General features: G+C 38.7%; 6 protein-coding genes and 1 pseudogene across 10 annotated transcripts; 6 read left to right on the top strand and 1 right to left on the bottom strand.

Moving 5' to 3' along the window:
* Positions 1 to 10,799: 10,799 nt before the first annotated feature.
* Positions 10,800 to 13,827, top strand: LOC149833030 (putative (S)-N-methylcoclaurine 3'-hydroxylase isozyme 2). The gene is made up of 2 exons (XM_090014850.1): positions 10,800 to 11,673; positions 13,060 to 13,827. The coding sequence occupies exons 1-2, from the start codon at positions 10,834 to 10,836 to the stop codon at positions 13,678 to 13,680; spliced, it is 1,461 nt and encodes a 486-aa protein (XP_089870976.1). The 5' UTR covers positions 10,800 to 10,833; the 3' UTR covers positions 13,681 to 13,827.
* Positions 13,828 to 35,156: 21,329 nt separating this feature from the next.
* Positions 35,157 to 38,184, top strand: LOC149833029 (putative (S)-N-methylcoclaurine 3'-hydroxylase isozyme 2). Its single transcript, XM_090012686.1, has 2 exons — positions 35,157 to 36,030; positions 37,417 to 38,184. The coding sequence occupies exons 1-2, from the start codon at positions 35,191 to 35,193 to the stop codon at positions 38,035 to 38,037; spliced, it is 1,461 nt and encodes a 486-aa protein (XP_089868812.1). The 5' UTR covers positions 35,157 to 35,190; the 3' UTR covers positions 38,038 to 38,184.
* Positions 38,185 to 45,214: 7,030 nt separating this feature from the next.
* Positions 45,215 to 50,954, top strand: LOC149833028 ((S)-N-methylcoclaurine 3'-hydroxylase isozyme 1-like). 2 transcript variants are annotated; one of them, XM_090014860.1, is made up of 3 exons: positions 45,215 to 46,080; positions 50,116 to 50,313; positions 50,549 to 50,746. In XM_090014860.1, exons 1-3 carry the CDS (start codon positions 45,241 to 45,243, stop codon positions 50,597 to 50,599), a joined length of 1,089 nt encoding a protein of 362 aa, XP_089870986.1. In that variant the 5' UTR covers positions 45,215 to 45,240; the 3' UTR covers positions 50,600 to 50,746. The 2 variants fall into 2 exon arrangements, with proteins under 2 accessions (XP_089870986.1, XP_089870985.1); XM_090014859.1 differs by having other exon boundaries at positions 50,116 to 50,954.
* Positions 50,955 to 56,612: 5,658 nt separating this feature from the next.
* On the top strand, positions 56,613 to 76,464 carry LOC149833027 ((S)-N-methylcoclaurine 3'-hydroxylase isozyme 1-like). Of its 4 annotated transcripts, none has more exons than XM_090012683.1 (2): positions 56,613 to 58,211; positions 76,380 to 76,464. In XM_090012683.1, the coding sequence occupies exons 1-2, from the start codon at positions 57,369 to 57,371 to the stop codon at positions 76,449 to 76,451; spliced, it is 915 nt and encodes a 304-aa protein (XP_089868809.1). In that variant the 5' UTR covers positions 56,613 to 57,368; the 3' UTR covers positions 76,452 to 76,464. The 4 variants fall into 4 exon arrangements, with proteins under 4 accessions (XP_089868809.1, XP_089868811.1, XP_089868807.1 ...); XM_090012685.1 differs by lacking the exon at positions 76,380 to 76,464 and adding an exon at positions 64,262 to 64,898; XM_090012681.1 differs by lacking the exon at positions 76,380 to 76,464 and adding an exon at positions 62,452 to 63,286.
* A 607-nt stretch (positions 76,465 to 77,071) lies between these two features.
* Positions 77,072 to 78,934, top strand: LOC149833026 (scarecrow-like protein 28). Its single transcript, XM_090013353.1, has one exon. It carries the CDS (start codon positions 77,072 to 77,074, stop codon positions 78,932 to 78,934), a length of 1,863 nt encoding a protein of 620 aa, XP_089869479.1.
* A 21,352-nt stretch (positions 78,935 to 100,286) lies between these two features.
* LOC149833025 (arogenate dehydratase 3 pseudogene) lies at positions 100,287 to 101,408 on the top strand (annotated as a pseudogene).
* Positions 101,409 to 103,371: 1,963 nt separating this feature from the next.
* Positions 103,372 to 104,444, bottom strand: LOC149833024 (putative xyloglucan endotransglucosylase/hydrolase protein 32). The gene has a single exon (XM_090014858.1). The coding sequence runs from the start codon at positions 104,372 to 104,374 to the stop codon at positions 103,730 to 103,732; it is 645 nt and encodes a 214-aa protein (XP_089870984.1). The 5' UTR covers positions 104,375 to 104,444; the 3' UTR covers positions 103,372 to 103,729.
* Positions 104,445 to 123,772: the final 19,328 nt, after the last annotated feature.

Genomic DNA, 123,772 nt, shown 5'->3' with positions numbered 1-123,772 from the left:
CAGGGATGATTCATCCGATAAATCACCATACGATAAGGAGAAACAGTTACGCAAACCGTTCCCACCCTATGCTTTATAAATACAGGGTATCGTGAGCGACCCTATGTAGAGGAATACAGGTCTACTCACCGGCTGCCTAAGGAAGCCTGCTCTTGTGGTGGCTGCAGCCCGGCTGAGCAGAGAACATCCGACGACCTCCATTTTCGGTAACCACAACATCCAATTGGCCGGATCAGGTATGCGTCCCCTGTATTTTTGCTCTGTGTTTTCTATCTTTACGTAGGGTCACCGCTTTTCAAGAGTCGGTGACACTGGACAATCGATATCCCAACAAACTGTACCTGTGTTTTATGGGGCCTGAGGCAGAGCGAAAAAATGAACCCCTTATTAATAGCAGGAGTTCGGGGCAGCGCCTCTGAATTTTTTTTAAACAATCAAAATAACAATAAAATGGGCCCTTAAAATTTTTATGGGGAGCTCGGGCCTTAAAAATGGGCCCAGGGGCCCTGAGGCCCAAGCCTCATTGGCCTCTTTACAGGTTCGGCTCTGAACCCGAATAATCGGTTAGCCCCAATACAATATAGTTGCAGCGGATTCGTAGTGCACACACATATAAATGGAGATTGAACGAGAGAGGGAGAGAGTAAGAGACGTTGATGACTTCCTCGAGGAGAGTTCTCTACTACTATTGTTGAGCCCTTATAGATTACACCTTCAGCCCAAAAAATATAGAGGATTTAGTATCACTGCATACTAAGAGTCCGTTACCTAGGTTATTATTGGATTCTTTGTGAGATTCAATGGCCAACTTTGGATTCAATACATAGATATTTAACTGTGATATCTTTTTCACATGTTACAAGTTATTTTTTCATATATCTGATTTTTTTTATCATTATATGAATTATGATTTTTTTCATATATAATATGAGTTTAATCATGACAGCATGAGGTTTTACATATACTAGCTGAGTTTTTACTTCATGATATATCCTTTTTATGGAGATATTCACAAACTAGCTTATCTTTCCATCATGATTCTTTCATACACTCATTTCACATATCTATATGGATTTCACATCATGTCAAAAATTTCAATCATAACTTTTAATGTGCAAAATTTATTTATTTTTACTTTCATTGCATCCTTAACTATGTAGTTTATGTTCTTGAGAAAATAAATATGTATCACCATGGTGAATTTTTTTGCACATATATCATAGTGAAGATCTCACTTTCTTAGATAATTATGTGGTTCATATTATTCTTTCATGACCATGTCATAAAACATCATTATATCTTAATAACTTTATATAAAATTCACATGTACCCCAGTAGAGAACTATCAATTTGTATCATCTCACGAATTCATAAAAAATTAATATCGTATAAATTCATAAAAATTTGATTTGTCAAACGTGACCAATGCTTTTAATTTTCAAGAATTTACCATAGATTATACTCTCACTATTAATGTACATCTTCCCTGTCAGTATCCTGTTGAAAGAAAGGGGCACCTTTCCCTGAGGTGCACTCTTCCCACATCAAAGCATGGGCATGCAACACCACTCGATGTTTTCATAGCATCCACCATCTTTGGTTTCATTGCTATTAAGACATAAAAAGAAAACTTATTAATTTATAAACGTGGTTCTAAGTTTTTCGGAATCGTGGTGTATTGTTTTTGACATATATGAGGCTTATCATTGCCACTAGAGTTGGGTTCACACTATATCCCTTGCGTGTCATATCATCATGGACATCTCCATGAAGTATATGGTCGGAGTAGAGCCACATCAAGTAGTTGTTTTTCACAACTTGCTTTTGTCACCTGTCACAACTACCATGAGTAATACAAGTCAAATTTATCTAATCCATAGACATGGGAAGCTTAATTTTGAAAGTAGAAACCCTTGAAACTTGAAAGTTGCTTTAGGCACTTTTTTCTTTTACATTTCCCAAACTGTGTCGAAAGAGAAGATTTGCTCTTTCTTTGTTTTTTTTTTAACATGAGATTGAAATTTTTTTTAACAAGAATTCACCATAGATTATACACTCTATTAATATATTCAGATCCAAATAATCATAAACATTATTACAAAAATTAACATGACTATGTTGTATATTATTCATAAAACATCTAAAGCATGTAAAACAAAACATACATTCATGAATTCAAACAAGCAATCATGATAAATTTCAACATACATATGTAAGTTAAAACATCATTATCGCATTTTTTTTGAATCTTGTACAATAAAAAAAGATTTCGTCACATGTTAGTAGAGGTGACCAATCTTCACTAACCACGATTATCTTCTCACATGGTTAGTAGAGATGGCCAACTTCCACTAACCACATGAGCATTAGGTAAGGCCATCATGACCACCAACCCTCCCAACATCTCTTTTTTAGGAAGAATGCATGATCTTTTTTATGACTATTCATGGGATGACTATCCAATAGTTGGTTCATTTCCAACTTGCTCATATTACTCACCAACAATACGTTGTTTGCCATACTTCTAATAAATTAAACTTCAAGATTTAATTCATTGTTAAATTGTTCATCAACCCATTGATGCAAGTTAATTATGTCGACATTTATATTAATAGAATTTTCATGTTTAAAATCAATATTAGTAAACCTTAATCTTGACTCAAATTAAAATCTAGTCACATTGCATGCAATTTACATCATAAGCTTCAAATATCTCAAACCAAACTTATTTAATGAATTTTTAAAATATGGCAAATGCTCTCACTTTTCATGTGTTGTGTGAAAAGCATATATACATATATATTTTTATTAAACATGCAATTTGAGTTATTTACTCTTACTTTCTCAAAGCCAATTACAATCTAATCACTATGTGATCATATCAGCTTTAGATCAATGTATCCAAATCTAATTATTATGTTTTGTTATTTAAAAGCATGAACAAAAGTCATGCATTAAGCGTTCAAAGCATTCTTTCACGAAGCATTTTAATCATAATTCTATTTTCATTTTTTATGTATATAATGAGAAACCTAAAACTACATGTTTTTTAGACACATAAATTTAAAGTCATGCTCTAATTTCATAAAGTAATTCATTACATCAACATATAGAAGATTTAGCACAAATTGCGGATAACTTACCCCACTCTTCAATAATCATCCCCACTATAACTGCACAATAAGAGTCTGCATGGTTATTAGATCCTTTATGAAACCCAATGATAATCCAATACATAGATGCAACAACATCTCAAGTTGGTGCCCATCTCAAGTACATGGAATACATTGACTAGCAAGATGCTTTAGGTTGGTGCACACTACAAGAAAAACTTCAACTAGCAATGAATATTTGCGACGAATTTTTTCTGTCACCCATTAGCGACGGAATAACAAGAGAAAAATATTTGTCGCAAACATTCAAATTATTTATGGAATTAATGACAAAAATTATTTCATCGTGCATCCGTCGCTAACTAGCGACGACTTAGCGACGTACAAATTTTGTCTCAATCTCCATCACAAATTAGCGATGGAATAACAACAAAAAATGTTTGTCGCTACTCTGTCGCACATTTGCAACGACGTAGGCAACAGAATTTGGCTGTCGCTAATCAGTCACTAAATTTCTCGTAAATCCCTAATTCGAGCCCCTTTTCCCCTTCTTTTTTCTATTGTCGGTCATCGAGCTCTCGTCGCCCACCCGCTGGCCGCCGACCTCTCGTCCGACAACTGAAGGTGACCCCCCACCCTTCTTCTTCTTATTCTTCTTGGGCCCGCCCCCCTCACTCTTTTTCGGGTTGCCGGAGGGCCGACAACCCCTACCGTGCCCTCCTCTCTCTCTCTCTCTCTCTCTTTCGGGTTAGCAGAGGGTCGGCAACCACTGTCGTGCCCTCCCCTCTCTCTTTGTTGTTGTCGGAAGTCCGTTGGCTCCCTACCGCGTCTCTCACCCTCCTCACTCTCTTTCAGGTTGCCGGAGGGCCGACAACCCCTGTCGTGCCCTCCCCCTCTCTTTCTTTCGGGTTGCCGGAGGGCCAACAACGCCTGTCGTGCCCTCCCCCTCTCTCTCTCTTTCGAGTTGCCGGAGGACCGACAACCCTTGTCGTGCCCTCCTCTCTCTCTCTCTCTGTTGTTGTCGGGAGGCCGGTAGCCACTGCCGCGTCTCTTGCCCCCCTCTCTCTCTTTCGGGTTCCCGGAGGGCCGACAACCTATTGTTCCCTCCTTTCTCTCTCTCTCTCTATGTTGTTGCCAAGAGGCCGATAAGAGGTCGATGCCCCCCCCCACCGCCCCTCTGACTCTCTTTCGGGTTGTCGGCAGCCTCTGTCGTGCCCTCCGCTCTCTCTCTATGGTTGCTGGGAGGCCGACAAGAGGAAAGAGGCCAATCCCCTGTCGCCCCTTCTTCTTGTCGTCAGGCAGGAGGGAGCCCCCTGCCTCTCCTTATTTTTCCTGGTGGACAGGGGGCAAATCCCCTGCCACCATGTCTTTCCGACAGGCAAGGGGGCTCCGCCCCTTGCCTCCACGATTACTGTCAGACAGGCACCTTAGCAGGCTCATCCCCATCCTTGTTTTTTTTTTGTCAGGGAGGGGTCGAGCCTCTTCCCTGTCCCCTTGTCTTACAAGATGTGAGGGAGTAGATTGCTTTGTATATTTGTTCGTTGCAAGTACGTAGCTGAGCTAATTGCGTGATGCTTAGTGCTAAGCATCACATGTGACTAACAATGCAATACAACTTGTAATACAATTTGATGATGAGTCATTCACGAGCTAGTGAAATACAACTTGTAAAACAATTTGATCTGAATGATCTAAATGATTAGAATGATTTGAATGTATTGAAATGTATTGTATTGATTTGAATATATTCAAATGTGTTGTAATGTTTGAATGTCTTGCATGAAGTTTTTTTTCAATTTGATATGAATGATCTGAATGATTAGAAAGATTTGAATATATTGAAATGTGTTACAATGTTTGAATGTCTTGCATGAAGTTTTTTTCAATTTGATCTGAATAATCTAAATGATTAGAATGATTTGAATGTATTGAAATGTATTGTATTGATTTGAATATATTGAAATGTGTTGCAATGTTTGAATGACTTGCATGAATTTTTTTCCAATTTGATATGAATAATCTGAATGATTTGAATATATTGAAATATATTGCAATGTTTGAATGTCTTGTATGAAGGTTTTTTCAATTTGATCTGAATGATTTGAATGATTTGAATGTATTGAAATGTATTGTATTGATTTGAATATATTGAAATGTGTTACAATGTTTGAATGTCTTGCATGAAGTTTTTTTTAATTAGATATGAATGATCTAAATGATTTGAATGTCTTGAAATGTGTTGTAATGTTTGAATGTCTTGCATAAAGTTTTTTTCAATTTGATCTGAATGATTAGAATGATTTGAATGTATTGTATTGATTTGAATATATTGAAATGTGTAGCAATGTTTGAATGTCTTGCATGAAGGCTTTTTCAATTTGATTTGAATAATTAGAATGATTTGAATATATTGAAATGTGTTGTAATGTTTGAATGTATTGTTAGTATATTTTAATTTGTCACAATATGGTTCGTGGAAGACACAGTCGTCGAGCATCCAGTGGTAGCCAATCTGAGACTTCATCTTTACGGGCTCCTTCGATAGGTATATCATTTAAATAATTGTATATTTGATTAGTTGAAATCTACATTATATGAATTTCTAACTCATTGTTCTGTAGGTGCTATTTTGCCTACACATGACCTACATACGCCGGATGCAAGGTCTTCTTCGTGCGACCCACGACAAGTAATTCAAATAGTATATATCGATGGTTGATCCTAAGTATTTCATTGTCACTTGTTCAATATTTAACTTATAAAAAATGTATATTGACGGTCGATTGTTAATGTGTATCTTTTCATATACAGTGCGAGGTTTGAGCAACAAGAAGTAATACGAGGAATTACGAAGTCATTACTACATCATCTTCCGGGACCGGTAGCGCAATGGAAAGAGTAATCGAAGGAGGTGTTAGACAACTTAATTTTCTCATTCATGGTATGCAATTATTTATCATAACAAGCAATATTTTAGTGAAATGTGTGCTAACATTCTGAAAGTATTTGTAGGTCTCACATCGCTTAGTGAGTGCAAACGAGGAGAAAGACACGAGGATAGTGTGGCAGAAGGCGGCTGCCAATCGATTTGCCGACATGCTGCACAATATGAAAACTACAAGAAAAAAAGCAGCTGGTGGGATAGATGATCTACTGCAGTGGAAGGGCCATGAGGAGAGATTACTGGGAGGGCATGTGCGATAGATGGGCAGGCAATGATTTTCAAAATCGCTCAGCAAAAGCTGCACAAAACCGAGCAGTGATGCCCGATGCGCATCTACACACAGATAGATCTAGGACTTTTAGGTGCCACCAGAAGAAAATGGTAAGTCATCAATATATATATATATATAGTCAAATTTGTGAGTATTTCTGCATACTTATTAATCAATTTTTTATATCATGTCACATTACAGGAAGCAAAAAAAAGAAACATTGTGCCTTACAAGGATGCGTTTGTTGAAACACATAAACGTAAGAGCACGGGATATTTTGTATCAGAGAAGATGAGAGAGACAACGATTATGTATTTATTATATTAATAAATATTGTAATATACAAATTACTTTGAATTATGTTATCATAAACATTGTAATTCTTAATTATTAATTCATATTCTAATTATTACTTTGTAGGAGTCATACGAGCAACAAATGAATCCATTTTATATATCTGACTCAATTTCGGATCTGGATCCAGTAATCTGAGCCTCGTTATCTAAATTTTCAAATTAAAATTTCAAAATACCAAAAATAAATTTTGAAAGGCTCAGATAGCCCATCTGGTATCCTGTTGGACCCACAACTCTGTATTTCTCGATTTGAGGTTTTAAACCTCGAATATTTCCTTAAATTCTGGATATAAACTCACTTTGTGAAGAAATTTTTCAAAAGAATAACCTTGAATTCTCAGTAAAAGCCCTCTTTTGTAAATATTTGTAAAATCTTATATATAGTTTAGAAACTCCATGATTTTAGAGTTTTGTTTGCAAAAATGTCAAAAAAATATATAGAAAATGAAGAAAAAGAACAAAAAAATAGAAAAAATAGAAAAAAATAAAATAAAAATAAATATTTTTGAAAACCACTTTTTAAAAAACATCTTTTAACTAAAACCATTTTTTAGAAAAACTTTTTGGACCACCCTTTTGAAAAATTCTTTAAAAACAGAGTCTCGCCCTTTGATAAAAAGCTTTTAACAAAAAATTTTTTTTAGGGTTACAAAAACACTCTCTCTCTCTCGCATACCCTCGACCCTCTGGAAACCTCTTCCTCCCCTTTGCCGACTTCCCCTCTCGCTCCATCCCCCTCTTCCGCTCATGGCTAGCCATAAATCCTTAACAAGCTCTCCCCCTTCTCGATTCTTCCATCCTCCTCTTTCAAAATCGACTAAAGGGAAACCCTCAGACCATCCGTTTTCACCACAACATCCTCCTTCTTCCTTCCTCTTGAACTGCCTCTCATCCCGGGTTCGGGTTGGCGGTATGCCAACCCAGCTGACCCGTTTAATAAACGGGTTAGGCGGGTGGGTCAACCCGCCAACCGTCTGCCAACCCGCCGACCCGCCAACCCGACCCGTCAACCCGCCAACCCGACCCACAAACTTGAGCACCCGTTTACCCGACCCAACCCATTTAGTAAATGGGTTGGCGGGTCGTGTCGGGTTACCCGTTTATTAAACGGGTCGGGTTCGTGTTTGCCACAACCGACCAGTTTAATAAACGGGTCGGGTTCGGGTTGAGGTATGCTGACCCGCCAACCCGTCTGGTCGACCCGCCAACCCGACACGATTTCGTACCCCTCTTTAGACGAAAGTTGTTTTTTTATCAAATTGACTTTATGGATGTGATGTACATTGTTCATGATCAACGCTTGAGTTGTCGTATTCGACTTGTTTATAGTATTTTTTGTCAATTCATTCATTATTCATTGTGATTTAAAAAGTTCTTATTTATCCACCAAAAAAGTATAATTCAAGGGTCAATTCTTATTAAATCAATCATGTTGAATTCATTTATGAGGTTACAGTCAGTTTTTTCATGCTTTTAAAACTTTATAATGATTTTGCTTTTTTTAATATAAAATATAACTTATTTGAAGTTTTTTTTATATTTACACCGAGAAACCACTCTCAAGATCAGAGACCTAGTCGTGCTAGCTCTACCTGCCATATTTACAATCACTATCTTAACAACAAAAACTTTTGTGAGCTTACCCCTTACCCACAAGAACTCGCTACACTTTGGCTTTTGAAAGGGTGATGCTCATAGGATTTGAACCTGCCTAATGGCCTAAGCCCCATCCCACTACGCGTGGAACCATTTTTGGGCTAACTTCTTGATGTTGAAAGTACACTTTTTTTCGTATTTTCGTTTAACAATCATGTTCTTATTATAAAACTTTCTCATGTGATTCAATTTGTTTTTTCTGCCAGAAGGCCATGTATCAAAGTAAAACCATAAGTTTTATGTAGAGATGGCAGTGGACCGGGGTAGGGGACGAGATTTCCACCCCCACCCCCACCCCATCTCAAAATCATGACCTCCATCCCTGGTCCAAACGGGAGCAAGGCGGGGCATGACCTTGTTTCCCCTCAGTCCACTACCATTCCTAAAGAAGGACCGGGGACAAGGTAGGCAGATTGAAGACCAGGACAGGGTGGGGCAGAGAAAAGCATAAATCTATCACCATCTCCATCCCTGCACGCAGGGGCTGAGCTAGGAGGGGGGGGGGGGCGGGGGGGGCAGGATTGGGTTGTAGCCCAGTCCTGCCTCAGAAGCCGGGTCGGACCCGGGCCGGACCTGACCCAGATCCGAAACCCGATAGGGTTTTAAAACAGGGCCCCTGTTACGTATTGTATTCTCTTTCTCACTCATCTCTCTCTCCCTGCTTGCAACAGCCGATGACGCCGGCGGAATCCAGATACGGTCGCCGCCGCTAGTGCTTCTTTTGTTCCCTTTCGGTGTTGGCTTCAGTGTCGTCTTTCGGTGAGTTGCAGAGTTCCTCAGCAAAACTCGGCCAGTGATCTTCGAATCGAACTCTCTCTTCTTTAGGTTGATTCTCATCGTCTTTCTTCATTAGTTGAAAACGAAAATCTGTCTTCATCAATTCATTTAACAAAAAGTAATCTTGGAAAATAGGTTCTTTTAATGTGGGTCATATGAAATACAGGAACAAATTGAAAAGAACAGTTGGGTCTTTGTTTCGATTTGCCCAGTATCTTATTTGGATTTGGTTGCCACTCACTAAGTACCTAGTGATCTCAGACGTTGAATGTAGATTCATTTTTTTGCATCAACAATAAGAAAATGGATTGACTGATTATGGTGAACTGGGTCGCTAGGGACCTGTGATCTAGTTCATTTGAACTACTTTTGCATTTTGATGGCTGGACCAGTGAATTCTGTGATCCGGATCTAGCCTTGAACAAAGAGCACTAAAATGTTCACTCTTAACAAGTTTAGTTTCTTTAACATTTTTATCTTTTTTTTGGGTGGTTATATTCAAGGTACAGTGTCTTGGTGAATCTTGACTGAAGAATCAGTACATGATGGTTTTTGCTACCACCACATAATTTGATGTTTTTCATGGCAGTGTTGATCCAAAATTAATTCGTTCTTCTGGTTATTCACTTGGAAAAGTTAAAACATGTAGCCCCAATTTTAGGAGATTGCTCTTCTTAACTTGTTTCAAGCTTCTGGATGCTTTAGTGAGTCAATCAGGATGTCATTGTTATGCTTATAATTGCCTCTTTTTTCTTCTATCTTTAGAACTACATTGATTATTATATCACTTTTGCAATTGAAGCACTTAGAAATTTTGTTGAATATTTGTTTTTGGTGGCAATGTCTAATAGGTTCTTATACTCCACATATATCTTCAGACGTGCATTACCAATCTGTAATCAATAGCTGGACATGTTGGTACATTCTTATTTTGATTTATTTTGTCATAAATAAAATTTATGCATTGTTATGAACTTCAAATTATCGCACCAGTGTTATATATTGCCATTAGATAATGTTTAAGAACTTTATGTTGAGATTGAAAATGACTGATTTGTCCATATGAAATAGATTTTTATTAATAATTATAGCCATTTTTTATTTTATCTCAAAAAAAAAATTGGGGGGCGCTGCCCACGAACCACCGACTATCACACCACCTTTTTTTCTACACCCCTGTTTGCCCCCCCCCCCCCCCCTCACATGAATCCTAGCTACTACGCCCCTGCCTGCACGGGTTTTGATTTTAACCACCATCTTCACCTTCATCCTCGTTGGGGTTCCATTTTTCTCCTGTCCACTGCCATCACTAGTTTTATGTAGTTTTTGATGTTAGGTTCCTAATCACCTCTCCCTTCTCCCATAGCTTTCAACCAATTTGGCAACTAGGACTAAACACCGATGACCTCAATTCATTCTATGGGAACCATGAATCTCAGAAGCATGAGAGTGGGGCCCATAAACATATATATCCATCAAGTGAACCTTGACCGAGGAATCAGTTTTATGCCACATGACCTGATCTGCTCCCACTTTCAAGAGATAACAACTCAATTAGGCGAACATGGACATTCAATCCTAGCCATCCAATGAACAGCTAGCTGTTCTGCTGGATGGTTAGGATTGAATGTATGATGGAACCTATCCTATTTAAAATGATGGGAGCCGTATTCCAATGAGGCTGAGGAACTCTGCTCTACTCACCTGTCTTCAACCATGGAGCTGTGGTTGCTTCTCTCACTTTTCCTAGCTCTACTTTTCCTTCTCTTTTCAAGGCCCATAGGAAAACAAAAACAGAACCTCCCACCCGGACCAAGAGGTTGGCCTCTTGTGGGCAACCTCTTCCAACTAGGTCCCAAGCCTCATGTCACCCTTGCGAACCTAGCTCGCACCTATGGCCCCCTCATCTCCCTCCGGCTCGGCACTCAGCGCGTCGTCGTCGCCTCCTCACCCTCCGTCGCTTCCCTCATCCTCAAGACTCATGACCCCTCTCTCTCCGGTCGTGCCTTACCCCAAGCTGGTCGAATCCCCGGCTACATCAACTACAGCTTGGTTTGGTCTGATTGCACCGATTCATGGAAGAGACTGAGAACCGTCTGCCGCAATCAGCTGTTCTCAGGCAAGATGCTTCGAGCCGGTGCACATCTCAGGCACCTAAAGGTGGAGGAGTTGGTGAGACACCTTCGCTCCAACGAGGGAAAGGCAACCAACATCCCTGAAGCAGTGTTTGGTACCATCTTCAGTTTGATGGCTGCTTCCACCTTTTCAGACGATGCAGAGGGTGCAATTGGAAGTACCAGCAAGATGAAGCGATTGATTCGGAGGATGATTGAAATAGCAACTGCGCCGAACGTGTCCGACTTCTTTCCGGCGATCTCTGGCCTTGATATTCAGGGATTGTACAGAGAGTCTGAAGCTTGCATCAGGCAAGTATACGATGTATGGGAAGGCATCATTCTGCAGAGGAAGGGTGGAGCGGTGAAGCACCGTGATGATTTTCTAGAGGTCCTGCTTTCTGGTGGATTCAGTGATCTCCAAATCAAAGCGGTGCTTCTGGTAAGTGCCCAATCCTTTTCTCAGTTTGGTGGACGTTTGTTTCTGGCGTCACTGTTTTCTCATGAGATTTTTTTTTTTCCTTTGAAAAAAAATGCGTTTTAGAAAGTATTTTCACCGTTTTTTTTTTTTTTTTTTGTTGTTGTTTGTTTGTTTCACCAAACATATAAAAGAGTTAAAATAGAAACAAGTGACATAAAAAACAAAAGGACGTGGGCCTCGCTAATGGAAAAATGAGTGGAAAAGGTGGACACGGATTCCAGAAATATGGTAAAGAGGGTTCCATCATACATCCAAACAATGACTAAACGGTTCTGTTGAATTGTTAGAATTGAATGTACTATGAAACCCATCCTATTTTAAATGATGGATCCATTCTAACGTGAAAAATAGATTCTTTTACGTGAAAAAAAAAAAGTAGGAATGGCAGTGGACCGGGGGAAACGGGCTCCGCCCAGCCCTGCCTCGCCTCACCCAGTTTGGACCCAGAATGAAAGACATAAATTGGGGATAGACTTAAGCTTCCCCCACCCCCTTTGGACTGAGAATGGAGGACATGAAAAAAATAGGGATGGACTTACACTTCCTCCCTCAATCCCCACCTCACCCCGTCCTTGATCCTTCTTTAAAGATGAAAGTGGACCGAAAGGAAATAGGGCCCCACCCCACCTCGCCCTGTTTGGACTGGGGATAAAGGACATGAAGGCAGGGATGAGGCTTAAAATCAAGAGTAGAATTTTGAGACTGAGCGAAAGTGGAGACCTTGTCCCCTGCCCTGATCCAGTGCCATCCCTCAGCTGTGAGACACAACAGCAGATGATGATGGTACCGGTGATTGGTGCAAGTGTGCATTCACATTGCACCCAATTCCAATCCAAGTCTGTAAGTCTCACAAAACATTTTAATAGGGTAACTGAAATGTGTTCACCAACAAAATATGTTTACTAATATGAATCAAGATTTTAATAAGATTTTTTTTCTTACTACTTTCAATGGCCGTCCGGAACAAGGTGCTTGGTTTTATAAAAAACAGACTTAAAATTTTGTTGGACTCGTTAATGTATTGGTTGTTGAATGGGATAGTTGGATGGTAAGATCATCAAGGGGTCTTAGGTTCAAATCTGGCGTGGTTATTCCCCAGCCTGCTTACCCAAAAAAAAAAAAAAACAGCTCTTATGAAGCACACAGTCTTACGATTTTAGCATGAGCAAAGCCTAGGCTGGTAAACTTGCAGTACGATCTATAACAGAGACAAAAGAAAATTTATAGAGACAAAAAGTTACCCGCTGTTTGGAGTTCATGAACTCAAATAAGATTTTGAATGGCAAAATGCCATACTCTATTATCTAAATATGGTAATTTGATCTTTAACTTTTGTGCACAATGCAGGACATGTTTGTTGCTGGTTCGGACACTACAACCAGTGCAATAGAATGGGTAATAGGAGAGCTCATAAAAAAACCAGAGGCATTGGCTAAGCTTCGCGAGGAACTCTCTAATGCATTCAGCAACACTGATACACTGGATTCCATCACGGATTTGAAACTAAAAGAACTTCCTTACCTCCAAGCTTGCTTAAAGGAGACATTTAGATTGCACCCACCTGTGCCATTTCTAGTTCATCGTGCAGTGGAAACGTGCGAAGTTCTCGGCCACACGATCCCAAAAGGCTGCCAGGTGTTGGTGAATCTATGGACAATAGGAAGGGACCCAGCATTCTGGGTTGAGCCCTTCACCTTCATGCCAGAACGCTTCATTGACTCCCCTAATTTGGATTACATGGGTGCTTTTTATGAATACATTCCATTCGGCTCGGGAAGACGAATGTGTCCCGGGTTGCCGCTTGCGACTCGGCTTGTTGAATCAATTGTGGCAGCCTTGGTGCACAACTTCGAGTGGTCACTACCAAATGGAATGGACCCTCGCCAGCTTCCCTTGGAGGAGAGTTTTAGCCTTACACTCCAGAGGGATCACCCACTGGTGCTCATACCCAAGTTTACTGGACACTAGCATTCATAACTAGGGCTAAACTTTCTTTACTATTTTCCTTTAATAATGGCCAAAACTCTTATGCCAACTTATGAGAATTCGCATCTGTCTGCAGTATGGATTTCCATCTTTGATGGTGAATAAATTTTCATATTATAGTACAATAAAGTTATGAGCAATTGGTTCAAGTTATCTTTTGAGCAAACTATGGTCCAAGGAGACACCATTGGTTCAAGTTATCAGAGTGCCAAGAAGCATAGTAGAACCTGAATGAATGAAGTTGAAATGCTTAATGAGATTCCCACATCATCTGTCTTTCTTCTTTTATGTAGTAGTATGCATGGAGATTGCAGGCATTTCTCAAGTCATGTATCATAAACCCCTCTTGTAAAGTTGTGGTTTCTGTTGTCATGTTATTGAGGTGATTGGTAACCTCCTATATTCACCAAACTTCCTTTTATCTTTTTCATTAAAATTTTTCTCTCACAAGAAAATATCTTTGAGCAAACTATGGACCAATTAGATCATAAAGTGAAGACAAGAATACAATTTAATGAGGTGGTAATTGGAGGACTACCCGAAAGTATATCAGATTTGGGCAAAGAAAGTAGTGTGATTGAAATACAAGCCCCCATAATGTCCTCATAGTGAGACGTTTGCACCAAATCTAACCACATGGAAGTGTTCAGCATGGTCAAATTAGCAAAAATCGACTCTTGGTTTGTATTGTTTGGACGTAAAAATATGATTTTTTGAGTTTTAAAATTTTAGTGTATTGTAGGCCATTGATTTTTTAACCCTTTGCAAAATCTTACATACATGTTGGAATACCATAATCCAACAGCTGAATACTGCTAATCCACAAGTAAATTATATCTATAGGGTCAGATGTTCCAAAAAGTAAGAAAAGAAAAATATTACAGTTTTTTACTTGGGGGCTTCTTACCTACATTAACCACGTACCTTGAGGGGCTAATATCGCAAGTAGGGATGAAAACGGTTCGGATTCAGATTGGATGTGGTCAATACTATATCTGGCTAATAGGATATTGATCAAATAGATTATTCCGATTCAGATTTGAACTCAGACGGTGGAAAGTTCATATCAAACTCATTTTTTTTTTTTACATGTAATCCGATACATATATCTATAAAATATGGATCTGTTGGATTTGGTAGCAAAAAATCAAATTCATATCCACATCCAATTATAATTGGATATGATTTTGGATTACCAACTGGGGTAGGATTTGGATGGATATCCAATCAATTGACATCCCTAATCTCTAATCTCAGGACTATGTTTTTTTTGTACTATATATGGCGCTTGTGAGACAGGATCAGGTGCCATCACAAGACACAAATTTAGTGTGCCTCTGCTGCTGGCTGCGCACTCCATCTGCTTTTGGGCCCTCAGACTATCAGCAAACACTATATAAATAAAATACAAAACTAAAAGTGATCTATATGGTATCAAATCGGATCCTGACGCTAATACTCCTCCAGCTTCTTCTTGCCTTTCTACTTGGTAGATCAACCCCAATAGAGCCGTGTTGGATTAACCACCACGTTTGACGTGGTGGTTATCAACGATGTGGATACATTCCCACATCAGGGATGATTCATCCGATAAATCACCATACGATAAGGAGAAACAGTTACGCAAACCGTTCCCACCCTATGCTTTATAAATACAGGGTATCGTGAGCGACCCTATGTAGAGGAATACAGGTCTACTCACCGGCTGCCTAAGGAAGCCTGCTCTTGTGGTGGCTGCAGCCCGGCTGAGCAGAGAACATCCGACGACCTCCATTTTCGGTAACCACAACATCCAATTGGCCGGATCAGGTATGCGTCCCCTGTATTTTTGCTCTGTGTTTTCTATCTTTACGTAGGGTCACCGCTTTTCAAGAGTCGGTGACACCGGACAATCGATATCCCAACAAACTGTACCTGTGTTTTATGGGGCCTGAGGCAGAGCGAAAAAATGAACCCCTTATTAATAGCAGGAGTTCGGGGCAGCGCCTCTGAATTTTTTTTAAACAATCAAAATAACAATAAAATGGGCCCTTAAAATTTTTATGGGGAGCTCGGGCCTTAAAAATGGGCCCCTAAATTTTTTTTGGGCCCAGGGGCCCTGAGGCCCAAGCCTCATTGGCCTCTTTACAGGTTCGGCTCTGAACCCGAATAATCGGTTAGCCCCAATACAATATAGTTGCAGCGGATTCGTAGTGCACACACATATAAATGGAGATTGAACGAGAGAGGGAGAGAGTAAGAGACGTTGATGACTTCCTCGAGGAGAGTTCTCTACTACTATTGTTGAGCCCTTATAGATTACACCTTCAGCCCAAAAAATATAGAGGATTTAGTATCACTGCATACTAAGAGTCCGTTACCTAGGTTATTATTGGATTCTTTGTGAGATTCAATGGCCAACTTTGGATTCAATACATCGATATTTAACTGTGATATCTTTTTCACATGTTACAAGTTATTTTTTCATATATCTGATTTTTTTTATCATTATATGAATTATGATTTTTTTCATATATAATATGAGTTTAATCATGACAGCATGAGGTTTTACATATACTAGCTGAGTTTTTACTTCATGATATATCCTTTTTATGGAGATATTCACAAACTAGGTTATCTTTCCATCATGATTCTTTCATACACTCATTTCACATATCTATATGGATTTCACATCATGTCAAAAATTGGAATCATAACTTTTAATGTGCAAAATTTATTTATTTTTACTTTCATTGCATCCTTAACTATGTAGTTTATGTTCTTGAGAAAATAAATATGTATCACCATGGTGAATTTTTTTGCACATATATCATAGTGAAGATCTCACTTTCTTAGATAATTATGTGGTTCATATTATTCTTTCATGACCATGTCATAAAACATCATTATATCTTAATAACTTTATATAAAATTCACATGTACCCCAGTAGAGAACTATCAATTTGTATCATCTCACGAATTCATAAAAAATTAATATCGTATAAATTCATAAAAATTTGATTTGTCAAACGTGACCAATGCTTTTAATTTTCAAGAATTTACCATAGATTATACTCTCACTATTAATGTACATCTTCCCTGTCAGTATCCTGTTGAAAGAAAGGGGCACCTTTCCCTGAGGTGCACTCTTCCCACATCAAAGCATGGGCATGCAACACCACTCGATGTTTTCATAGCATCCACCATCTTTGGTTTCATTGCTATTAAGACATAAAAAGAAAACTTATTAATTTATAAACGTGGTTCTAAGTTTTTCGGAATCGTGGTGTATTGTTTTTGACATATATGAGGCTTATCATTGCCACTAGAGTTGGGTTCACACTATATCCCTTGCGTGTCATATCATCATGGACATCTCCATGAAGTATATGGTCGGAGTAGAGCCACATCAAGTAGTTGTTTTTCACAACTTGCTTTTGTCACCTGTCACAACTACCATGAGTAATACAAGTCAAATTTATCTAATCCATAGACATGGGAAGCTTAATTTTGAAAGTAGAAACCCTTGAAACTTGAAAGTTGCTTTAGGCACTTTTTTCTTTTACATTTCCCAAACTGTGTCGAAAGAGAAGATTTGCTCTTTCTTTGTTTTTTTTTTAACATGAGATTGAAATTTTTTTTAACAAGAATTCACCATAGATTATACACTCTATTAATATATTCAGATCCAAATAATCATAAACATTATTACAAAAATTAACATGACTATGTTGTATATTATTCATAAAACATCTAAAGCATGTAAAACAAAACATACATTCATGAATTCAAACAAGCAATCATGATAAATTTCAACATACATATGTAAGTTAAAACATCATTATCGCATTTTTTTTGAATCTTGTACAATAAAAAAAGATTTCGTCACATGTTAGTAGAGGTGACCAATCTTCACTAACCACGATTATCTTATCACATGGTTAGTAGAGATGGCCAACTTCCACTAACCACATGAGCATTAGGTAAGGCCATCATGACCACCAACCCTCCCAACATCTCTTTTTTAGGAAGAATGCATGATCTTTTTTATGACTATTCATGGGATGACTATCCAATAGTTGGTTCATTTCCAACTTGCTCATATTACTCACCAACAATACGTTGTTTGCCATACTTCTAATAAATTAAACTTTCAAGATTTAATTCATTGTTAAATTGTTCATCAACCCATTGATGCAAGTTAATTATGTCGACATTTATATTAATAGAATTTTCATGTTTAAAATCAATATTAGTAAACCTTAATCTTGACTCAAATTAAAATCTAGTCACATTGCATGCAATTTACATCATAAGCTTCAAATATCTCAAACCAAACTTATTTAATGAATTTTTAAAATATGGCAAATGCTCTCACTTTTCATGTGTTGTGTGAAAAGCATATATACATATATATTTTTATTAAACATGCAATTTGAGTTATTTACTCTTACTTTCTCAAAGCCAATTACAATCTAATCACTATGTGATCATATCAGCTTTAGATCAATGTATCCAAATCTAATTATTATGTTTTGTTATTTAAAAGCATGAACAAAAGTCATGCATTAAGCGTTCAAAGCATTCTTTCACGAAGCATTTTAATCATAATTCTATTTTCATTTTTTATGTATATAATGAGAAACCTAAAACTACATGTTTTTTAGACACATAAATTTAAAGTCATGCTCTAATTTCATAAAGTAATTCATTACATCAACATATAGAAGATTTAGCACAAATTGCGGATAACTTACCCCACTCTTCAATAATCATCCCCACTATAACTGCACAATAAGAGTCTGCATGGTTATTAGATCCTTTATGAAACCCAATGATAATCCAATACATAGATGCAACAACATCTCAAGTTGGTGCCCATCTCAAGTACATGGAATACATTGACTAGCAAGATGCTTTAGGTTGGTGCACACTACAAGAAAAACTTCAACTAGCAATGAATATTTGCGACGAATTTTTTCTGTCACCCATTAGCGACGGAATAACAAGAGAAAAATATTTGTCGCAAACATTCAAATTATTTATGGAATTAATGACAAAAATTATTTCATCGTGCATCCGTCGCTAACTAGCGACGGCTTAGCGACGTACAAATTCTGTCTCAATCTCCATCACAAATTAGCGATGGAATAACAACAAAAAATGTTTGTCGCTACTCTGTCGCACATTTGCAACGACGTAGGCAACAGAATTTGGCTGTCGCTAATCAGTCACTAAATTTCTCGTAAATCCCTAATTCGAGCCCCTTTTCCCCTTCTTTTTTCTATTGTCGGTCATCGAGCTCTCGTCGCCCGCCCGCTGGCCGCCGACCTCTCGTCCGACAACTGAAGGTGACCCCCCACCCTTCTTCTTCTTATTCTTTTTGGGCCCGCCCCCCTCACTCTTTTTCGGGTTGCCGGAGGGCCGACAACCCCTACCGTGCCCTCCTCTCTCTCTCTCTCTCTTTCGGGTTAGCAGAGGGTCGACAACCACTGTCGTGCCCTCCCCTCTCTCTTTGTTGTTGTCGGAAGTCCGGTGGCTCCCGACCGCGTCTCTCACCCTCCTCACTCTCTTTCAGGTTGCCGGAGGGCCGACAACCCCTGTCGTGCCCTCCCCCTCTCTTTCTTTCGGGTTGCCGGAGGGCCAACAACGCCTGTCGTGCCCTCCCCCTCTCTCTCTCTTTCGAGTTGCCGGAGGACCGACAACCCTTGTCGTGCCCTCCTCTCTCTCTCTCTCTGTTGTTGTCGGGAGGCCGGTAGCCACTGCCGCGTCTCTTGCCCCCCTCTCTCTCTTTCGGGTTCCCGGAGGGCCGACAACCTATTGTTCCCTCCTTTCTCTCTCTCTCTCTATGTTGTTGCCAAGAGGCCGATAAGAGGTCGATGCCCCCCCCCCACCGCCCCTCTGACTCTCTTTCGGGTTGTCGGCAGCCTCTGTCGTGCCCTCCGCTCTCTCTCTATGGTTGCTGGGAGGCCGACAAGAGGAAAGAGGCCAATCCCCTGTCGCCCCTTCTTCTTGTCGTCAGGCAGGAGGGAGCCCCCTGCCTCTCCTTATTTTTCCTGGTGGACAGGGGGCAAATCCCCTGCCACCATGTCTTTCCGACAGGCAAGGGGGCTCCGCCCCTTGCCTCCACGATTACTGTCAGACAGGCAGCTTAGCAGGCTCATCCCCATCCTTGTTTTTTTTTTGTCAGGGAGGGGTCGAGCCTCTTCCCTGTCCCCTTGTCTTACAAGATGTGAGGGAGTAGATTGCTTTGTATATTTGTTCGTTGCAAGTACGTAGCTGAGCTAATTGCGTGATGCTTAGTGCTAAGCATCACATGTGACTAACAATGCAATACAACTTGTAATACAATTTGATGATGAGTCATTCACGAGCTAGTGAAATACAACTTGTAAAACAATTTGATCTGAATGATCTAAATGATTAGAATGATTTGAATGTATTGAAATGTATTGTATTGATTTGAATATATTCAAATGTGTTGTAATGTTTGAATGTCTTGCATGAAGTTTTTTTTCAATTTGATATGAATGATCTGAATGATTAGAATGATTTGAATATATTGAAATGTGTTACAATGTTTGAATGTCTTGCATGAAGTTTTTTTCAATTTGATCTGAATAATCTAAATGATTAGAATGATTTGAATGTATTGAAATGTATTGTATTGATTTGAATATATTGAAATGTGTTGCAATGTTTGAATGACTTGCATGAATTTTTTTCCAATTTGATATGAATAATCTGAATGATTTGAATATATTGAAATATATTGCAATGTTTGAATGTCTTGTATGAAGGTTTTTTCAATTTGATCTGAATGATTTGAATGATTTGAATGTATTGAAATGTATTGTATTGATTTGAATATATTGAAATGTGTTACAATGTTTGAATGTCTTGCATGAAGTTTTTTTTAATTAGATATGAATGATCTAAATGATTTGAATGTCTTGAAATGTGTTGTAATGTTTGAATGTCTTGCATAAAGTTTTTTTCAATTTGATCTGAATGATTAGAATGATTTGAATGTATTGTATTGATTTGAATATATTGAAATGTGTAGCAATGTTTGAATGTCTTGCATGAAGGCTTTTTCAATTTGATTTGAATAATTAGAATGATTTGAATATATTGAAATGTGTTGTAATGTTTGAATGTATTGTTAGTATATTTTAATTTGTCACAATATGGTTCGTGGAAGACACAGTCGTCGAGCATCCAGTGGTAGCCAATCTGAGACTTCATCTTTACGGGCTCCTTCGATAGGTATATCATTTAAATAATTGTATATTTGATTAGTTGAAATCTACATTATATGAATTTCTAACTCATTGTTCTGTAGGTGCTATTTTGCCTACACATGACCTACATACGCCGGATGCAAGGTCTTCTTCGTGCGACCCACGACAAGTAATTCAAATAGTATATATCGATGGTTGATCCTAAGTATTTCATTGTCACTTGTTCAATATTTAACTTATAAAAAATGTATATTGACGGTCGATTGTTAATGTGTATCTTTTCATATACAGTGCGAGGTTTGAGCAACAAGAAGTAATACGAGGAATTACGAAGTCATTACTACATCATCTTCCGGGACCGGTAGCTCAATGGAAAGAGTAATCGAAGGAGGTGTTAGACAACTTAATTTTCTCATTCATGGTATGCAATTATTTATCATAACAAGCAATATTTTAGTGAAATGTGTGCTAACATTCTGAAAGTATTTGTAGGTCTCACATCGCTTAGTGAGTGCAAACGAGGAGAAAGACACGAGGATAGTGTGGCAGAAGGCGGCTGCCAATCGATTTGCCGACATGCTGCACAATATGAAAACTACAAGAAAAAAAGCAGCTGGTGGGATAGATGATCTACTGCAGTGGAAGGGCCATGAGGAGAGATTACTGGGAGGGCATGTGCGATAGATGGGCAGGCAATGATTTTCAAAATCGCTCAGCAAAAGCTGCACAAAACCGAGCAGTGATGCCCGATGCGCATCTACACACAGGTAGATCTAGGACTTTTAGGTGCCACCAGAAGAAAATGGTAAGTCATCAATATATATATATATATAGTCAAATTTGTGAGTATTTCTGCATACTTATTAATCAATTTTTTATATCATGTCACATTACAGGAAGCAAAAAAAAGAAACATTGTGCCTTACAAGGATGCGTTTGTTGAAACACATAAACGTAAGAGCACGGGATATTTTGTATCAGAGAAGATGAGAGAGACAACGATTATGTATTTATTATATTAATAAATATTGTAATATACAAATTACTTTGAATTATGTTATCATAAACATTGTAATTCTTAATTATTAATTCATATTCTAATTATTACTTTGTAGGAGTCATACGAGCAACAAATGAATCCATTTTATATATCTGACTCAATTTCGGATCTAAATCCAGTAATCTGAGCCTCGTTATCTAAATTTTCAAATTAAAATTTCAAAATACCAAAAATAAATTTTGAAAGGCTCAGATAGCCCATCTGGTATCCTGTTGGACCCACAACTCTGTATTTCTCGATTTGAGGTTTTAAACCTCGAATATTTCCTTAAATTCTGGATATAAACTCACTTTGTGAAGAAATTTTTCAAAAGAATAACCTTGAATTCTCAGTAAAAGCCCTCTTTTGTAAATATTTGTAAAATCTTATATATAGTTTAGAAACTCCATGATTTTAGAGTTTTGTTTGCAAAAATGTCAAAAAAATATATAGAAAATGAAGAAAAAGAACAAAAAAATAGACACCATTCGGCTCGGCTAATTTGGATTACATGGGTGCTTTTTATGAATACATTCCATTCGGCTCGGGAAGACGAATGTGTCCCGGGTTGCCGCTTGCGACTCGGCTTGTTGAATCAATTGTGGCAGCCTTGGTGCACAACTTCGAGTGGTCACTACCAAATGGAATGGACCCTCGCCAGCTTCCCTTGGAGGAGAGTTTTAGCCTTACACTCCAGAGGGATCACCCACTGGTGCTCATACCCAAGTTTACTGGACACTAGCATTCATAACTAGGGCTAAACTTTCTTTACTATTTTCCTTTAATAATGGCCAAAACTCTTATGCCAACTTATGAGAATTCGCATCTGTCTGCAGTATGGATTTCCATCTTTGATGGTGAATAAATTTTCATATTATAGTACAATAAAGTTATGAGCAATTGGTTCAAGTTATCTTTTGAGCAAACTATGGTCCAAGGAGACACCATTGGTTCAAGTTATCAGAGTGCCAAGAAGCATAGTAGAACCTGAATGAATGAAGTTGAAATGCTTAATGAGATTCCCACATCATCTGTCTTTCTTCTTTTATGTAGTAGTATGCATGGAGATTGCAGGCATTTCTCAAGTCATGTATCATAAACCCCTCTTGTAAAGTTGTGGTTTCTGTTGTCATGTTATTGAGGTGATTGGTAACCTCCTATATTCACCAAACTTCCTTTTATCTTTTTCATTAAAATTTTTCTCTCACAAGAAAATATCTTTGAGCAAACTATGGACCAATTAGATCATAAAGTGAAGACAAGAATACAATTTAATGAGGTGGTAATTGGAGGACTACCCGAAAGTATATCAGATTTGGGCAAAGAAAGTAGTGTGATTGAAATACAAGCCCCCATAATGTCCTCATAGTGAGACGTTTGCACCAAATCTAACCACATGGAAGTGTTCAGCATGGTCAAATTAGCAAAAATCGACTCTTGGTTTGTATTGTTTGGACGTAAAAATATGATTTTTTGAGTTTTAAAATTTTAGTGTATTGTAGGCCATTGATTTTTTAACCCTTTGCAAAATCTTACATACATGTTGGAATACCATAATCCAACAGCTGAATACTGCTAATCCACAAGTAAATTATATCTATAGGGTCAGATGTTCCAAAAAGTAAGAAAAGAAAAATATTACAGTTTTTTACTTGGGGGCTTCTTACCTACATTAACCACGTACCTTGAGGGGCTAATATCGCAAGTAGGGATGAAAACGGTTCGGATTCAGATTGGATGTGGTCAATACTATATCTGGCTAATAGGATATTGATCAAATAGATTATTCCGATTCAGATTTGAACTCAGACGGTGGAAAGTTCATATCAAACTCATTTTTTTTTTTTACATGTAATCCGATACATATATCTATAAAATATGGATCTGTTGGATTTGGTAGCAAAAAATCAAATTCATATCCACATCCAATTATAATTGGATATGATTTTGGATTACCAACTGGGGTAGGATTTGGATGGATATCCAATCAATTGACATCCCTAATCTCTAATCTCAGGACTATGTTTTTTTTGTACTATATATGGCGCTTGTGAGACAGGATCAGGTGCCATCACAAGACACAAATTTAGTGTGCCTCTGCTGCTGGCTGCGCACTCCATCTGCTTTTGGGCCCTCAGACTATCAGCAAACACTATATAAATAAAATACAAAACTAAAAGTGATCTATATGGTATCAAATCGGATCCTGACGCTAATACTCCTCCAGCTTCTTCTTGCCTTTCTACTTGGTAGATCAACCCCAATAGAGCCGTGTTGGATTAACCACCACGTTTGACGTGGTGGTTATCAACGATGTGGATACATTCCCACATCAGGGATGATTCATCCGATAAATCACCATACGATAAGGAGAAACAGTTACGCAAACCGTTCCCACCCTATGCTTTATAAATACAGGGTATCGTGAGCGACCCTATGTAGAGGAATACAGGTCTACTCACCGGCTGCCTAAGGAAGCCTGCTCTTGTGGTGGCTGCAGCCCGGCTGAGCAGAGAACATCCGACGACCTCCATTTTCGGTAACCACAACATCCAATTGGCCGGATCAGGTATGCGTCCCCTGTATTTTTGCTCTGTGTTTTCTATCTTTACGTAGGGTCACCGCTTTTCAAGAGTCGGTGACACCGGACAATCGATATCCCAACAAACTGTACCTGTGTTTTATGGGGCCTGAGGCAGAGCGAAAAAATGAACCCCTTATTAATAGCAGGAGTTCGGGGCAGCGCCTCTGAATTTTTTTTAAACAATCAAAATAACAATAAAATGGGCCCTTAAAATTTTTATGGGGAGCTCGGGCCTTAAAAATGGGCCCCTAAATTTTTTTTGGGCCCAGGGGCCCTGAGGCCCAAGCCTCATTGGCCTCTTTACAGGTTCGGCTCTGAACCCGAATAATCGGTTAGCCCCAATACAATATAGTTGCAGCGGATTCGTAGTGCACACACATATAAATGGAGATTGAACGAGAGAGGGAGAGAGTAAGAGACGTTGATGACTTCCTCGAGGAGGGTTCTCTACTACTATTGTTGAGCCCTTATAGATTACACCTTCAGCCCAAAAAATATAGAGGATTTAGTATCACTGCATACTAAGAGTCCGTTACCTAGGTTATTATTGGATTCTTTGTGAGATTCAATGGCCAACTTTGGATTCAATACATAGATATTTAACGGTGATATCTTTTTCACATGTTACAAGTTATTTTTTCATATATCTGATTTTTTTTATCATTATATGAATTATGATTTTTTTCATATATAATATGAGTTTAATCATGACAGCACGAGGTTTTACATATACTAGCTGAGTTTTTTCTTCATGATATATCCTTTTTATGGAGATATTCACAAACTAGGTTATCTTTCCATCATGATTCTTTCATATACTCATTTCACATATCTATATGGATTTCACATCATGTCAAAAATTTCAATCATAACTTTTAATGTGCAAAATTTATTTATTTTTACTTTCATTGCATCCTTAACTATGTAGTTTATGTTCTTGAGAATATAAATATGTATCACCATGGTGAATTTTTTTGCACATATATCATAGTGAAGATCTCACTTTCTTAGATAGTTATGTGGTTCATATTATTCTTTCATGACCATGTCATAAAACATCATTATATCTTAATAACTTTATATAAAATTCACATGTACCCCAGTAGAGAACTATCAATTTGTATCATCTCACGAATTCATAAAAAATTAATATCGTATAAATTCATAAAAATTTGATTTGTCAAACGTGACCAATGCTTTTACTTTTCAAGAATTTACCATAGATTATACTCTCACTATTAATGTACATCTTCCCTGTCAGTATCCTGTTGAAAGAAAGGGGCACCTTTCCCTGAGGTGCACTCTTCCCACATCAAAGCATGGGCATGCAACACCACTCGATGTTTTCATAGCATCCACCATCTTTGGTTTCATTGCTATTAAGACATAAAAAGAAAACTTATTAATTTATAAACGTGGTTCTAAGTTTTTCGGAATCGTGGTGTATTGTTTTTGACATATATGAGGCTTATCATTGCCACTAGAGTTGGGTTCACACTATATCCCTTGCCTGTCATATCATCATGGACATCTCCATGAAGTATATGGTCGGAATAGAGCCACATCAAGTAGTTGTTTTTCACAACTTGCTTTTGTCACTTGTCACAACTACCATGAGTAATACAAGTCAAATTTATCCAATCCATAGACATGGGAAGCTTAATTTTGAAAGTAGAAACCCTTGAAACTTGAAAGTTGCTTTAGGCACTTTTTTCTTTTACATTTCCCAAACTGTGTCGAAAGAGAAGATTTGCTCTTTCTTTGTTTTTTTTTTAACATGAGATTGAAATTTTTTTTAACAAGAATTCACCATAGATTATACACTCTATTAATATATTCAGATCCAAATAATCATAAACATTATTACAAAAATTAACATGACTATGTTGTATATTATTCATAAAACATCTAAAGCATGTAAAACAAAACATACATTCATGAATTCAAACAAGCAATCATGATAAATTTCAACATACATATGTAAGTTAAAACATCATTATCGCATTTTTTTTGAATCTTGTACAATAAAAAAAGATTTCGTCACATGTTAGTAGAGGTGACCAATCTTCACTAACCACGATTATCTTCTCACATGGTTAGTAGAGATGGCCAACTTCCACTAACCACATGAGCATTAGGTAAGGCCATCATGACCACCAACCCTCCCAACATCTCTTTTTTAGGAAGAATGCATGATCTTTTTTATGACTATTCATGGGATGACTATCCAATAGTTGGTTCATTTCCAACTTGCTCATATTACTCACCAACAATACGTTGTTTGCCATACTTCTAATAAATTAAACTTCAAGATTTAATTCATTGTTAAATTGTTCATCAACCCATTGATGCAAGTTAATTATGTCGACATTTATATTAATAGAATTTTCATGTTTAAAATCAATATTAGTAAACCTTAATCTTGACTCAAATTAAAATCTAGTCACATTGCATGCAATTTACATCATAAGCTTCAAATATCTCAAACCAAACTTATTTAATGAATTTTTAAAATATGGCAAATGCTCTCACTTTTCATGTGTTGTGTGAAAAGCATATATACATATATATTTTTATTAAACATGCAATTTGAGTTATTTACTCTTACTTTCTCAAAGCCAATTACAATCTAATCACTATGTGATCATATCAGCTTTAGATCAATGTATCCAAATCTAATTATTATGTTTTGTTATTTAAAAGCATGAACAAAAGTCATGCATTAAGCGTTCAAAGCATTCTTTCACGAAGCATTTTAATCATAATTCTATTTTCATTTTTTATGTATATAATGAGAAACCTAAAACTACATGTTTTTTAGACACATAAATTTAAAGTCATGCTCTAATTTCATAAAGTAATTCATTACATCAACATATAGAAGATTTAGCACAAATTGCGGATAACTTACCCCACTCTTCAATAATTATCCCCACTATAACTGCACAATAAGAGTCTACATGGTTATTAGATCCTTTATGAAACCCAATGATAATCCAATACATAGATGCAACAACATCTCAAGTTGGTGCCCATCTCAAGTACATGGAATACATTGACTAGCAAGATGCTTTAGGTTGGTGCACACTACAAGAAAAACTTCAACTAGCAATGAATATTTGCGACGAATTTTTTCTGTCACCCATTAGCGACGGAATAACAAGAGAAAAATATTTGTCGCAAACATTCAAATTATTTATGGAATTAATGACAAAAATTATTTCATCGTGCATCCGTCGCTAACTAGCGACGGCTTAGCGACGTACAAATTCTGTCTCAATCTCCATCACAAATTAGCGATGGAATAACAACAAAAAATGTTTGTCGCTACTCTGTCGCACATTTGCAACGACGTAGGCAACAGAATTTGGCTGTCGCTAATCAGTCACTAAATTTCTCGTAAATCCCTAATTCGAGCCCCTTTTCCCCTTCTTTTTTCTATTGTCGGTCATCGAGCTCTCGTCGCCCGCCCGCTGGCCGCCGACCTCTCGTCCGACAACTGAAGGTGACCCCCCACCCTTCTTCTTCTTATTCTTTTTGGGCCCGCCCCCCTCACTCTTTTTCGGGTTGCCGGAGGGCCGACAACCCCTACCGTGCCCTCCTCTCTCTCTCTCTCTCTTTCGGGTTAGCAGAGGGTCGACAACCACTGTCGTGCCCTCCCCTCTCTCTTTGTTGTTGTCGGAAGTCCGGTGGCTCCCGACCGCGTCTCTCACCCTCCTCACTCTCTTTCAGGTTGCCGGAGGGCCGACAACCCCTGTCGTGCCCTCCCCCTCTCTCTCTTTTGGGTTGCCGGAGGGCCAACAACGCCTGTCGTGCCCTCCCCCTCTCTCTCTCTTTCGAGTTGCCGGAGGACCGACAACCCTTGTCGTGCCCTCCTCTCTCTCTCTCTGTTGTTGTCGGAAGGTCGGTAGCCACTGCCGCGTCTCTTGCCCCCCTCTCTCTCTTTCGGGTTCCCGGAGGGCCGGCAACCTATTGTTCCCTCCTCTCTCTCTCTCTCTCTCTCTCTCTCTCTCTCTCTCTCTCTCTCTCTCTCTCTCTCTCTCTCTCTATGTTGTTGCCAAGAGGCCGATAAGAGGTCGATGCCCCCCCCCCCCCCCCCCCCCCCGCCCCTCTGACTCTCTTTCGGGTTGTCGGCAACCTCTGTTGTGCCCTCCGCTCTCTCTCTCTATGGTTGCTGGGAGGCCGACAAGAGGAAAGAGGCCAAGCCCCTGTCGCCCCTTCTTCTTGTTGTCAGGCAGGAGGGAGCCCCCTGCCTCTCCTTATTTTTCCTGGTGGACAGGGGGCAAATCCCCTGCCACCATGTCTTTCCGACAGGCAAGGGGGCTACGCCCCTTGCCTCCACGATTACTGTCAGACAGGCAGCCTAGCAGGATCATCCCCATCCTTGTTTTTTTTTTGTCAGGGAGGGGTCGAGCCTCTTCCCTGTCTCCTTGTCTTACAAGATGTGAGGGAGTAGATTGTTTTGTATATTTGTTCGTTGCAAGTACGTAGCTGAGCTAATTGCGTGATGCTTAGTGCTAAGCATCACATGTGACTAACAATGCAATACAACTTGTAATACAATTTGATGATGAGTCATTCACGAGCTAGTGAAATACAACTTGTAATACAATTTGATCTGAATGATCTAAATGATTAGAATGATTTGAATGTATTGAAATGTATTGTATTGATTTGAATATATTCAAATGTGTTGTAATGTTTGAATGTCTTGCATGAAGTTTTTTTTCAATTTGATATGAATGATCTGAATGATTAGAATGATTTGAATATATTGAAATGTGTTACAATGTTTGAATGTCTTGCATGAAGTTTTTTTCAATTTGATCTGAATAATCTAAATGATTAGAATGATTTGAATGTATTGAAATGTATTGTATTGATTTGAATATATTGAAATGTGTTGCAATGTTTGAATGACTTGCATGAATTTTTTTCCAATTTGATATGAATAATCTGAATGATTTGAATATATTGAAATATATTGCAATGTTTGAATGTCTTGTATGAAGGTTTTTTCAATTTGATCTGAATGATTTGAATGATTTGAATGTATTGAAATGTATTGTATTGATTTGAATATATTGAAATGTGTTACAATGTTTGAATGTCTTGCATGAAGTTTTTTTTAATTAGATATGAATGATCTAAATGATTTGAATGTCTTGAAATGTGTTGTAATGTTTGAATGTCTTGCATAAAGTTTTTTTCAATTTGATCTGAATGATTAGAATGATTTGAATGTATTGTATTGATTTGAATATATTGAAATGTGTAGCAATGTTTGAATGTCTTGCATGAAGGCTTTTTCAATTTGATTTGAATGATTAGAATGATTTGAATATATTTAAATGTGTTGTAATGTTTGAATGTATTGTTAGTATATTTTAATTTGTCACAATATGGTTCGTGGAAGACACAGTCGTCCAGCATCCAGTGGTAGCCAATCTGAGACTTCATCTTTACGGGCTCCTTCGATAGGTATATCATTTAAATAATTGTATATTTGATTAGTTGAAATCTACATTATATGAATTTCTAACCCATTGTTCTGTAGGTGCAATTTTGCCTACACATGACCTACATACGCCGGATGCAAGGTCTTCTTCGTGCGACCCACGACAAGTAATTCAAATAGTATATATCGATGGTTGATCATAAGTATTTCATTGTCACTTGTTCAATATTTAACTTATAAAAAATGTATATTGACGGTCGATTGTTAATGTGTATCTTTTCATATACAGTGCGAGGTTTGAGCAACAAGAAGTAATACGAGGAATTACGAAGTCATTACTACATCATCTTCCGGGACCGGTAGCGCAATGGAAAGAGTACTCGAAGGAGGTGTTAGACAACTTAATTTTCTCATTCATGGTATGCAATTATTTATCATAACAAGCAATATTTTAGTGAAATGTGTGCTAACATTCTGAAAGTATTTGTAGGTCTCACATCGCTTAGTGAGTGCAAACGAGGAGAAAGACACGAGGATAGTGTGGCAGAAGGCGGCTGCCAATCGATTTGCCGACATGCTGCACAATATGAAAACTACAAGAAAAAAAGCAGCTGGTGGGATAGATGATCTACTGCAGTGGAAGGGCCATGAGGAGAGATTACTGGGAGGGCATGTGCGATAGATGGGCAGGCAATGATTTTCAAAATCGCTCAGCAAAAGCTGCACAAAACCGAGCAGTGATGCCCGATGCGCATCTACACACAGGTAGATCTAGGACTTTTAGGTGCCACCAGAAAAAAATGGTAAGTCATCAATATATATATATATATATAGTCAAATTTGTGAGTATTTCTGCATACTTATTAATCAATTTTTTATATCATGTCACATTACAGGAAGCAAAAAAAAGAAACATTGTGCCTTACAAGGATGCGTTTGTTGAAACACATAAACGTAAGAGCACGGGATATTTTGTATCAGAGAAGATGAGAGCGACAACGATATGTATTTATTATATTAATAAATATTGTAATATACAAATTACTTTGAATTATGTTATCATAAACATTGTAATTCTTAATTATTAATTCATATTCTAATTATTACTTTGTAGGAGTCATACGAGCAACAAATGAATCCATTTTATATATCTGACTCAATTTCGGATCTGGATCCAGTAATCTGAGCCTCGTTATCTAAATTTTCAAATTAAAATTTCAAAATACCAAAAATAAATTTTGAAAGGCTCAGATAGCCCATCTGGTATCCTGTTGGATCCACAACTCTGTATTTCTCGATTTGAGGTTTTAAACCTCGAATATTTCCTTAAATTCTGGATATAAACTCACTTTGTGAAGAAATTTTTCAAAAGAATAACCTTGAATTCTCAGTAAAAGCCCTCTTTTGTAAATATTTGTAAAATCTTATAGATAGTTTAGAAACTCCATGATTTTAGAGTTTTGTTTGCAAAAATGTCAAAAAAATATATAGAAAATGAAGAAAAAGAACAAAAAAATAGAAAAAATAGAAAAAAATAAAATAAAAATAAATATTTTTGAAAACCACTTTTTAAAAAACATCTTTTAACTAAAACCATTTTTTAGAAAAACTTTTTGGACCACCCTTTTGAAAAATTCTTTAAAAACAGAGTCTCGCCCTTTGATAAAAAGCTTTTAACAAAAAATTTTTTTTAGGGTTACAAAAACACTCTCTCTCTCTCGCATACCCTCGACCCTCTGGAAACCTCTTCCTCCCCTTTGCCGACTTCCCCTCTCGCTCCATCCCCCTCTTCCGCTCATGGCTAGCCATAAATCCTTAACAAGCTCTCCCCCTTCTCGATTCTTCCATCCTCCTCTTTCAAAATCGACTAAAGGGAAACCCTCAGACCATCCGTTTTCACCACAACATCCTCCTTCTTCCTTCCTCTTGAACTGCCTCTCATCCCGGGTTCGGGTTGGCGGTATGCCAACCCAGCTGACCCGTTTAATAAACGGGTTAGGCGGGTGGGTCAACCCGCCAACCGTCTGCCAACCCGCCGACCCGCCAACCCGACCCGTCAACCCGCCAACCCGACCCACAAACTTGAGCACCCGTTTACCCGACCCAACCCATTTAGTAAATGGGTTGGCGGGTCGTGTCGGGTTACCCGTTTATTAAACGGGTCGGGTTCGTGTTTGCCACAACCGACCAGTTTAATAAACGGGTCGGGTTCGGGTTGAGGTATGCTGACCCGCCAACCCGTCTGGTCGACCCGCCAACCCGACACGATTTCGTACCCCTCTTTAGACGAAAGTTGTTTTTTTATCAAATTGACTTTATGGATGTGATGTACATTGTTCATGATCAACGCTTGAGTTGTCGTATTCGACTTGTTTATAGTATTTTTTGTCAATTCATTCATTATTCATTGTGATTTAAAAAGTTCTTATTTATCCACCAAAAAAGTATAATTCAAGGGTCAATTCTTATTAAATCAATCATGTTGAATTCATTTATGAGGTTACAGTCAGTTTTTTCATGCTTTTAAAACTTTATAATGATTTTGCTTTTTTTAATATAAAATATAACTTATTTGAAGTTTTTTTTATATTTACACCAAGAAACCACTCTCAAGATCAGAGACCTAGTCGTGCTAGCTCTACCTGCTATATTTACAATCACTATCTTAACAACAAAAACTTTTGTGAGCTTACCCCTTACCCACAAGGACTCGCTACACTTTGGCTTTTGAAAGGGTGATGCTCATAGGATTTGAACCTGCCTAATGGCCTAAGCCCCATCCCACTACGCGTGGAACCATTTTTGGGCTAACTTCTTGATGTTGAAAGTACACTTTTTTCGTATTTTCGTTTAACAATCATGTTCTTATTATAAAACTTTCTCATGTGATTCAATTTGTTTTTTCTGCCAGAAGGCCATGTATCAAAGTAAAACCATAAGTTTTATGTAGAGATGGCAGTGGACCGGGGTAGGGGACGAGATTTCCACCCCCACCCCCACCCCATCTCAAAATCATGACCTCCATCCCTGGTCCAAACGGGAGCAAGGCGGGGCATGACCTTGTTTCCCCTCAGTCCACTACCATTCCTAAAGAAGGACCAGGGACAAGGTAGGCAGATTGAAGACCAGGACAGGGTGGGGCAGAGAAAAGCATAAATCTATCACCATCTCCATCCCTGCACGCAGGGGCTGAGCTAGGAGGGGGGGCAGGATTGGGTTGTAGCCCAGTCCTGCCTCAGAAGCCGGGTCGGACTCGGGCCGGACCTGACCCAGATCCGAAACCCGATAGGGTTTTAAAACAGGGCCCCTGTTACGTATTGTATTCTCTTTCTCACTCATCTCTCTCTCCCTGCTTGCAACAGCCGATGACGCCGGCGGAATCCAGATACGATCGCCGCCGCTAGTGCTTCTTTTGTTCCCTTTCGGTGTTGGCTTCAGTGTCGGCTTTCGGTGAATTGCAGAGTTCCTCAGCAAAACTCGGCCAGTGATCTTCGAATCGAACTCTCTCTTCTTTAGGTTGATTCTCATCGTCTTTCTTCATTAGTTGAAAACGAAAATCTGTCTTCATCAATTCATTTAACAAAAAGTAATCTTGGAAAATAGGTTCTTTTAATGTGGGTCATATGAAATAGAGGAACAAATTGAAAAGAACAGTTGGGTCTTTGTTTCGATTTGCCCAGTATCTTATTTGGATTTGGTTGCCACTCACTAAGTACCTAGTGATCTCAGACGTTGAATGTAGATTCATTTTTTTGCATCAACAATAAGAAAATGGATTGACTGATTATGGTGAACTGGGTCGCTAGGGACCTGTGATCTAGTTCATTTGAACTACTTTTGCATTTTGATGGCTGGACCAGTGAATTCTGTGATCCGGATCTAGCCTTGAACAAAGAGCACTAAAATGTTCACTCTTAACAAGTTTAGTTTCTTTAACATTTTTATCTTTTTTTTGGGTGGTTATATTCAAGGTACAGTGTCTTGGTGAATCTTGACTGAAGAATCAGTACATGATGGTTTTTGCTACCACCACATAATTTGATGTTTTTCATGGCAGTGTTGATCCAAAATTAATTCGTTCTTCTGGTTATTCACTTGGAAAAGTTAAAACATGTAGCCCCAATTTTAGGAGATTGCTCTTCTTAACTTGTTTCAAGCTTCTGGATGCTTTAGTGAGTCAATCAGGATGTCATTGTTATGCTTATAATTGCCTCTTTTTTCTTCTATCTTTAGAACTACATTGATTATTATATCACTTTTTACAATTGAAGCACTTAGAAATTTTGTTGAATATTTGTTTTTGGTGGCAATGTCTAATAGGTTCTTATACTCCACATATATCTTCAGACGTGCATTACCAATCTGTAATCAATAGCTGGACATGTTGGTACATTCTTATTTTGATTTATTTTGTCATAAATAAAATTTATGCATTGTTATGAACTTCAAATTATCGCACCAGTGTTATATATTGCCATTGGATAATGTTTAAGAACTTTATGTTGAGATTGAAAAAGACTGATTTGTCCATATGAAATAGATTTTTATTAATAATTATAGCCATTTTTTATTTTATCTCAAAAAAATTTTTTTGGGGGCGCTGCCCACGAACCACCGACTATCACACCACCTTTTTTTCTACACCCCTGTTTGCCCCCCCCCCCCCCCCCCTCACATGAATCCTAGCTACTACGCCCCTGCCTGCACGGGTTTTGATTTTAACCACCATCTTCACCTTCATCCTCGTTGGGGTTCCATTTTTCTCCTGTCCACTGCCATCACTAGTTTTATGTAGTTTTTGATGTTAGGTTCCTAATCACCTCTCCCTTCTCCCATAGCTTTCAACCAATTTGGCAACTAGGACTAAACACCGATGACCTCAATTCATTCTATGGGAACCATGAATCTCAGAAGCATGAGAGTGGGGCCCATAAACATATATATCCATCAAGTGAACCTTGACCGAGGAATCAGTTTTATGCCACATGACCTGATCTGCTCCCACTTTCAAGAGATAACAACTCAATTAGGCGAACATGGACATTCAATCCTAGCCATCCAATGAACAGCTAGCTGTTCTGCTGGATGGTTAGGATTGAATGTATGATGGAACCTATCCTATTTAAAATGATGGGAGCCGTATTCCAATGAGGCTGAGGAACTCTGCTCTACTCACCTGTCTTCAACCATGGAGCTGTGGTTGCTTCTCTCACTTTTCCTAGCTCTACTTTTCCTTCTCTTTTCAAGGCCCATAGGAAAACAAAAACAGAACCTCCCACCCGGACCAAGAGGTTGGCCTCTTGTGGGCAACCTCTTCCAACTAGGTCCCAAGCCTCATGTCACCCTTGCGAACCTAGCTCGCACCTATGGCCCCCTCATCTCCCTCCGGCTCGGCACTCAGCGCGTCGTCGTCGCCTCCTCACCCTCCGTCGCTTCCCTCATCCTCAAGACTCATGACCCCTCTCTCTCCGGTCGTGCCTTACCCCAAGCTGGTCGAATCCCCGGCTACATCAACTACAGCTTGGTTTGGTCTGATTGCACCGATTCATGGAAGAGACTGAGAACCGTCTGCCGCAATCAGCTGTTCTCAGGCAAGATGCTTCGAGCCGGTGCACATCTCAGGCACCTAAAGGTGGAGGAGTTGGTGAGACACCTTCGCTCCAACGAGGGAAAGGCAACCAACATCCCTGAAGCAGTGTTTGGTACCATCTTCAGTTTGATGGCTGCTTCCACCTTTTCAGACGATGCAGAGGGTGCAATTGGAAGTACCAGCAAGATGAAGCGATTGATTCGGAGGATGATTGAAATAGCAACTGCGCCGAACGTGTCCGACTTCTTTCCGGCGATCTCTGGCCTTGATATTCAGGGATTGTACAGAGAGTCTGAAGCTTGCATCAGGCAAGTATACGATGTATGGGAAGGCATCATTCTGCAGAGGAAGGGTGGAGCGGTGAAGCACCGTGATGATTTTCTAGAGGTCCTGCTTTCTGGTGGATTCAGTGATCTCCAAATCAAAGCGGTGCTTCTGGTAAGTGCCCAATCCTTTTCTCAGTTTGGTGGACGTTTGTTTCTGGCGTCACTGTTTTCTCATGAGATTTTTTTTTTTCCTTTGAAAAAAAATGCGTTTTAGAAAGTATTTTCACCGTTTTTTTTTTTTTTTTTTGTTGTTGTTTGTTTGTTTCACCAAACATATAAAAGAGTTAAAATAGAAACAAGTGACATAAAAAACAAAAGGACGTGGGCCTCGCTAATGGAAAAATGAGTGGAAAAGGTGGACACGGATTCCAGAAATATGGTAAAGAGGGTTCCATCATACATCCAAACAATGACTAAACGGTTCTGTTGAATTGTTAGAATTGAATGTACTATGAAACCCATCCTATTTTAAATGATGGATCCATTCTAACGTGAAAAATAGATTCTTTTACGTGAAAAAAAAAAAGTAGGAATGGCAGTGGACCGGGGGAAACGGGCTCCGCCCAGCCCTGCCTCGCCTCACCCAGTTTGGACCCAGAATGAAAGACATAAATTGGGGATAGACTTAAGCTTCCCCCACCCCCTTTGGACTGAGAATGGAGGACATGAAAAAAATAGGGATGGACTTACACTTCCTCCCTCAATCCCCACCTCACCCCGTCCTTGATCCTTCTTTAAAGATGAAAGTGGACCGAAAGGAAATAGGGCCCCACCCCACCTCGCCCTGTTTGGACTGGGGATAAAGGACATGAAGGCAGGGATGAGGCTTAAAATCAAGAGTAGAATTTTGAGACTGAGCGAAAGTGGAGACCTTGTCCCCTGCCCTGATCCAGTGCCATCCCTCAGCTGTGAGACACAACAGCAGATGATGATGGTACCGGTGATTGGTGCAAGTGTGCATTCACATTGCACCCAATTCCAATCCAAGTCTGTAAGTCTCACAAAACATTTTAATAGGGTAACTGAAATGTGTTCACCAACAAAATATGTTTACTAATATGAATCAAGATTTTAATAAGATTTTTTTTCTTACTACTTTCAATGGCCGTCCGGAACAAGGTGCTTGGTTTTATAAAAAACAGACTTAAAATTTTGTTGGACTCGTTAATGTATTGGTTGTTGAATGGGATAGTTGGATGGTAAGATCATCAAGGGGTCTTAGGTTCAAATCTGGCGTGGTTATTCCCCAGCCTGCTTACCCAAAAAAAAAAAAAAACAGCTCTTATGAAGCACACAGTCTTACGATTTTAGCATGAGCAAAGCCTAGGCTGGTAAACTTGCAGTACGATCTATAACAGAGACAAAAGAAAATTTATAGAGACAAAAAGTTACCCGCTGTTTGGAGTTCATGAACTCAAATAAGATTTTGAATGGCAAAATGCCATACTCTATTATCTAAATATGGTAATTTGATCTTTAACTTTTGTGCACAATGCAGGACATGTTTGTTGCTGGTTCGGACACTACAACCAGTGCAATAGAATGGGTAATAGGAGAGCTCATAAAAAAACCAGAGGCATTGGCTAAGCTTCGCGAGGAACTCTCTAATGCATTCAGCAACACTGATACACTGGATTCCATCACGGATTTGAAACTAAAAGAACTTCCTTACCTCCAAGCTTGCTTAAAGGAGACATTTAGATTGCACCCACCTGTGCCATTTCTAGTTCATCGTGCAGTGGAAACGTGCGAAGTTCTCGGCCACACGATCCCAAAAGGCTGCCAGGTGTTGGTGAATCTATGGACAATAGGAAGGGACCCAGCATTCTGGGTTGAGCCCTTCACCTTCATGCCAGAACGCTTCATTGACTCCCCTAATTTGGATTACATGGGTGCTTTTTATGAATACATTCCATTCGGCTCGGGAAGACGAATGTGTCCCGGGTTGCCGCTTGCGACTCGGCTTGTTGAATCAATTGTGGCAGCCTTGGTGCACAACTTCGAGTGGTCACTACCAAATGGAATGGACCCTCGCCAGCTTCCCTTGGAGGAGAGTTTTAGCCTTACACTCCAGAGGGATCACCCACTGGTGCTCATACCCAAGTTTACTGGACACTAGCATTCATAACTAGGGCTAAACTTTCTTTACTATTTTCCTTTAATAATGGCCAAAACTCTTATGCCAACTTATGAGAATTCGCATCTGTCTGCAGTATGGATTTCCATCTTTGATGGTGAATAAATTTTCATATTATAGTACAATAAAGTTATGAGCAATTGGTTCAAGTTATCTTTTGAGCAAACTATGGTCCAAGGAGACACCATTGGTTCAAGTTATCAGAGTGCCAAGAAGCATAGTAGAACCTGAATGAATGAAGTTGAAATGCTTAATGAGATTCCCACATCATCTGTCTTTCTTCTTTTATGTAGTAGTATGCATGGAGATTGCAGGCATTTCTCAAGTCATGTATCATAAACCCCTCTTGTAAAGTTGTGGTTTCTGTTGTCATGTTATTGAGGTGATTGGTAACCTCCTATATTCACCAAACTTCCTTTTATCTTTTTCATTAAAATTTTTCTCTCACAAGAAAATATCTTTGAGCAAACTATGGACCAATTAGATCATAAAGTGAAGACAAGAATACAATTTAATGAGGTGGTAATTGGAGGACTACCCGAAAGTATATCAGATTTGGGCAAAGAAAGTAGTGTGATTGAAATACAAGCCCCCATAATGTCCTCATAGTGAGACGTTTGCACCAAATCTAACCACATGGAAGTGTTCAGCATGGTCAAATTAGCAAAAATCGACTCTTGGTTTGTATTGTTTGGACGTAAAAATATGATTTTTTGAGTTTTAAAATTTTAGTGTATTGTAGGCCATTGATTTTTTAACCCTTTGCAAAATCTTACATACATGTTGGAATACCATAATCCAACAGCTGAATACTGCTAATCCACAAGTAAATTATATCTATAGGGTCAGATGTTCCAAAAAGTAAGAAAAGAAAAATATTACAGTTTTTTACTTGGGGGCTTCTTACCTACATTAACCACGTACCTTGAGGGGCTAATATCGCAAGTAGGGATGAAAACGGTTCGGATTCAGATTGGATGTGGTCAATACTATATCTGGCTAATAGGATATTGATCAAATAGATTATTCCGATTCAGATTTGAACTCAGACGGTGGAAAGTTCATATCAAACTCATTTTTTTTTTTTACATGTAATCCGATACATATATCTATAAAATATGGATCTGTTGGATTTGGTAGCAAAAAATCAAATTCATATCCACATCCAATTATAATTGGATATGATTTTGGATTACCAACTGGGGTAGGATTTGGATGGATATCCAATCAATTGACATCCCTAATCTCTAATCTCAGGACTATGTTTTTTTTGTACTATATATGGCGCTTGTGAGACAGGATCAGGTGCCATCACAAGACACAAATTTAGTGTGCCTCTGCTGCTGGCTGCGCACTCCATCTGCTTTTGGGCCCTCAGACTATCAGCAAACACTATATAAATAAAATACAAAACTAAAAGTGATCTATATGGTATCAAATCGGATCCTGACGCTAATACTCCTCCAGCTTCTTCTTGCCTTTCTACTTGGTAGATCAACCCCAATAGAGCCGTGTTGGATTAACCACCACGTTTGACGTGGTGGTTATCAACGATGTGGATACATTCCCACATCAGGGATGATTCATCCGATAAATCACCATACGATAAGGAGAAACAGTTACGCAAACCGTTCCCACCCTATGCTTTATAAATACAGGGTATCGTGAGCGACCCTATGTAGAGGAATACAGGTCTACTCACCGGCTGCCTAAGGAAGCCTGCTCTTGTGGTGGCTGCAGCCCGGCTGAGCAGAGAACATCCGACGACCTCCATTTTCGGTAACCACAACATCCAATTGGCCGGATCAGGTATGCGTCCCCTGTATTTTTGCTCTGTGTTTTCTATCTTTACGTAGGGTCACCGCTTTTCAAGAGTCGGTGACACCGGACAATCGATATCCCAACAAACTGTACCTGTGTTTTATGGGGCCTGAGGCAGAGCGAAAAAATGAACCCCTTATTAATAGCAGGAGTTCGGGGCAGCGCCTCTGAATTTTTTTTAAACAATCAAAATAACAATAAAATGGGCCCTTAAAATTTTTATGGGGAGCTCGGGCCTTAAAAATGGGCCCCTAAATTTTTTTTGGGCCCAGGGGCCCTGAGGCCCAAGCCTCATTGGCCTCTTTACAGGTTCGGCTCTGAACCCGAATAATCGGGCACTGCCCCTGCATCACCGGCCTCGATGGGCGATCCTGCCCTTTGGCAGGGCAGCCAAGCTCAGCCAGCTAACAGCCCATCAAGACCAAAGCACATCCCAAAGTGGGTTATTCATCAAAGCCTAGCTCAGGCTCTCAAGACGAGAATGGCTATGGGCCAGTGAGCTCTGTCATATTTTAGAAAGGTGTCAACAGTCGGTAGATTGCAGGCAGACTGTCCTAATGCCTACCCCTATACAACACAAGTGAAAATGCCGTTAGTAGAGAAATGGGGTCTCTTGCTGAATTACTTAATTAGTAACCGTTGATTTTTAAAATACCCAAGAAAAAAGACTAAATACATGTCACATTCTGGCAATTCAGCCACCTATCTTGATTGAGCGTGCCATGAGATCTGACCAAAAACAACTTTCAACAATGAAATACTAAATTGTAGTAGGACCATATGAATGATTTTGGGGATGACTGGATCCTATTGAAAGAAGGGGCATCTTTCCCTGAGGTGCATGGGCATGCAACACCACTCGATGTTTTCCTAGCATCCATCATATTTAGTTTCATTGCTATTAAGACATAAAAAGAAAGCTTATTAATTTATAAATGTGGTTCTAAGTTTTCCGGAAACGTGGTGTATTGTTTTTGACATATATGAGGCTTTTCACTGCCACTAGAGTTGGGTTCACGCTATATCTCTTGCCTGTCAGTATCATCATGAACATCTCCAAGAAGTATATGGTCGGAGTAGAGCCACATCAAGTCCTTCACAGCTTGCTTTTGTCACTTGTCACAACTACCACGAGTAATACAACTCAAATTTATCCAATCCATAGACATGGGAAGCTTAATTTTGAAAGTGAATACCCTTGAAACTTGAAAGTTGCTTCACAGGCACTCATTTCTTTTATATTTCAAAAAACTGTGTCAAAAGAGAACATTTGCTCTTTATTTTTTTAACATGAGATTGAAATTTGTTGATGTTGGCCTGAAATACAGTTTCCTATGCTAGAATTAGTACCTTTGTTTCTAGAATTAGGTTACTATTATAAAACCTGCACTGCATATATGATGTCCTCTTTTGTTATTTATTCAAGAAGGCCACAATATATATATAAAAGAGAACGTAATCCGGAAGTGGAACCGAACGATTGATCGTTCAACTTTCTGGAGCCTTGGAGTTGTGGTTGTTTCTCTCACTTTTCATGTCACTACTGTTTTTCCCTATCTCAACATGGTCTGGAGGAAACACAAAAAGAACCTCTGGTGGGCAACCTCTTCCAACTTGGTCCCAAGCCTCATCTCACTCTCACCAAACCTGGCTCGTACTTATGGCCTCCTAATATCTCTTAGGCTTTGTAGTCAACGCATCAGTGTACCCTCCTCAAGACACGACCCCTCGCTCTCTCCTCATACCGTACCCCAAGCTGCTCTAATCTCGAAATACATCCACTACTCCCTGATTTGGTATGATTACACTGACACATGGGAGAAATCAAGAGTTGTCTGCAAAAAGGTGGCCCACATCTGTTGGCCCCAATACAATATAGTTGCAGCAGATTCGTAGTGCACACATATAAATGGAGATTGAAAGAGAGAGGGAGAGAGTAAGAGACGTTGATGACTTCCTTGGGGAGGGTTCTCTACTACTATTGTTGAGCCCATATAGATTACACCTTCAGCCCAAAAAATATAGAGAATTTACTATCTCCTCTGTCACTGCATACTAACAGTCTGTTACCTAGGTTATTATTGGATTCTTTGTGAGATTAAATGGCCAACTTTGGATTCAATACCTAGATATTTAAGTGTGATATTTTTTCACATGTTACAAGTTATTTTTTCATATATTTGATTTCTTTTATTATTATATGAATTATGATTTTTTTCATATATAATATGAGTTTAATCATGACAGCACGAGGTTTTACATATACTAGCTGAGTTTTTTCTTCATGATATATCCTTTTTATGGAGATATTCACAAACTAGGTTATCTTTCCATCATGATTCTTTCATATACTCATTTCACATATCTATATGGATTTCACATCATGTCAAAAATTTCAATCATAACTTTTAATGTGCAAAATTTATTTATTTTTACTTTCATTGCATCCTTAACTATGTAGTTTATGTTCTTGAGAAAATAAATATGTATCACCATGGTGAATTTTTTTGCACATATATCATAGTGAAGATCTCACTTTCTTAGATAGTTATGTGGTTCATATTATTCTTTCATGACCATGTCATAAAACATCATTATATCTTAATAACTTTATATAAAATTCACATGTACCCCAGTAGAGAACTATCAATTTGTATCATCTCACGAATTCATAAAAAATTAATATCGTATAAATTCATAAAAATTTGATTTGTCAAACATGGCCAATGCTTTTACTTTTCAAGAATTCACCATAGATTATACTCTCACTATTAATGTACATCTTCCCTGTCAGTATCCTGTTGAAAGAAGGGGGCACCTTTCCCTGAGGTGCACTCTTCCCACATCAAAGCATGGGCATGCAACACTACTCGATGTTTTCCTAGCATCCATCATCTTTAGTTTCATTGCTATTAAGACATAAAAAGAAAACTTATTAATTTGTAAACATGGTTCTAAGTTTTTTGGAAACGTGGTGTATTGTTTTTGACATATATGAGGCTTATCACTGCCACTAGAGTTGGGTTCACACTATATCTCTTGCCTGTCGTATCATCATGGACATCTCCATGAAGTATATGGTCGGAGTAGAGCCACATCAAGTAGTTGTCCTTCACAGCTTGCTTTTGTCACCTGTCACAACTACCATGAGTAATACAAGTCAAATTTATCCAATCCATAGACATGGGAAGCTTAATTTTGAAAGTAGAAACCCTTGAAACTTGAAAGTTGCTTTAGGCACTTGTTTCTTTTACATTTCCCAAACTGTGTCAAAAGAGAAGATTTGCTCTTTCTTTATTTTTTTTAACATGAGATTGAAATTTTTTTTAACAAGAATTCACCATAGACTATACTCTCTATTAATATATTCAGATCCAAATAATCATAAACATTATTACAAAAATTAACATGACCATGTTGTATATTATTCATAAAACATCTAAAGCATGTAAAACAAAACATACATTCATGAATTCAAACAAGCAATCATGATAAATTTCAACATACAAATGTAAGTTAAAACATCATTATCGCATTTTTTTTTTAATCTTGTACAATAAAAAAAGATTTCGTCACATGTTAGTAGAGGTGACCAATCTTCACTAACCACGATTATCTTCTCACATGGTTAGTAGAGATGGCCAACTTCCACTAACCACATGAGCATTAGGTAAGGCCATCATGACCACCAACCCTCCCAACATCTCTTTTTTAGGAAGAATGCATGATCTTTTTTATGACTATTCATGGGATGACTATCCAATAGTTGGTTCATTTCCAACTTACTCATATTACTCACCAACAATACGTTGTTTGCCATACTTCTAATAAATTAAACTTCAAGATTTAATTCGTTGTTAAATTGTTCATCAACCCATTGATGCAAGTTAATTATGTCGACATTTATATTAATAGAATTTTCATGTTTAAAATCAATATTAGTAAACCTTAATCTTGACTCAAATTAAAATCTAGTCACATTGCATGCAATTTACATTCATAACTTGGTATTGCTTTCACGTAGAAGGCTTACCACGATCACCAAAATCGGAGTTAGGATCAGGTGCCATCACATGGCACACTCAAAGGTGTGCAGCTGCACCTAGTGCCCTCCATCTTTGGCTGACTTTCAGTTGTGGGGACCAAAAGCCGATGATGGGCAGCCAAGTGCTGAGCCACACTTTGAGTGTGCCGTGTGATGGCACCCAATCCTGGGTCCTAAAATAAGGTGTTTGGTTACTTTTTTTTTTAATGTCAAGGAATCCACATCCAGAACCAGGTCATTTAATCAGCCTTCCTTCCTGTGAGGTAAACCATAGGTTGGGGTTTACCAAAATCTCTCAGACAGACCTGCAGTTAAAGTCACACGCACATCCTGTGTGAGTTGAACTTGGGATAAGGGATCAGCACCTTCTCCCAAGGCCAGCTGCCACGCATGTGCCCTGTGAAGGTGTGTATGGGTGGTTGTTATTGGGTGTTGTTTTTATCATGGACCGCTCCAGAAACACTAGAAGAACCGCTGCACGTTGCTGTCATCAACAGCTGGCTTTTTCATCATTAAAATCACAATTAATGTCGGTTAAATTTACTCAGTCCTTCAATTTTAATTTTTTCTGTCTCTATACAAAAACCCGGACTAAGGGATAATTGTCTAGATCCACTCATGTTGTTTGGTTCAAATCAACTTTATTGGTGTGATGTACATTGTCCGTTTTAGTCAATATCAACGCTTGAGTTGTCGTATCCCACTTGTTTGTAGTATTTTTTTCTCAATTCATTGTGATTTAAAAAGTTCTTTTTTATCCACCAAAAAAGTATAGCTCAAGGGCAAATTCTTATTCAACCAACCATGATGAATTCATTTATGAGGTTAGATTTGATAAAAAAACAAACGGTAACTTTTTTCATGATTTTAAAACTTTATAATTAGTTCACTTCTAAATAACAATGAGTTTGCTTTTTTTCCAATATAAAATATAACTTATTTGAAGTTTTTTTTATATATATTTACACCCAGAAACCAAGATCAGAGACCTAGTAGGATTGGCTCTGCCTGCCCGTATTTACAATCACTATCTTGACAGCAAAATTTTTTGTGAGAGTGGGGCCCATAAACATGTCCATCAAGTGAACCTAGACCGAGGAATCAGTTTTATGCCAGATGATCTGATCTGCTCCCACTTTCAAGAGATAACAACTCAATTAGGCGAACATCGACATTCAATCCTAGCCATCCAATCAACAACTAGCTGTTCAGATGGATGATTAGGATCGATTGTATGACGGAACCTATCCTATTTAAAATGATGGGAGCCGTATTACAATTGGGCTGTGGAACTCTGCTCTACTCACCTGTCTTCAACCATGGAGCTGTGGTTGCCCCTCTCACTTTTCCTAGCGCTACTTTTCCTTCTCTTTTCAAGGCCCATAGGAAAACAAAAACAGAACCTCCCACCCGGACCAAGAGGTTGGCCTCTTGTGGGCAACCTCTTCCAACTAGGTCCCAAGCCTCATGTCACCCTTGCGAACCTAGCTCGCACCTATGGCCCCCTCATCTCCCTCCGGCTCGGCACTCAGCGCGTCGTCGTCGCCTCCTCACCCTCCGTCGCTTCCCTCATCCTCAAGACTCATGACCCCTCTCTCTCCGGTCGTGCCTTACCCCAAGCAGGTCGAATCCCCGGCTACATCAACTACAGCTTGGTTTGGTCTGATTGCACCGATTCATGGAAGAGACTGAGAACCGTCTGCCGCAATCAGCTGTTCTCAGGCAAGATGCTTCAGGCCGGTGCATATCTCAGGCACCGAAAGGTGGAGGAGTTGGTGAGATACCTTCGCTCCAACGAGGGAAAGGCAACCAACATCCCTGAAGCAGTGTTTGGTACCATCTTCAGTGTGATGGCTGCTTCCACCTTTTCAGATGATGCAGAGGGTGCAATTGGAAGTACCAGCAAGATGAAGCGATTGACTCGGAGGATGATTGAAATAGTAACTGCGCCGAACGTGTCCGACTTCTTTCCGGAGATCTCCGGCCTTGATGTTCAGGGATTGTACAGAGAGTCTGAAGCTTGCGTCAGGCAAGTATACGATGTATGGGAAGGCATCATTCTGCAGAGGAAGGGTGGAGCGGTGAAGCACCGTGATGATTTTCTGGAGGTCCTGCTTTCTAGTGGATTCAGTGATCTCCAAATCAAAGCGGTGCTTCTGGTAAGTGCCCAATCCTTTTCTCAGTTTGCTGGACGTTTGTTTCTGGTTTCCTCATGATTTAATTTTTTTTCCTATGAAAATAATGTGTTTTAGAAAGTTTTTTCACCCCATTTTTTGTTGTTTGTTTCACCTAGGATAAAAAAGCTAAACAGAAAAATAAAAAAAAATATGGTCACCAACCCATGACAACTGCCAGCAGGGATGTTGGTTGAGGGCAGACCAGGTTCAATGTGATTGCACACTTCTCCTGTGCTAATGTATCTGAGCTGTTGAGCCCCACAGTTGACGGGCTGTATCCCAAAGATGGGGTGATCAAGTGAAGCAGCACACTAAAAGTGTGCAATCATATTTGCACCTGATCTTCCCTCTAGTTAGTTTGTCGGCTTTATATTTGATAGTTTATTGAATCCAAATCTGGGGTCAATAAAGCAAACCGAACTGATGTCCAGTGGATTTGGACAGTATTCTGGTCGACATCTGGATCCTCTGGATTATCTAATCATATTACATATAAAATACATCCAATTAACTAGACGGTCTTGGATTCCGACTCTGAATCCAAATCCCATTAGGCTAGATCCAATAAAGTCAGATATGGTCATGCCAAGATCTAACCCAAGTCAGAACCCAAAGAGTCCTGTGAAAACCCTTCATATCAAAACAATGGTGGGTAAGGCTTTGGTGCTGTTTGGATGACACCCAAAATCAGGATTTCAACCTCGTAAAAACCTGGTTTTGGGTTGTCAAACCAGGTTTTGCACCCAAAAACTGGTTTGGTGACTGTTTTGATGTCACCAAACTAGGTTTTGTTAGCAAAACTGTGTTATCAACGCAGTTTTGCAAAACAGCCGACCCTCTGATTTTTCAACCAGGCTTATTTGGGGGTGCCCTTTTTTCTTAATTTTTCTTTTTTGTTTAAACCTGGAAGCCCAAACAACCCCTTTCTGATTGGTTTTTGGCAAACCAGGTTTGCTGAAAACTTGGTTTTGGTCCCAAACCAGGTTGGTTTGCCCAAAACCTGGTTTATCTTCCTGTCATCAAAACAGGTCATATCCTTTTCAGCCTTGCATGCTTTTGTCATTACTTACATTGTTAAACCTATTTCTTATTGTTTAACAAATTATTATTGATGATCCAAGAAAAACTTGACACGGAAATGACGTGCAAGTACCACACCACTAGAAAATATATTTCTTCTTGTGTTCATCGATGTGTTAAAAATGGCAGGGATACCAAACATCTCAATAAGGCTGTGTTTGGGAGCCGTCGTTGGGAGGGGTGACGCGTTAAAAATTCATCAAGCACGTTCATGAAGCACCTCTCTCTCTCTCTCTCTCTCTCTCTATATATATATATATATATATATATATATATATATATATATATATATATATATATATATATATATATATATATATATATACACACACACTTGACAAGAAGGATGACAGTGGACCAGAATGGGGGCGTGGGACAAGGTCTCTCCACCTCTGCCCCATCTCAAAATCCGGCCCTCCATTCCCACTTTTATCCCTCACCGGGTTTCGATTTTAACCTCCATCTTTGCCTTCATCCCCGTTTCATGTCCTTCATCCCCGGTCCATATGGAACGAGGTGGGGCAAGGCCCATTTTCCCTCGGTCCATTGCCATCTCTAAAGAAAGATTGAAGACGAGGTGGCGCAAAGCATCAGGGTGGGGCAGGGGAAACCGTAAGTCTATCCCCGCCTCCATCCCCGTTTCATGTCCTTCATCCCAGTCCAAACAGGACGAGGTGGGACAGGCCTCCGTTTCCCTCTGGTCCACTGCCATCTCTACTTGACAATATGCATGAAGAATATTACAAATTTACATAAAATTTATTTTTTTACTAATATTATGATAAATAATATGAATCAATAAATTTACTATTTTTAAAATATATGACATTGACTACAACTATAAAAGTATTATAAAGTTGGTTATATTTTATATAAAAGAGTGTAGAGTCTGCTTATGTACCTTTAATAAAATATTAAATATCATGAATAAAATGTTTAAATGCACCACATGTTTAGATAGAATCAAGAAATGAGAAAAAAATAATGTAGTTACATTAAATTTTAACACATTACATTCTTTTAATATTAAAAATATATACAAAATTTAGTTTTTTAATAAGTAATTAAAATTTTGAATAACCCAAATATCTCAACTTTTCAATAAAAAAAGAATTTTTTTATTCAAGGAAAACTTGCAAAAATGTACTGAAAACAAATTTCACAAACAAGGGAAACAAGTTATCCATACAAGATAAGTGGGTTTCTAATGTGATGTGAAACCGATTTCTCACTCGATAGGAAATGGGTTTTTCATGCATTTTTAAAAAAAATTCACAAGTTTTAGAAAAACTAGGTTTCTGGTATTCAAGACGGCTTTAAAGGAAATAAGTTTCCTACATGTAAGTGGAGTTTTCTGTAACCCTATTCTAGACTTAATGGCTGATTTTCTGAGGGGACATTTCATTACAATGGAGATCTTTTTTCCCAGCTTACCGAGGATAATTTTCTTTATTTTGTACCCATATTGTTTTTATAATATCTTGCAAGATTTTTGCATTTGATATTTTTCCTAACTAGATTGTTTGTTTGTTTTTTTTTTTTTTTTGTGTGTGTGTGTGGGGGGGGGGGGGGGGGGGGATCGACAAGCTGGGGTTAGGCAGACCCCTACAAGTTACAAAGTATTAGCATCTGCCTTACAAATCAGATAATGTAGGGAACCAACCTGGAGGCTTGTCTTTTCAGACCCTATCTTGACCAACGACTCCCATCGGAGCCAAAGTAGCAGACCAATTGTTACAGGACTTAGATTTAGAACATGGGGGAGAGTCTTTTTTCTCTCAGATTCCTAACAAACTTTTCAATAAAAAAAGAAATTTTTTATTCAAGGAAAACTTGCAAAAATGTACTGAAAACAAATTTCACAAACAAGGGAAACAAGTTATCCATACAAGATAAGTGGGTTTCTAATGTGATGTGAAACCGGTTTCTCACTCGATAGGAAATGGGTTTTTCATGCATTTTTAAAAAATTTCCACAAGTTTTAGAAAAACTAGGTTTCTGGTATTCAAGACGGCTTTAAAGGAAATAAGTTTCCTACATGTAAGTGGAGTTTTCGGTAACCCTATTCTAGACTTAGTGGATGATTTTCTGAGGGGACATTTCATTACAATGGAGAACTTTTTTCCCAACTTACCGAGGATAATTTTCTTTATTTTGTACCCATATTGTTTTTATAATATCTTGCAAGATTTTCGCATTTGATAATTTTCCTAACTAGATTGTTTGTTTGTTTTTTTTTTGTGTGTGTGTGTGTGGGTGGGGGGGGGGGGGATTGACAAGCTGGGGTAAGGCAGACCCCTACAAGTTACAAAGTATTCACATCTGCCTTACAAATCAGATAATGTAGGGAACCAACCTGGAGGCTTGTCTTTTCAGACCCTATCTTGACCAACGACTCCCAGCGGAGCCAAAGTAGCAGACCAATTGTTACAGGACTTAGATTTAGAACATGGGGGAGAGCCTTTTTCCTCTCAGATTCCTAACAATATTTATAATATCATGTTTTTATCATGATGTGGTAAAAATCTTTTTTTAATCTATTTGGTATAAATTTTCAGATAAGCATATTTTTAGATGTTTTATTTTTATATGAGCCAATATCTTCATGATATTTTCTCCAAAAAAAACCATATTTTCCAATATCTTGGGAGATTTTCACCTCTCATAATTCTCCTAACAAGATTTACAACATGGGGAGAGACTTTTTCCTAAAAAAACAAATTTTTTCCATAAAAAGTTCTTCCCATACTTGAGAGGTATCAAGTAAAAAGTTATTAATTGTCAAGCCTTCTTTGAACAAAAGAGAAGAATATCTATACAAACATAAACAAAGCGGTTTGGAGTTCATAAGCTTAAGTTGGATTTCACATTGCATAATACAATACTCTATTATCTAAATATTGTAATACGATCTTTTAACTCTTCTGCACAATGCAGGATATGTTTGCAGCTGGCACAGAGACTACAACCACTGCAATAGAATGGGCAATGGCAGAGCTCATGAAACAACCAGAGGCCATGTCTAAGCTTCGCCAGGAACTTGCTAATGCATTATGTGGCACCAGTACTGCAGTGGACTCAATCATGGATCAAAAACTAAAAGATCTGCCTTTCCTGCAAGCCTGCATAAAGGAGGTATTTAGATTGCGTCCACCTGTACCACTTCTGGTGCCGCATCGCGCAGTCGACACGTGTGAAGTTCTAGGTCACACGATCCCGAAGGACTGCACAGTGTTGGTAAATATGTGGGCAATAGGACGGGACCCAACATTGTGGGTTGAGCCCCTAGCCTTCTCAGCAGAACGCTTTATTAACTCCCCTAATTTGGATTTTAGGGGAGCTGATTTCGAATTGGTTCCTTTTGGCTCAGGAAGACGAATGTGTCCCGGTTTGCCGCTCGCGACTCGGTTCATTGAGTTGATACTGGCAGTTTTGGTGCACAACTTCGAGTGGTCACTACCACACGGCGCGGACCCTCGCCAACTTAGCATGGAAGAGAAGTTTGGCCTTACACTCCAGAGGGAACAACCACTGCAGCTAATACCCAAATTTATTGGATATCAATAATCAAAAGGTTTGAAGACTTGGAAGGATACAGTGAGATGTGATTTGAAGGATTGCATTGTAAGTCCTCTGGACATAATAAAGGTAGGACGCGTAAAGCCAACCAGACATTTAGTTGGGATAAGACTTGATAATAATAAGGGCTAAATTTGCTTTACTAGATCCAAAATAACAAGTTTGCCTAAGAGTAATAACATGAATTTTCATCTAAAGTCTAGCAAATTAACATGTGAGACAACTCATTAAGAGTGGAGACATGTCATGACTCATTTCATATTGTTTTAAAATGAGAAATGTGTACATGGCCAGAGGAGTCGCCCACATCGCAGGCAGGGTGGTTGTGAGGGTGTTGAGATGAAAATGCTGGATCAAACCCCACGGGCACATGGGTTATTGGAGATGAAAATGTTGAAGATTTGAAAAACTCTGGAAAAAAAGTTTGAAAAATAAAAAATAAAAATAAAAATAATCTGTCGCTAATCTGTCGCTAAATTTAAAAAATAAAAATAAAAAAAATTGATACCTGTCGGGCGGTATTCCGGCAGCAATAAGCCGGACTTATACCGCACCCGACAGGCATTGCACAGACTTGTATCGTCCTCCGTGAACTGTGCTCTCCGGCATCGCCATCCTCCGTGAACCGGCGTCGCCGTCCTCCAACAATCGCTCAGCCTCGTCCCCATCCACCGTGAAACAACGTCCTCCGAAGTCGTCGCTGTCCTCCGGCGTCGTCGCCGTCCTCCGTGAAACTGCGTCCTCCGAAGTCATCACCGTCCTCCGGCGTCGCTGTCCTCCATGAAACTGCATCCTCGATCCGAAGTCGTCGCCGTCCTCCATCGTCGCCGTCCTCCATCGTCGTCGTCCTCCGGGGTCGCCGTCCTTCGTGAAACTGCCTCATCGGCGTCATGCTCTTCAGCGCGCTCTTCGACGGGGAGGGAGCGGTTTAAATCATGCGCGGTCGATTTAAATTTCGAACGAGGAGAGAGGGAAAATTTCGCGCTCAGTTTAAATCGAAAATTAGCGAGGGAATTTTTCTGTCGCTAATTAGCGACGGATTAGCGACGGAAAAATTCCCTCGCTAAAATGGTTTTCTTGTATTGAGAATTAGCGACGAAAAAATGTTGTCATTAATCTATCGCTAATTAGCGACGGATTAGCGATGAAACAACTTTCATCGCTAATTCGTCGCTAATTTGCGACGAAAAAAATCTGTCGCAAATTTCCGTTGCTAATTAACAATTTTCTTGTAGTGACTCTGATGGCGCTTTTATGTGTCAAGCAAAGTGGGTTGTTTTCGTGAAAATGTATTTATGAGTGTGCCAACTTTTCCTTTTTTGTCTTCTCGATATCCATTTTGGTAATTATGATTAGGGATGCACAACTGGCCGAGCTAGCTTGGGCTCGACCCGTTTAAGCTCGGCTTGATCTAGTTTAAAAAACTAAACGAGCCGAGCTTGATCAAGTCGCTGAGCTCGATTAAGCTCTAAAGGCTCATATAAGGTATATATAAAATTTGTTTGCAAAATAAATCTAAAGAAGTGTAGGGCATTAGTCCCTTCCTTAAAAGGTGATTTGTTTGAATCTTGCACCTTATAAATTTTTTCTCTATTCTAGAGAGATGTTAATATATATAAATTTTTCTGAGTCATAATAATCATAAATATCAATTGTGGTGTAATGGTGTCATGTGAGCACGGTTTTGCGAGATCCGGGTTCGTGTCTAAGTTTTTGGCCAATTTTTTTTTTGGAACAATAGTAAAGCTTGGCTCGGGCTCAAAACTGAGCCGAGCTTGAACACATGCATTTTGAACTGCGCCTAGTTCCAACAGCCCAAGCTCAGTTCTGTGCATGCCTAATTATGATAGGCTATTTTTGTTTTAAGTTGGACTGGTCTTTTTGTCTTATTTACAAAAGTTCAACCAGTCTCACCATTGTTGTCAATATCGTTGCAAATAGGCTTGAATTGGCCATAAGATTCGTATCTTATCGCCAAAAATCGATTAAGAAATTGGTATTGGGTTTATTTTTTAAATAGTTAAAAATAGACTTATATTTTTAATATATTTTTAATATTTTATTGGCATGTGTCTTCTGCTGGCTAAAATACGACCGATTCAGATCGATTCGGGTGAAAATCTAAATAGACCGATTATATAAATCATTTTGAAAATCTCTTCAGGACTGATACCAATTGGGCCTCACAAATTAACTTGGTATTGCTTTCACGTAGAAAGCTTACCACGGTCACCAAAATAGGAGTCAGGATCTGGTGCCATCACATGGCACACTCAAAGGTGTGCCGCTGCACCTAGTGCCCTCCATCTTTGGCTGACTTTCAGTTGTGGGGTCCAAAAGCCGATGATGGGCAGCCAAGTGCTGAGCCACACTTTGAGTGTGCCGTGTGATGGCACCCAATCCTGTCTCCTAAAATAAGGTGTTTGGTTACTTTTTTTTTTTTTTAATGTCAAGGAATCCACATCGAGAACCAGGTCATTTAATGAGCCTTCCTTCCTGTGAGGTAAACCATAGGTTGGGGTTTACCAAAATCTCTCAGGCAGACCGGCAATTAAAGGCACACGCACATCCTGTGTGAGTTGAACTTGGGATAAGGGATCAGCACCTTCTCCCAAGGCCAGCTGCCACGCATGTGCCCTGTGAAGGTGTGTATGGGTGGTTGTTATTGGGTGTTGTTTTTATCATGGACCGCTCCAGAAACACTAGAAGAACCGTTGCATGTTGCTGTCATCAACAGCTGGATGTGATGTACATTGTCCGTTAGTCAAGATCAACGCTTGAGTTGTCGTATCCAACTTGTGTTTGTAGTATTTTTTTCTCAATTCATTGTGATTTAAAAAGGTTCTTTTTTATCCCCAAAAAAGTATAGCTCAAGGGCAAATTCTTATTCAACACACCATGATGAATTCATTTATGAGGTTAGATTTGATCAAAACAAACAGTAACTTTTTTCATGATTTTAAAACTTTATAATTAGTTCACTTCTAAATAACAATGAGTTTATTTTTTTTCAATATAAAATATAACTTATTTGAAGTTTTTTTTTTCTATATTTACACCGAGAAACGAAGATCAAAGAGACCTAGTAGGATTGGCTCTGCCTGCCCGTATTTACAATCACTATCTTGACAGCAAAAAATTTTGTGCGTACGTACCCCTTATCCATAAGAAGTCGCCACACTTTGGCTCGTGCAAGGGTGATGCTCTTAGGATTTGAACCTGCCTAGTCCCACTAGGCGTCAAACCATCTTAGGGCTAACTTCCTTGATGTTTAGAGTACACTTTTTTTGTATTTTCGTTTAACAATCATGTTCTGATTATAAAACTTTGGCATGTGATGCATTTTTTTTTCTGGCAGAAGGCCATGTATCAAAGTAAAACCATAAGTTTTATGTAGAGATGGCAGTGGACCCACCCCTGCCCCATCTCAAAATCTTGCCCTCCATCGATCCCTGGTCCAAACGGGGCAAAGAGGGGGCAAGACCTTGTTTTCCCTCGATCCACTACCATCCTTAAAAGAAGGATTGGGGATGAGGCGGGGCAGATTGAAGACAGGGATGGGGTGGGGCAGGGAAAACCATAAGTTCATCCCCGCACCGGTTTTGATTTTAACCTCCATCTCCGCCTTCATCCTCGTTTCATGTCCTCAATCCAAGCAAGGCAGGGCTCCGTTTTTCTCCGGTCCACTGCGATCACTAGTTTTATGTAGTTTTTGATGTTACGTTCCTAATCACCTCTCCCTTCTCCTATAACTTTCGACTAATTTGGCGACTAAACATCGACGACCTCAATTCGTTCTCCGGGAACCTTGAATCGCAGAAGCATGAGAGTGGGACCCACAAACATATCCATCAAGTGAACCTAGACCGAGGAATCAGTTTTATGCCAGATGACCTGATCTGCTCCCACTTTCAAGAGATAACAACTCAATTATGCGAACATTGACATTCAATCCTAGCCATCCAATCAACAGCTAGTTGTTCTGTTGGATGGTTAGGATTGAATGTATGATGGAACCTATCCTATTTAAAACAAAGCAGGTTATATGTCCCCCCCCCCCCGAACAGGGCAGTTAGCTACATCTCATGTTCGGGGGTCCCAAAAAGCACCACGTATGTAAGCATGTGCGTCTCGTATCCCCATGTTTGTCAACATTATTTAGTATTGGAGTTTGATGCGATTGCAAAGACTTAAGTGCCCTCTCCTCCATTGGTGCCAAAAAAATGACGATTCTTGAAAAGGAGTGGTTGTAAAGACTTAAGTGCCCCGAAAATGATTATTTAAGACCCAGTCTCTGCACTGCAGGATTATCTGAGAAAGAAATCTTCCCTGGAGAAGGCTATGAACATCAACCTTCTCACTCTCTCTCTCCCTTCTCTTTCTGCTTCTATGCACATCCAACAGAAGATCTTACATTGCTCCATCAAGCACCGGCTGACCTGCACATTGACTGTTGTGGAGTCTGATTCAGAGTTTTTACCCTTACAGAAGGAGGGTTTGGGGGCTCCTCCCAGCGTGGGTAGCATCATTCAACTAAATGAGTTGTAGATCCTGATTCAGAGTTTTTACCCTTACAGGAGGAGGGTTTGGAGGCTCCTCCCAGCGTGGGTAGCATCATTCAACTTGATTCATTGTGGAGCCTGATTCAGAGTTTTTGCCCTTACAGAAGAGGGGTCTGGGGGCTCCTCCCAACGTGGGTAGCATCATTCAACTTGAAGAGTTGTGGAGTCTTATTCAGAGTTTTTACCCTTACAGAAAGGGGGGTCTGAGGGCTCCTCTCAGCGTGGGTAGCATTATTCAACTTGATGAGTTGTGGAGTCTGCTTCAGAGTTTCTGCCCTTATAGGATGAGGGTTTGTGGGCTCCTGTCAGCGTGGATAGCATCATTCAACTTGATTCATTGTGGAGCTTGATTTAGAGTTTTTGCCCTTATAGGAGGAGGGTTTGGGGGCTCCTCCCAGCGTAGGTAGCATCGTTCAACTTGATTCGTTGTGGAGCCTGATTTAGAGTTTTTGCCCTTACAGGAGGGGGGTCCGGGGGCTCCCCCGGCACGGGTCCCGGGTGTCGTGGTCAAAAAATGCATAGGGTATCGTGGTGAGAAAGACATATTTTTATTCCAAGCAAGGTTGAAAGAAATCAATGGAAAATCCAACAAGGAGCATGCCAGAATCAATATGTGGATGTCAAGCGAGAATGGTGTTGTGCAACTCAAATAACACAAAATAATAGGGGTCTGGTTTTTTGTTAAAATGAGGAATGAAATGACAATAGAAATCGCTGAAAATTTACAGAAATAAACTAGACTCAATAACGAAGACACCACTTTTTACGGATTTGGAATATGACCTCCGGTTAGGGAGATATGGCCCTCACAAGTTTGTCCTAATTCGGGTAGCGATTTACAGCGATTTGCTTACTGAATAACACTACAAATTGCTATAGTGATTTGCGGAAGACACTACAAATCACTATAGTGATTTGCGGAAGAATCTACAAATCGCTATAGCGATTTGCAGAAGACACTACAAATCGCTATAGCGATTTGCAGAAGACACTATAAATCGTTGTAGTGTCTTCCGCAAATCGCTATAGCGATTTGTAGGGTCTTCCGCAAATCACTATAGTGTTTCGTTGGAGACCCGAAAATACTACAAATTGTTGTAGGAAAGTCCGATAATACTACAAATCGTTGTTGGAAGGCCCAAAAAAATTGGTCTGGAGGGCGCTGCCCTCCGAGCCCCCCGCCAGGGGCGGCCCCTCCTAGACCCCCATCCGCGCCGGGGGGGAGCCCCCGGACCCCCCTCCTGTAAGGGCAAAAACTTTAAATCAGGCACAAAAGTAGAGAGAGAAGCGAGAGAGAGTGAGAGGGTTGATGTTCATGGCCTTCTCCAGGGGGAAATCTTTACCTCCCTTGATTTCTTTTCTAGAGAGAGAGAGAGAGGATTTTACAGTGTTCTACGGAGAAGGAAGAAGAAGAAGATGGTGATGGAGCAATGTAGGATCGTCTGTTGGATGTGCAAAGAAGTAGAGAGAGTGAGAGGGTTGATGTTCATGGCCTTCTCCAGGGAGAACTCTTTATCTCCCTTGATTTCTTCTCTAGAGAGAGAGAGAGAGAGGGTTTTACAGTGTTTTACGGTGAAAGAAAAAGAAGACTTTAAAGAGTCAACATCATCCTCGACTTTCTGGATGGAGGAAATGTTTGTCGTTTTTTTGAACGGAGAAAGAAGAAAAAGACTTTGAAGAGTCAACATCATCCTCGACTTTCTGGATGGATGACATGTTTGTCCTATTTTTGAACTATTTGTTTTTTTCTTTTTTGAATGAAGGGCATTTTTGTCATTTTCTCAAACCATCACTTTATGAGAAGAATAGCAAGAAAGGGTACTTAAGTCTTTGTAACAACACCAGAGTCCGATGCAAAGTTATGTCAATATACACGGGAATACGAGCCCCATGTGCTTGTATACGTGGTGCTCATTCAAAGCCCCGAACACAGACGTGGGATTCAGTGAATCATCGGGGGCGAACATACACCACCCTCTCTATTTAAAATGATGGGAGCCGTATTCCAATTAGGCTGAGGAACTCTGCTCTACTCACCTGTCTTCAACCATGGAGTTGTGGTTGCTTCTCTCACTTTTCCTAGCTCTACTTTTCCTTCTCTTTTCAAGGCCCATAGGAAAACAAAAACAGAACCTCCCACCCGGACCAAGAGGTTGGCCTCTTGTGGGCAACCTCTTCCAACTAGGTCCCAAGCCTCATGTCACCCTTGCAAACCTAGCTCGCACCTATGGCCCCCTCATCTCCCTCCGGCTCGGCACTCAGCGCGTCGTCGTCGCCTCCTCACCCTCCGTCGCTTCCCTCATCCTCAAGACTCATGATGACCCCTCTCTCTCCGATCGTGCCGTACCCCAAGCTGATCGAATCCCCGGCTACATCAACAACACCTTGGTTTGGTCTGATTGCACCGATTCATGGAAGAGACTGAGAACCGTCTGCGGCAATCAGCTGTTCTCAGGCAAGATGCTTCAAGCCAGTGCACATCTCAGGCACCGAAAGGTGGAGGAGTTGGTGAGATACCTTCGCTCCAACGAGGGAAAGGCAACCAACATCCCTGAAGCAGTGTTTGGTACCATCTTCGGTGTGATGGCTGCTTCCACTTTTTCAGACGATGCAGAGGGTGCAATTGGAAGTACCAGCAAGATGAAGCGATTGACTCGGAGGATGATTGAAATAGCAACTGTGCCGAACGTGTCCGACTTCTTTCCGGCGATCTCCGGCCTTCATGTTCAGGGATTGTACAGAGAGTCTGAAGCTTGCGTCAGGCAAGTATACGATGTATGGGAAGGCATCATTCTGCAGAGGAAGGGTGGAGCGGTGAAGCACCGTGATGATTTTCTGGAGGTCCTGCTTTCTAGTGGATTCAGTGATCTCCAAATCAAAGCGGTGCTTCTGGTAAGTGCCCAATCTTTTTCTCAGTTTGCTGGACGTTTGTTTCTGGTTTCCTCATGATTTAATTTTTTTTTCCTATGAAAATAATGTGTTTTAGAAAGTTTTTTCACCCCATTTTTTGTTGTTTGTTTCACCTAAGATAAAAAAGCTAAACAGAAAAATAAAAAAAAAATATGGTCACCAACCCATGACAACTGCCAGCAGGGATGTTGGTTGAGGGCAGACCAGGTTCAATGTGATTGCACACTTCTCCTGTGCTAATGTATCTGAGCTGTTGAGCCCCACAGTTGACGGGCTGTATCCCAAAGATGGGGTGATCAAGTGAAGCAGCACACTAAAAGTGTGCAATCATATTTGCACCTGATCTTCCATCTAGTTAGTTTGTCGGCTTTATATTTGATAGTTTATTGAATCCAAATCTGGGGTCAATAAAGCAAACCGAACTGATGTCCAGTGGATTTGGACAGTATTCTGATCGACATCTGGATCCTCTGGATTATCTAATCATATTACATATAAAATACATCCAATTAACTAGACGGTTTTGGATTCCGACTCTGAATCCAAATCCCATTAGGCTAGATCCAATAAAGTCAGATATGGTCATGCCAAGATCTAACCCAAGTCAGAACCCAAAGAGTCCTGTGAAAACCCTTCATATCAAAACAATGGTGGGTAAGGCTTAGGTGCTGTTTGGATGACACCCAAAATCAGGATTTCAACCTCGTAAAAACCTGGTTTTGGGTTGTCAAACCAGGTTTTGCACCCAAAAACTGGTTTCACCAAACTAGGTTTTGTTAGCAAAACTGTGTTATCAACCCAGTTTTGCAAAACAGCCGACCCTCTGATTTTTCAACCAGGCTAATTTGGGGGTGCCCTTTTTTCTTATTTTTTCTTTTTTGTTTAAACCTTGAAGCCCAAACAACCCCTTTCTGATTGGTTTTTGGTAAACCAGGTTGGTTTGCCCAAAACCAGGTTTATCTTCATGTCATCCAAACAGGTCATATCCTTTTCAGCCTTGCATGCTTTTGTCATTACTTACATTGTTAAACCTATTTCTTATTGTTTAACAAATTATTATTGATGATCCAAGAAAAACTTGACACGGGAATGACGTGCAAAAGTACCCGATGTGTTAAAAATGGCAGGGATACCAAACATCTCAATAAGGCTATGTTTGGGAGCCGTCGTTGGGAGGGGTGACGTGTTAAAAATCCATCAAGCACGTTCATGAAGCACCTAACGTTCACACACCTCTCTCTCTCTCTCTCTCTCTCTCTCTCTCTATATATATATATATATATAGAGAGAGAGAGAGAGAGAGAGAGAAAACAAAACTTGACAATAAGGATGTCAGTGGACGAGAGTTGGGGCAGGTAGGGGTGACGTGTTAAAAATCCATCAAGCACGTTCATGAAGCACCTAACGTTCACACCCCTCTCTCTCTCTCTATATATATATATATATATAGAGAGAGAGAGAGAGATAAAACAAAACTTGACAATAAGGATGTCAGTGGACGAGAGTTGGGGCAGGTAGGGGTGGCAATCGTGTTGGGTTGGCGGGTCAGCATACCTCAACCCGAACCCGACCCGTTTATTAAACGGGTCGGCTGTGGCAAACACGAACCCGGCCCGCATAATAAACGAGTAACCCGACACGACCCGCCAACCCATTTAATAAATGGGTTGGGTCGGGTAAACGGGTTCTCAGGTTGGCGGGTCGGGTTGACCCGCCCGACTAACCCGTTTATTAAACGGGTCAGCCGGGTTGGTGGGTTGGCATACCCCCAACCCGAACCCGACCCGTTTAATAAACGGGTTAGGCGGGTCGACCCGTTTATTAAACGGGTTGGCTTAAGCCCAACCCGAACCCGCCTAAGAGGCGGTTGGCGGGTCGTGTCAGGTTTTGCCACCCCTAGCATTGCCCCACCTCGTTCCATATGGACTGGGATGAAGGACATGAAACGGGGATGAAGGCAAAGATGAAGGTTAAAATCGAAACCCGTGGAGGGATAAAAGTGGGAATGGAGGGCCGGATTTTGAGATGGGGCAGAGGTGGAGAGACCTTGTCCCCTGCCCCTAGGGGTGGCAAAACCTTACACGACCCGCCAACCCGACCCTCCAACCCGCCTCTTAGGCAGGTTCGGGTTGGGCTTAAGCCAACCCGTTTAATAAACGGGTCGACCCGCCTAACCCGTTTAATAAACGGGTCGACCCGCCTAACCCGTTTATTAAACGGGTCGGGTTTGGGTTGGGGGTATGCCAACCCGCCAACCCGGCAGACCCGTTTAATAAACGAGTTAGCCGGGCGGGTCAACACGCCAACCCGTCTGCCAACCCGCCAACCCGTCGACCCGTCAACCCGACCCGCGAACCTGAGAACCCGTTTACCCGACCCAACCCATTTATTAAATGGGTTGGCGGGTCGTGTCGGGTTACCCGTTTATTAAACAGGGCGGGTTCGTGTTTGCCACAGCCCACTCGTTCAATAAACGGGTCGGGTTCGGGTTGAGGTATGCAGACCCGCCAACCCGACACGATTGCCACCCCTAGGCAAGGCCCATTTTCCCTCGGTTCATTGCCATCTCTAAAGAAGGATTGAAGACAAGGCAGGGCAAAGCGGGTATCAGGGTGGGGCAGGGGAAACCGTAAGTCTATGCCCGCCTCCATCCCTGTTTCATGTCCTTCATCCCAGTCCAAACAGGACGAGGTGGGACGGGCCTCCGTTTCCCCCTGGTCCACTACCATCTCTACTTGACAATATGCATGAAGAATATTACAAATTTACATAAAATTTATTTTTTTACTAATATTATGATAAATAACATGAATCAATAAATTTACTATTTATAAAATATATGACATTGACTACAACTATAAAAGTATTATAAAGTTGGTTATATTTTATATAAATGAGTGTAGAGTCTGCTTATGTACCTTTAATAAAATATTAAATATCATGAATAAAATATTTAAATGCACCACATGTTTAGATAGAATCAAGAAATGAGAAAAAAATAATGTAGTTGCATTAAATTTTAACACATTACATTTTTTTAATATTAAAAATATATACAAAATTTAGTTTTTAATAAGTACTTAAAATTTTGAATAACCCAAATATCTCAACTTTTCAATAAAAAAAGAAATTTTTTATTCAAGGAAAACTTGCAAAAATGTACTGAAAACAAATTTCACAAACAAGGGAAACAAATTTTCCATACAAGATAAGTGGGATTCTAATGTGATGTGAAACCGGTTTCTCACTTGATAGCAAATGGGTTTCTCATGCATTTTTAGAAATTTTCCACAAGTTTTAGAAAAACTAGGTTTCTGGTATTGAAGATGGCTTTAAAGGAAATAAGTTTCCTACATGTAAGTGGAGTTTTCGGTAACCCTATTCTAGACTTAGTGGCCGATTTTCTGAGGGGACATTTCATTACAATGGAGATCTTTTTTCCCAGCTTACCGAGGATAATTTGCTTTATTTTGTGCCCTTATTGTTTTTATAATATCTTGCAAGATTTTCACATTTGATAATTTTCCTAACTAGATTGTTTTTTTTTTTTGGATATTTGACAAGCCGGGGTTAGGCAGACCCCTACAAGTTACAAAGTATTGGCATGATGCCTTACAAATCAGATAATGTAGGGAACCAACCTGGAGGCTTGTCTTTCCAGACCCTATCTTGACCAATGACTCCCATCGGAGCCAAAGTAACAGACCAATTGTTACAGGACTTAGATTTAGAACATGGGGGAGAGCCTTTTTCCTCTCAGATTCCTAACAATATTTATAATATTATGTTTTTATCATGATGTGGTAAAAATCTTTTTTTTTAATCTATTTGGTATAAATTTTCAGATAGGCATATTTTTAGATGTTTTATTTTTATATGAGCCAATATCTTCATGATATTTTCTCCAAAAAACCATATATTCCAATATCTTGGGAGATTTTCACCTCTCATAATTCTCCTAACAAGATTTACAACATGGGGAGAGACTTTTTCCTAAAAAAACAATTTTTTTCCATAAAAAGTTCTTCCCATACTTGAGAGGTATCAAGTAAAAAGTTATTAATTGTCAAGCCTTCCCTGAACAAAAGAGAAGAATATCTATACAAACATAAACAAAGCAGTTTGGAGTTCATAAGCTTAAGTTGGATTTCACATTGCATAATACAATACTCTATTATCTAAATATTGTAATACGGTCTTTTAACTCTTCTGCACAATGCAGGATATGTTTGTAGCTGGCACAGAGACTACAACCACTGCAATAGAATGGGCAATGGCAGAGCTCATGAAACAACCAGAGGCCATGTCTAAGCTTCGCCAGGAACTTGCTAATGCATTATGTGGCACCAGTACTGCAGTGGACTCAATCATGGATCAAAAACTAAAAGATCTGCCTTTCCTGCAAGCCTGCATAAAGGAGGTACTTAGATTGCGTCCACCTGTACCACTTCTGGTGCAGCATCGTGCAGTCGACACGTGTGAAGTTCTAGGCCACACGATCTCGAAGGACTGCACAGTGTTGGTAAATATGTGGGCAATAGGACGGGACCCAACATTGTGGGTTGACCCCTAGCCTTCTCAGCAGAACGCTTTATTAACTCCCCTAATTTGGATTTTAGGGGAGTTGATTTCGAATTGGTTCCTTTTGGCTCAGGAAGACGAATGTGTCCAGGTTTGCCGCTCGCGACTCGGTTCATTGAGTTGATACTGGCAGTTTTGGTGCACAACTTCGAGTGGTCACTACCACACGGCGCGGACCCTCGCCAACTTAGCATGGAAGAGAAGTTTGGCCTTACACTCCAGAGGGAACAACCACTGCAGCTAATACCCAAATTTATTGGATATCAATAATCAAAAGGTTTGAAGACTTGGAAGGATACAGTGAGATGTAATTTGAAGGATTGCATTGTAAGTCCTCTAGACATAATAAAGGCAGGACGCGTAAAGCCAACCAGACATATAGTTGGGATAAGACTTGATAATAATAAGGGCTAAATTTGCTTTACTAGATCCAAAATAACAAGTTTGCCTAAGAGTAATAACATGAATTTTCATCTTAAGTCTAGCAAATTAACATGTGATACATGTCACGACTCATTTCATATTGTTTTAAAACGAGAAATGTGTAACATGGCCAGTGGAGTCGCCCACATCGCAGGCAGGGTGGTTGTGAGGGTGTTGAGATGAAAATGTTGGATCAAACCCCACGGGCACATGGGTTATTGGAGATGAAAATGTTGAAGATTTGAAAAACTCTGGAAAAAAAAGTTTGAAAATTTCCTATAAAACATTATGGCATTTTCCTTTGATACCGAGACTTCAGAAATTGTTCATGTCGTCAAAAATTGCTTCTCATGAAAAAACAATGCTAACGACAATCCCAAAACTACTAATAACAATTCAATTATTGTAAGCATTTTTTCTAATAACAATCCATGATTGTGGTTATGAAACTGAGCAATACAGGCCCGATTTTGGCCATAACTTTCTATCTGGATGTCATTTTGAAATGATTTTAGATGAGTTGAAAGGATAACATGCATTCTCAACTTTAATTTATATTAAGTACAAAACCAAATTTGATTGTTTTGATGGTAAAAAATATAATAAAAGTAGGTCTTACCTAAAAAATATGATTTTTACTAAATGAGTCTCATTATTTTGGTCATAGCTTTCTACTCTGATATCATATATTAACCTGATTTTTGACTTGTTAGAAAAATAAGATCCTCCAGTTTAATTGATATTTTAAATTAAAACTTAAAGATATTGTTTTAGATATAAAAAATAAGACAGCATAACTTTGAAATGGACTGAAAACACTGGATTTTGGTATGTGACCCCTGGTGTGATATAACTCGATCAAAATTAGGGTGTCTACCACAAACACTCAAGATTCTACTACTTTCCAATGAAAACATAAACCTTAATGCTTGTTATGTACATAACATGCTATATTAGTAATTTCTAGTAAGTGGACCTTGGTTTGATAAAAATAAACTTATTTATTCTATTATATTTATTTCTTGCAGGTTTGAAGGAGTTGGGTGTTGTTGAGAACGAATGATATTTATAGATTTAGTAGTTAGACTTGTTGGAAGACTCTAGCTTTTTTCTTTGTCTCTTCATGTACTGTAGCTTTCTTAATACCTCGTCTGGAATGTCGTTGTTGTAAGCCTTTAACCTACCAAAAAAGTTTTTATATTAGTTTTAATTTTTTTTACATTACGTTAAACAAATGAATCATACAATTCAAATATACACTTCAAACATCCTCAAACATAACATGCATTCAAATATAAACATACACTTCTTCAACCTCAAACATAACATATATTCAAATATAAACATACACTTCTCCAGCCTTCTTAAATATTCATCATCTCCAAATTTGTAACAAAATCACTTCAAAAAATAAACATACATCTCTCTAACCCCATTCATACATCATTTCCAAACACACTTAAAAAAAACAAACATACATCATCTCCAACCCCCTCTCCTACATCCTCTTCAAACTTGCAACAAACACACTTCAAGAATGAGTACAATATGACAATTCAGAAAAAAAATTTGTAAAAAAAATAATTATGACAATGTTAATGATAATGATGATAGAAGTATGAGAATTTTGTTTGATAACTTACATATATTTTAATCACATTACGATTGAAGACTCAATAATGTTTTTGCCTTTTTCTACACTTTCATGAGAATTTGAAAAACATAAAGATAATATTAACAAAACATCTTTTTACATTCAAGAGGATATCAACTTTAATTCAATATATATATATATAGAAAAAAATATATAAACAAATATATGTACTTAGAATATAATATGCCATCAAAACTATGACGTGTTCATCCAATAAATAAACATCTGGCAGTCTTACCTACGAGAAAACAAGAGAGATCTAGGATAGGGGCTTTGTCTGAGAGAATCTATGAAAGTCTGCATCTACTCTCTAAGCTTTCTAATATCTTCTCTCTCTCGCTCCAGTTGTTGAAGGAGTTGCTCATGTTCTTCTCTCTCTTGGTCTTGTTGAACTCGGTTCATTCTTTGTTCTTCTCTTAATTGTTAGAGCTCTGACTACGTCGCCTCTAGCTGAGAAGATAATTCTGAAACACAGGTTTTGCCTTTGGATAGAATGAAAAATGCACACATCCCTCTCACATGTTCAAACTACTCCTCAAGGACTTTGGCAAAGATGTCTCAGTGCGACATTAAAGATCCTCCTTGTGAAGAACATGTTTCATCACTTTTAATCTCTACAAAGTGCAACTTGTTTTGCATGACGCTAATATTTGGTTATCAGTAATTAATAATATTGTATAATAGAATGAATGAATATGACTTATGTTTTGTTGCTACAAAGTGTGAGTTACTTACAAAGGTATATTTTGCTTCCCTGCAGATAAATGTTGTGTGATCTAAATGAGTGTGTGTATCTTTATAGAATGCACTCAATATCGGTTTGTGCCCTTCTATTTTAGTCTACAAATAAAAAAATTTGAATCTATTAAATCAAACATATTTAATACTATATTACTATATGAAAAAAAAATAATCTTAGGGAATAAGAAATACCCTCATATGAAACCTTTGGATATACAAAGATGATCTACCATTATGTTGAACCGTCTGTTTCGCTATATTCATAGAATTTTTCTTCAACATTCACTATTAACTAAAGTAAGACCAATTAGCTCACAAAAATCTAAAAATTTGAACATTTATTTACTTATGAATATATATATATCCAATATTTATCGTCCAATAATCTCTGATGAAAAAGTTACAAATATCTTTCTACACTTCAAAGTCGACTCTCTTGGGAGGATGCTTTGCTGCTTTGTCGTAGTTTTCAAGCCTCTTGTAAAGCTTGTAAAAACCTTCTCACACTCTTGAGTATGATAGCTAAAGTTGCTCATCCATGGTAGCACGATGTTCAATTATATCCTTGTCTAAATCAAACTCGGCCTATACTAAATTATCAAAATATAGTTAGTAATACTTTTTTTATAGATTAATATGTTTATCAAACTATAGTTAGGCAATATACTTACGTAAACTGCATCACGCAACACCATCTTTTTGTCCTCTAGGACCTTTATCCACGACTTGTGAATGATGTTGGCACACTTCTTGACGATGCACAAAAGCTTCCTAGAGAATACAGAGGCACCCTCTCCCACGATTGCTTGTGTCCTAGGCTTGATAGTTATTGAAGTATTTCATTGCTTGATTTGCTTATGGTGGGTTATACATTTGTTCTTCTCACATTTATACTAAGAAGATTTTGTAGTTGCTAATTTATTGTAAAAAACAAATATTAATAGGAATGACAGTAATAAATTTTTTATTTTACTAAAAAAATATTGGATTAATATTTACTTGAGGTTGCCATGGATGGCTTTTAAGCTGCAGTGGCCTATGGTGTTGGGGGGGGTTCTTTTTCTCCCTTTAAGTATCACCCATCTGTGATATCAAGTTGATTCCATCTAGGTGTTCACCTTGGCTAGTGGGTGGTGAACAGATCCACGGCGAGGAAAAATGCACATGTACTTATCGTGAACGCCTATACGTCGACATCTGTTAATTTTATGCAAACAATATTAGATCAGACTATAATATGCTGAATTAAATCATACAAGAATATTCACTATTATATAAGGACAACATTAAATCAAATAAATGACAAAAACAAGATCATGGAGTTAAGATAACATATAATTATACAAAATATAAACAAAGGCCATATACATTTTTTAACTTGTTTTCAAGTGAGAGAAAAAACACAAAAATACTTATATTACACTTTCTTTGTGACTCTAGATGCTTTATCAACTCTTCAATAAGTAGATGTTCAATTGTACTTATATCAATTTTTAGGTTTAGCCATGAGTTCAACCAATTAAGACTTTCTAGCAACATCTGTATGGTAAAAATTTAAAGTTGAAACAAAAACAACCACAAATAGATTATGATGGCATTAGGTTTAGAATGCTTGGATAGATCCAAACAACTGTAGGTCACATCACCATGTCATAAGATAGAAGATCTTAAAGCATATATGGCCCTATAAAATTCCAAAATGAGATGCACATCAAATGTTGCTCGCAACACGTGATTATGCATTAGTATCATTTTAGTTGTGAATTTTCATATCTTGGTGGAAATTAAGTTTGGATAGGACCCTATAAAATTTGAATCCACAAATTAAGGTAAAGAAAAGAGTAGCAAAAATCTAGTTTTTTAAACGTCAGTCTCTACTTTTAAAGATTATGAAAATTTTTTACATATCCATAAAGTGAGACTGCTTAATTCATAGCTTGGTTGAGAAAAATAACCACATGAACAATTAAAGACTAGAATGTTTCAAGATATTGAAGTATGATGTCGAGGCAGAGCGTTTAAGGCCTGGATAAGGGCAGGAGAAGGTACACCTGTGAAGTGCAGTCAATCGCCACATCTAATGTTTAGATTGAGAAACTAATAAATGGCTTGCCAAAATCATTCATGTAATGCAGAGGCAGTTAAATAGCAGAATCGATATTAGAGATGTTGTCACTAGTGCTATGCAATTCAAAGAATGTTTTAGATAAATTTGTTTATCTTGTAACTATCTGATTACTGATTATAGCAGGCACATGTATCCAGGGTTATGCGTATATTACAATTGAAAGTGCAGTAGTATACCTAAAATCCCTGATATGCAACTCATAGATACTGATATCAGACAAATATGAAAGAACAAACTTTTCTTCTGCCAGTTGGTCCCATCCTCTAGGTTTTAAGTTATCAGATTCGAGATTTACAATCAAGGTCCTTTTTCCATCTGCTGAGAGCATGCATGTTCCAATAACTAAGGGCATGAATATATTCTATGTAAAACAATTGCACAGCTTAGTAAACAAATTAGTCGTACAGGTTAGTAAAATTATCCAAATCTCAGGGTATCGTTGTAGTGCAGAAAATTAGACAAATCAAACAATATTGACAATGATAATTGAAAGCTCATATTTAATGGAAGACTTTCGTCAATTGGCTCTAGCTGTATTATGGTATCATGCCCTGATATCATAGGATGCACAGATCAAGAACCAGCACGTTTTAATTCTTTGAAAAGTATCATTAACTCCACACCCCATAAAGAAAAAATGTTTTGGCACATCTCTACATAGTTGTTAAGCAAATGAGTATGTCCCAAATAATATTTTCATCTTATTCTTGATAGCAAAGCTTTAAACTATGAGGATTTTTTTTTTGTCATGCATCTTAAGAGCATGTCAAACATTTTTTTAACTGTTTTGACACATCTACACATAGTTTACGACTTGATGTATAGGTCAACAAGCATCAAATGTAGTCAATCGGCACCCAACCATTTTATGAGCCAAGAAAAACCAGAAAGAAACCATTTTGGAGAAGGGTCGATGGTGGATCACATAGAGAGAGAGAGAGAGAAAAGAAACCAGCCAGAAAATGGGCCACCGTCGGCCCTTCTCCAACCCCGAGAGAGATAGAGAGAGCAAAAGAGGGGGGGGTACCTGCATGGCTTACGGAAGTTTGCCAGTGTCAAAGGAAGCCGAAAGGTGCTAGAGTTAGGGCAAGAAGATGAGCGACAAGGAAAAGGCCCGGTGGCATCACTTGGGCCCGAGAGAGAGAGAGAGAGAGAGAAATTAAAACCCAAGTATACCATATAACCACAACATAAGCATATCGTCATTATAAAGGTATATCATTAACGACGACATACAAGGTCGTCGTTAGAGAGTAAAACCCTATAACGGTGACATTTATATATCGTCATTATTGATCTTTAACAGAGAGATTACCAGCAGTTAAATGTTTTTGTTAAAGTGTTTTACCGATAATATTTAGCGGCTAGATAATGTTACCGATAAAGACATATATCTTTAACGGTGATATATAAAGCCACTATTATAAATATGTTTTTAACGGCGACATGTGTACAGGGGCAAGGCATTCACGATGCTATCCATCTAGCCATTATTGATAAGCAATAACGGTGAGATCATGCCCTTAGTAGAGTAATAACAGTGCAAAATTTATGTCGTCTAGCAAGTAGCGGGGACAAAAAACATGCCATTATTGCTTGATCAATAGTGGCGACTTTTATTATCGCCGATGAATGCATATCTTCTTTTTTTTTTAATTAATGATGGAATTTATAGTAATGGTAATGGTGTAGTGTGATTATAATGATGGTGGCAGAATAAGCAATGGGTCATGCTGGTGGTGGTATTGTTTTCAAATAATGAATGATCGACATGGTGAACATAGAAATGTTTGCATTCATAATGGTGTTACTAAAAATAAGTGTATGGTTATGTCATGATTCAATATTGTTAAAACGATATTATCGTTATTATTATGTTTTTTCAAAGTTAATTATTAAGAATTTCTACTATTATTGTTATCATTATATTTTTTCAAAGTTATTTATTAAGAATTTCTACTATCAAAATGTTCAATGCATTATATCGATACACTCCAGAATAGGTTGTCATGCAGATTTTTTTAAGATCAGGTATTAGTGACAGTTCAAGTCGTCGCCATTGTTTATATGAACATGCTCACATATGACTTTAGTAATGGTTTTCTCATCACTATAAGTACCTAACAAGCACTGGCGGAGCCAGGGGTGGGCATGGGTGGGCGATCGCCCACCCCAGAATTAGAAACCGGAAAAAAAATTGTTCTGACGATGTTAAAGAAAGAATATGCGTCCATGTGTGTTTTCTTCTGACGATGGTAGTGCTAATCTTTTCCCTTAATTTTTTTTACCTTATTGAATTGTGTAAAAACCACAAAAGAGACGGGTTATTAGTTTGTGGGAGTTGGAGTTCTCTCTTGTGAATATTCAACGAAGATCTGTGTGTTTTTCCCCAGCTTCTTCTTTTGTCATTTGTTCTTTGTGAAACCGTGTAACCTACATTTATGGGGAACCTAGCTCCACTCATCCCTATATGATCCTCTGTGGTCATAACTCCCTCTGGGATCTCATTGGTACTAAGTTGTTTTGATCAATCTGGCCCTATCGATGGGTTCAACACGATTGATTTAATAGAAATCAATCTTTTGGTAGTGTTCTTTAACAAAAAAAAATGATTTTTTGACAGTGTTATTTAACAAAAAAGAATCATGTTTTTATTAATGGTTATTGATTTTTGAATCAGCAAAAAGTCTTGCACATAAGTCAGATTTTGTCTATTCTAATGCCTATCTTCACTAAATGGATGTAGATCACATACACAGAGTTCAATTTGATGAAAACAACTTGCATCAGTGAGGTCCTAATGACAAGAATGGTGATATGGATGACTGGAACCTAAATGTGGTTATGAGTGCCATGCAAAACACTATGTTTGCTTCACTAAATGGAGAAAAAGAGGGATTGAAGGTGTGTTGTTATAGCCTGGCCACGGGCAGGCGGATGCCATGAAGGCCCTCAGAATGATGAAACCAGATGGTACCATCAACTTGATGGCCATCTCCTTCTCCGGCCAAAGAGGCCGCTTCTAGAAGAGTACGCACAACCAAAATTTCTTTTGATGATGGGTGGGCGAAAAAATTCTAGCTCTGCCACTGGTCCGAATAAATGAATTGTCCTTCAAGACCATAGCATTGTCCCCAAGACCCAAAGTCTGTACACCCAACGAAAAACTTCTGGCTCTGCCACTGCTAACAAGGGATTAGAGACGTCAAATAGTGATGTCTCAAGCTGTCACCATTAACATGTATTTATGTCAATGAAGTTGTCACTAATACTCATGAAGACATCACTTGTGCTGACTTATAGTGACGGTCAAACAAGGAATTAAAGTAGTCACTATAAGTAATAGTGTCAAGACACTAAGTCGTGACTATTACTTATAGTGACGGCTTCAGCCTTTTAAGTAACGGATTAGAGAAATCACTATATTATCATTTTGGTGTAGTGAAAGTGCAGAATCAGAGTATCCACAAGGTTGAGGAAGTTCCAAGAAGTGCTTTAACTCGATGTCTGAGCCTTGTTTGTGAATAAGTGCTAAAGGGATCTAATCTCTACATTACCGATCTTTGGAGAACTTGTGGCAGATGGAAACCTCCTGAGGAAGGATAGCTGAAGATAAGTGCTTATAGCGTGTTCCAAAGATCATGTAAAATTAGCTACTCTATTAGAAACCATGAGGGTTGATTTCTCTATGGGATGGACTTCTTCTGCTGGGGAGTTGAACGATAGAGAATGGGTGGGTTGGATCCATATTCTCAGCCTCATTAACCCTGATACTAAAGTTTGCATAGAGGTATCAAGAGTAGATGTGGGAGAGTAGCTCAGAAGAATTTTAGAGGGCAGAGCAAGATACTCCAGCTCTATAGTGTTTTAGCCAAGTGAAAATTCATAATGTATCAAAATAGTCTAACCATTTGGCAAAGTCATTGGCTCATATGGTGTGCATAGATCAAAGTGCCTCCGGTAGGACAAGCCACCAGATTGGCGACCACAAGCTCTGTAACTAGCAAGTGTACAACCATTTTTTGTACAATTCTTTATAGTAATACATAGGTAAGGGGTTTGCCTAACCAGTGGCGGAGCCAGAAGTTTTCCGTTGGGTGGGCAGACTTCGAGTGGTGATGATCGACCTCTATCGGTGGCGCAATGGCTCGAAGCCTCCATGGTGGTGAAGATCATAGATCGAGATCGAAAGTCTATTTTGGTAGTTGAGCCACCTCCTTCTTAGTGGTGATCCAACAGCAAGCCGAAGGTCTTCCAACTGAGGTGCCTCCTCAGCTCCCTCTCGGAGGGGACAGTCCTCGCCACAGCATGAGGCAGAGCAATTCCCTCGGCTAGCTCCATCCCATGTCCACCGTCTCCTGCGTCTGGGTGCCATAAGGTACTCTGTATCGCAGAGAGGCTTGATCTCCACTCCTGCACCACCCTGCTCTGATCTTCTTTGACAAGCATTCGCAAGGAAAGAATGCAACCACCAAATCGTGTGGAATGAAGAAGAAGACCCGAGTCGTATCATATTTCGATTCGGTTTCTAATTCTGGGGTGGGCGACCGCCCACCCATGCCCACCCCTGGCTCCGCCACTGTGCCTAACCCCAGTTTGACTATTGAAAAAAAAAACTATGGTTTTATGATTTCAATAAAATAGATTAAAGAAATAATGCAAAACTTCATGCAGTTACATTAAATAATGAGATTTTACATTTCATTCAATACATTATAAACTTTTTAATATTAAAAATACATAAATTTTTAAATAATTTATTAAAAAAATAAATAAGACATGCATCCCAACTTTTTATTAAAAAAAAAAAGAAAAATAGGGGAAACATGTTTCCCAAATAAGGGAAACAAGATTCCTATATAAAGTTGCTAGGTTTCTTATGTGAAACAGGTTTGTCATTTAATGAGAAATGAGTTTTCCATGCATTCTTACAAGTTTCAGAAATGTAAGATTATTTCTGGCTTTGGAAACGGTTTTCCAAGAAACTAATTTCCCACATGTAAGTAGAGCTTTCAGTAATCTTGGCCCAAACCCAATGCCCAAAGTATCCTTATTTTTGTTAGATAGGCAAGCTAGAGTTAGTACAAAAGCAATATAGAAACAACATTATACATCAGGAAAAGAAGGAAACCAGGGTGGAAGTTTATCTTTTCATGACTTGCTAACACCATACCCTCCTAGTAGTTGTTGATCTTAGGATTCCAGCAGCATCTAGCACAATGTAACTAATAAAAAACTGTTGTAGAGCTCATAAACCGCTACTAATGCCAAACTTAGCCTGCCCTCAATTTATAATATGTTCCCTTAAAGAGGGTGTTTCACTTTGCATGTGCCAAACAATTTAGATATATAGTTCTACAATGTCCTCATTTGATATCAAGTGGATGCTAGAAAAAAAAGGCACATCTGATATAAAGATGGTTGACTGACAAACCAAGTCAAGTTGGAAAAAAGTTGGTGCAAGTTTCTTACCCAGCTAGTGCGCGCACTTCTCCGTGGAGTCCTTAACTTTTCCTTAGGATTACACTCCCACCCAAAAGAAGCCCACGTTGGTGGGAAAGTGCTTTCCCAGGGGGAGATATGAACCCATTTTGATAGGAAAAGCTGTTTTTTTGCATTTGTTATGTGGGTCCCACCACATATTTCTCATGGGAATGGTTGTTTCATGCTCTCTAGGAAAGGGCATGAAACAAACGCCTCCTTAGGGCCTCTTTATTCCAACAAGCCTGTGGAAATGCCCTTTTTTGAGAAAGAACATGGGTTTGAAAGAATATGGAAAAGGATTTCTACATAAATCCCACTAAGTCCAGTAAATCTACTGCTGCTATAGGCACTACTGCACGCATGCAAGCTAGTGGATCTGTTTTGCGTTAAGAGAAAATAGCAGTGGATTGGCATTTAGAATCTTCTATGCAGTAAAGAGTGATTCTACGTAGAAAATTTTGTGGAAATATACTGGTACTAACAGTATTACTGTGAGTAAATTCTCACCATCAGGTTCAAACTTTTTGGCATTTTGCTTAATTAATTTCATAGATTTACCATCGAGGGGGTGGCCCGCATGGCCAGCGGGGTGGTTGTGAGAGTGTTGAGATGAAAACGCCAGATCAAACCCCAATGGCACATGGGTGTCTCCGTAGCTTTCAGAGGTCGGCCACATAAGGCGGGGTGGTCGTGGGACCCCACCTGGGGTTTCCCTCAGTTGGGTGAGGGTTCCTCATCATGCAAAAAAAAACTAATTTCATGAATTTATTCTAGTAGATATGTTCTTGGTACCAGTAGTAAGTGAAATTTTCAAAGATACCAACAGTAAAACAAAGATATATGTAACTAAAATAAGTGCATTACCGACACTAAATATCAATATGGTTTGGTTTCCAAAATTTACTGGCATTGGTGATTGCCTGCTAATAAACATAGCTAAAGGTGGCACTTGTTCATTAATGCTGGTGACCAGTGCCGCTATTGCTGTACTTTTTTTTTGGATAATCCAAGTGGAAAAACCCTTCCATCATCAATCGCAAATTGGCTGACCTCCTGTTGGTAAAACCCTTGAGGTCCCCCTACTCACCGGGGAGTACACCCAGCTTCAACTTTGTAGGAAGGGACGCCACCCGTGGGTTTCGAACTTGTGACATCCAGTCAGCTTGGTTACATCCAAAAGTCGCTATTGTTGTACTTTTTGTAGTGTAATTAATATCTGGAAACTGATACTGGGAGGGAGTTTATGCATTTGGAGCTGGTAGTTACCAAATTTCTGATTTGGTCCAAATACAAGGGAGAGAGGGTCGCACTTCCTCCCTCGGATACTTAAACTCCCATCACAGCTAACAGTTCAAAGCATCTACCTCCAAGGTAGTTCGACCGTTCCTTTACCAAATGCATGAACTCCAATCCCATCTACCAGTAACCAAACAGTGCATTTGCCTTTATGTTTACACATTGCATTCTTATGCTGGAGTGTCATGCAACTTTTTATTTTTAGGTACTTAATCGACCAAGATGAGAGAGATTCGATTACGGTGGTTTGGACATATTCGGCGAAGGCCTAATGATGCTTCAGTTAGAAGGATGGAGAAATGGGATAATATATTAGTTAAAAGAGGTCGGGGTAAGCCTAAGAAGACTTGGATGAAGATGATAAGGATATGAATGCTTTGAACCTCACCGAGGACATGGCATTGGATAGAAATGATTGGAAGAGAAGGATTCACGTGGAAGACCCGAAATGATTTTCTTTTTTGGTTCATATCACCGGCCCCATCTTTTGGGGATGAAGACGTAGTTGTTGTAATCAACCAACATGGAGTGTGCCAAACCTGAGTCAAACCTACTGTTGAGCCCCTGGGTGAGCTCCACTCAAACCTCAGACTTGCATTGACCGCTAATGCTTTACATGGCCTACTTCAGGGAAAATCAACAATCATTAACCTGTCATCCGTACTACTTTTGACCATGATACCAAGGTTCGAACTCATCTTAGTAGGGTTTTAAGGGCGAGACCATTTTGGCTGGGCTGAGATGAATATGGCTTGAAGGCAATCTCGCTTTGACATACTGAGGCTCACGGAATTATATATATATATCATGTCTTGGGCAGCCTTGGCGAAACTGAGCATGGTCTTGCCAAGGTCAAAGCTAAGTCTTTGGCTAAGAGCAGCTTTTGACTGGGACTGTTGACAAGCTTTGAAGTCTTCCTTGACTGATATAGTCAGAAGATCATCAAGTCACTGGTCAAGATCCCGGTTCCAGCTTGAAGTCCTGCTGCATCAAGACCGAGTCGACATGCAATCTTGAGACACTAGTGTTCCATTCTCAACTTGGTCCTTGATTGGAGTCAAAGTCTGAGCCCAACAAGAATGTTGCTGATCAACTTGGCTGCTATGGTCAGTGAGTCTAAATTGCTATAACTCGAATCAATAGGAAAAAGATCAACCTGGCCAAGTCTATAAAAGCCCAGTTGACTTCACTAGGTCAACATCGATTCATAATACTAAAACATCATCCTCTGCCATGAGTCAGCAATTCACCTAGTCCGCTAAATTTTCAAGTTGATAGAAACAAGGACTATGGAATCACCAAGATGACCTAACCCAGCATCGAACCCTGTCTAGGCTCTAGAGACCAACCAAGCCTTTGACCACTAGTGACTCTGAACTGAAAAGATTAGGACTAGAATGAAATGTCAGAAAAATCATAGGACATGAGATATAATAAAAATCCAAAACACCCAGTTACTTCCAACGGCTAGTTGTCACGCAGCCTAGAAAGGAATTCGAGGATCATGAGAGTCCTTTTACGGCCTCGAGAATCTTTTCGTCCCAACCCTCTCTAACGGTTATATATCCGTTAAGCGATTTGAGGTACCATCTATCCGTTGAATATATTTTTGGTTCCCTCTAATGAATTAATTTTTTCCTCTTCACTGTGGGAGTCTCGGAAATGGAGCTTGATTTTAGGCATTTGCCGCCTTCTTCCACTACCCATTTATGACAAACCTTCAGTATCCATCCTAACCTTTGATGGGTTGTCAAAATTTCCATCATTTACCATTCTGATTTCAAAGTTTTGATGATTTCTTATTTCAAAAACTGCTCCAAATGTTCTTGTTCTTTGTTTGCAGATATTTTGTAACATCCCTTGGTCATTTTGGGCACGATGGTGCTGCCCTCAAACTCTCATCTGTATGAGGTAATTCTGTGTTTTAGATATTGTTGGAAAGAAAAAAGTTTTTTATATGAAAACATTTCAACTTTTAACTTGGTTTTTAGCATGTAGTAGGAAATGGAGGGATTCATATAATTCCACGAAACCACAAAACAGAATCCTTGATTTTCGTTTATTAATTTCTTGGTGCTTAATTTTTTGGTGCTTAATTTTTTGGTTTACAATAAAACAATCATATCAGGCATCTGATTTTGTTTTTCAAACTATTTTGTACTTCATGTTGCTCCTTTGAAAAAACTTTTCCTATTGTACAAAAAAAATGGGAAATGCATTATCTATTGGATGCATAAAGCAATGATGGCAGACAGGAGTAGCAACAAAGTCGTCGTTAGAATCAAGTAAGTGTGCTTGTACATTAGAAAGTACATTGCTTTTACTATCTTGCGTGTCTTCTATGTGATGTTTCTGGATCAAATCAAAATGCAGGGTATGATGGATTTCTTTCAAGATCAAGGATTCGGAAGTGGGCGGCCCCCAATTAGTTGGGAACGATTCAGCATCACGGTTATGAGAGAAAATTGGTAATTTTTTTGCCTCAACTAAGCCAGAGAAGTTAGAAAGAAAAGGGAGCAAGAAAGAACAACTGAGATGGGTACTCAAAGACTAGATTTCCCCTGTAGTTTCCCTAGGCTTGAAGTCCCTATGCCTCAACCCGCAAAGGTTGCTGGATTTTCAGTTTTAGATCGATCATCGTTCGAAGGCAAGGCGAATTGTTCAATCAAAAGAAATGCTTGTGTTCCATCAGTAATGGCCGCTCAGGCGGCAATTTGGGTTCCGTCGGAGAGATGGGAGAAGAGGAAAAACTTGAAGAGACTATCGGATCAGAGCTCGTCGGAGGAATCGTGCGTAAACAGAAGCAAGAGGATAAGGGAAAGTTCACCAGACTGTACTGACGATGGTGAGTTCCCTGCTGATCTATTCGGTGGTGTAGATTTTTACTTCTCTGAACCTATGCGACCTGAATCCATTGTGGGAGTTCCCATTTCATTCTCTACCCCATCCACTGTGGAAGATGCCCAGTTTACACCTTCCTCAATTGTGTCTGTGTTACCTAATGCTAATTGGGTTGAGTCAGTAGTTACTGAAATATCAGACAGGGGAGACAACAAAGATGAGGTTGCCACAAGTGAAAACCCAAAGGAGCCAAAGGACTCGAATTCCAATTCGAGTTCGTCCGAGACGCAAAGCTCGACACAGCGAGAGGACGACTTGTCCGAGAAAGGTACTGGCAATGGCTCGGAGCTACCTTGCCAATCAGAAGGCACCGAAACAGGGGTTGAAAACATTAGCACTGGGCAAGGCCTCGAGCTTGTGAATCTACTAGTATCTTGCACGGAAGCAATATCTTCTAAGAATTTTGCTCTAGTAAACCACTATTTATCCAATCTCGGAGAGCTTGCCTCTCCAGAAGGAACACCAATTCACAGAGTAGCCTCATACTTCACCGAAGCCATGGCACTTAGAGTAGCCAAGCTCTGGCCTCACATTTTCAAGTTTGTCCCACGAGATGTCGGCCTGGCCGAGGAAGAGCAATTTACTGCTTTCAGGCTTCTCAACGATGTTAGTCCGATCCCAAAGTTCCTACAGTTTACTGCAAATGAGATGATCCTTAGAGCATTCGAAGGCAAAGACAGGGTCCACATTATCGATTTCGATATCAAGCAGGGGCTTCAATGGCCTAGCCTATTCCAGAGCTTGGTTTCTAGGCCTAATCCTCCGAGCCATGTTAGGATCACAGGGGTTGGCGAGTCAAAACAGGAACTTCAAGATACTGGATATAGGCTAGCCGGGTTTGCGGAGGCTCTGAACCTCCCATTTGAATTCCACGCTGTGGTTGATAAGTTAGAGGAGCTGAGGCTGTGGATGCTTCACGTGAAGGAGAATGAAAGCGTCGCGGTGAATTGCATGATGCAGTTGCACAGAGTTTTCAATGACGACAGTGGCAGCGCTTTAAGGGATTTTCTTGGATTGATACTGAGTGTTAGACCAACTATGCTAGTGATTGCAGAGCAGGAGTCCAGCCATAATGACTTGAGTTGGGAAGACAGGTTCTGCAATTCATTGAAGTATTACTCTGCGGTCTTTGATTCGATTGATTCAAGCCTCCCTCAGGATAGTCCAGCTAGAACCAGGATAGAGGAAATGTTTGCAAGGGAGATTCGGAACATTATAGCCTGCGAAGGGAGCGAAAGAACCGAAAGGCACGAGAATTTTGACAAGTGGAATAGAATCATGGAGGAGGGTGGATTCAGGTGTCTAGGTGTTACTGAGAGGGAGGTCATGCAAAGTAAGATGTTGCTAAAGATGTTCTCATGTGATAACTACAATGTGATGAAGCATGGAGAAGAAGGATTGACACTTTGCTGGTCAGAGCAGCCTCTCCTTACAGTATCAACATGGGCAGCAGCAGCCATGGAGATTGCAGGCACATCCTCCTCTCAACCAGGATGATGAATCCAGATGGTGGTGATGCCGGAGAAGCTGTTTTAAGCCTCTCTAATCAGCAACCAACAATTCTTTTTTAGATGGAAACATTTTTTTTTTCAAATTCTTTCATTCTTTAGCTGCTGGGGCTGTCATATTTCACAGCTCATTTTGAGCACCCTTCTGCAGATTACTTGGGCATTCTATGATTCTTTTCTTCTTTCCTAGGGAACACACACCATGGTAGAAAAACATAGTTGCTATTGTTATTCTTTATTTTTTTTGTTATCATTTATCCATTTTTTTTTTCCATCATTTGTAAGCAATAATATTATTGATGGTAGCAAAACATAGTTGCTATTGTTATTCTTTATTTTTTTTGTTATCATTTATCCATTTTTTTTTCTTTCCATCATTTGTAAGCAATAATATTATTGAGGCAGTCATATGACTGATTCTTTTGTGCCCACTTCTACGTCCATATTTCCTTTTTCACCATATTGTTTTGTCATATTTAGTTGTGTTTTTTTTTTGTGATGAAGTGTGTACAATGAGTGGAAAGAATTATGTTGATAGACAAAATTATCTTACTAGTGTTAAAAGTCCTATTGTTAGACACCTTGTTTAAATTGGCTAGATTGAAGTGTTCTCGTGTCTCATAAACATTGTAATTTGTTGCTCAAAGTTTAGCGAGTCTGAACATTATTGATGGTGATAGGATTTGAAAAGATAAACCACCAGATTAGTTTACAAATGATAATTCTTTGTGATGCTGATATGTCGGTAAACTGGTAGCGGTAGGTGGCAGCTGCCTACCACTGCTTGCTAATCAAAAAGAGTATCGTCGGAGGTGCCTTTGGATGCCGTTCAGTTTACCTCTCAGTTTTTTCAGAACCATTCGTCTTGCAGATGAAAGGCATCTAAAGCACAAAAAATGCACGGCTGAAAAACAAGAAAAAATGATGTTTTAGGTTGCCATTCATCACATGGATGAACGGGTATCCGAGGCACCACTGACCTGATCCTGTCTCAATACGGAAATGGGCCTCATGTTTTGAATTTTCTTATACTGGCTTCAGGTTTCCTGAAAACTGCCAAACGGAATCATGTCAGGAATTTCAGAAACTTCAGTTTAGACGACCTTAACGTGAGGTTTGAGGCTGAGCCCATGGAAAGTTCAGAAAAAGGAGCAAAATGTTGGTCCCTACACGCCTACAAGAAATTTTCCTTTTTGGTTACATGGCTTCTTTTATTTTCTCTTATTTTTTCTTAATTGAGATAATCCAGCAGGAAATTGGGCCTCTAATAGATTTGTGCAGTGTTGTCAATATTGATGCGAATCATCTTATCGGCCCAAAATAGATTTGATAAGGGCCCACTCGGGCCCTATGCCATTTTTTAACATTTTTAGTATTTTAAAAATGATTTAACAGTTTTTAAAATATCTAATATTTTCATAATTTCTTAATATTTTTAGTTAAAAGTAAAAATGGCAGATTCAGACTCAAACCGAATTGGCTGATTCTCTACTGACAACCAAGGGGGGAGTCCGGATGGGGGTGCAATATGATTGCATAAAAATTGTGCATTAAGCACCCAATTGCCCTCCATCAGGTCTTGGGACCCATACCTGACTGGAGGGTAATCAGGTCGTTAATGCATAAATATTTGTACAATCATATTACACCTTATCTTTTCAAGGGGGAGGGGGCTCTCCTTGTTTGTTTGTTAGGAGTTGTTAATTGGGACGTTGCAAGTTCGAAACCCAATGATATGATGTGCAACTGGTTGGGGTATGCCTAACCCCAGCTTGCTTATAAAAAAACTATACTGACATCTAATGATTTGAGCCTGTTAAATGGCACATTTCACAAGAGCAAGAGATGACTCACAGAAGGAACAGAATTTTATTTTCTTGGGAAGGTAAACTGGGGTTAGGTAGAACCCTATCAGTTGGGTCCGAGATAAAAAAACATAACAAAATCAAATTACAATTTCAATCCACCCAGATATCAAACTGGAGGTTTCTCCTTCCAACAATTATTAGGATCAAACATGAATAAGAAACCCATCACAGCAGGTTGCAGAAGACCCTGCTCACTGCGCCCTTCCTGGCTATTCAAGATATTAACTACACCCCCACCTAGAAGATTCAATCACCAGCTTTTTAGCTGTATCTATATCACAATAGGCGTCCAGTAGTTCCATTCTCTATAGTTCATAGATGTTGGCACAGCGGTAGTATGACACGTGCCACCAAACAAGGTGTTTTAGAGGCACAGGGAAAGCACACACGCTTAACATGTTAGTTTTGGTCATAGGTGAGGATGAACAGTCACAGCTGAGAAAGTAGACTCTGTGATTGTTGATGACAAGGTCAAATTTTGTGAGTAACTTTTATAAGATTTAAGGCATGGAATCATTTGCAGCTAGCAATCACAATCACAACTTGTGTTTTTCTCATGTTTCACTAACCTTGAGAAAGTGTTGTGGTTGTGATTTACAACTATAGGATCTTGACAAAATCCAACAATCACAAGGCAACAGAAACATAATACAAGTTTGAAACAAGTAGATGATTTATATGACACAACTTAGGAAGCGCATACAAGAAGGGAACACGAATCTTGTCTCACGTGTAGCACTTCACTCACAAGTTTCTTTATCTCTAGATGAGAGACAAGGCAGACAGGAGGAATTTATAGGTTTTCTTTACTTGGCTCAAGTAAGCCAAACACAAGAATTGACTTGCTTTCTTGGACTCCAAGCAAATTCTGTCCAAACATGGAGTTGGCTGGATGAGCCGAAAGAAGATCAACATTAATACTCATGAAGATCAACAAAATGTTGAACCCATGAACCGAACAAAGTAGAAACAAAACTAAAATATAGAAAAAACAAAGCTAAAGAAAAAGAAACTACAGACAGCTAACAACAAAACAACAAAGCCTACTCAACCAGGATCCGCAGGATTAGAAGAAACCACCGCTGAGTGAACGTCGTTCAGATGAGAGGAGAGGTCTCTAAGATGCATACGTAATATTGCATATACATCAACCAAGATTTTATGGACAAGATGATTAAAGATGACCGGAATTTGATGGAAAGTAGCATCATTGTGTGTCATCCAAACAAACAACCAAGTAGTAAGCAACCATGTCTTCCAGATCAGTCTCCACCGCTTGCATTGTCTAATTTCAATAGGGCCCAGGAAAAGATCAAGCGCAAAAGACTCTTCTTTGACAATTACGTTCAGAGATCTCCACGTCCTATTAAATAGGGCCACAAAGATTGGGCAGAACCAAAATAAATGAAAAGTAGTTTCTTCAACAGCTTGACACAACACACACCAACTTGAAAACTGAAAGCCCAACTTCTTTAAATAATTGTGAGACTGAACCCTATCATGCAAAATTAACCAAACCAAGAACCAAGATCTTGGAGGAGGGCCCTTACCCCATAACGCACACTCAGGAAACCAATCTGCCCCTGGGGGGGAGCAACGATCTATACACTTTGTGGGTGTGGAACGCTCCATTTGGAGTAATCGCCCATTGCAACCACTGATCATAATTTCCAGCGTCCCCAGTTTGATCTCTGAAGGACGATAAGGCTCTCAGCCACATGCTTCGCAAGTGCGAGATCTCCAGACTCCGGGTTCCATGGCGAAAAAGAGATAAATAAGGAGCACCATATTTAGCATGGAGCAATCGAGCACATGGAGAGCCTGGTTGATGGGCCATCCAACATTGCTTGGCTACGAGAGCAATACTCCTCTGTCTTGGAGCAAAAACACCTAAGCCAGACATACACCTCGGTAACACCACCGTTCGCCAACCAACCAAATGGCGCTTACTCTTAAGTTGACACCAAGACCAAAGAAAATCCGACATTAAACGACAAATTTGCTTCTCCACGCCCACAGGCATCACGAGCATTGACATGAAGAATTCAGGGATAGAAGAAAGAACATGTCTGATTAAAGTCAGACGGCCAGCAATGGAGAGATATGAAGCCTGCCACGAAAGAAGTTTGATTTTCACTTTTTGAATAGTTGGAGCCCAAGCAGCGGAAGAGAGGCGTTTCACTTGTAATGGCAGACCCAAATACGTCATTGGCAACTCAGAGATTGCACAATTAAAAATCTATTGACCCACTACAAGCATAGGAGACTGGACATTGAACATAGTAAGAGAGCATTTGCTATCATTTAGGGAAAGCCCAGAAAGAGAAAGAAAGAACTGGAGAATAAGCTTGAATCTAAGCATCTGCTGCACGTTTGCTAGATGAGGGTTACACTTTTTAAGACACCAAACTCTTTATTCCTAACCTTATAAATTTTTGCCAGGGATAAGTTTTGATATGATATTTTTTTCAAAATAAAAATTTTTTTCACTTATTTGGGTAGCATGAGAAAACTAAAATGATTTTTTTTTAAAAATGAGAGAAAGGAGGAGGGTGGTGGTGGTGGAGCTTCTCTGGCATGATTTTTCGGAAGGTGGATGGTGGTGGTGGAGCTTCTCCGACGTGTTTTTCTGAGAGGTGGGTGGTGATGGATGGTAAGGATGGCAGTTTGATGGTACTGGTGGTGAGATGGATGGTGGTGATGGTTATGGTGAAAAAACATCATGGCGTGGTGGTGGTGAAGCTCCTTCGGCATGGTTTTTGAGGAGGTGAGTGATGGTGGGTGGTAGTGGTGGTGTGAGATGGATGGTAAAAACTCATCATGGGTAGTGCGGTTTTCCAGGAGGTGGGTGGTGGTGGTGAGATGGTTGGTGGAAATGAGGTGAATGGTGAGATGGGTAGTGGGTAATAGGGAGCGTAAATCACAAATTTCTTTTAGTAGGAAACATTCTTCCACCTCCAAAAAGTCTATTTTTTTAGAAAGTATACTTTTTAGAAAACTCTCTCAGCTCTCATTTGAAAAAAAGTCAGAAAACCGTACTATTTTAATTTTTTTTTACTTTGTATCATTTTTCTACATATTTCCCCGCTTCCAAACGTGCCCAAGGCTAACTGACCCATCTCCCAAAGAATGAGCCACCGACCACTCTTATAGGATATTGGATTCATGTTAGGCTCAATTCAATTACAGATTATTAATTTCAACCATAGCTTAAGCCTCTCTATACCAGCCTGCCAACCAATAGAATCTAGTAGCCTCACACGGTATACCCAATCTGCCAGATATGAGGCCTCAGATTGAAATTAGTATACATGTTCAACTTTATCCAATATTCATATGAGGGTCTCCTCTTTCAGCATACCTCTAGTTCATCAATATATAATGAAACAATTCCTGCCTATATCCTAAGATACATTCTCCAACCCAGTCTAGGCAAGACTAAGTAAGATACTTATGTTTATCCTTGAGAATAATATGATCACGGAATATTCCATAAAAGACACCAAAATACCAACTAAAAGTACGGAAATTAATGGAAACAGTAGATCTCACATTATCAATAGTATCAATCTAAGGGAAATGCATTTGGCACGCCTTTAAGTTATTGGCCAAGATTTGGGTGTCCCTTTTCACTCTGTAATGGCTATGGAAAACGATGGTGAAAATGGAACTAAGCTAAAAAGTATGGTTTTTGAGCATATAGCACATGGTTTTCTAAAACAAGCCTTTGGTTGATTTCCACAATCTAATTTTTGGTTTTCATAGGAAAGATCCTATTCATGCCTTTATTCAGCCCAAAACGTACGTGTTGAGGGGCCAATGCCCTCCCACTTGCTTGGGAAAGTGGTCTTATCTTCTCACCTATCAGAATGGTGTTTACAGCAGCATGGCAACTTCCTCTCTATTGGGCCCATTTTTTGCCGGATCCTGTCTTACCTTTTAAAATTTGGAACCGGATGAACTCTCTACCGTATATGATCTGGATCAGGATTGGGACTCGAACTTCTCGTTGATCCAGACCCTACCCAACCCATTTTCACCCAACCATCTGAAATCTCGCAATAAATTACAAAAAAAATTGTTTTTATCAGGAAAATTTTGGTAAAATATTGGTGTATTTAAATTTTAAAAATATATAAGAAAATATAAACATAAAACAAAAAATAAAATATATAAAAATGTTAGCATCATGTTAATAATGCAACAATATCATGATATTTTCAGCACGGCCAATATTTTTCATGTTTCTTGGTCATATATATGTTGGTAAAATAATATTTTACCAATATTTTGGTAAAATATTGGTTTATTTAAATTTTAAAAATATATAAGAAAATATAAACATAAAACAAAAAATAAAATATATAAAAATGTTAGCATCACGTTAATAATGCAACAATATCATGATTTTTTTAGCACGTGCAATATTTTGCGATATATTGAGTGTATTCCATATTTTGGCAATTTATTGAGTGAATGCATGCTAAATCCAAATTTTCTTTTATGCTTAGAATATGAATTTTTTTTTTATTAAAATACACAAATTTAAAACATTTGTGTTCAAGTTGTCCGCGACGATGAATCAAACACGGGACACATGCATGGACAATAGTGTTGTAACATGGTCGATGCAAATGCTAGACAAAGACATTATGTAACTGCTCTAGACAAGGTCAGAACAGGACTGGACAGTGCATAAAAAAATAATGAACAAAATAATGTTAACAACTTCTCCAACGTTGTCTGCGAATCAATTGCCCCCTTAAAGGACAAAGGACTGGACCTTAGTCCCTAGTTCCTTCTAATAATAATGAACAACAAAAGAGTTTTATAAGATCGAGTGCATACCATTAAGAAGAGCATGTCTGGTTACAAGTGACGATAAATAATTATACAGAAAATAATCGCCCTACCCTTAAGAAAAATGCTATTTCACAACATAGCCTCCAGATATTGCAACTTAATACCAACCCACTCGATTTCTGCTGAATATGAGGTTGTTTCTAACGATTTTACCCTTTCAATGGAACATAAAAAAAAATGGCTTTTGCTTTCATTACCCTTTCATGAAACTCCCTTCTTGCTAAAGTCCAAATAAAAGTGTAACTGAGATTCTCCTTGGGATCTAAACAAAGGAAGTCTAAATCTTCATGATGACATCCTTCTATTGAAAATGCATATAGCAGTTTTGGTTACACAAACAAGTGAAACTCTACTTTGATATGGATAAGAGTTTCGCCTTTAAGTCTAAACAGTGAGTCTCTCTTTTGCTCTCAACGAAACTCTATGATGTGTTAATTTCTCAACGAGTCAAGTTTTCAGCATAACTCTTTTGTGAGTGAAACTCTCAGGCCACTAGTGAAAGTCACATGTTTTTTATGAAACTCTTTTTTGTATAAAAGCATAATTTGAAATGTCACTTTTTTGGTCGGCCACACACCAGTTCATGTGGAAGCGCTCTTTGTTGGTTCTATGTCAATGCGCCCCTTGGTACTTTTCCGACAAGTTTTTCGGTCAGTTTTTCTGGTAATGGTACCATCAACTATTCATGCATGTTTTCTCGAACATTGTTCTCCTCTGATTAGTGTTTTTTTGCACGTTCGCCTGATGAATTTTGATGTTCTTGTTTGAAGTTATTATGCACTATTTCATTTGATCGTTGTCAACCTCTTTTTGTGAGATGTTGTCTAACTACTTTTGTGATATTTTGATGAGTCTTTCTTGTAAGATATGCATCTATATTTTTTATGGAATGTTTTGGCCTATCCCTATAAGATTTTGATGGGCCTTTTGTGGTTATATTATTTTTTAAATATATTTTTTGTTGATGACTTTATTTTGTAAAATTTTTTAAGTCATTGTTTCATTTGTATATGTATTGTTGATGTTTTGAAAACTATGAAGCTGAAAAATTCATACAACTTGAATATGATGTACATGTATGCTTGCAATGCAATAACATCACATTTGCATAAGCGTGTGTGGATTGTTCAATGTAATCATGTAGAAGATTATGACATTGTCATATTTCATTTGTATTTTATATTTTTTTTGTATTTGATGGTCATAATTTTCTTATTTAGTATTGTATTATTGATTTTTTTGCCATGTTATTCTAGTTAACATGGCATCAATATATGTTTTGTATTATAAGTCTATTCATTGATAAAGATTTTTTTGTCAAGTACTCTATAAAAAATGTGTTGAGTCATGTTTAAGCTACAATGGATAAAAAAAGGTAAGGGTTTAGTATCGCTTTGTTGATTATGAGGATTGACAAACTTTATTGTTGTTAAGAAGTAGTAGCTTTAAGGATGTTGAATTAATCAAACAGAAAATTGGGTTGGTCGAGAGAGAACTAAGGTTTTGCTTTAGCTTTTGAAGAGAGGATTTTGATGGTAATATAAGGTTGATGCACATTGAAGATGATGATGTAGCTTCCATGTTGAGTGGTATTGATGTTTATCTTGTGATTTTATGTGATGAAGACAATAGATTGAGTAAGCACAAAGATGGCGACCTGATGAGCTTGCACACTCCAATGATAGGAGAGCTCAATAAGGCATCATCAAAATGCATAAGATTTGAATTAAGAGGTCATGTTGTCGATGAAGACCCATCATTCAAGAGAAAGTTTGCACATGATAAGGACATCTCTACGAGGATGAATATAGCGAAGAAGCAGGTTCTCATGATGACGACCCATTTTATATAGAAATTGATGCATATAAAGAGAATAGTGTACATTTGGTGAAACAGTGCGCAACTGAAGGGTATGCAATTGCATGTAGTTGCATGGCCTAAAGGGATGAATAAGACGGGGAGCTTAATTGTGAAGGATATCACATGTTAAACATAGTTGCACAATGAGTCACATAGTTTCAATGTGACACTTGATGGAGTTGGTCACATGGATAATGTGACAAATGAAACAAATATGCACATGAACAATGTGAAAGATGAAACACATGGTTATGATGCAAGTCAACTAACTAGTGATGTTGATGGCCCCGACAAGTTTAAGGTATGCCTTATTTAATTGGAATAAACATTCAACATCATTCTTCTTAAAATAGAATAGAGAGTATGCATGTTAAATTCTTGTTTACATGCAAAGTTTTGATAATGTGCTACATGATGATATGCCAAATGCATGAGAAGATAAAGATGAAGATGATGATGCTGAAGTTCAAGTTGATGAAGATGAAGGGGATAACTAAATTGCAAATCAAGGAGCTCAAAGCGGGAAACATGATTGTATGATATCTACGAACATCTTGTGTTATAACACATCATAGAAATTCTCAACATAGTTAATGTTTTGCATAAATATGATATGTGGATTTCACAATGAAATGGATTTCATAATGAAGTGGATTATAAGCATTTGGTTTGCAAGTCTGCAAACTTATCGAGAAAATGGATGATTACTCAGAAGAGTGCAAGAAAGCATGTGTTTTTTCACATGCAATTAGGTTATCAATAGTTAATGCTATTCATGTTAATCAGCAATTTGATGATGTGAAGAGTTGTAAGAGTGGCTAAAAAATTACGTGACAACAAAGTTACAAGGTCAAATTTAAGAAGAGTTGCAATAATAAAGATGCAATCATGTGTATGAGAAAGGAACTGCCCATGAAAGATTCATTATTTGAGGGTGTGCGTTATCAATTGCTTTCGGGTCAAAACCTATGAAAACACCCACACCTGTGGTGGTTCATATAGTCACATGCAAGTGGTGCATGTACAAGCAAAATGGGTTTTTGATGCTATACATGATTGACTACACGACCAACCATCAATGACTACATGACAAATCATCGATTATATCTCTCATGGTTGAGGGGTTTAAATTAGTTACAAGCAAGCATGGTGAGAGAAGAAAAGGCACAAGTAGAGCTTTATGATCCTTTTGGAGACTCCTTTAAATAGATCCTTGTATATGTTTGATAAATGACGACCACAAATCCAAGCTCATATAGAATTATTAAAATTGAAAGAAGGACAAATCAATTTAAGTATATATTCATCTTTTTAAGACCCTACATTTAAGAGTTTATACATGGATGTAGGTCATTGGTTTTCCTCGATGATACCTTTTTAAAGGGAAAGTACATGGGCATATGCTTATCATCACATTCTATTGATGCTTGCAGACAATTATTCACTATAGCATTTGATATTGTAACCAAAGAGACTAATGCATCATGGAAACAACTTTTTGAGTGTCTAAAATAAAAATTACACTGACTCAATATGCATCATCAGCTAAAAAGATTGACTATACTATATGATAGACAAAAAGACTTGAAACATGTCATACCCCAGGTATTTTAAAGTAATCATGTTGGCTATTGCATGAAACATCTCACAGATAACTGCAAAAACAATTTCAAATCAACACTTGTGATGCATTAATGGATTACAGCTAAGGCCTATACTAAAACACAATACAATCGACAGTTGAAGAAGATCAGGGAGCATAGTTTGGTCAGATATGATTATGTTGCAACAATTGACCCCAAACTTTGGGTCAAATCTCATTTTTCTGAAAAAGGATACAATCATTTGACAACAAATATAGCAAAGAATTTCAATGCATGAATCAAAGATAACCGTGATAAACCAATCATCATGTTTGTTGAGCATAGTCAGCATATGTTGATTATGGTTTTTGTGGATAGAAAGAAATATGAGAATGAAATAAGCGGCATTGTTGTACCAAGCGTGGTGCAGAAGTTAGAGGATTTGAAGAATAAGGCTAGAGAATTTTGTTTAAATGTTATACCTACACTAGATAAATGCTTTGAAGCATGTGTGGGACCTCACAAGTATGAAGTCAACCTTGAGAGACGTAAGTGTACGGTTCTAGAGTGCAAGCAATCTCATGAGCACTTGATAAATATTATATATATTCAATTAAATATTTAAAGAAGTTGATAAACTTAGAATTAATATGCATTGAATTTTAGTAATCTAAACTTTAATTTATTTTTTTGTATACTTCATATTGCCCTTTTGTCATGAAAATTGTCGAATTAAAGTGAATCCCATAATAATACTCGAGAACTCATTGAATTTGATACATTTTGAATATGATAGATCATTAGCTTTTGTTTCAACTTATAATGTTTGGTTGGCATGGACATTCATTTTATATCAAATTTTAACATTATTTAGAATAGATATTAAGCTTTTATTTTGTTAGCATAAAACCTTCTTAAAAAATAGTAGATTCCATTAATTTACATATTTTTTTATTAACGGGTAATTAGGCCTATAATATTGATCATATCAAGACTCAAGTTGAAACCCAAATCACTAAAACCCTAGCTTGTTAACCTAGATGAGTCTACTTTTTTAGTCATACCTATACCCAAATCCGACCCTAATCAAAATGGATTTACTAAAGACTCAACCTAGTTATACCAGACCCAATGTATACCCGAACCCATTAACCCATATAGGTCCATAGTTTCTAGTTGTACCCGAACCCAAACTAGAATTAGATTGAGTTGAGTTTGGGTCTTACTTTTAGTCTCGGCTCAAAATCAGGTTTAGTAAGACCTGAATCAAACTCGACCTGGTTACACCCCTACTCAATACCCTCACAGTGATCAGACTAAGCTAGAGGGGAACTTGGTGGGCGGAAGTCACTTGACTGAGTCAAAGTTGATGAGACTGTGTTAGTTCATACCCCCCCACCCCCCCAAGTCAAGGGGAAAATATCATTTTCATCTACTCAGTGTCCCTGAAATCCCAACTGCACGAGGGGAGGAACAAATTTGTGATTGATGGAAAGCGCAGAGGATAGAAGGGAAAAATCACATGCAACCTCCTCTTTTTTCTTGACAACACCATTTGCGATAGAGATGCATCTTTTCTTTTCTTTTTTTTCATGTGCGACTTTTTTCCTTTCTCCCCCCTAATGTAACCATCGAACCTCTATTGGTTCACGAGATTGGTATTACTTGATTTTCTTGAGGTTAAGCCATAGAGATTTAAGCATACCAAAATGGATGCAATGGCTGATAGATTTAATGTGAATACAAACATATTTTAGTTTTCAAATTTTGATATAACTATCGAATCCCTAATGTATGGCATGCATTACAGGTTTCAAGCATCATGGTAGACCTATCTCTGGATATAGGCTGGTGGAAGTGAAGAAGCTGGCAAAACACTATTTGAGAGCACCAAAGCTGACATTTAAAGGAAAGAGAATCTCATTGAGATGGTTGCAGTGTATATACCATGAGAAGAAAAAATCAATTCAAGCCCCATGACCAGATGCAAACAAGAAACTTTGGGCATTCCTCTTGTATTTCTTTGGGTCCTGCTTATTTGGGTATGCGACTAGCAGCCACATCACTGCAATATATTTACAGATCCTTATTAACTTGGATAGGGTTCAAGAGTATGCATGACAAGTCATTACCCTTGCACACTTCTATGCATCACTTGTTATAGTAGATAAAGGTCTAAAAGATCTTTGCTGCATGATTTTTTATATAAGTATGTTGTCATTGACATCAACTCACATGAACAACAGTCTGCAATTCATTTGTTTCCTCGTGTGTTCATGTAGAGTCCATCTGACAAGGATGAGTAGTCCAACTTGAAGAGCTATAAAAGAGTGCAAAAGAAGCAAATATCATTGGGAGAGGATTCGTAGGAAAATTCTAGTGCGATGGATCGACTACATGAGGATGATAGAAGTTATAATTATTATTTATGAGATATATTTTTCTTATTTATCAAAATTTTATATTGCATTATATGATATGTTGTGTACAATAAGTTGTTTGGAGACCATACAACGATGGTGAGGACATGGATCAAGAGGTTGGTTATGGAAGCCATGAAGTTGACAAGGAGAGATGTGAAGGTTCACAACATGATGGAGGTCGAGTACCAATATACCAGTTGAGTAGTGCAGCAACTAGGAATATTGAGAGGTTGAAGATCACTCAAATGATGCCTCGAAAGACTCTGGAGACTCAGAACACTTCATTATCAAGAAAAATTATTGATTAATATAAATATTTCATCATTATGTGCTTGTTATGTATGTGTTTACAATTTTATATTTATTCATAATTGTTGTTACATGTAGTTTTTTGTTTTTTTTGCACAAAATTGAGTTTCACTATTTAGTGCTTCATATACATGTTACAAGTACATTTCAGTGTTGTCTATATATGTTACAGGTAGTTTTTAATTTTATTGTAAAGGACTAAGTTTTGCTTTTCTTTAAATGAGTTTCGTAGGCTTTTGTTGTTTCTATACATGTTACATGTAGCTTTTTTGCACAAAACAAAGTTTTGTAATTTGTTGCACAATTTTGCAAATTATAGTTCTGCCTAAAAATAGAGTTTCATTTTTTTACATTTAGGAGAAACTCATATCACCTAAAAGTAGAGTTTTGCTGGTTTTTGGTAGCAAAAATTGTTGTCATATTTCATCAAAAGGATGTTATCGTCATCATGACTCTAAATCCAAACTTTTATTGTTTAGATCTCAAGGCAAATCTTAGTTATCCTTTTATTTGGACTTTCACAATAAAAGGAGTTTCGTGAAAGGGTAATGAATGTGAAAGCCATTTTTTTTGTTCCAGCGAAAGGGTAAAATCATCATACATACCTCCATATTCAGTGAAAAATGAGCGGTGGGTATTCAAAGAATATTGCGATATCTGGCAGCTATGTTGTGAAATAGCATTATTCTTGGAGGTATTACAAGCATTTTTCAATAATTATATCTAAGTTGTTATGATTGTTGGTCATAAGGTCAATCTTGTGACCAACTCACAAGATCCAAGGCAAAAACAATCACAATCATAACTTGTACTTTTCTCATGTTTCACTAACCTCGAGAAAGTGTTATGGTTGTGATTTATAATCACAAGATCTTGAGAAATCTATGAATCATAGGGCATTGTAAACATGCTTAACTTGGAGATATTACCTTGAAAGTATATCCAAATTCCCAAATTAACTATCCAATTTGATTCTCTAAAGAGACTAAGGTTGTGTTTGAAACCCATGGACCTCACATCCTTAGATTTAAGGTGGCAAAGGCACATTAATGTGGTGTTGGCAAGGCACTAAGATCCTAGGTTTTGTAAATGTTGGATCTAAGATCTGAGGCTACCTTGGTTCTAAGATCCTCAGGTTTTGTGAGATAAAAGAGATTTAAAATTCAATAGGTAGAGATTGGGTTTGAGATCTTCAAATTTCAAATATGTGGAGATCCCTCATATCAGTATTAAATGCACTCCAAAGAGATAAATCCTAAATTTCTCTCTTTCTTCTCTCTTCCCAAAGCTCTAAGCTTTAGCAAAACCACACATCTACCTTTCTCCTCTTCTAGGGTGTGTTTGATTGCTGGAGATAAATTCTATTAGATACCATTTGGATAATGCACAAAAGGGCAAAAATCAAGTTTTGGAATTGTTTGGACAATGCCAAAACCTGGTCTAACCAATAAAATGTCCCCTCTCAGGTTTTCAACCTGGTTTACCGAGGAGCGCTTATTCTCCACCCTTCTTTCCCTCTTCCTTAACCCCCCCCCCCCTCTTACCTTTTTTTGGAAGAAGTTTGCTCAGGGAAAAAAGTTTATGGGTTGGAAGCCGAAGGGAAAAAAACTTTTTGTGTGTTTGATGGGCACATGGGCCCTAATCTATCAAACGGTATAATACATGCTTCTTAAACCTCAAAATATCCTTTTCTTTTTTACCCATAAAGATTGTCTAACAACTCACATTCATAATCTTATTTTTTCAATAAATCAAAAGCATATGTGAGTCTTGGAGCAAAAGAAGTCACAAAAAGAAAATAAGAATTTGGTCTTAGTTTGGGCGTATGCTCTTTCTAGGGATGCAAATGGATCAGATCAAAGAAAGAAGAGGGTACAACATATGGCTTATTTCTATGTAGCAGATAAACTTTGTGTCAATCTAATGAAAACATCAAACTTATCTTGTCATATCTCATGTGCAACCCAAATATGTGACTTTCATTGGATGGAGTATATTAAGATGAATGATACAAGTAGTGTCCCAAATTAGGTTCAATCCAATGCTAAGGAGAGTCTTATTATTCCTCATCCACATACATCCAACATTGAGAAGAGTTCACATTCAATGCACCATGGTGATAATGACACATCTAATGTTGATGGGTTCAACAAGATTCCTAAGGAAGTGGTAAACTCCCTACCTGATAAGGTGATGAAGATCAACGAGGACTCTAAGGTGAAAACAACCCAAGTGGTTATGATGACCACATCAACTTGTAATGAGATTACATTTTGTAACAATTGTAAATCCCATACTCGTATGTTCTTCAAGAAGATGAGAGTTTATATAGTCCATAATAAACCACTTGTAATTTTTTATATAAGAGCAACTCCTGCTCTCATCGTGAATTAGAGAGAGAGTACCCATTGTAAACGTAGGTCAATCTGACTAAACTATGTTAAATCTTGTATGATATGTGTGTGTGTGATTTTTTAAGCTACCTGATCCAAACATTTTTACATGGTATCAGAGCCACATGGATTCTACATGTAAAAACTCGAATGACAATTGCCCATCTCCTCTCTGGTGCAATGGTGTCAAGCTCATGCTCCCTAGTGTTGATTCCCAGTTCAGTGGAATGAGTTTTCGTCTCTAGCGTTTGTGAAGTTGAACAAAGACAACTACCTATTGTGCGATCTCAAATTGACTCAGTAATGTTTAGTCAGGACTTCTTTAAGTATGTTGATGGCTCCTGCCCTACGCCAAATCAAGTTGTCTCACAAAATAATTAGGTAAAATCTAATCCTGAATTTGTTTCATGGAAGCATTTAGACCAACTCGCATTGAGTTGGATCAAAGCCATAATCACAAAACCTGTTTTGGGATAAATTATTCGTGTCCCAATTGCTAGAGAAGTCTTAATTGCATTAAAAAAATCCTATGCATCATAGTCGAGTGTTTGAATCCTTCAATTAAAATGTGATCTCCAGAATGTTAAGAAAGAAGAAAAAAGTATGGTTGAATACTTGAATTATGTCAAGTTATTAGTAGACTCTTTATGTGTTGTCAATGAACCTGTTTGTGACACAAATTTAGTCTAATTTACTTTAAATGGTCTTAAATCATGAGTATGAAAGCTTTATTACTTTTGTTACCACCTCCTCTCTTGAAAAACTCCATGTGTTTTCTGAATTTTATGATCTTCTGATAAATCAAGAAAAGAGATTGTAACCCAAAATCATCCTAGTTGTCAGATACCTCAGCCATGGTGGTAGAGGAAGAGGGGCAGGTTGTTCCAACCCGCTCCTCCAAAATTTTTAGAATTTTGATAATAGAGATAATTTGGGTTAGTCAAGGCCACCTCAGCGTAAGAATAGTAAGAGAGATGGTCAGGTTATATGCTAGTTTTATGGACAAAAGAATCATTAAGCTCGAACCTGCTATGATATTTTGAAGGCTTTCACTGCTATGGCACTTAATAGCATTCAAGATGTAGCATGGTACCCGGACACGCCACACATCATGTCACTTCTAAGGACCATGTGATGACTGCTAAAAGTGATTATCAAGGACCAGACAATGTTATGGTTGGCAGTAAAACACATCTTGCTATCTTCAGCACATGTAATCTATCTCTAAAATCTGGAAATAAGAATTTTTTTATTAAAATGCTTGGTATTAAACAAAATCTCTTATACATAGCTAAGTTCACAAAAGATAATCAGTGTTTGTTTCAATTCGACACTAATGATTTTTTTGTGAAGGATCTTCAGAGCTGAACTACTCTCCCAAAAGGACCGAGTAAGGAAGTCTCTACCCATGGCCGTGTGGACAACATGAAAGGAATAAACATACACTTGAGGTTACTTTTGCTAGACTTGGTAGTAATAAATTCAGATTCTCTAATGAAGTTTGGCATTATTGTTTAAGACATCTGAGTTCAAAAGTTTTAAAAACTTTGATTTTATTTTGTTAATAATAAGTTCTAGATATGTCAATGTGTTCTCAGTAATACCTTTTAAAAGGTTGAATATTTAGCCCATGCTCCTCTTGAGATTATTCATGTCGATCTTTGCGGACCCGCTCTTGTATTATACCGAGAAGGATTCAAATTTTACTTGTTACTTGTTGAAGATTACTCTAAGTTTGCATGATTGTTTCCTCTTCTTGCTAAGAAATCTGATGCTTATTCATATTTTGTTAATTTCAAAAATATTATGAAAAAAACAAATTGGTGTCCTGATTAAGATTTTTCATATTGATGGAGGGACCGAGTTTGTCAGTGATACATTCAACCAATTTCTAAATAATTTTGGAATCAAACGTTGGTTATCGTGTCCTCATACCCTAGAACAAAATGAAGTTGTAGAAAGGAAATATTGATACGTTGTTGAAACTGGCCTAAGATTGATGTTTCATGTTTATTTGGATCCAGATTTTTGGGTTGATGCTTTCAGAATGGTTGTTTACCTCATAAATCAGTTCCCTACTCCCAACCTAAATAATAAGTCCTCATATATGCTTCCTCTTAGTTGCATCACTGGTTATGAACATCTTAAATTTTTTGATGAACTTGCTACCCATTTTTGGTTCTCTATGCTAAAACCAAACTCGACCCAAGATCCAAACCATGTGTCTTCTTAGGATATGGGTCCAATTACAAAGGATATTTGTGTTATGATCCTGTAACCAAGAAAACCCTCGTGTCTAGACATATCATATTTGATGAAGGGCATTTTTTATATGCCAATAGAAAAGAACCTGTCATAGCCTAGGATGTATCTACCTGGATTCAAGAACACAGAGTCAACCTAACCAAAAGTCTCATAGATCCTTAAACGCATCATCCTAATCCTGTGACACTACCTAACCCTTCACTTCCCATAAATCTTAGTGAAACTCCAAATGACACATTATCCCCTAAGATGCCCCAACCTGAGCCAAACCATAACACGTCCTCGTCTGAGACTTCACAATCTAAACTTGAATATAACCCTCAAAGTCCCACTCACATCCAATTTTCACCACCTATGTCTCCTGGCCTCAACCTTCTTATTTATCCTCACCAACCTATTGCTAGAATTCATCACATGGTTACTAGGTTCCAAGATGGAACCCTAAAACCAAGACTATTCGATGGAACCAAATACCCTATTGCCTCTTGAGTGAAATTAGCTAGGATGAACAGGAGCCATATTCCTTTCACCAAGCCTCATATAAACCCAAGTGCAATCAAGCCATGGAAGAATAAATTAAATCTCTCTATTAAAACTAAACTTGGACCCTGGTATCTCATGATAAAGCTTCTAATTTGGTGGGTTGCAAGTGGATTTATAAAAATTAAGAGGCATGTTGATGGATCCATAGCCAGATATAAGGCTCGACTTGTGGATAAAAGCTACACTCAATAGAAAAAGATTGATTATTTTAAAACTTTTAGTCCTATAGTCGAAGCCACATCGGTCATAATGATTTTGTCTATTGTTATTAGTCAGGGATAAAAAAAATCACCAATTGGACGTTAATAATATTTTTCTCTATGGTAGATTAAAAGAGGAAGTGTATATAAGTCAAGCACCAGGGTTTCAAGACATGGTTCATCTTGATTTTATGTGTAAACTCAATTGTGATCTTTATGGCTTGAAGCAAGCCCCAAGAATGTCTAGAATGTGGTTTGAAAGGTTGTGCCACCTATTTAGAAAATATGGGGTTTACTGAATGTAAGGTTGACCCATCATTGTTTGTTGCCAGTCGTCCTGATTTACGTATGTTTATTCTGATAAATGTTGATGATTATCATTACAGAGAACTCATATGAATATATGAAGCATGTCATACAGGAGTTCGGGTGTGAGTTCTTCGTTAAAGACCTTGGTACCCTTCATTATTTTTTTGGAATAGAAGTCATCCATGAGTCCTCAGGTCTTACTTTGTATCCGAGGCAATATCTTCTAGATCTCTTTGTTAAGACAAGTATGATAAACTGAACATGTGGTCTGTGCTTAATGTGATCTTGTCAAAACAAGGTTACCAACTATTAGAGGATGCCACACAGTACAAAAGCATTGTCAGAGCACTTCATTATGTCACGTTCACCAAGACTGACATCGCCTACTGTATGAATAAAGCCTAGCAGTCAGTCATTGGATCCACGTAAAACGTATTTTGCCCTATCTAAAGGGCACAATTAATCTGGGGTTACATGTCAATAAATCTTTCTCTTTTTAGTTATCAACTTTTTTTTATGTTGACTGGGCTGGATGCCCAGATGAAAACAAATTTGTTATCATAGAACTCATCTAAAGAGTATAATTGTCAAATCTAGTACAAAAGTTGAATACAAAGCCATTGCTAGAGTTGTTTCAGAACTTACATGGCTTAAGCAACTTTTAACCAAGTGAAATGTTCATCCCTATGAAGTTCTCACCTTATGGTGTGATAATCTGGGTGTCACTTATCTTATTGTCATTCCTATTTTTCATACTCGTACCAAGCATATTGAAATTGATTATTATTTCGTACGAGAAAAGGTTTCTAAAGGTAAAATTGAGGTAAAGTTTATATCTCGAGAACAAATTTCTGACACCTGGACTTCAAGTTCACATATTTTAGAGACAAACTCAACCTCATGGAGGTTGGCTTGAGGGGGCGTGTTAAGATGAACGATCCAGGTAATGTCCCAGATCAAGTTCAATCCAACGCTAAGGAGACTCTTAGTGCTATGCCAACTCAATCCAAGGAGAATCCTATTGCTATGCCACATCAACATGCATCCAACATTGAGGACAGTCCATATTCAATGCACCACAGTGATAACAGCTCATCTTATGTGAATGGGTCTGACAAGACTCTTAAGGAGGTGATAATGTCTCTACGTAATAAAGGTGATGAAGATCAACAAGGACTCTAAGGTGGCAACGTCCCAAATGGTTATGATGACCACATCAACTATTAATGAGGTCACATTTTATAACTATAAATCTCATTCACATGGACTCCAAGAAGATGAAAGATTGTAGAGTACTAGAGTCCTGAACCACTTGTAAACTTTTATATAAGAGCAACTCCTCTCATCGTGAATTAGAGAGTGAGAGAGAGTACCCATCGTGGACGTAGGTTAATTTGACCGAACCATGTTAAATCTTGTGTAATGTGTGCATGTGATTTCCTGAGCTACCCGATTGAAACAATTTTACAGAATAGAGATCCATTCCCAAATTTCAAACCAAGTTTGGTCATCAAGTTACCAACTTATTCTCATGACTCAAATCATAAAGTCCTTGCTGCTAAACTCTTCAAGGTTTTGGTATCTGCACCCAAAGAATAAACTATAATGGTTAGTTCTATCTGTAATTCAAACCATTATCTTGATATACCATAATGTGACTATCTAACGTTCACCCCCTTCGTTATATATAATATAACATAAAGGGTAATCTATCAATTACGCTATACTTGTTTTTTTTCCATATTATGGCTGGAAGAATCCGACCTTCTGTTCAACCCAACTTGCATAATTCAAGATTCAGTCGATTTTGTTGAATGTTAGATGACCTCAAGAACAATCGTCAAACAAAGCATCCTAACATGGAATTAAGTTGCATGAACATGGTACATACTCCAATCAAAATATTCCGCGTATCAACTTTAGGTCTGTACGGGCCAATGTGCGTATCACCTAGTATCCATCGTTTACTTGTAGGACTACTGGAGCACCTATTCCATTTGTTTATCGAGCTTATGTGGCTCAGTGTCAAAACAGTGCTTTTACCACTGATGTTCTTTCCAATCTCTATGCATTTCACTGCTCCACTGAAAAATACACATAATTTGTGACCAGCCTTTGGCCATTGTCATTCAGCAAAACTTTTCTTAAGCAAAGAACAGAATGGTGCGGTGGAAATATGAACGCGGAACTCTCAAAGCAGTGATATGGAGAACTTGGCAAAATCATTCTCTATCAAGAGCCTGTAGGTTCCAAGTTCGAATCCCAATGGTATATGATTGTATAACTGATAGGGATCTGACTAACCCTAGCTTTCTCTGTGAAAAAAATAGACTGTAGGTTTGCCATTATAAGCTACAATTTGACAATCACTTTTCCTTTAAGGGCACCTTAAAAGGCAAGAAATAGTCTCATAGGAAGAAAAAAATTGCCTCCAAGTTAAACAGTCAATGTGCTTACTAGATAGGAATGGTAGGGGGAACTCCCACCTTATTGCCCATCAAGAAAACCGCTGCACCTTTTGGTAAATGGTACCAAATCGACCAATTAAGGTGTTTAATCTTGATTTTATGATAAAGATGGAGTCTTCATGTGAATAAAATCAACCGGTCAGCAGTGCAACTCTCTCTCTCTCTCTCTCTCTCTCTCTCTCTCTCTCTCTCTCTCTCTCTCTCTCTCTCTGTGTGTGTGTGTGTGTGTACATTTCTAAGCAGCGCTCTGGTGATTCATGGCCCTAGCAACAGAGTTCCTGCTAAATAGTGGCACGTTAAGCTCAACCAAACAGGTGGAATACAGGGTATCAGCATCAGCATCAAACATGACACAATTTCTGCGTGCAAGATTTTCAGAGCAGATCAGCAGCATGACTAAGATCAAACAACAGACATCAGGCACCGATGTCATCAATTGGAAAGAAAAAGAAAGAACAAGATCAAAAAGACCAGATCATGAGCATAAGAGCACGCAACTAAGAGTAGCATACCAGGGAATTCCAGGTGCATACAGTGAGGTTGCAGCCAAGCTAACTTGTCCAGATTGCACCACCCTTTCATGCAAAGCCATCATCGATGCTGTTGAGGCAGTTGAGACTGGGCAAGCTGATCGTGCCATCGTGCCTGTAGAAAGCACGACAGAGGGCAACAAGGTCCGGAACTACAATCTCTTGCTAGAACATGGTCTTTATATCACTCAAGAGATAAATTTATTTGTGCACTATTGCTTGCTGGCAATTCCAGGTGTGAGAAAGGAAGAAGTGAAAAAGGTGATCAGCCACCCGGTGGCTCTGGCTCATTGCAGGCAGGGCCTAGCACGGCTTGGCTTGGATGCATTGCAAGAAGCAGTCAACGACACTGCAGGGGCTGTTAAATTGCTGCTATCACAAAACATGCTTGACACAGCAGCCATAGCTAGCACACATTCTGCCAAACTCTACGGTCTCCATGTCCTTGCACAGGGATTGCAAGATGAGCCCTGGAATGTCACTAGGTTCCTCATCCTCTCCAAGAACCTAGAGGCAGTTGCAACAATAGGGAAGACGAGAAAGTCCAGTATGGTCATAGCTCACCAAGGTGGTCTGCAACAACTGCTTCGAGTGCTGTCGGTATTCTCATCACAGAACATCAATCTTGCAAAGCTGGAAGTGAAGAACTCATTGGGAGAACCTGTGAGGATATTAGATACCACTGGAGGAGGTATGATAAAAGAATTCCAACATGTTTTCTATGTTGACTTTGAAGGGTCAATGGATGATCAGAAGGTGTTGGATGCAGTGGCAGAGATTTCTGTTTTTTCCCCATTTATTCGAGTCTTGGGATGCTATGCTGCTGATACTAAAATATATGATATTTGAGGATTTTATCTCAGGGTATCAAGATTCATTGTCTGGAAAGGAGAACCACTGATCTAGATGTATTGGTACATGCACTCACCAGAAAGGAAGAAGAGAGACAGGAATATATGATCAGAGTACACAAGTAATCAGAGACGGCAAGTGGGTGAAATAATGTGAAGAATGTCAAATGGTCCATACAAAAAGGCTATCCATCAGGCTCTGGACTTGTTCTTTTCTTTTTCTCTTTTTTTACGTACAACCCTATGAATGAATTAACGTGAAGAGTGCCAAATGGTCCATACAAAAAGGCTATACATCAGGCTCTGGACTTGTTCTTTTCTTTTTCTCTCTTTTTTTATGTACAACCTTATGAATGAATTTGTACTTATAACGCTACTAGGAGACCACAAAAGCAACACAGCACTGGCTGTAAGATTCAAAAGCTAATGTTGTGTGTTTGTGGCTCATTTAAATGATACAAACTGAAAATCATTTCAAGCATTCTTGTCAGGAACCTGTTACAGATCCACTTAACGTGCACTCTTAAAACAGATTCCCAAGCAATCTTCAAATGATAATACCTTAATCTCCTATCATAAATCATAACCTTCAAATCAACAAAGGAGAGATAAAGAAGAAGAAAATGAACAGATGGCATGACATTGGACTTGGAACCTAAAAATTGATGCAGATTGACAAATTTTATTCTTTTCACGGTAAAAAATGGCATTATTAATGTTTGAAAAATAAAAAGACAAGAAGACTATGACCGGGCGAAAAACAATGCATGCATTATAGATTGAGATATATGTATATAAAACAGACCTTAGAAAAAATTTAGTGGCCATAAAATAAATAGTTGGACTCTAGAAACGCATGGTTTAATGAGTAAGATCCACTAAGGTATTGAAAAATGAAAAGACAAGCTGACTATGACCAGGTGAAAAAGCAGTTCACACATTATAGATTGAAATATACGTAGATAAAGCAGACATCGGAACCAATCTAGTGGCCATAAAATATATCTTGGCCTCAAGAAACACATGGTTAGATTTGCATGAACTGGACAACAGACCAACTTCAGTAATGCGGCATCTTCAGATGAACAGCGGTCAAGAATCCTCTGCCCATTTATGATCCCAGCCCATCATTCTCCACCAAGGATTTCAGTCTTCAATCAGCATATGAGGAAAAAAGGGCAGCTGATATCAACTGTTCATAGGCAGCAGACATGATATTTGACCCAAATCAAATTGATTTTTTTGATGAGCTGGATCATGAAAATTTTCTCTACCATTTCTCCACCTCTTAAGATATGGAACCTTTCATATGTACGTCTGGCCAAATTGTATCAAAATTGAAAATTTATCTGGTTTGGAATAGCATGGGAAGATACAATCTTTTCACATATTGTGCACAATTTTTTCATTTTTTTCGCACACACATTTGTGGCACAAAGACAAAGAAAAGAGGAAGTTTGTAATGATAAAACTGTTACAGTAAGATTCAGGTCAAATCAAAATGGAGGAGGCAACAAGAAGCAAAGAAAAGCAAGAACAGAGTCCTAAACAAAGAAACAGAACTAGTTATCTATCGGTCTTCCAATACAGGCATTCCCAACGGAACAGATGTCATCAATCTGTCATATATGGCACAATGCCGAATCATGCTTTCGGGAAGCATAACATTCCTCATGGTTGTTGGTAACAAACAATTCTATGGGAAGCCCACACCTCCATCACTCAACAGCTGCTTCCAAATTCCACATTTTGCAAGCTCTATCATTTAAATTTTAGAACTTACCATGAATCAAGAAGAGAAGAAATTGCAACAGCATAAAATCCTAATGGAGCTCATTATTCGATATAGTTCAATTTGTTTGATTTCCAACTCCCCACAATGCAAACTCTTTCTGATCACAAGTTATCATACATTAAATATGAGACCATATAAAATCTTACTATCATTGCTTCCAAAACCTAAACATTGAGAAATTCAAATCCCAACATGGTAACCATATCCAATAACTCATCATACCAGCCAGTCAACATACAACAGATACAAAAGCCACCTACAGAACACCACATTAAATCCCCCAAGAAGAAAAAAGTACACGCACGCACTTAACAAAGAAATAGGCAGAAAACCACCATTATTGAACAAATTAGAACATGTCCAGAACAAAATCCAAACACCAACGAGATTGGCAACATAAAACTTCGAAACCAAAATCGAAAAACGATCACTAAAGAAAGACAAACGAAGCCAACCAAAAACTATTGAGATATGGGCCTACAAACAGAGCACCACCATCAAAGAAGAACCCCAACTTACCCTCGTTACCCATCCACCTCCTCCGCTTCTGGAACGTGAACCTCCAAATATTTACACACATAGGGCGCGTCGCAACCGACGTAGTGTCCCGTCCACCTCCCCTCATCGATGTAGCTAGCGTCCCAGACGGAGGCATACAGAAACATGGGTTTCGTCGGGAAATCCTGGCCGTCCTTCCTCTCGTCCCTCCTAACAACCTCACCGTCGATCAACCACTCTATGGCGGTAGGCCCCCACTTGATGGTGTACTCGTGGTACCCCTCTGAGGGGTCGAAGCCGAGGCGGTGGATCTGCTCCCGGTTGCCGGTCCCGTTGGTGTAGAAGTTTGTCTGGACGATGAATTTGTCCTTGCCCAAGAACTCGAAGTCGATCTCGTCCTGGGACTTGTCGCCCTCGAGGGAGGAGAGGTAGATGTTGTAGTTGAGGCCGCTGGTGTTGCCGGTGGGGCACTGGATCTTGGCGCTGAACGTGCCGAACTGGAAGCGGGACGTTGACCGCCACCGAGCGCCACCCCTCTCGTCGAAGGTGATCTTCACCTCGTTGGAATCGGGGTCGTGGTGGCACACCTCCGGGCAGTAGTCGACAGCGATCTCCTTGAGGTGCCTCGTTCTGTGGAGGGATGAAGACACTATTGCTGCGTTCTCCGCCATTTGCAGGCAATGGTTGGATCTCTCTCTCTCTCTCTCTCTCTCTCGTGGAATACTAATCGCTGCCACCGTTTTGGGGGGCAGATCCGAATCTTTGAGACCAAACATGAGAAACGTGTATCCCACGAAAGAAAAACAAACGGGAAACATATTTCCCTTAGGGTGTTCCAAAAATTTTTTGGTGTTTTCCATACGTTTCAGAAACGAAACGTGTTTCTCATGCTCCTATAGCTTTTTCGTTTGGTTACTAAAGAGCTCGTTAACTCATGAAATAGGCTCCAAAAGACTCACATGAACGACAGGTGTGTTTGGCTTCCCTCGACTCGTATAAGGTTGTTAACTAGTAAAAAGTATATTTTATATTATAGTGTAGATAGTTGGAGTGTTTGGTTTGCTAGCAATAAGTGTAGAGTTAAAAATCTTATTACTTACAGTATTAAAATAAAGTATTTATTTTGCAAACGAGCCGATTTAAGCTTGGCACATGAGCTTTAGAGGCCAAGTTTTATTATTTACAATTTTGAAAATGAAGTGTTTTTAAGGGTTCCACCGTGGCTACGCAAACACTGACCTCTCTTTTCCCCGCGAAAAGAGGTTGTTTTCATTGTTATCCCCCTTTTCGCAAAAAGCTTTTCCATTGGACAAGAGGGGATTTTTAAGGGAATGAAGACTCCACAAAAACCTTGTGAGTGGAGTCTTCTTCAGCTGCACACAAACGACCCCTTAGTTTGCCCCTACCTTCTAAGAGATCCACAAGGATTCTTCCAATATCCTCTCATGAAACCTCAATGCAGACCATGTTTTCTCTAGGAATGCAGCTCAGAATCTCTATCCATCCTCCATGTTCTCTCTAGGAATCCGACTCGGAATCTTTGTCCATCCTCCGCATTAGCGATCTGCAGTGTGACTTTGGTGGGTCATCCAGCCAGCAGACACATAGTAGTCATATTGGTCTCCAAGAGTGTACCCTGTTTTTCAATATCCTGATAAGATGCAGAACATATTTAACTTCATCTTACCATTGAAGGTGTTAGAAAAAACACTTAACTTGTGGGTAAGGAACCGGAGCTAGAACCAAGTGCTCTCGGAGGCACGCATACATGATATCTTTTAAATGATAGTTCTTTCACTTAGGATAAGTCCTTGATGCAATGGTATTTGTGCAACTACGCTCCAAGATATAACCGAGCTTTCGTCTTCTCACAAAGATCGAACTACGCCTTGTATTGAGTGAGATCGATAACCTTAACACAAACCATCTTGACACAAACCACCTTGAATGGCCTCTTGACTAAGTTAGGTTGACCTAAGCTCAATTGTAGGCTTCATCCTAAGCTCAGCTTAGGCATTAACTCTAGGCTTAGCTCAATGAGGGACCCTAGGTCATTGGGCATGAAAAGTCTTGACTAAGTGAAGGTAAGAGCTTAAGTAGGCTAAGAAACTAGAAAACTCAAGAGAGCAGGGAGAAAGAGCAAGCAAGTGCATGAGAGCAAGAGGGACGAGAGAGCACTCATGAGAGAGAGAGAAGAGAAGATAGTTGTGGGATGGAGAGAACGAGAGAGGGTTAGGGTTTATTAGGCCCCTTAGGTCAAGAATGTCCACATTCAGAGTCTCAAGGTCATCAGGTTTGATCAATAGTCTGCTTTAGATTTAATGCTAAACCGAAACCAAAATCTGAATCCAAAGTTCAAGATCCAAGATTCAAAGTTTAAAGTTTAATCGCAAGCTCAAGATTCAAGCTCTTTGCAGGTCTTGCCCTTTAAGGCAACACTTCACTTTTTAAAGCTCCCATGTGATAAGTGGGGTCCTCTATCAAGCCGAAGGCCTACAATCGAATCCCTCTGCTACATGGGGTGGCTATTGTTTTGGTAGGGGATCTAATTTATGTTATTTGATAATCGCAAAATCTAATTTATGTTATTTGATAATACAATAACATTCACATCGAAAGTTCGAAAAGAACAAAAGTGATTTCGTGGAAATCCGAGTTCATACGAGTCTTGAACATGCACGACAACACCAAGAGCAAAATCATATTTTTGAAAGTCTATTTTATTATTTTCAAACACATGATTTCATTCATACCAAAATTCTAATAAGAATGCTTTTGATTTTGTCAAAACCGGAGTTGAAATTAATTCAGAACATGCTTAGCAAGTTTTAACTGCATAATGGTAATTTTTAATAGATTTTCAGGTTCGCAGCAACCTTAGGATTATAGTCGTTCAAGCCTTGATTGACCAAGCTCAGTCAACTGTATTTAAAAGGAATTATGTCAACTCATACTTTTACAAAATCATTATTTTATAAATAAAATTATATTTTTGGAGTTGAATAGAAATTAAGCAAGTATAGGGATCTAGTTAGAAAAACTAGACCCCTAACTAAAAACCAATTGAACTGAAACTAAGCTTAACCAACCAGACAAGGTCTAGTTGGGTCAACATGAATTGAAGAATCTTACCCAAGATCCAGACCCACAATCTTTCACCCATATCGCACCTTGTATTGGCCCTTGGTTTTGGCAAGAGCTAATAAGTGTAAAGTCTTTCTTTACACTTGTTGTAGAAGGCCCCCCATGTGAATGGCTTGGTGTTGTCATTTGGCAACACCAAAGCCCCCTCCCCTCCCTATTTAAAGAGGGGCTCCCCCCTTGGCTCTCCCATCTTCCCTCGCACTCTCCTTTCTCTCCCTACTTGGTCACTCTCCCCAGCCTTTAGCCACTAACTCCACCACCCTCTTCCAACAAAGACACCACCACCATCATTATAGAGCCACCACGATCGTCAGTCATCCAATCACCATCCTCAACTAACCCAACTTCCATCGAGATCCACCTCGGTTCTGCCACCCACTTGCAACCTTCTCCTCCTCGTTCAGTTTGATTGTGTTATGTTTGCACAATGCTCTTATTTTGGATAAACGTTCAACTGGGTACATTTGGGAATTTTCTTGTCTCTTCATTTGAACACACTCTACGAGGTAGGTTCTTATACCAAATGCTCATAATTCTGGTGTTGAAAATATGTTTTGTTATGAATGTATTGGTGTTAATGCATTTCTTTCTGGATTCATGTATGTTATCTTTAGAAAAACTCATATTGTAGCCTCAAGAGTCGACCCTCAGCTTGAAGGATCGACTCCTAAGAGTTAAATGCAGCTCAAGGAGTCTCGAGGGTCTACTCTCAATTGACATAGTCGAACCCTGAGTCTAAGTCTTCAGTCTTGTATCTTAAGTGTTGACACTCAGCTTGGAGAGTCGACACCCTCGAGTCTTAACACCTTTTTGTTTTGTATATCAAGTGTCGACACCCAGTTTAGAGAGTTGACGCCTCTCTGATTTTGTGCCTCAGCTGTCAACACCTCGTTATTGTTTATATCAGGCGTCGGCATCCACCATGGAGAGTCTATACCTCTATGCCATGAGTGTCGACACCCAACTTGGAGAGTCGACACCTCTATGACATGAGTGTTGTTCCTTCATCACTAAAGATCGACTCTTGCAAGGTGTTTTGACTTATTAACAACATGGGTCGACTCTTGCTAGGTAAGAGTCAACTCTTGGGTGCTACGATGATCTGTTTAACTCAGTTTTTGAGAACTTCTTCACATGCATTTCTCATGCATTCTTTTTCGAATAAATTGATAATTTTGCTTGTATCGCTTTTCAGGAAAATCTTAGTTTTGCATGTATTTTGTTACATATAAAGTAATTGTTTATCACATGCATCATTTTTTGGAAAAACTCTAGTTTTGCATGTGTTTTTCTATGCATAAAATAATTTTTTATCACATGTATCAGATTTTGTGAAAACCTTAGTTTCACATGTGTTTCGCTATGTATAAAATAACAGTTATTCGCATGTATCACTTTACGTGAAAAATTATATTTAAGTTGCATGCATTGCATTATGTGTAAAAATGATATTCACATGCATCACTTTATGTATAAAATTATTGGATTCACGTTTGTATGACGTGCACTCACATAAATGATATATGTCGGCATTCATAAAATTGTGAATATACTTATGTATGATAAGCATGCATAGAAACTTGCAATAATTGTTATAGCACGATAATAAAGCTAGGGGTTTGCAAAACCCTATAGGTAACAAGTTATTCAGCCATAAAATAATATTTTGTATGAAATAAACCCTTGCGGCCTTAAAGAAGCCAAGGACCCTTTTTTTTTCCTAAGAGCACAAGGGTTATAACTGCCATTGTACTGTAAGATGTCAAGACACACTTGTACATTCTAAGTATAGTTTATGATTGTCATTATACTATAGGATGTCAAGACACACTTGTACATTCTGAGTATGGCTTATGACTGCCATTGTACTGTGAAACGTCATGACACGCTTATACATTCTGAGTATGGTCGATGAATATCATTGTACTATAAAACGTCAAGACATGCTTGTATATTTTGAGTATGGCTTATGACTACCATTAGCATGTAAGACATCAAGACACACTTATACATTCTGAGTATGACTTATGATTGTCATTGTACTGTAAGACGTCAAGGCATGCTTATACATTTTGAAGATCAATACAAACTCTAAGGTACCAAAGACATCATGTGTCGATTTGAAACATGCCTACACACACCCAAGAGTTTAGAATATGCCTTATAGGCATAGTGCTTGTATATATAGAGTCATCACTTAATAGGTTTGGTACATGGGACTATGATATGACCCTGAACAAGAACCTGGGTTACTGAATCTTGTTTTGGCTTACAAGAGTAAGGCACATAAAATAATGATCTCTATAATAAAGATAACCCTTAAGACCCATTCTGTTTTGATATATATCTTAGAGAAGGTAGATGGTATAACCTCTGGTGATTCTAATATGACGTTTAGGAGCAAAGCGTCCTAGTGGTCTCTACTCACTCATAGGTTTTGGAGGCTGGGGTTATTTACATGTCTTAGGTGATAGATCATCAACTACTGCAATTAATCCTGAATGTATCTAATTTTTGTTTTGCCTTAGCAATGACTTCTCTCGATCATAGACCACCCAATTTGGTTTGTGCAGTCAAATAACGGGGTTAAAATACCTGAGAACAATATACTCTCAGGTTGCTTCGGCTATCTGCATTTTCACCACCCCACATACCAAGGTGGGTAAATATTGAAACAAAGACCTTTTTAATCATAGTTTGAGATGAAAACATGCCCTTATAATATAAAAAATTAAATATAAAATATATTAGCTATGATAAACGATTATATACCATGAATGAGAACCATAATCTATCCAACACCTCATTCGAGTACTTTTTTTATTGAACGACCAGTTCTAGAAGATGTTGAACTAGTAACTTCCTAATTTCTCGAATCACTTCTTGTGGCTCAAACCTCGCACTGTATATGAATTGGTAAACATTAACAATTGACTATTGATATACACTATTTAAATGAGTCATCGTGTGTTAGACTGAGAAGACCCAGTATTTGTACGACTCTCTTGAACTGTTGTACAAAAATAAGAAAATCTTTGTACACATTTTATCTACATATTAAGCAAATAACTTTAACCATTATGGAACTATACATACCAATTGGCGTTGACTCGTGATATGTATGAGTAGCTGGTGTAGGTGGGTCATGTGCAGGTGAAACATCATCTATAGAACAATCATTTAGAAATTTTAATAAGTAACAATTATTATATCAACATATAAGCAAAAACATAATGAATGCCTATATTTAAATATAACACAAAGACATCTACCTAATGTTGTCCCACGGCCTCCACTTGGTCCTCGACCACTGCGACCTCCATGAACCATATTCTAACAAATAAAAATGTTATTTAGATCAGTTACATAACTCTTGATCTTAGCATGGCATGCATGAACATAACATATGCATGAAATATAAAGATTTAAAGGTCCTACATAAATCAATTTTATAACTATGCATGAATTGTGCATGCACATGCTAAGTATGCATGGCCATGAACTATTATGCATGCATTGATAATTCAATATTTTTGTGTGTAACACCATCATATCATATTTACACACATCACAAGGATATTTAGAAAGATAAAATCACATTCACAAACACAATACATTTATTTTAAGCATATTTTAATGATACAATTTCACACAGAATGCATAATCAAATTGAAAATAACTTCATGCAAGCATGAATAGTTATGTCAAACATTGCAATACATTCAATCATTCATATCACAATAATGTCAAACATGTACCTGCAGCAAACACACTCCATTATTCTGCTAACTACAATCATGACTAGCATGGTCTCCAAACTACAAAAATAAGAGCATTTCTATTCTCATACATTGAAATCATGCTCAGCATGATCTCCAAACTTCAGCAAAACAATCTCAAATATCCATAACTAAGTGAGTGTGTGAGCAAAAAAGTGTTGCATCCAATAAAGTAAATAACATGTGATGCGCTTGCAACACAAGGTGTTGAAACATTCCAACACAAGGTGACGTGCACTAGCTATGTTGCAATGTTCCAAACACAAGATGAATAACATCCTAGAAACAAGGTAAATATGAAACAAAGTTGAATGTACACAAAGATGTGCAAATTTTGGCATCAGACTTGTAACAACAGATGAATTTTCCTTTTTCTGTTTTTGAGAAAAATGATCAACTCTTTCATGCAATCTTTACTCTTTTGTTGGCCCATCTTATCTGTACTCTTTATGAAGCATCATCGAACTATTACCATTTTTAACTAAAGAATGTACACAAGGAAGAAGAGTGAAAAGATATCAAAGTCATGAAACTGACATTTGCACTTGGTAAATTGGCACAACCCCTTTGTATCTAGTATTTACAAGTGGGCAAAATGCATGAATCAAGTTTGGGCATCATGTAGAATGAGACCAATTTCATGAACTCTAACGTTGTTACGATTTTGGTAACGTGATCAGGTCTTTCACGAGAGTTGCACAATCTGCAAAGAGTTTTTATTTGTTGAAGATCCATCTCTTGCTAGAGTTTTTATTCAGCATGAGCTCGGCCTGAACCAGCACAGCCCGGGCTGGGGTGGGCTCAGCAACCTGGTCGAGCCCAACCTGAGCCTGACCCTGCCAAACGGGGGGGGAGGGGGAGGAAATGGAGGTTGGAGAGCCAATGCCCACCGGTCGGTGCCAAAAGAGAGGGAAATCAGGGAGGGGGCTGAGCCCCTCCCCTGTCAAACGAGAAGAGGGAGAAAGCGAGGGGGTGGGCTTGCCTAAGCCCGACCCATAGCAAGCAAGGGGGAGGGCAGCAGTGCCCTCCCCTCTACCGCAAACAATCAGAGAAGGAGAAGAGAGTCGAGAAGAAAGAAGAAGACAACAAAGAGAGGGGAAGAGATCACCTGAGAGGGCCGGACATGGAGTGGGGGTTGCCAGCGTTGGGTGGCTGGAATACGATGAGTGGGAGAGAGGGCTCACCCGAGGGAAAGGGACAACAGAGGAAGAACGAGCGAGGGAGGAGAAAGGGAGGTGGCCGGCGAGGTCCCTGATGAGCTGCAGGCCGGAGCTCATAGGTCGGACAGGCAGGGAGCAATCATAGAGGGAGGGGGAGAGCTGCACGAGAGGGGGAGGAAGATTTCGGATGGTGGGAGAGCGAGGGCGGAGAAGGCGAGCAACGCAGAGGCAATCGGTGAAAGAGGGGAGAGAGAGAGCACAGGTGGAGGAGAGAATTTTACGCCCTAGTTGGTCATTTTATATCGAAAAATAGCAATGGATTAGCGATGAAAACATTCTGTCTCAAACGCCATCACAAATTAGCGACAGAGTAGGGATGAAAAAATTCTGTCGCTCATCTATCGCGAAGTTACGACAGAGTTTGAGACAAAAAAATTTTGTCGCTAATTAACAACGAATTTTGAGACAGAATTTTTTTGTTCCGCAACTAATTCTAATTTTAGGGATGACTAGTTTTCTCTAGCTAATCTATCGCAAATTAGTGATGGATTATTTTTGTCACAAATTTGCGATGGATTATTTCTGTTGCTAATTAACATTTTTCTTGTAGTGATAGAACAAAAGCTTAAAAGTTTGTCACCAAATAAACTCAAATAATTATTTTGTCTAAGTCAAGTGTCTTTTGACTAGGGTGTCCTAGTCTAAGATGTTGTTGAATGGTAGAATCCACGTCTACAACGAACACTTTCACAACAAGATCTAATTTTTTCTCATCAATCGGCCACACAGACACCTTCTCTACTCGATCCTCTTTAGAGTATATTCTCTTTTTGTTGGTCCTTAACACAGAAGCCATTCGGGTGAAACTCAACATATGAATTATTATCTTTATTCAACTTGGCTATAGAAATCAAATTAAGCTTGATTTGAGGCACATGCAAGACAGTTTTTAGAACAAATATGTTTTCTTTTAAGTTTAGTGTCACATTACCAATATTTTAGATTGGGAGATTAGCTCCATTGCTGAACATGATGTTGTTTGTCTCTTGATATTCTGACTTTTAAGTCATATTGGAGTCATTAGAGGTCATATGGTGGAATGCCTCACTGTCTGGTACCAGTTAGGGTCATTGATTCAATTCACGACCATGGCTACAAACACTTTTGAAATATCATAACACTAATGTGCAATATGATTTCTTCATCTACAATACTAACATATAACTTGTGTCTCATTTTGATTATGAGGAACTCTGTCATTCTGATAACCCTCATTGTGAAAGGACCCACTATTAAAGACTTCTTTTTCTACAACACTTAAAGTGTCTGCAATTTTTTTTTTGTTTAAGTAATTGACTATGCTTAAATCCTCTTTCTTAATATTTTACAAATCCCTTTTAAGTTGAAGAATCTGTAAGTTTGATTGTGAAGCATAGGAGCATTCAAGAGCCACCCATGTTTCATGAGCTGAGGGAATGTGAATAATCTGATCTAATACTGACTGGATAATGGTAGCCTTTATCCAACTTAAGGCTAACTGATCATCTCTCTTCCAAATCATAAACCGAGATTAGGATTAGTACAGTTACCTTCCACTACATACTGTGGTAGAGCAAAGTGGCATCCATCAACAAATTTGATGAGATCCTGACTATATATTAATTACTAACTTTATCTGTGACTACCACAATAAATAGTTATTGCAGTCTAACTTTATCGATACCAAACTGGCAAAGGCATTCCATTGGATGCCCATGTTTGGAAATAATGAAGGGCCAAAGGTTTGATTTGCCATGAAATCAGAAACTACGAACCTGATTTGCACTTGCACATAAAGGCTTGCAGGAGGATACACCATGACAAAACTTGATCACTTTGACCAGCACAACCGAACGTCCACCATGATGGAAAGACGAGTTTCTATGCTTAGGCATGGCTTGGCTCTGATACCATATAAAGGTTTCTAAGGACGTCAATCACAATGATGACACACACGTTAAACACGGGGCAACTACCACAAACACAAAAGGAATTTAATGTGGTTAGGCTTGGTGAAGCCTACATCCACAATCAATGTACTCTCTCTCTCTCTCTCTCTCTCTCTCTCTCTCTCTCACAGGAGCTCAGGAGCGTATATTTATTGGCAGGTGGGGTGGTACATATGGGTAGATCTCCAACTAACTTCACATTCCTACGTTCGTTGGGACTCCCTTGATTACAAGAAAATTGGTCACAAATAATCTCCTTATCACAGAGAGATTTTATCACTCTGGACTCCATACTTTGAGGATTCTTGAGACCTTCACATTGGATTTCCTTGGAATCATCATATGAGGACTTATTAAGAGACGTGGACTCCATGTGGGATGTGTGAGGTGTGGAGCTTGAGATGGATGTGAAGTCTATCATGATTAAGAGTCCTATTCCTTCAACACTATTGACTATCAAACCTAACAATTTATATTTTTGGTATAATTGCAATGGATTTGAATTGTAGACAGCCAATAACCAAGTAATGAAAATAACTAGCAATAAAATAAGATATAATATGAAGTTTCTTGTATGTGCAATTAGGAGTATTGTTTGTTATACATTTTACAGTGACCATCCTGCAGTAGTGGAGCAGAAGACCCGGGTTCATAAGGATATATTTGGTTCCACTTTGATGCTTTTAGATTTTTTTTATCATTTGGATTATTTTTAGTGTTTGGGTCATTTTGTAATGGATCTTGGATCTGATATTTATATTTTATTAGATTAGTATAATTAAGAAGAGTTTTATATTTTTAGAAGTTTATCAGGTAGTTTACTACTAGGATTAGAATTTGAGAGACATGGTCTATAAAAAGATGAGAGCCCTATGTAGAATTCAGAGAGAATTTTGGGAATCAATGAAATTTATTATTTTATTTTTCCTATTTTCAGTTAAATTTCCTGTAATCTTTGTTCTTTTTGGTTTATTTCTTGCTTTCTTAGATAACCTCGTAGAATTTTCTCATAAATCGAGTCTGCTCGATTTACATTAATTTAGTATCAGGAAAAGCCTTTGATTTTGCTCATGATGATGCGAAGTATGCATGGTGACTTGAAGAAAGCCCAAAAGTGATGTGCATAGTATGATTCTAGAATCTGGTCAATCAACGAAGGCAATTGAAAGAATGACTCAAAAATTGAAAATATTTGCTTCATTTGAGAAAAAGTTCTTGGGGTTCATGGGACGATCAAATGAGATTTGTGAAAAGATACCCACCCACGAGGGTGAGATGACGGGGTTGGCAATTGGGAACCACCCCTACCGTTGCTCGCTAATCATCATTCATCGTCAGAACATGTTCAGATGGAGGATCTGCTATCACAAGGGCGGCACAACGTGAAAGCGCTCAACAGCAAGTCGACGACCATTAAAAAAATAGAGTTAGAGGAGTTCAGGTTGATGCAGTTTCTCTCCGACGAGGGTTGCCAACATGGGCAAGAGATGCTGAAGCTGGCCGACTTCCTTTGCAGTTGGTCGATGTCGTCGCTCATGTGTTACTCTCAAAGCCAGATAGACAACCAAGGGTCCGAGCTCAACATGGAGGGGCGAACCAGCCAGGAGCCATCCCCTGCTGCACACCCCTCCTCCCTCCTTTTTTTTGGTGAGTCAAGGCGACGAGCTTGCACTGGTCGGGAGCAACCAATGACAGCCGAACATGCCAGGGATCCCTCCTCTGTGGTCTACCCCTCCTTCTTCCTCTCTTTTGGCAAGGCAGGGCCACCCACCGACGGTTTGTTGGACAGGGAGGCTGCATCAGACGAGACCGATTGGTGGGGGGCTGACCCACTGACATACCCTAGATGCCGGAGGTACAGTCGGCGTGAAGGAAATGGTGGTGGTGGAGGGTTCTCCACCATCGTCGGTTTCAGCTTAATATGGGACCAAACTGGTTCAGTAAACTGATTTGTCCTAGAAACAAAATCAGAAATGGGAATGGTCTAGCTTTCCACTGGTTCTAAGCAATTTCAAGCTGGTTCGAATCCTAATCGGACTGGGTCAGATATCGTATGCATCAGTTCAGGCCTTCCGTTCATTCTTCAATGGACTCAAGTTTCCTGATTTCTTCAAGTTTTTAGTCCAAGCCATATTCTAAACCAACATTTGGAGTGCTGGATGACAAAGCGAGTGGTTCAGATCCTTTATTCAATGATTTCTTCACATTGGATTAACCTTACATTTGATCCAGATCTGTATCTAGATCCATATGACTACGGATGGTTCAATAAGAATATTTTGGGCTTCCAAACACATACAAGAACAATTCAGACTACTCAGATTGTGGACCCACAACGATATGGATTTTCATATTGTGGGCCCATAACCTACAAGGTGTATCAAAATTATAGGAAACATAAGAGAGATCCAGATTTAAGGGCAAGCCTCTCCAAACCGAGGAGAATGATGTAGGAGCAAAGCAAAAGACCCGGGTTCATAAGGATCCATTTGGACCCACCTTGATGTTTTTAAATTTTTTATCATTTGGATTATTTTTAGTATTTGGATCATTTTGTAATGGATCTTGAATCTGATATTTATTAGATTAGGATAACTAAGAAGAATTTTATTTTTTAAGAGTTTATCATATTAGGTAGTTTACTCGGATTGAGACGTGGGAGACCTCACCTATAAAAAGATGAGAGCTTTATATAGAATTCAGAGAAAGATTTAGGAATATTCGATGAAATTTATTATTTTATGTTTTCCTATTTTCAGTTAAAGTTGTTACAATTTTTCTACTTTCTAATTTATTTCTTGCAATTTCATTCTTTCTTAGATAAGCGTGTAGCTTGGTAGATTTTTCTCATAAATCAAGCGCTCTCGGTTTATATCAGACTAGCAAGCATGCAAACACACTATCAATCCTAAGAGGAACAGGTTGCATCATCTTTGTTTGCAGCATATCCCATGGAACACTAAGCTTACATAAGGGTCAAAGAGTTTACACATATCAGGAAGCACCATTTAAGATCATTGCTATTATGGAGTAATTATACTTGCACCTATGTTGTCCAATTTCTTGATTGATGTTCTTTTCTCCACTAATCCAGATGCAAAGGAATTTATATAGAATTATATATTTCAGATCCATGTAACACCAATTTAAAGTTAGCAGTGTAACTGTTTAGAACAAAGTTGCCAGCTGGAGAAGCAGGAGTGGGAAGTGATTCTGTAAGTGAAAGCAGAAAGCCAGGTACTTTTAAAATTTTAGGAAGTGGGAAACATGGGACGACTTAGAAGTGAATCAGGAATCGTCTCGGAAATGAGAAGAGAAATGACCTAGGAAGCGAACTACGAAGTGAGGTGGAAGCGAAGTTGAAGCGAAAAAGAAAAAAAAAACAAGAAAAAAACAAAAAAAAAGGGAAAAAAGGGGAAGCGAGCTTCCCATTTAGGGAAAGTGCGCTTTCCAACACATTTAGAAAGCACCATGTTTCACACTTCCAAAATGCACTTTGGAGAAAGTGCACTTCCCCAAGTCCTCTGATGCTTCCTGTAACTCTGGTTTGGAATATATGATCCACGTATCCATTGAAGCTTTGTTACTCAATGGAAGAATCCATTAAGAACTGTTGAATGCATTTTGTCTTGCTAGGTTCAAGATAATTGGTTCTAGGATTCTTCTTATAACGGAATATGATCTTTTGATCTCTTCTTTCAAAAGTATAATCTTCTGATCTCTTCTTTCAAAAATATGATCTTTTGATCTCAGGTCTATTTTCTTAGACCACTTGTTTCATCTGTAGCCGAGAAGAAGAGAGGGGGATCATGATTCATGTGCAATGTAATTGCACACTTCCGTCATTGCTTGGGCCCCACAGCTGACAGGCTGTATACCAAAGATGGAGGGTGATCAGGTGCAGCAGCACACTAAAAGTGTTTGCCATATAGGATAACAGTTAGATTGTTATTTTCTATTAGTCTTTGTTTCAGGCCGTCATCTTTCTTAATACGTATTTCACTGCTCGAGAATCAGTTCTACTTGTCTTTGTATTTGTTGTACTTATAAAATCATGTTCTACATCAAAATCTAAATCTCAATATTTACTGGTTGAAATCATTAACCAATGCTATTGTCAGATTCTTGACAGAATAGTCTTGCATATTTCATAATTCATAATTTAATAAGTTCATTTTATATTTAACTTTTATCATTGGGATGGTATTGTCATTGTTAATTGTTGATTTCTATGTTCACTAATGCCATCAATGTATTTTCTTGTGTATATTAATTTTTGAATTATCAAAATTGTGCTTTTATTCATAAAAGGGGAAAATAATATTTAATGATCTAAAGATTATAGTGTTTTTTTTAATTTTCTATTATTGTTTCTTATTCCTTAAGATAAGGGATATTATATTAGAATCATTGTTAAACTTCTCTTTAAGTTTCCTAATTTGATTAAATGTATATTTGAAAACTTGTTCACAGGACTGAAAATTGAGTTTTAGTAGTCTAGTTAAGCATGGAAACTTAGTTTTGGGTTTCCAAATTTTCTATAGCTAATCTAGATCATCAAATTGTGGTATCTGCTGAATACCCTAGTGTCCCCTCCTCTTCATCATGAAGTGCTTCACCTGGAACATCCGAGGCTTAGGAAGCCCCTTCCTATTCATCATATTCATCAATGCTCATAAGGAGGGTCATGGCAGACCAGGTTTGATTCCTGACCACTTTGTGTCTATTGTGTATAGGTTTAACAGATGCAAAGTGTCCCTAAGATCCTCAGTACGTTTTAGCCAATATGGCTGTTTTGTTAATAGATAACAATTGGAAGGATCACCCACCTGATTGGGATCCTTCAACTGAAGAGATGTCATTGTGTTATTCATTGTTCAGAATGTTGATGAAATTCATTGTTCAGAATGTTGATGAAATACAATGATAGGAGTCTTCCTAACCCCAGCTTGCCTATGAAAAAAAAAAGCTAATTTAATTTGATTTATTAAATCAATAGAGATCTAGATCCTGTTTGGCTTCTGCCTGCGATATCAACAAATACACCCCAAGCTCTCTCTCTCTCTCTCTCTCTCTCTCTCTCTCTCTCTCTCTCTCTCTCTCTCTCAAAGAAAAAAAAAAGGCCTATTGACCCAAGTCATTTGCTACCACTACAATCTTCATTGAAAATTCCCATTGCATAGTCTTTAAAGGATTTGTAGAATTAGATTATGATCAGAGCACGTCTAAAGTTTAAGGCACCTACAAAACAATCTAGGTTTGGTAAACTCAAAAGAATTCTGTCCAATGAAAATATACACTTCCATTTGAACCATGTGGCACTTTTACTAAAACTAAACTAGTTGATTTTAAAACTAAGGTTTTACAAGTTGGTAGGTATTGTAGATACGGTCTTCCATCCATTTAATTTCCTATATAGCTATTTCTTAGGAGAGCAGAGCGGATCAGGTGCAATCACATTGCACACTTTGAGTGTGCCGCTGCACCTGGTCGCCCTTCATTTTTGGCTGACATTCTGTCAGTTGTGGGGCCCAACAACAGACGGAGAGCAGCCAGGTGCAGCAGCACACTCAAAGTGTGCAATGTAATTGCATCTGATCTGCGCAATTCATTGGGCCACATTAATTGATTCCAAAACATTGGCATTTTAGAGGAAAGGAAAACCACCCCAGAAGGGTGTAAACCATGGGTGCACTCCTTGACCCCAGGGAGCCACCGACTTCGGCTTACGCAAGGGAGAATAATGCCCGCGGGAATCGAACCCTGACTGCCCGTCTAACAGTTAAAGGTCCGTTTCAAAGTAATGCAAATTTCTTGTTTGTGACCAGTCTGTAAGGAGATGCAATTTTTTTTAGTGCTTATTATATACAAAAATACCCTTCTTTAAAGAGTCCATGCGCAAAGGGGGTATCTCATGTGGTAAGCCGGGTCCTGTGCCAAGGTGAAGGCTCAGGTTTGAATCCCTCTGCCACATTGGGCTTAAGAGATATCTGATAGGGTCTGCCTAACCCCATCTTGCCTTTCAAAAAAAAAAATACGAGACCCATCGACACTCTCGAGTTGTAACGGCCATGCATAATCTGGAAGCCCAGCATAGACCCTTGGGGTTAGGGTCCTACCCTGACATTTTATGCGGCCGAGATGGTGACTGTATCTCCAGTCCAGTTTCAGACACTGTTTTCCCAAATGTTGTCAGTATCAGAATTAGACCTGTATCTTTCGGCAAACGATTCAGGTGAATCGATTTTCTAACAACAACAACAACAACTACGCCTTCATCCTAAAACAATTGGGTTCGGCGATATGAACCAACAAAGAAAATCATTTTGTGTCTTCCACATGAATCCTTTTCCTCCAATCATTTATATCCAATGTCATGTCCTCGGTGAGGTTCAAAGCATTCGTATCATTTCCTATCATCTCCATCCAAAGTCTTCTTAGGCCTACCCCGACCTCTTTTAACTAAAATATTTTCCCATTTCTCCATCCTTCTAACTGGAACATCATTAGGCCTTCGCCGAATATGTCCAAATCACCGTAAATGATTCTCTCTCATCTTATTTTCAATGGGTGCAACACCTACCTTCTTACATATCTCTTCATTCCGAATCTTATCTTTTATTGTATTTCCACATATCCATCTAAGCATATGCAGCTATACTCATTTTTTGAATATGATGTCTCTTGACAGCCCAACATTCCGTACCATTTTTTGAATATGCTCTCATTTTTTGAATATGATGTCTCTTGGCAGCTACTTTTTTTTTTCTACATTAATTAAAAAATAACCAATTCAAGTCAGTATTGTATCGATTTTCTACATATTGACAGATTTATACCGACAACCAGGGGCGGCTGAAGAGAAGCTGAGGCCCTAGGCATATTTCATTGGAGGCCCATATACTTGGAAGCAGATCAGGTCATGCTGAGCATAAGGTTTTTTGCTCGTGCCAACATCATGGCCGTTTGTTTGCATTTTGGATGAATGCCAAGTAGCATATAACTGTTTTGTTGTCTTTTTAGCATAAATCCGATGGCCACGATGTCGGCATGAGCAAAAATGCTCATGTTCAGCATGACCTGCTTACATTTTTTTTTCATGAGAGGCCCTCAGCATGAGGCACATGCATGTGGCATGTTTCATTGGAGGCCCTCAGCGTGTGAAATATAAGCGTTATAAATTTTTTTCATTTGCGGCGCTAGGCAGGGGCCTCAAATATCAAAGAGGCCAGCCGGCCCCGCTGACAGCACTGGTTTTCCCAGGTAAAATATGAGAAAACTAAAAAACGGGCACGAGTAATAATTCCGACCCCAAAATGCCTCTTCCCAACATGAGGTATACTAGAACACATTGGTCATGGCCCTTAAGGTGATCATGCAGAAATGGAAAATGTTATGAGAAGTGGAAGAGAAAATGAAATGCCAATTATGGATTGGTTTTCTTTGGATTTTTCTCAAGTGAGGAAAGTTTATCCTTGCGTTTGTGTGTATATGAAACATTTTTTTTCATGTATGTAGCTAACACCATATTCAATTACTGGATATTGGCTAAACATATTCATACACGAATGGTGAAAAGCTCATATCAAATCCTTTTTTTTCACATATAATTGGATTCAAATATCCATTCGACCTCGATAGCAAGAAAATCAAAACCATGTGGTAAGCGGAGTCCTGTGTCAAGCTGAAGGCCCAGGTTCGAATCCCTCTGACACATGAGGCTTAAGAGATATCTGGTAGGGGAGGTTCTAATCCCTCTGACACATAGGGCTTAAGAGATATCTCTTAAGAGGTCTGCCTAAGCCAGCTTGCCTTTCAGAAAAAAAAAGAAAATCAAAACCATATCTGCATTTATATTATAATTGACATGGTTTTCATTTACCAAAGTGGGATTTGGTCTGATATCTAATAAAAATCCATTGGCATCCCTAAGTTTGTTGCTCCTAATTGTAATATCTACAATGCTGTTCTAGTAATCCAAGCAAATAACAAATAATACGCATCTTTCTATTTTCTGGCGCCTAGCGATGTCAACGTCAAACTTTTACAGAATTGGTGAAACATGCTAGTGATTTTTAAATTAAAATCTTTGAATGCAACAGTATTTTTTTAAAATGATAAAAATAATACTGACTTTCTTATAAAAACAAAATGGAGAAATTACTGTTATATTCAGAGTTTTTTATAGAAGACGTTGTTAACAAAAATAACAATAATAATATTTTGAATCGTCCAACCCGGTTTAGATTCTCACCAAAGTGGGACCAGAAACCGACCCGAAGATCAGGGGTAGAATAGTCCAAGTGTTATTCTCTCTCTCTCTCTCTCCTTGTAGCGAGGGTGCAGGTAAGATTCGATGAAATTTCTCCCGCTCTTTCCCTCTCTCTTCCAAATATCGTTATCGTCTCTCTCTCTCTCTCTCTCTCTACCCTTTGGATTTTTGCGACGACTTGTTCATCACATTTCCTTCACCCCCAAGTCATAATTTTCTTCTTAACCCAATTATTAGATTTATGGAGAGCGACTATAAAATTCAGTGTGACTCGTATCGCTCGTTGCTCAGTAGTGATGAGCTGAAGAAATTAGGATTTTGTTTTTCCTTTCTACCTCCGGCGAGCGTTCTCATTCTGCGCGGTATCCTTCTTCTTCACCTTCTTTTTCATCATCACCATCTTCTTCTTCATCTTCGTATTTTTCGAATTGTGCGTATTTTTCGAATCTCACGGGAATTGATGAAATCCGTGACATTTTTTGTGGGTTTGGGAAGATTCTTGATTTTGGGGTTCTTCACAGGATTGGGAGCGATCTTTGTACTTTAGAAGGCTAAGTTGGCTCCTTCTTTTAGTTGTTTTGTGACTTCTTTGTGTGTGGTGATGATATGTGAAGGTTGTTTGGTGTTAGGGCACTAAAGCCATAAGCTGATGGCTATTTTGTGGATTTCTTTTGGGTTGTTTTTGTTTGAACTCATTTTAGACTTGTAGTGAATCGATGGTGTTTTTCTGACCATGATTTCGTTGAGTCTTGTATCAGATAATCCGTGGAATTGCAAGTGAAACACATTCAGAGAAGTCAAGATGCAGGGTGCTCAGGAAGTAAAGGTTAATTATGCGAGGTCGGGGTTGCCCCACAGAAGTGAGGAGTATCTTGAAGATTATGAACATCTTGATAGTGATTTTTCTGTTCTTGCTGAGGTTCTTCAGGATCAGGTGGACAGAATTATCCCTTTCTATTTATTTTAATGCTTCATTTTTCGGGCTAGAACTGCCCTTTGTGTATTAACTTTGATGCTTCATCGTAATCGTCTTTGTGCATGTTTTGATTTATCATATCTTCCTCTTCTTTGTTGGTGCTCTTGAAATTTTGTTTGTGCCGAAACAAAATTAGGATTTGTTTTTTTCAGTTTCTTCTTTCGGCAAGTGATTGGAATGGAACAGAGATAAGCTCCACTGTGTTCTTTAAATTGTTGTCACTGAGAGACCAACAATCAAGACTGTGATGGTGAACTTCTTTTGGTTGGGGCTGTGATTCTTTGTGTTCCATGGATACTTGGTCACCCTTGGTATACTGTGGAGAATGTACCTGTCCACCAGGTGGAATTAGCTGTTGTTCACTCTTGAATGCTCCCATCTTATTTTAGAAGACACCATCTATGACGCTTGGATTAGTCATTGGTGTTTTTCTTGCAATAGCATAAATTCAAGATGGCTTCTTATTATATTCCGTTTTAACCAATTCCCTTCATCTTGATATGTGCAAGATGGGAACTCTGCTTGTATTTCTTTCCTTTCCCACTGCCTCTGTTTATCCAAGATGCTTTGTGTCCAACGGAAACATGTTTTTTTTTTAAACGCAAGCTGGGGTTAGGCGGACTCCTACCAGAACAACAGCTGCCCCATGTGGCAGAGGGATTCGATCCTGGGCCTTCAGCTTGACACAGGACCCCACTTACCACATGGGATACCACCTCGGTGGTAAACATGTTTGTTATTTGATTTGAT

This window comes from Nuphar pumila, chromosome 7 (assembly GCF_984573655.1).
Source record: "Nuphar pumila chromosome 7, dmNupPumi1.hap1.1, whole genome shotgun sequence".
In the NCBI taxonomy this organism is placed as follows: domain Eukaryota; kingdom Viridiplantae; phylum Streptophyta; class Magnoliopsida; order Nymphaeales; family Nymphaeaceae; genus Nuphar; species Nuphar pumila.
The sequence above is the reverse complement of the archived record's forward strand: the minus strand, read 5'-3'. Positions and strand labels throughout refer to the sequence as shown.

Coding starts and splice junctions, on each gene's coding strand:
- LOC149833030 (XM_090014850.1), top strand. CDS start 10,834: ATGGAGCTGTGGTTGCTTCTCTCACTTTTCCTAGCTCTACTTTTCCTT. Junction 11,674..13,059: donor AAATCAAAGCGGTGCTTCTG/GTAAGTGCCCAA, acceptor TGCACAATGCAG/GACATGTTTGTTGCTGGTTC.
- LOC149833029 (XM_090012686.1), top strand. CDS start 35,191: ATGGAGCTGTGGTTGCTTCTCTCACTTTTCCTAGCTCTACTTTTCCTT. Junction 36,031..37,416: donor AAATCAAAGCGGTGCTTCTG/GTAAGTGCCCAA, acceptor TGCACAATGCAG/GACATGTTTGTTGCTGGTTC.
- LOC149833028 (XM_090014859.1), top strand. CDS start 45,241: ATGGAGCTGTGGTTGCCCCTCTCACTTTTCCTAGCGCTACTTTTCCTT. Junction 46,081..50,115: donor AAATCAAAGCGGTGCTTCTG/GTAAGTGCCCAA, acceptor TGCACAATGCAG/GATATGTTTGCAGCTGGCAC.
- LOC149833027 (XM_090012681.1), top strand. CDS start 57,369: ATGGAGTTGTGGTTGCTTCTCTCACTTTTCCTAGCTCTACTTTTCCTT. Junction 58,212..62,451: donor AAATCAAAGCGGTGCTTCTG/GTAAGTGCCCAA, acceptor TGCACAATGCAG/GATATGTTTGTAGCTGGCAC.
- LOC149833026 (XM_090013353.1), top strand. CDS start 77,072: ATGGGTACTCAAAGACTAGATTTCCCCTGTAGTTTCCCTAGGCTTGAA.
- LOC149833024 (XM_090014858.1), bottom strand. CDS start 104,374: ATGGCGGAGAACGCAGCAATAGTGTCTTCATCCCTCCACAGAACGAGG.